Source organism: Rattus rattus, chromosome 11 (assembly GCF_011064425.1).
Source record: "Rattus rattus isolate New Zealand chromosome 11, Rrattus_CSIRO_v1, whole genome shotgun sequence".
NCBI classification, from domain to species: Eukaryota; Metazoa; Chordata; class Mammalia; order Rodentia; family Muridae; genus Rattus; species Rattus rattus.
In genome coordinates this window covers 28,384,858-28,529,036 of record NC_046164.1, presented here as the reverse complement: position 1 = coordinate 28,529,036, position 144,179 = coordinate 28,384,858, and the positions used below count along the sequence as shown (strand labels likewise).

At 38.8% G+C, this 144,179-nt stretch overlaps 1 protein-coding gene across 3 annotated transcripts; it reads left to right on the top strand.

The window, feature by feature from the left end:
* The first annotated feature begins 29,766 nt into the window (after positions 1 to 29,766).
* Positions 29,767 to 106,087, top strand: Gabra4 (gamma-aminobutyric acid type A receptor subunit alpha4). Of its 3 annotated transcripts, none has more exons than XM_032915832.1 (9): positions 29,767 to 30,308; positions 30,734 to 30,852; positions 44,285 to 44,352; positions 45,322 to 45,542; positions 45,706 to 45,788; positions 48,309 to 48,452; positions 53,728 to 53,880; positions 62,361 to 62,486; positions 103,597 to 103,730. In XM_032915832.1, exons 1-9 carry the CDS (start codon positions 30,223 to 30,225, stop codon positions 103,608 to 103,610), a joined length of 1,014 nt encoding a protein of 337 aa, XP_032771723.1. In that variant the 5' UTR covers positions 29,767 to 30,222; the 3' UTR covers positions 103,611 to 103,730. The 3 variants fall into 3 exon arrangements, with proteins under 3 accessions (XP_032771723.1, XP_032771724.1, XP_032771722.1); XM_032915831.1 differs by having other exon boundaries at positions 29,771 to 30,308; positions 62,227 to 62,486; positions 103,597 to 106,087; XM_032915833.1 differs by lacking the exon at positions 62,361 to 62,486 and having other exon boundaries at positions 29,768 to 30,308.
* The last annotated feature ends 38,092 nt before the right edge of the window (positions 106,088 to 144,179 follow it).

Below are 144,179 nucleotides of genomic sequence, written 5' to 3'. Positions count from 1 at the left end.
AAGAAGAAGAAGAAGAAGAAAGAGAGAAAGAAAGAAAGAGAGAGAGAGAAAGAAAGAAAGAAAGAAAGAAAGAACGAACGAACGAACGAACGATAGAAAGAAAGAAAGAAAGAAAGAAAGAAAGAAAGAAAGAAAGAAAGAAAGAAAGAAAGAAAGACCGAATATGGGGAAATGAGGAGAACCAAAGTTATAAAAGAAGTTATATAACAAGAAAGCAAGGAGGAAAAAAAGGGTGAGGAAATAATTTAAAACTTAGAAATGTCCCAGAAACAACAAAAGTTATTACTTTTATGACTGAATGGGCTCATTGAATGTTTAACAGCATTAATTAGTCATATTCCAGTGAAATTTCAGAACATCTTGGATACAGAAAAATCCAAAGTACTCTTGAGAGAAATAAATCATCTCCATAGGAAGGAGAACAACTTGGCATTCTTCTTATCAGCAAAGTTAGCACCAGAAGACAGTAAAGAGTCTTAAAAATCACAGCAAGTATCCAAGTGTGAACTCTGTGCTCTAACCAGCTAGCATTCCAGTATGCTAACACTATAAACTCACTTCTAAACATAGAAGAACTGAGAAAGTGTTGGCCCAACAGATTCTTCCAGCAGAAAAGTTGATTCCTGTAAAAAAAAAAACCATAAATATGAACTAAAAATTTTTTGACATGAAATGATAAGCAAATAGACCTGTAATTTTTTGTAAAATAGTAGAAAATGTAATGCAAAAATCAAGAATTTACTCTGATTATATAGGTCAGAGGTATAGATCAAAATATTATCACTTAGAGAAAATGCCGTGAATCTGACAGGTTGTGAAGAAGGAAGGAACAGATAGTTTGAACACCATACATACTTCTTAAGTGCATGCTGACTTCACTGAGAATTTGTCACAATCCAAGAACTGCTTCAAGTTTTCTTCATGTCTTATGTTACTCATACCTAACATCTCTAAACTGTATTGATTATGTTGAGGTCTGGATAAAAGATCAGAGGAAAAGAGCCACTTCCTGTGAGTAACAAGCTCAGAAGTTAAAGGTCCCATAGACTTACCTGCCCCTCTCTATAGTTTCTGTAAGAAGACAGGAAGGAAAAGAAAGGAAGTTCCTCCACTATAAAGAAAGGACTACATTAGTAATTCAGTGTTACTTTGGTTATAAAAAAATAAGAGCTCATCACACTTGAAGATCTGTGCATGTGCACATCTGTGTGTGCACATAAGAAAAATGCGGGTGTGTCTGCACACCACTTTGAGTACTTTTCTCCTTTTCAAAATTGGTTATATTATTTATTTACATTGCAAATATTGTCCCCCTTCCCAGGTAGGTCTCCCCTCTGCAAACCCATTTCCATCCCCTTCCCCTTTGCCTCTAAGAGGGTGCTCCCCCACTCACCCACCCACCTACCCACCTATTCCCACCTCACCCCTCTAGCATTCCTCTACACTGGGCCATCAAGCCTCCATAGGACCAAGGGCCTCCCCTCTCACTGATGCCAGACAAGGCCAGCCTCTGCTACATATGCAGCTGGAGCCATGGGTCCCTCCATGTGTACTCTTTGGTTAGTGGTTTGGTCCCTGGGAGCTCTGGGGTTTTTGGTTGGTTAATGTTATTGTTCTTCCTATCGGCTTAAAGGGATTACAACCCCATAGGAAGAGTACTTTTCCCTTTCAAATTATTTTTATTCCTGCTGCCAAAATTTTTAAACTACACCAATATTAGAATGAAATATTAGAATTGAAAATATAAAATATTTTTAAGGAAAATAAATCTCCCTTCTTAAAATTTAGTAATGCATAAACATTTTATAAAGCACCAAGAAAAGAGGCAAAGGAAAGAAACTAGATCCTATAATTTTAAATCTACATCATTAGTAACTTTTTTAATGATGTCTTTTTTCTATTAAGAACCAGAAACATCAGAAACTCAAACATGAGTTGGCTGTTTGCTAGAAAGAAATACACAATTGATTTTTAAAACAGAAAAAATAAAAACATGTATAAATAATAAAAGTAAAGATTTCTAATAATGAAAATTAAAATGTTCAACCCAAATATTTGAATGTAAAAGCAAATTAATCATTGGAATTTTAAAAGAGAATAATCAACCAGTCTAAGCATATTTTCAGCCTCTTGAAAAACAATTTGTGGGTTTACTCCTCCAGAGTTTCAAAGCATTACACAAAATTTTGTGTAATTTTAGTGGAAGAGTAAACTTGTACAACCACTTTGGAAAGCAATTTGGCAGTTTCTCAGAAAATTGGGAATAGTTCTTCTCTCACTAGCTATACCCCTCCTGGGGATACACTCGAAGGACGCCCCACCATAGCACAAGGACACTTGATCACCTATGTTTATAGCAACTCCATTCAAAGGATCAGTACTTGCTCTGTTTTCTTATGAAATAGTCACAATGAGAATAGGAAGTCATTAAGAAGCTAGGGGGAACAGAGGTCCTTAATCGCAAGAAGTAGGAAGGTCGAGGCCAAGGAGCACACATTCAAAGCCATCTTGAGCTTCAGGATGAGCTTAAGTCCATCCAGAATAATTTAGTAAGAACTTGTTTCAAAAGATGTGAAAAATGAAAAGAGGGTTGGGACAGCTCAGTGATAGAACATTTGCCCAGCATATGCTGGGCCCTAGGCTCAGTTTCTAGTGTTGGGAAAAAGTTAAGTTTCTGAACAATATTCCATAGACAATGATTAAAGTGAGGGGTGTGTGTGTGTGTGTGTGTGTGTGTGTGTGTGTGTGTTTATTTGTACATTTGAGTATTTCAGTATATACAAATAAGTATGTACTGAAAGTTTTTTTCTTGATGATAGCTACTCTTTCCTGTTTTGTATATTTTAGTTTGCAATGTGTTTCTTATGTCAGTATCTGGGCTTAGTCCTAACCTAACAGTCTCTGACCACAACCCTTGTGGAGGTCTACAGCATATCTTTGTCAGTAGCGCCCTGAGATCCAGTTCACAGTTGAGAACATGTTCATTAACAGTCCCCATCCCCCTGGGATTGAGCAGATATATAACTAACGTGACTCATGGCTAGGCATCATTGGAAGGGAGTGTAATCTCATGTACTTGCTAGAATCATACTGCTTGTCATTACATTTATGACCTCTCAAATGGTGACCCTTTTAGACTTGTTCAATGTTAACACGAGCAGAAACCTTAACAACCTGACAACACCATAGCTCTTGAATTTAACTTGAGAAACAGCAAGAGATAGAAAGTACACAACGTGCAAACGGCACTACTTAGCTGGCACGAGGTCCCTCAATATCATAATCTCCAGAACCCTCATCAACCTCTCCTAGAGTTTACACAGAACGCTCACTCCACTCTTCTCAACTTTGCCCCTAACTATATTTCATATTATGTATTAAAAGTTAATATTTCTAAGAGGTCAGAGAGAATATCATATTGCTTTAATGACCTTCTTTCATTGAAAGCATGGGGCATCATTGTTGTATATTAAGTTCCCCCCCCAAATAAAAATGTTTTCAGCATAGGAAGGGAAGGTCATTTTGGAATCGGGTTTTTCTTTTCTTCGGAAATACATAGTGAGTCCATAACCCATGGAAGTGGTAATACATCACTTTAGTGATTAGGTGTAATGGTTTTCCAACGTTTTAATTATAACAATATTAAAGCAAACAAGAAGGGAGGAGCATAGTGACACATGCCTGAAATCTTATCCTTCAGATTCAGGTGCCGAAAGATCTGGACAGCACAGCGAGGCCCTTTCTCATAATTTTTTAATGATAAGAAATACAAGAATATCCTTGTTTTTAACAGCTGAGAAGTATTTTATTGTACAAATATACCCCACTTTCTTTATCAATAGTTCAGTTGAGGGAACATCTAGGTTGTTTCCAGTTTCTAGCTACTGTGAATAAAGCTGGTATGAACGTATTTGAGCAAGAGTCCATGTGGTGTGGTAAAGCATCTATTGGGTATATGCTTAGGAGTGGTATAGCTGGGTCTTCAGGTAGAACTATTCCCAATTTTCTGAGAAACTGCCAAGTTTGCACTCCCACCAACAAAGGAGGAGTGCTCCCCTTGCTCCACTCCTTGCCAGCATGTGCTGTCGCTTGAGTTTTTTTAAAATCTTAGTCATTCTTATATGCTTCAGGGAAGGGTGTAAGACGAAATCTCAGAGTCCTATAGTTTGAATTTCCCTGATGAAATAAGAACCTTGAATATTTCTTTAAGTGCTACTCAGCCATTACAGAGTCCTCTGTTGAGAATTCTGTTTAGCTCTATACCCCACTTTTTAATTGGTTTGTTGGTGTCTAATTTCTTTGCAGGCAATAGGTGGAACTAGAAAATATCACCCTGAGTGAGGTAACCCAAACTCAGAAACATATATATCTATATCTATATATCTATATCTATATCTATATCTATATCTATCTATCTATCTATCTATCTATCTATCTATCTATCTATCTATCTATCTATCTATCTCTCTCTCTATATATATACACACACTCCCTGGTACGTGGATATTAGGCATAAAGTATAACTATGCTACAATCCACAGATCCAAAAGAAGCTCAGTATCAAGGAGGACCCAAGGGAGGATGCTTGAATCTCACTCAGAAGGGGAAATAAAATAGACATTGGAAGTGGAGGGAGGGAGGTGGGGTGGGAAGGAGAACAGGAGGAATCAAGTGTGTAGAGGATAGAGTGAGAACCTGGAATGAGAACTGAAATCCAGTGTGTACTGGGTGGGTGGGGGAATCTATGGGATAAGTCAGAAACCCAGGACAAGATTAAACTCTGAGGAATCTATGAGGGTGATACTAGCTAAGACTCCTAGCAACAGGGAAACCTAAAATGGCCACCTCTTGTAATCAATCTTGAAGGTTTCCAAAGGAGGGATGGGAACAGCAACTCACCCGTAATACCTCAAAAGTTTTGATCAAAATGTATCCTGCCTGCAAGATGTGCAGGGATAAAGGTGGAACAGGAATTGAGGGAGTGACCAAGCAGTGACTGGTCCACCTTGAGACCCATACCATGAGAGAGGGCCCATCCTTGACACTATTCATGATACTCTGCTAGACTTGCAGACAGGAGACTGGCATAACTGTCCTCTGAGAGGCTCATCCAGCAGCTGATGGAAACAGATGCAGAGACCCACAGCCAAACACTAGGCAGTGCTCTGGGAATTTGTTCAGGATGAGGAGGAAGGATTGAATGAGCCAGAGAAGTCAAGAACACCAGAATCAACTAACCCAGGCCTACAGGGACTCCCTGTGACTGAACTACCAACCAAGAGCATGCACATGACAGACCTAGGCTCCCATACATGTATAACAGATGAGCAGAGGTTTCCACATGGGACTCCTAACGACTGGAGCAGAGGCTGTCTCTGACTCTCTGTAGCTTGCCTTTGGAGTCCTTCCCCCCAGGCAGGCTGTTGTGACTCGCCTCAGTAAGAGAGAATGGGTCTAGTCCTATTTAAACTTGAGATGCAAAGGCTGCTTTATATCCCTGGGAAGCCTCCCCTTCTTTGAGGAGAAAAGGAGGAAGAGGGCAGAAGAGAGTGAGGAACTAGGAGAGAAGGGAGGGGAAGCTGTGAGAGGGATGGAAAGAAATAAATTAATGAAAAAATACAATGGTAGAAATAGACTTGTTTTATCAGTTAGTGCTCAGAACATGGCTTTTGCGAGGCCAAGAATAAAGAGAGCAGTAGTTTGTAAAGAATGGTTTCCCATTGTTTTCTTTTAAGGAGATAAAGATATAGCTCATGGTTAGAGAAGTAGTCTAGCAGGTGAAGCAATAGAGTTTGACACCAGTTCTACAAAACCCTAAGAATATTGTTTTGAACTTTTGTTTTATTTGATTTAAGGCACCATGCTGTGCCTTTAGCTGTAATCTGCCTTGTTCACAATTTGGCTTAAACCCCTATTTGACCAAACTTGTTCTATATCATCACTATTAGCTAAATATATAATTTTTCCACTTCATTATAATCCTTAGGAATGATGTCTATGGTAGCATCTGACAAAAATATGACACGTTGTGGAAGCTCAGCTATGTCTTAAATAAAATAAGAATGGATTGCACAAATAAAAACGTCCCTGGCACAATGGGATAGAAAAAGCTCAATAAGTTCTATTATTAAACATTGAAATTCAGCATGTTTCAAAGCCCCCTGTTTGTCTATTTCTAATATAACATGTTGAAGGACAGCACACAAATCTTTCCAAATTAGGACCAGCAGTTGCTCTCTAACCTCTCACATCAATGAAAATGTATACTCTCCATTTTGAATTTCACTGATAAAAATATATACTGAAATATTACTTACACCTGGATATAATTCAGAGGCTGTACAATGTGGGGTTTTCTCATGATTTTGCTTTTCAACATGAAAAGTCCCTGAAAACAAAAGATTCGCTTGGACTAATTCATTTGGCACTTTTATTGAGTTAAGTTGACTCTGTCGATCAAGCATGTGTTGTGTGTACATGAGTGTCTCTGTGAGTGTCTCCCTGTGTGTAGGTACAGCCACACATTTCTAGTGTTTTCTATACACAAAAACCAAGTCCAAGAATTCCTGAATCTCTTAGACTTTCTAAAAGGATTTGTACTTTATATGCTACTGAGATAATTTATGGCCCAAGCTCCCGGATAGCTTCAGGAAAGTGGCCGGTTTCCAGGGGAACCAATTGTTAATTAGAAGGTTGAAAAGTTCAGTCTGACTTCTCACTTCCTTCCATTAGGAAAGAAGGCCAAATGTTCAGATGATCACCAACATTTATTGATTAAATCAGTCTTCGGTTCTATAAGGACTTTTCTAGAAATTCTACAAAGGACAATTGCAGAGTTTCTGGCTTGATTACCAAATGGAGGTGCTGGAGTGGTACATGCCTAGACAGGCTCTGGAAACATGGTTACCCTCCTCTATTCTGTGCCCCAGAGCCATTTCCAACCTCCTTTACCACTGTTACAGTCTACAATGAATAGTTGGTGGTGAGAAAATCATTTTCATGAGTTGTATGATCTGTTCTAGTCAGCAATGGATTGTAGGAAGGGTAGTTAGGGAAAGTTCTGGTTTATACCCCATGGGTTAGAAGTACAGAACATAACCTGGACTTTTCATTGGTATCTGAATGGACACTGAGTATTTTGTTTTGCAAGCCTTTATAACCTCTGGGAGCAGATTCTGCTCTAAGTAAACGATTATAGAATTAAGTCACACAACCCAACTGGTATCTACTGAGGAGACTGACTTGGGTTTTGTGGAATAAGGAGAACATTCAAGAACAGACATGCATATTTTCCCTAAACATAAGAGTTTGTAGAGAGAAAGCCACAAATATTCATGACTGATAGAAAGTCAATATAACATACTTCGCAGTTAAGTAGCAATGTGATTTCATTAAAATACGAACAGCCTCTTTGAAAACATGGGGTGTTAAAAAATAATGATAATTTTGCACCAAAGAACAGTTAAAAGAATATATAAAAGAGCAAAAAATGGATGATTGTTCCATCCTAGCTCTCAACATTGATCACAGAAACTATGGAATCTTGAAAATTCAAACGAAAAACAAGCCAGAGTCTGATCTAATAATATATGGTACCATTACAGATTACGGAGTCAAATGTAAGAGATAATGAGATTTCAGTGCCTTTGGCATTAATTAATAAATAACTAAAAAGAATCCTGGATACATCCATATGCCAAAAATGCATACCAGGATGAGAAGATTCATATACTTAACTACTCCTGAGTTTAAGTCTTTTATATAATTCAATATAACATTAAACAGTCAATTTTGCTTTATATCCTGGGATATATTTGTATCTGAACATTTAGGAAATGGAATTAGAGGATAAAATTTGAAGCTTTTGCGGGGACCAGTTAATCCATGAAGCAAGACATATTTCAAACATAAAGCAAAATAGGAAACACATTGTGTGATGAAGGCATTTTTCAAAGCATAAGCAATTAACAGCAAAGCAAATCTCAGATTAACGAAGTAGACCCTAAATAACTATAAAACCCCTGTAAATCAATAGAAGAATGAACAATGTATCAGAATTTCTAAACTCAAAGGAAAGAAAGATAAACATTATCCGAAGTCACAAAAAAGGTCACAGTATAAAACCAGTAACCAACTATTAATTCTTAGGTTTATAATTAATTCTAAAAACATTTTCAAAACCTTGATAACCTCTATATTCTTAAGAATTGGAATGAGTGGGGATACTGAAATTAATTATCTAGCCAGAAAATGAAATTTCTTCAGTACTAAGACTAGACATAGCTTCTCTCTCTCTCTCTCTCTCTCTCTCTCTCTCTCTCTCTCTCTCTCTCTCTCTCTCTCACACACACACACACACACACACACACACACCAATCTACTAGAAATGTTACTCCTCTGAAGATCAATTTCTTTCTCTACTGAAAAAAAGATACGTGGTGCACGCATGCGTGAGAAATTTTAGCAAGCTCTGAGCCCTAGGAAGGAAGATTAATAAATCATAGTATATTCTTATAGTGTTTTGTAGTGGTTAAATGAATGCAGTGAAGTTATAATTGTGTGGCAGACCTTAACTTTTCCCAAGCCCTTTCGAGTTAGAGTGACCTGTTGTGTGTTTTGAGTGACAGAATTGTAAAAGAAACGTCGTGGGTGACTTTGTAGCTGGCATGGCTAAATATCTAGTGTGAACCCCACTGCTTCCAGTTTTCTTGAGCTTCTGTGAAGCACAAAGAAAGGAAGGAGGAACCATAGGATGGGAAAGGCTAAGATTTGCAAGTTACGATCATCTTAAAAGCTATTCAGTATAACCTTGCAGAAGAAAGAATAAAAAAAATTCTTATTTTATGAACTTGTATTACTTGATTGTTATAGAAACTAGGATTATCATAAAAAGCAATAAAATATATAGGTCAGAAATATTATACTATTAATAAAAACAAATCTATAATAATACATATAAAATATTAAACCACTTTACATGTTATCTATTTTCTGTACATATTTGATAGTAACATAAATGCCTATGGATAAATGATCATGGATAACAAATTAATATGATGGTGACTTTCAAAATGAAATCACAAGTGTGATGTGGTTCTTTTAAGTCTTTGTTTATGCTTATACTGTTCTATTTTATATTTTCAATTCAGAGTAAATTTTGTTAAAATGGTAGAAGACGTAGTCTGTAGACAGTTGTTATTTCATTCTCTCCTGTGAGCATAGCTTTTTATTTAAAAATAGTTTAGAACCTTCAGAGATAACTCAAGTCGTTAAAAGTGTTGCATAATCACAAGGATGAGAATTTGCATCCCAGCATCTATCAAGGTAGGTTTGAGCAAGCAGTAACCATAGCTTCAAAGAAGACAGAGACAGGATCACTGGGGATCGTTAGCTTCTAGCCTTGCAGACAGCATGTGGTCCTCAGGTTTAGACATGGACCCTGACTCAAGGGGAATAGTACAAAGTGACAGAGGAAACCCAACACCTTCTTTTGGCTTCCATATATATCTACATATACATGTAAACATACACAGACATTAAAAACAAGGACCTTTTGAAGCAATCACATGGAAATCTATTAATGTAGAAGCTTCTAAAGACACGCACACACCATATATATATGTATATATATTCACACATACCTGCATATATATTAATAATATTTATGTTATATATTATACACATAGGTGGTATATGAGTTTGTGTGTGTAAAATAGAGTTACCCTACACCAGGATGACAAAGCTACTAAAAACCAAAGAATAATACATCAAAGGTCAAAACAAAACAAAACAAAACAAAATCCCAAAAGACCAGTACCAGGATTGGGTTACCTCTGCTGGAACTGTTGGCCAATAAGGTCCCATAGACCCAAAACATTACTTCCTATTGCCAATGTTTTTGTTACACCCTAGAATGTAATGTTGATATCATTGTTGAAGACAGAATACACTTGAATATAAAACATAAAGAGTATTGACTCACTTGGCTTCTTCATTTCTTCTGGGTAGCTTTCATAATGTTGGAAATGTAACTATCAATTTTGCCCAGGAGTGAACTCTGAGAACTACAATGACTGGCCTGGCAAATTATGGCTGCTAGTTCAATAGTGGCATGAATGTCATTGGAGTAACCAACCCTTTTCTGATGAGATGTATGCCTGTTCCACAAGATAAAACCTGTACTTCTCCTCATTTCTCAGCCCATGAACCTGGAACTGAACAATTCATAGTCCCTAGAGGAGAACCTATTTCTTTTCTACTAAGCTGACACAGTATTAAACTTACTCCTAATGACTTCTCATTAGACTCACAGATTACTGTATCTTTCAACTCTTGTCTGGGGAACTTTTTTGTTTTCAATAATTGGTTACTAACACGGCAACCCACAATTGGTCAAGGTGCACAAAATAAACTTGGGAATTCTCAGGCCTAATTGGAACATCTGTATACCACTCCTTCCTGGAAGAAGAGGCAGAAAAGGATTATAAAAGCCAGAGGCACTCGGTGACTAGAAATAAAGAACATTTTCGGAACAGCAGAGCACTTACACATGTAAACTTACAGAACAGTGCTTATCAGCCTTCCTGATGCTGCAACCCTTCAATATAGTTCCTCATGCTGTGGTGGCCCGAAATATAAAATGATTTTTTGTTGCTACTTCATTATTGTAATTTCGCTACTGTTAGGAATTGTAATGTAAACATCTGTGTTTTCCAATGATCTTAGGCAGCCTCTGTGAAAGGGTTGTTTGACCTCCAAGGAGTCACACCCCATAGATAGAGCATCACTGCTATAGACATTCTAACAGTATGCACCAGACCTATACAAGCTCAAGCCAGACAAGATGTCAAGAAGCCAGGTGAGATGGGCAGGATATCCCACCCCTATTGAGGAGCTATTGGTAATTGATAATGTCTGAGAGAGGGAGAGTCGGTGTTCTTTAAAGGTGTGGCCTTTGGGAAGTCAACCATTCTCCAGTGAACATTCACACAGGCTAGGACCTAGGGGAAACACAAATTGGACTTGATGGATTTTTTGTTGTTATTGTTATTGTTTAAAAATTGTAAAAAGGATACAAAGTTGGGTAAATAAAAAAGAGGGTATGAATTGGGAAGGAGTTAGGGGAGGGACGAAATAGGACAAAAATGCACTACAAAATTCTCAAAGAAATAACTTTTTAACTGCAAATGTTAAAACGATTAAATCTAAAATATGTTTAAAGATTAATTTTTTAATGACTAGCATGGTTTTTGGTTAATTTTGCAAATATTTGATGGAAGATTTAAGCACTGTTCATTTAACAATCATGTAAAATTCAACTTAGGCATCAACTGTAAAATTTTAAAAGGGGCCACCTTTCCCCCTCTTGGCTCAGAAAATGTATCTTCCTTGCAGAGAGTATGAACGTATGGGCTGTTTTGTTGTTGGAATCCCTGAAAAAATGCAATTAAGTACAACGTTTAGACAAACCATTCCCAAGTCCCCCACCTCCTGGCAGGAGCTTTGAGACAGACTCAACCCAGAGAACAGGTGTGTGTGCTCAGAAACCATTTACTTGGGAACAGCATGCTCCTGATGTCTAGTGGCTCCTAGTTTCCCAGTCAACCATGACCATTTGCCTCACCTTGAACCTTACGCTCATGATTTCTTGTCTATTTTTCAGCTCCAGGCAAGCAGTATATTAGTACAAAGTTCTTGAATCGGCCCCACAAGCTTCTTGGTGCAAGTTCTTCATAGGAACTCCTGTCTATACAGTTCACAGCTGGGTTGGGTGCCTACTGGAGGTCTTGCATCCTGAAGCAGAATGACAGATTGAGGGCCAGCTATACCGCTGGGCTCATTTCTGCAGCAGCAATGATAATTGAAAGCCTTGAGCAAAATGAGAGACTTTGAAGTTTGTCTCTGAACTTCCAACTCCTTTGTTGTTAATATTTTCTCATTCAGGTACATTTCGAATAATCATCTTGGGTACCATGACCTCTGGACCATACACTGTAGAAACCATATACTTTTATGCCCTTATTTTTACTTTAACTAAAACTTAATCACATCCAGTATGTTAATGTCCTAATGTTTAAATGTATTTAAGCATTTTATCTCTAACTTAGGAAGGACTTTCTCTCCATCAGTGGCAATGAATTTTTTTTTTTAAAAAAGTGTCAGGTTTAACAAAACAACAGTCCAATGTGTTAGTTATTAATATAGCTAACACTTTGTTAGTATTTGATATATTCTGAACACTCTTCAAACTCTCTTAACATGCATTAACACATCTCATCATTGCTAACAATCCTAAAAAAAATAGGTGCTTGTCATTGTCCTTATTTTGCAAATGACCCGAATCACATAGTAAGAAGGCATCGCTCCTAGGGTTCCTAAGACCATTAGTGGGTTAGAATAAGTAAAAAGCATCAATATTCCAGCTTTAGAAGAGATGTGGGGGGAGGGAGGCTGGCTGAATTAATGCAATATACAGTGATGACCTGATTCCCCAACAATAAATGGTAGCAAGGAAATGTGACAAGATTTCAATTGATCATATTTATTTGAACTAATAGAATAAGGAAATCTCTGCCTCTCTCACCAAATTTCTTTCATTAGCATGTAACAGAATAATCCTTATGCAATCAGCTCTCAAACCTTGGAACAGGAGTTGGGTCCTCTACTGCTAACTGATAATAGGTAAGATCTTCAACGCTTCTACTTAAGTTCTCAGAGCTTTACTTTTCTTGCATGTAAATCAAGGCAGAAAATTCATATTTTCAAATGTTCATTTGTGCTTTGCAAGAAGCTTGCTGTATCAGGAACATATACAACCATGTTTGCATCTTTTCACATTGTCAGAATTTATTAAATAACAAATTCCCAAGGTACAGCAGGGTTCAACTTTCCAGATAGTCTTGCTAACGCTGGCCTTGATAACCCTGGCCAAGGCAAATACAGAACCTTTTATTCCAAGCTTAATTACTAATACTAACTTTCAAATCATACATTACATATCATACATTAAATCTTTCTATATGTACATATACGATCCATTTATATCTATCTATCCATCTATCTATCACCCATGTATATATCAATGTATGTATGTATGTATGTTTATACCTATCTATGTATGTATCTATCATCTATCTACCTATCTAGTGTGTGTGTGTGTGTGTGTGTGTGTGTGTGTGTGTGTGTGTTGAAGAATGGCCTGAATGAAGTTTAAGAAGTGATGAGATTCAGAGAGCCCTGAATGGCCAAAGCTATTAAGATGATAAGGATACAAGGTTCTCAGCATTGATGACAAAGAGCTGAGTGGAAATCATGGATGTATCTGACGTGGCTGAGGGCCTCGGGTTAGGCTGCTACTGTTGCTGCTGTAGCATGAATTGAAGTGGATCTGCTGGGTGGAGTCCAAAGGAGAAAGGGCAGGAGTGACTGGGTCCAGACAAACCAACAAACAAAGGATAAAGGGTGGGTCCAGATGGATGTATAGAACAGTGGGCAGATGGCAATTCACGTATGCCACTTCCACGGTAAAGATCACGCTAAGCTGAAGACTATGAAGACGTTCTCTGCCTGTGGTCCTTAATGCAGCGGGGGCTGTCACTATTACATCATGAGATGTCTGCCTCTATTGGCTCCAGGTGAAGAAGGTTGTGCCAGGCTGCTTAGTTTTAGTCAACCTGATACAAACCAGAGACACCTGGAAAGAAGCAGCATCCATTGAAGATACCTCTACCAGCTTGGACTACAGGCATATGTGTGAGGCGTTTTCTTGGTTAATGTGAAGTGAGAGATCCTAGTCCACTGTAGGTGGTGCCATCACTGAGCAGGTGATCCTAGTTCCTATAAGAAAGCAAGGTACGCAAGCAACGGAGAGCAAGTCATTAAGAAGGATTCCTCCAGGGTTCTTGCTTGAGTTCCTGTCCTTACTTCCCTCATTTGTAGACTGTGATTGAAATGTGTAAGTCAAATCAACCTCATCTCCACGTTGCCTTTGGTCATGATGTTTATCATTGCAATTAAAAGCAAACTAGGACAAAGTTGCAGCCTCTCCTTCATCTAGTGTGTCTAAATAGGCTTTGTGCCTGGTCTCTGATAGGATTTTTTTTTAATTGTTTTATTTATTTACATTCCAAATGATGCCCCCTTCCTGGTTCCCCTTCCAACAGTTCTTTACCCCATTCCTCTTCCCCTTTGCCTCTGAGAGGGTGCTTTCACCACCACCCACCCACCCCCTCACCCACCCATGCCCCCCTCACCCACCCACCCCCTCACTCACCCATCCCCCTCACCCTCCCACCCCTCATCCACCTCACCTCCCTACTCCCCCTGCCCATACATCCCTCTTCTCTGGGGCATCACGTCCCTACAGGATTAGGTTTATCTTCTTCCACTGACTCCAGACAAAGTAGTCTTCTGGCTACTTATGTGCTGGGATTTCTCGGACCAGTCCATTTATGTTCTTTGGTTGGGGGCTTATTCTCTGGGTGCTCTGGGAGGTTAGGTTAGCTGATATTTTTTTCTTCCTACAGAGTTGCAATTCCCTTCAGCTCCTTCAGTCTTTCTCCTAACTCTTCCATAAGTGTCCCTGATCTCAGTCCAATGCTTGGCTATAAGTATCTGCAACTGTCTCAGTCAGCTGCTGGTTTAGCCTCTCAGAGGACAGCCATGCCAGGCTCCTGTCTACAGCACAAAATGACAGCAATAATAATGTCAGAGTTTAGTTCCTGCCCATGAGATAGATCTCAAATTGGGCCAATCACTAGATGGCCTTTCCTTCAATCTCTGCTCAAAAAAAAATTATTTTAAAGAGGAATACAGAGAATATAGGGAATGCTAGGGGTGAGGGAAGAAATAATTTTGTAGTGGTTGTAAGTACTATCTGATAGGATTTTAAGATGCTAGTGTACCCTTACTGTCCCAATTTACCTCAATGACTTTGTTTGTTGACAGATGGTGCAATTTACAGGTCCAAACTAGGCACAATCTTTCTCCAGCCTCATAAAAGTCAAGAAGCTGCTTTTAAAATGAAGTTTCTAAGAGCAAGAGGAGGTCTGAGAAGAGGCTGTTCTATACAACATGGAGTAACCTGAGGACAAAGCAGAGGTGATGTCAAATCCTTTCTCCTTTCCTGTTCCCACCTCTGGATCCCATCAATGCCATCCCCTCTTCCTTCTCTTCCCCATCGCTCTTTATTTATTTCGAGTTAGGGTCTCCTTCTGTAGTCTAAACTGGACTGGAACTTATGGCAATCCTCCTGTTTTAGCCTATGGACTACTAGAATTGTAGTCATGAGTCATTGATGCCCTTGTTTGGTTTCGTTGACTTGGAGGAGGGTTACGTTTTGTTACAACTACTAAGTTAAAAGTACTTACTGCTCTTGTAGAAGATCTGGGTTCAGTTCCCAGCACCTGCATCAGGCTAACAACCATCTCTAACTGTATTTGCAGGATGTCTGACATCTTCAAAGGCAACTGAACATACGTGGTACAAATCAACTTAAGCAAGTGCACACAGATGTACAATAGATAGATAGATAGATAGATAGATAGATGATATATAAATAGATGATAGATTATAGTTAGATGATATATAAATAGATGATAGATTATAGTTAGATGATATATAAATAGATGATAGATTATAGTTAGATGATATATAAATAGATGATAGATTATAGTTAGATGATATATAAATGGATAGATGATAGAAAATCTTTTACAATATGCTGCTCAGAAATCATTAATTTTTTTAAGAGTGGGAGAAGTCTAATAGAAGTCATTCTATTCCTTTTCAAGTCTTTATACCAACTTCTGAGTCTTGATCCATGGTAAACAGCCATTCATTCCACTGCTGCTGATTCAGTTCTGAGAACAGTAGCATACTATTAAGATAGATGGAAGACGGGTTCCTGGGGAAAGGGCCGAAGATTCCTAAGTTAGCAATAGAGAAGTAGCAGATGTTGGAAAGGAGAAGTGGGCACGGAGGTAAACATGAAAGATGAAAGCTCAGATATAAAGTGGAAGACATAGACGATGACAGGTGAAGGGGAACAGCAAATTCGCCTCTGGGAAGACTCACTCCCGGTGTGCAATTCTAACATCAAAGTTCACTGCACTTTGAAGGAGGAACAGGACCAGTTCTAGTGAGGGTGAGGAGCGACAGGAATCAGAAAGCAAGGAGACACACGCGGATCTGTAAGGAAAACCACGACCTAGGACATTATGTTTGGGAGATGCCACTGCCTGGGCAAGAACTAAGAGAAGATCCAGTTCCAGATCGTGGTTGTGAGTGAGATTCTGATGTTCAGTGTATAACGTTAGACCGAAGACTGGTTGATCCTAGGAGAGGGCAGCAGCATTCGATTTGTGAAGGGTACAGATGCCCATTTCAGGCTTGCGGACTCTCGGACTGGGACATGGCACCCCAGCTCCTTCCACATGAAAAGGACGCCATGGTAGTGTAGGCCATTAATTACAAGAGTTTCCTTGAATATTCACAAAGGCTAAGACTGAGTTAGTGTTTATAGTACAAAAGCCAAATTCACCTAGAGGCCAGCAGGCGCTCCATAGGTGAAGAACTCTTAGTTCACCTATAGGGATGTGCACAACCCAGCCAAATGCTTGTGTGAACTGCTTGGCAATGCTACTGGAGTTTGTCAGGCATGAATATATTTACTAACTTAAAAAAAAAAAAACTTAAAGATAGTTATAGTGATCATCACACTATTTTCTGCTTTTTTTAATTTTCTCCACGCGCACCCCCACCCCATCCCCGCCAGCCCTTATAGCCTCTTCCCAGTGTTGCTCATTATGGTCTGTAGATCTATCTGGACAATGCAAATGTGCTTTCCCTCCCCCACCCCTTCTTTATTGCTGAATAAGATCTGAAATCCTCCAACTGAAATTACAACCCCTCTACTTTTATGGTCAAGTTGCAAACCATAATTTTGTGGGTTAACATCTTAACATAATCCAGATGCCAAGAGCCTTTTGTCAGTTGCCTTAACCAGGGAACCTGTAATTAGAGTCACTACCAAGAGCATGTTTGTTTCTACTCGTCTGTTCTGAGAGAGAGTTATAGTATGTACCAGGTGGCAATTCTCCTGCCTCAGCCTCCCAAAAGCTGGAATGATAGGCATACCTGGCTTCTTCTACAAAAATAAGTAAATAAAATAAACGGGTGCTGTTGAGCATACACAGGAAGCTTAGTAGATGGCATTTGCTATTAATGTTAAAAGTATTAATATTTTATGCATTTAAATGGCATGAATTTAAACTATAGAGTAAATATGTCACAATTGTGGATAAATATAGACATATATGCATGTGCAAAAGTTAATGAAAAAAAGAGGCCAAGTATTTGAAAGAGAGCAAAGAAGACCACAGGAGAGGGTTTGAAGGGAAGAAAGGTAAGGGGCAAGTTATATAGTTACATTGTAATCTGGAAAAGAAAAATATGCTCCCTCCAAATAATCTCTCCACTCTGGCAGTCACAATGCCACTGACACTGTGTGTGGCACATTAATCAATAAAATCTCTAGACAATTGCAAACAACTGCAATTATAAAGTAATAAGGGCAAACATTTTATTTTTCTCAGTTATAACACTTATAACTAGGAATCCTTTCTATTCTATGACCCCCTACCCCCCCTCCTGCGGGGATCTTGGGGGGACGTGCACATGCACGTGTTCGCTGGACTAGGTACTTGCATAAGCCAGGCAAGAGCTGTACCACAGAGCTACATCCTCACCCATCTTTTAATTTGTATTTCGCTTTTGCTCTGCTCTCTGAGACAGAACTTCACACATCCCAGGCTGACCTCAAGTTGGCTGTGCGTCCAAAAGGAGCACAGCCTTGAACTCCTGGTCATCCTCCTGTGTATACTTCCCAAGTTCAGAGATTATAAGTAAGTACTGCTCCCCGCCTCCAACCCAGCATTTGATTAAGATGAAAAACAAAACAAAACAAAAAAACAAAACTGGGCATTTTGTTGTAACCACACCCCAGCGATTCCTGCCACGTTGCATAAATAATTTTCTTCTGAGCTTTTCAGTGGCGTGCTTCACTATGTCACTGGACTAGGGACCTGCAGTTCAGGGACTTTATAGTTTAGGCCGCTATTCCCATCAACAAGACTACAAGGCCTAATTGGGCTTCTGGGCTCCATGATTTTCCTCATGTACACAGAAAAATTCTTTTCTATCTCTCTGGCTCCTTGCCCCAATTTTTCTCCATCCCCTGGAAGTTTCGTTCTGATTTATTTGTTACTGACTTCAACCTTAATTTCCTAGTTGTGAAAGAGCAGGTGTGTTCTTATCCCATCCTCCTGACATCGGCGTGGTTTACTTTGTACCCGACTGTGGTTGGCTTAGTGATGTTCTGCATCAGTCGAGAACATTCTGTGCTGCATTTTTTAGGTCCAGTATCCTTCCATATCAGCAATGAGTTTATTACCAGTGCTAATGATTATTTTCTATACGTTCATGACAGTTTTTATCTCTTTCTTCATTAGACACTGAGAGGGGTGTGTTAAGATCTCCCATTGTGTTTAAGGATCTCAGTCTTGTTAGTTCTGTGACATGACTATAGGTGTCACGCACAGAAGTTCGCGTGTGCTAGGAAGTCAGTCCCCCGTTTGAAGTTGTAGAGATGTGTAGATGTCTGAAAGGGGAAGTCTCACAGGAGGTCCTCAGTACAACCGGGAGATGGTGTGCGTGTCACGGCTTGGAGGGAGGAAAGGGGAGGAGGTAGCGATGTAATTATAGTTTAGTTAACTTAAAAGACAAGTCCTGCCATTTCCTTTTGTGATGATTCTTTTTGATTGCCAACTGGAGATATTAAGTATACATCTCAGTCTGTGTGTAAGTATGTTCTCTCAGATGTTGAGGGACAAAACTGTGTAGCAGTTTCTTCCAAATTGAATTACTTCTAGAAGGGAGTGTAATGGCTATCCCTGGTTGTCAACTTGACTATATCCGGAAGGAACTACAATCCAGAATTGGAGGGCTCACCTGTGATCCAGATCTTGAGGCTGGAAGACACAGGCTTCTGACATGGATCTTGTCATGGAGATCTTGAGGCATAGTGGCCAGGAAAAGCTAAGGCCCAGGCAAGGCAGTACACGCCTTTAACCCCAGGAGACTGAGGCAAGGAGATCTCTGAGTTCAAGGTCAACCTGGGACAAAGGAAGACCCAGATCCAGGTGAGGTGGTACACACCTTTAATCTGGAGCACACCTGTTGGAGACCTACATGAGGACATGAAGAAGGAAGATTCACTCATCTTTGCCGGCTTGCATTTACTTGCTATCACATCTGTTGGAACCTACGTCTACAGAGACTAGCTGAAGCAACTAGCCTCCTGGGATTGGGCAACGACTAGATTCTTGAACTTCCCATCCACAGCTGCCATGGTTGGGCTAGTTGGACTACAGACTGTAAGTTATCACAGTAAATTTCCTCAACATAGAGCGCCATTCCATAAGTTCCGTGACTGTAGAGAACCTTGACTAATACAGAGAGGAAGACAGCTCATCTGGCTGAGGCAATAGATAAAATCCACAAGTCTCTGCAAAGTTGAAATTTAAAGATTCACAATCAGGAAACAGTTGCTAAGGAGTGGAGAGTGTCCCACCAGTCACCCTCCTGAGATGAGAGTCTTGCACGGAGCTCCAGAGTGATGCCCCACCTGAGCTGACCTTCCTCGTGTTGTACCTTTGCATCTCTCACTGTCTTGTGAATGACTCTCATTCACACCAGTGTATGAAACCCCAACAACCCATTGCTTCTCCAAAGTGTAGTAAGGTAGAGTCATTACTTTGGCCTGTCATGGGTCTCCTACCTGGAGGGAGTAGGCATTTGTCTTGTCTACCCAGGGAAAGCCATTTGAAAATAACCACACTGAATATGGATGGTGCTGTCTGCCCATGCACTGGGGCCCAAATAAAATAAGAGGAAAAAAGGAGGATCTCCCTCTGCTTTCCAGCTTCATGAGCTGAAAGGCTCCACTATTCCTTTCCTGCCATGAAAGACTGAAGCCATGAACTAAAGTACATGTTTCCTGCTTACAGGTTGTTCTGCCAGTTAATTTATGCAAGACAAAGTCTAACTAATACATCTTTAGCCTTAAAAAATACACTGATTAAAGATGAATTTGCAAAACCAATAATTATAATCTCCTGGTGAGTGCATCTGTTTATCAATTTAAACATTCCTCTTTATTTCTCATATTTCTTATAGATAAATCACTAATTTATCTAGGAACAACCTGGTAGATATTCTACCTGAAAGTTTGTGTCTTTACATTTAAAGTTTATTTTTAGTGACAGACACTTGAGCTTTGTTTTCTTACTCAGAGCAGCCACATTTTGCTTTCAGTTGAATTATTTATGTTTATACACAATGCAGGAATTGACACATTTGGGTTAAATCTGACATGTTTTAAAACTTTTTAGTTATTCCACTTATTCTATGCTATTCGGATTTGTTCATTGTAGAACTTTGAGTTTTCAAGCAGGACCAAAAAGTGCAAGTGTGTTTCTGTAGAACCGTTGGCCAACATATTGAATGCTTTGTGATGAATAGTCACTATAATTCCACATTGGACAATAACCTTCACGATGGTGCATTAAAATGAGTGATGTCATCTGATCTTGTGTACTCTTATACTCAGGACGTGAGATATTACCGGGATCCTAAAGAGCTCTATTTTTATTATTTTATGTGGCAAATTTAACACATTTTCCAATATTATTCCTGTGATTTTTGTGAGCCTTTTCAGTCTATCAAAATTAAATGGCAATATAACATATCAAATGCCTTCTCCAAAAGTCAGAACAACAGACTTACAAAATCTCTGCCACTGAAAATTAAAATCTATAGTCATAATTTGATAATACAAAAAGATAAAAGGAAAAAAAAAGAAAAAGAAAACCACTCTGCATTCTAACTGTCTTGTAAACAACCCAACCTAAGGCACTCCGTTCATAAAAGATGTTGAAACGAGTTGGGGGAATGGAATTTCATTTCACCCATCTAGGCAAAATTAGAAGATGGGATCACTCTATGGGTCAATTTGAAAACAAGTTTGAAATCACACTCCATATGTGAATGGGCAGTTTTTAAGTACATTATTTTAAAAGGCTTAAGTGAAAGTATTGAAAAGATATTTTTTAAGTAAAAGAAAGAAAGGGTTAAAGTACTGAGGTTGGCTGTCACAAAGCCAGAGTAGACAGGAGTAAAAATTACATGAGGACATGGTTAGATTTCATCACTTGCAGCTCACCCACTTGAAGATTTCGTTAGGCAGATCTGGGAGTTATAGTGGAAGAAACAGTTTGAACTGAGACCAAGCAGAGGGAAACAACATTCTCCTTGATTGGTGAACCAGTTCCCGTGGTCTCTTGATTTTGTGTTGGACCCCAGTTCCAAATAGAAAGCTGCTGGTGTCTGTGTGTTTCACTAGTGACCGTATCTTCCCCAGTAGATCATTATTATAGCTCAAAGGACTACACTGGGAAAGACAGTTTATGCCCTTTCTACCCCAGCAGCCAACACAGCATTGGTACTATAGTTTAGCCATTACTAAGGAAGTTTACAGTCCAGTTCCTGCTTGAATATCTGTGTTTTATGGCAAAAGTACATAGTGTCTTCAGTAGTAGGGTCAGGAACTTGACTGTAAGACCTTACTACTGAATTAAAATCTCTTAATAGACATGTAATTTTAAGGACAAACTTATTCTCAGAGCTCAGCTCATTTTTTAGAGAAGATCAAAACAGAATAAAACCTTAAAAATTATTATTACATTTATTTTCGTGATTGTATGTCTCTATGTTTATGTGTGTGTATGTGGCTATACCACTGTGTATATGTAGTGGCTAAAAGACAACTTGTACGATTAGACTCTCTACTTTTACTATGCAAGGTCCAGACATGGAATTGAGGTCACTTCAGGCTTGTTCGCAAGTGCCTTTACCTGCTAAGCCATTTCACCTGACCATCACCTCCAAAACAAATCATAAAGCTGGCTATTTTGGCACACACCTTAATTCAGGAGAATTGCCATGAGTATAATGCAGGATCCTACCTGGGGAAAAATATTGTGCAGAGTTGAAAACTGGGATTTGAAGCCTCAAATTGTTTTTAATTATAGAAACTTGGGAAAATTGGGTCTTCCATTTCTGTTTCTCTTCCCCTTCCAAGTGATGTGGTACAACAGGGTGGTTTCTATGGTTACATTTGGCTTTGAAGTTGCAAGATGCCAGCAGATATGATAAATGCAAGGTCAATATGGATATTTTCCCTCTCTGACATCTAATTCAAGACTTGCGTCAGTATCTGAGAAACCAGCAGTATGACAAGTTGCCTTTGGTTTAAACTCTCTATGTAACATTGGGCTCCTTGATTCATTCCTTATATAAATAAATATGAAATATTTAGGACTTGAACCCTGGGAGAATAAACAAACCATCATCCTCATTGTTGGAAATCTCAATAGAAAACTATTAAGTAATTAACTGACAGATGTCCAACAACTGTCTATAGCAGAAGATAAAGAAACCCTTACCTGGTGATCATAGATTCTTAAATAAAGTGCTATGTAAACTAAATTCTAAAGATATGACATTTTACGGGTAGATAAAACAAGAGGACATATCTGTGGCAAATGACACAGGATGCTGTGTGTATGACTAAAAGATTTGATAGATTCTGAACATTGTCACTAAAAGAACAAACACTGGTCTTATCTTTTTATATTACAAAACAAATAAAAGTGATATACAGTTTCATGCTTTTTATGCATCCTATTTATCAGACATTGAACTTTTATCCATTACTGCATTGCTTCCGGTGAATAAGATTTTTTCCACATTGAATTCTTATGGTAAAGAAAATTTATAAATAAAATCCTTTTAGGTCCATCCTACCACATTTTTAATATTGTCAATTGTGTTAAAGTTCCCTCTGTTCTTAGGCATAACACTCAATCTCTTTAACTCACTTTTAAAATTATGGTAATGCCACTCCATGAAGTAGCCACCAGATGGTAATGAAGAGCAGTTTGGCTGCACACATTACCACGGGGCTCTGCTCAGGCTTTGCAGGTTTCTGTAGATAAGCTCTGATCACTCTGTTCAACTGACGGCAGGCTGGGGTATACCCATGGTGCTCAGATTGTTTAGTTTATGTGCCTCTGACTTGTGTGACAGGTTCTGTATGAGAGAGAGGGAGGGAGGGGGAGAGGGAGGGAGGGAAAGAAAGAGAAGAGAAGAGAGAGAGAGAGAGAGAGAGAGAGAGAGAGAGAGAGAGAGGAGAAAAGGGCATAAATAACCCACAACTGCTTTTTCTTAAGAGTTATTTTTATTTAAGCATTTGAAATGCCAAGATGTTTGTGTATAGAACAAGGAGTGAAAATACATGCAAACATTGGACTAAATTTACTGTTTCATTCCAATTATGAGTATTTCTGAAGTATTGATCCCTTCATTCACACTTTAAGCAAACCGATAGGACAGCACACACTATGTAAATGCCTTAAAGTGATTGCAGAAAATACAGAGTAAGGTCTATGTTTCTGCCTTTTGGACCTATTTAATTGCCAAATACACTCAGTCAGTCACCGCTGTTCTCTCAAAGTTTTTAAGGCAGGCCTATAAGGTTTGAATGAGTATCTTTATTTTATTGGTGTGTGCATGTACGTGTGTGTACATGCATGCATGCATGCATGCGTGTATGCATGCATGTACCAATGCCCTTGATTTGGAGTTATAGGTGGCCATGACTCGTTTGTCTGGGTTCTGGGAACCAAGATGAGTTCCTTTGTAAAACCAGCCATCTCAGCCCCCAAGGTAGTATTTCTTTGGGAAAGGTTTAAACCATTTGTTACTTAAAACATGTGCTTTAAAATTGCAGTAGTTAAGTAATTATGTTAAAGATAATTCGTTTCTACTTGCTAGAATAAAAGTTTGCTTTTATTTTCCAAGGTTTTGTAATACAGGTGCAGTGTTCGATAAAAAAATATTGAAAGAGACCACACTAAACTATGGTAACCAATTTGGTATATTTAATATTTGTGCATGCTCCTGTCAGGTATAAATCAGGAATGACCACTTCACAAAATTCATCATTTAAAGGCAAACAGGAAGATAATCTGTTAGAAGTGTCAAGTATTTTCAGAGACTTAGCATCACCTTTGAAACAAGTCATTTGGCACTTGAAGAGCAAGAAAATATATAATTTAACTCAAATATCAAAATATTAGCAGAACCTACAAGGTTAGATGAATATGTAACCTGCTACTCCTGCATTATCTATGCCACCATTCTCCAAAGAAATAGAAGCAGCCGATGTAGATAATTGATTATCTATCATCTTCCACTTAACCGTGCACATTTAAAATTAATCATTTATTTTTACGAATGTTATGAGTCTAAGTATGCTGGGGCCAGAAGGGGTTGGACTGCAAAGATTTACAAGCCACTCAATGTGGATTCTGGGAACAGAACCCAGGTCCTCAGCAAGAGCTGTAAGCACTCTTAACCACTGAGCTGCCTCTCCAGCCCTATGCATCCCCACTTTGAAGAACTGACCCCTGTCAGGCATGGACGTGCAATCCTTAACACAGCGTACAGAAGACAGAGCAGGTGGGTTTCTACAAATCCAAGACCAATGTGTTCCAGGTCAAACCAGCCACAGCTACTCAGTGAGATCCTATCTCCACATCAACAGAACTAACGCAGGATCCGGAAAAACCTAACATAAACTGGATATGTTGGGTGCATGGTCACCTCAGAAAAAAAATACTGAACTCAAGACGGGAGCAGAATCCTTTTCCCAGGGTAGTCAGTCATTGTCTGCAGAGGTCTCCAAACCCCTGGATGAAACACAGCCACAGATTGAAAGGTAATCTTACTTATTCAGTGTCTAATGAGTTTAATTTTAATCTTATCAAATGGGACTGGGCTTATTCAGGGTGATGTGGCTGAAGAACAATTTTAATTTCACCTATGAAAACAAGGTTTTGTATAAACATGTAGAGGATTTCACTGGATATATGTATACAGTGATTTTGCCCAGCTGACCCCAAATTAACCATTGTAGTACTCATTAAATGGTCTTTAGGGTTTCTTTCCCTCCTGTGGAATGATGTGGCATCTAAAACATATATAGGGTCAAAGCTACAATTCAAAGACAGTTACCAAATATCCCTCAGTATTTTTATCTTTATGAATCCTCTTTGCATAAATCTGTTAGACCTCATAACCTTGGACAATAAAGAGATCCTCTGTATTTTGAAGACTTTTGTTAAGAAGTTTCTTGCTTCAGCCTGGCTGTTTGGGAAGGGCAGACAGTATCTAAGGAGTCTCACTGTCCTTAGACTTGTAAGAATTCCAAGTTAAGTTAACTAAGACAGGAGGTGGGGGGAGGGGAGAGACAATTAGCATCAACCCCTCCCCAGTTGTTTAAGATAGTCCCGCTATGTGACTATCATATAACGCTAAAGCAGTGTCTTATACCCTGAACAGGCATAGATCAATCTCACTGGAGCCACTGTTTGACGCTAGTAATATTATGGACATCTGTAGAGACTTGTTATAGCCACACTACAAATCATTGTTTTAACATAGCAAGTTTTCTATTGTTTTGTTGCATATGAACAGCTGTTCAAAACAAAAAGTAACACAAACAATAACAACAACAACAACAACAAAACAAACAGAAACCAAAACAAATAACAACAGAAGGTGCCAAGAATTCTTCAACATCCACATCCTTACCACTGCATCCAGACAATGCTGATACGTTCCGTTCCTTCCTTCCTTCAGATATTTCTTTGCTGAGACAAGGCATTACACACTCTAAGCAGGCAATGATCCTCACTTTTACTCTATCACTCTTTCTCTTCACAGATAGTACCTAAAATGTTGTGCTTTCTCTTCATGGAAATTTGCTCCAGTGGCTAGGTTTGTGCCGGTGAACAATTCACAATGTTACCTTTCGCTTCATTCATTTTAAATGAATATTTTCCTGAACATATTTTTTCTGCTTCTTACTTTGCATATATTGTGGCAAATACCTCTAGACAGATAAATGGGTGGACAGACAGGTGGATGGATCTTATTTTGTCCATTTCAATTGCTGCAAAAGTATAATATTTGGGTTGAGCATGTTCCCCTGGAGTTGTATGTTCAAAACTTCGTCCCCAGTGTTGTGAGCACAGCAGAGCCTTTTAAAGGTGGGAGCCTACTCCAAGGCCTGCATTGCTATTTGAGGCATCATCTTCCAAAGAGATTCAGGTGGTTCTTGCAGGAACTTGGTAAGTTATTGTGATGGGGTGCTGAGAAAAAATAGAGTAAGTCTAATTTGTCCTTGCTTTATTTTGGCTTTCGTCTCAACATGTGACCGGCCCTTCTCATAAGCTCCCATCAGGATACCATTCATCCACCTTGTGATCAAGCAGTATCCATATGAGAGCCAAGGCTATGCTGCCCTGGTTTTAAGCCTCCAAAACTCTGAGCTCCATAATGCAGCCTGAGATATTTTGGTATGGCTAAATTGAAGTGAAACGCAGAGAGTTATATCATAGCACTCTATGTCTGCATAGCGTTCCTCATTCACTTCCTCATGAAATAGTGACTTGTTTATAATTTTCTACTATAACAATTAAAAATACCCCTTGTGCTTCCTTATAAAAAATTTGGGGTGTTTTAATGGTTTTTGAAATTGGTATGAAGTTTCTTAGTACAAGACTCAGCATTGTATTTACTTTATAGCAATTTGGCAACAACTTCAATGAATTATATATAACTTGATAATTGGTTTCTTTGGAAACTCGGACATATATATCTATACCACACGAATTTATTAACACAGTTAAGGGAGTATTCATTCTAACATTTAGAACTTTATAGGAACTTTATAGAATATTTACACACACATAGTTATAGACTTTTGGGGTATTTCTGTGGTGGTTTTAATGAGAATTCCTCCATGACTCGTTTGAACATCTGGTTCCCAGTTGGAGGAGGTATGTCACTGGAGGTGACTGTAAGAGTCTAAGACATGCCACTGTCAGTTGTCTTATGTCTCTCTGCTTCTTACTCAAGGTTCAGGATGTGAGCTCATAACTTCTGGCTCCGGCTGACACACCTCTGCTTTGCCACCACAGACTCTAAGCCCCTGGGAGTGAACTACAAATGAACCCAACCTTCTGTTATTTGCCCTGGCCTTGGTGTCTTAGAAGAGTAATCATTAGGGCTTCTGTATTTAATGTGAAGCCATTTATTTACTCAAATTCTAAGAAAATAATTGTTCTCTGTTATTAACTACTTACAAAGTACAAATGGTGATTCCTCCATTGAGTTCACTGGGGTCTTAGTCAGGGTTTCTATTCCTGAACAAAACATCATGACCAAGAAGCAAGTTGGGGAAGAAAGGGTTGATTCAGTCTACACTTCGACATTGCTGTTCATCACCAAAGGGAGTCAGGACTGGGACTCACACAGGTAGGAACTTGGAGGCAGGAGCTGATACAGAGGCCATGGAGGGGTGCTGCTTCCTGACTTGCTTCCCCTGGCTTGCTCAGATCGCTTTTTTTTATAGAACCCCAAACTACTAGCCCAAGGATGGCATCACCCACAATGGGCTGGGTCCTCCCACCTTGATCACTAGTTGAGAAAATGCCTTACAGCTGGATCTCATGGAGGCATTTCCTCAAACAAGACTCCATTCTCTGTGATGATTCCAGCTTGTGTCAAGTTGACACACAGAACCAGGCAGTACGACTAGTCTTTAAAACATATTCTTCCTTTTCCTTAGAAAACATCAGATTTTCAAATAAATCAAAAGTTTGTATTGGAAATAGAGTGTTTCCTACATCATTGTGGAATTTTAGAGACAATTAAGTACAAAGTGTCAGTAACAAACTCAATTATAGATAAACATACAAAAAGTTTAGTAATTCAAAAATATTAAGAATATTAAGTTGTTAAATTTTTGTGAACAGATTTATTACTCAGATAAGATGCAAACACCATCCAAATTTTAATTTATTTTTCAAATAATCATACTAAAACAGCTAAGTCCATGAAGAGTATATGACAAAAATAATTGCTTGGATAATAGGGACCATTGATATCATGAAATGCTTATAGGTGTAGATCTGGTTAAAATCCCCAGGGGATTAGGGGAAGGTCCTTCACTGTGGCTGAGACTTGATACAACCATTATAGAAATCACCAGGGACTGAATTACCATATAATCTAGGAATCTCACTGCTGGCCAATAGTTACTATATCAGGAACACAGTCTACTGTTAGCATCATATTTCTTACATACAGTGTATAGAGAATGCAAGTGGACGATGTTTTCTGGGCATGTTTGCAGTATACAGGGATTCTTCGATTGTTTTCCTTAAGGAAAGAGGTGGTTTTCACCAGAATTAGTAAGGCCAATCTCTGACTAAGGAAGTCACTGATTATTGGTCCAGTCATAGTTACTGATATTCTGTACACCCTGTGCTGTAACAAGAGACAGACATGGGAATGGCAAACACCCAGCACGAGACTCTAGATTACAGTCCATAGGAGAAGAATATCAGAGATGGAACAGGGTGGGGGTGTTAATAAATTCCACAAGGCAGCAAGTCAGAATGCAGACTCCCATGGGAGCTCATAGCACTTCACTTTATAGACACTATATGCCTTCCTTTGGAAAGAAAACCAATTAAGAGATTGAATTAACTAAGGAATACCTCCCAGAACTGTTTTCTAATTTTTCCATATGTCAGCACCCCACTAATCATGAAAATTTGAACAAGCCATTAGTGTTTTAAACAGAACACAATAGTCTGGAAATTACTTAGACCATTGACACACATTATATGGTAACAGTCCTGTGCATCATATTAAAGTAAAGGACACCTCCTCAGTAATTAGTAAGTAGTGTTTTTTTTTTTTTTAAAAAGGCCTGTTCCAAGTATTTGGTTTTATTCCATAAAACATTAAAGGTATCCTGTTTAGGGTTCTCTTTCAAGTTGTGAAGGAAACCACCTCTGTCTGTTTGCCTCTCTTTCCCTCCCTCCCTCTTTCCCTTCCTCACTCTGTCATATCCTCCTTTGCTCCTTCTCTCACTCTCTCTCATTCTCTCCCTCCCCTCCCCTTTCCCTCCATCCTTCCACGCGCCCCCATCCCCCTCTTTCTCTCTTCTCTCCTGACAACCCAGCCACCTTTGCCTCCTTCATTAAGCTGTCAACTTCTGGAAAAGTTCCATTCTGAAAAAGAAGGGTTTCAAGAGGTAGCAGGTCTGTATACCCATAGTTCCTCGGTAGAGTTGCAAGGGGCAGGGTGGGGAGTAAGACATGAGTGTGCCTTGAGTGGGGTAGGGCAAAGTAAAAAAAAAAAAAATCTGTTATCCTTAAAACATTATTTCCACAGATGCCTTGACAATATTCTCCATAACTGTACAACAGTTTGGCAAAGGTCCGCCCAGGTTAGTAAAAAGAATCTCCCTTAGTTGTTGCCAGGCCGCCTAGAATCTTGCCCCCACCCCACCCTCTGCCTGCCCCCAAACGCCAGGTCCTAAAGGCTGTGGTACTCACAAGAGTTCCCTTCCCTTCCCCAATACCTCCCACCGCCACGCCCCGCAATGCCTCTTATCCCGCCCTTTCTCCACCTACATCCTCCGCAGTGGGCACGGGCAAGTCCTCAAACAACCTATGAGAAAGGCGCTTCGTTGTTTCCAGCCAAAACCCTGGTGAAGGGAGGGGGACCAGCAGAAAGAAGTCAGCCCAGGCCAGTGGCGGGGAACCCAGTTGGGGTTGCGGAATCGCTGACCAGGGGCAGGGACCAAGGACTGTGGGTAGCATCCCCTGAGTTACAGGTTGGAACAAACTTGCCTAGCTTCGCGTGGCAGGAGCTCCCAAGTTCACCGGCGAGCAGCGCTTGCAGGCTTGACAAGGTACGGAGCTGAGCGCCGGGCTCCGGCTCGCACTGGGCGCGAGCGGCAAGGGAGGGGGCGGGCGCGCAGGTCCCGCCTCCCTTGGCCGCGTGCACACACACGCCCACCGCGGCTAGGCTGGAGGAGCGCGGGCGAGTGTGAGCGCGGGCGAGTGTGAGCGCGAGTGTGCGCACGCCGCGGGAGCCACTCTGCCCTCTCCTCGCACCCTGCACAGGGCATCTTGAGAGGCTGGAAACGTGAACAGGCTTAAAGTATGGCATGTTGCGAAGATGGTTTCTGTCCAGAAGGTACCTGCGATCGTGCTGTGCTCCGGGGTCAGCCTCGCCCTCCTGCACGTCCTGTGCCTGGCGACTTGGTGAGTTCTGAGAGGGGGTCGTAGCATAGGTGGGGGTGCACGGGAAGGTGGACAAGTGTCCAGATCCACAGCACCCTTCTGGCTACTCTTCCTTTCCCGAGCGAACCAGATCTTCCCATCCTCAGTGCCAAATGGGCTGAAGCCAAGCTTTCCTTTGACCGAGTAGACTCAGAGACCACTGGGACGACTGGTGCAGGAAGCGCGGGTGCTGGGGTGCTTGCTGCCTGAGGGTACATGCAGTCTGGGGGTGCTTGCTGCCCAGGGATGCTCTTCTCCTGACCATTTTGGTTCTCTACATCCCAACCCCCAACCCTCCTTCAGCTTAAGGCCAGCGACTCTTTCCCTAGAAGGCAACCCCTTTCCACCTGTTCTCAGAACCATTCTTAAAATAGTCTTTTCTACCCCTGTTATTTTTGCACTTGCAGTTTAAACGAATCCCCAGGACAGAATTCAAAGGACGAGAAATTGTGCCCGGAAAATTTTACCCGTATCCTGGACAGTTTGCTGGATGGTTATGACAACAGACTGCGTCCTGGATTTGGGGGTACGGATTGTTTCAAAACATGCGAGTGTGCTCTGTCTGTCCGTCTCTGGTCTGCCTGTCTATTTGTGGAAATATCATTAGGTACGCCTCACGTGCAAAAATGAAAACCAGTCATTCTCTCGAGCACCTCCCCCCCTTTCCCTCTTCCTCTCCTCAGTGAGACCTATGACAAGAAGACCGCCTCCACCCGTACTTTCCCATCTCCCCGCCCCCTCAGGAGCTTGGCCTCCCCCACACTAATTACCTCTTGAGACCTGACTGTAGGGTGGGGGAGGCTGGGAAGTCAAAAATGAACTCGGAGCTGCTGCCCCATGGCTGCTTGGCTGCTCTGAGCCTGAGCATGAATTTTCCTTGAATCTGTCCACTTTGCCCAGGTACCTCATTGCTTCAGAAGCAGCTGGCCTCAGGTCTTCTCCTCCCACGTGTCCCTGTCTCTGCCAAAGGTTCATCCTGTGTTCTACCTAGGACAGGAATCTGGGCCACAGAGCCGAAGCTGTCTGCTCTGCTGGGGAGCCCTGTCCTTTCGAGCCATCTTCTTACTTTCTTTGAGGATCAGGTCTTTGGCCTTTCTCCTCTAATGCTTCAGAAGTGATTGGCTTTATTTCCTCCTTCCATCAATACCCGTAGAGGGACACCCATTCACCGTGACACTTTTGTTCTCATACCATATTTCCTTTGCATATTCAACGGGAATCTATATGGCAAGCTTGCTGCTAGGCGCTGGGCACACTGAAACCAGAAAGAACTCAACCTTAATCCAGCCTAGCAGTCCTGTTCCTCAGGGAGAAGTAACTGGTTAAGACCCTGATTGACTTGGTTCACTCTTCCGAACGCGAAGTCCTGCTCTTTCTTCTGAAAATGAGTTAAACCTGAGGGCCTTAGACTTAAAGTAGCCCCAATCCTTGAACTGATAGAAACGGTAACAACGACAACCATTATTACTGTGCTTGTTTAATTAGTTTCAACTAGATTGGCAGTTTACATACATTTACTCCCAACTCATGACAACTGCAAGAAAAAAAAAAAAAAACTGTTGCTGTCCCCATTTGACAGCTTTGGAAAGTTAAGCTGGTTCGACTTGAGTTTATGGACTTGAACCCCGGGTGGCAGGGCTTACAGGACAAAGAGAGTAGATTGACTTTCGGTCCTACACTGGGCGGTGTGATGAGTAAAAGGTGAGCTTAAAGCGTGGGGGCGGGGCTCTCTGCCTCCAGCTGAGGCTGTGGAGGAGGGAAAGAGTGGGAGAACAGATAAAATAGGATCCTGGAGTGGGGAACACATGGGATATGAGGTAGAAGGAGTGTGGACTAAGAGAGAATCATGGGGTAGCCTTGGATAGACTGGGGTGAGGACGAGACAGACAAGGATGCTAAAGGAGAGGATTCCCATGGGGCACATAGCACGTTACTGAGAGACTGAGATCTGGTCTCCAGCATGCCAATCAACTTCTTTGCTGTTTTTTTGAGTTGGGGGGTGGGGGGTGGGGAACTCTATGAAGTAGTGAGGTGATTTCTTTGGTGTCTGTGCATTGCCAGGGATCAAGATGGAGGGGAAAGATGGCGGTTTTTCCCGTTCTTGTTCCTCTTGTCTCTCCAGGTATAGGTTGCCCACATGCATATACCTTTGCCTTCATGCATATCTGAAGAGAGACTTCATTAGAGAAGTGAATCATTTGTCAAAGTATGAGCTCTCCTAAGTGACTAGGAAATTATCATTTTAGAGCAAAAAATAGTTTTGTGGAGAATGTTCTAGGCCATGTGATAGCTCTTGAATCTGTAGAATGTCAATAAAAGAGGCTTTATCTTCCCAGAAAGGTTTTTAAACTCACATTTTAAATACAAAAGTAAGGAAAATATAACTCATATGTACCTTAAATATTCATAAACGAAAGCATAATTTATAGCTGGTTCGAGATGACTTTATTAGTAAGTGTTGAAAGTAAAAATATGTTCTCTTGGCTGTAAGACAACTTATTAAAAAAAGAAGAAAGGAATCTGCTGTATGGGAGCATTTTTACCATGAATTCTCTCCCATAACACTGGGTAGACCATAGTATGAGTGTTAGACTCCGGGCAACTGTAATCTGGCTAAGTGGCTCGAGGCTATTATCACTCATCTCACTGGACAGGACTGAGTGATCTTCCTTAGTCGCCGGGCCATCAGTGCAAACCATCCTGGGACAGGGTTGCAGTTAGGCTACTTTGAGTGTTAGCAGATAAGTAATTACTAGTGAAGTTACCATAAAAACACAATCTAAGGGATGTTTGCAACCTGTTCATATATGTCTGTAATGAGATGATTGGCTTTTCAGAAATGGGCCATTCTCTGTAAGCACATAGTATCCCAAATGTGACAGGAGGATGGTAATTGTCACCTGCAGGACATGGATTACCTGTTTACATGGAAGATCTATTATGAACTATCGTAAATAAAAGGAAACATTACGGTTACCATACAAATTTATATGCCACAACTTTTATCCCTTCTATGACTTGACATTTTATCCTTTGCCGAAAGTTTGGCCTTTAAAAATCAGATGAAAACCATTCAGGTTTTGACCACAGTAGACTATAAATATGGATTGGCTTCCGGCTTCCTCTAATCCCATTTCTGCTCTTTGTGGGACATTTACTTTGTATCTGTTTATACAACTTAGCCGGGTTCAATTTAAAATAAAGCTAAAAGCAAAGATGTGAATTGCAACGGGATGGTTTGTGACTACATAGTCGGCCAGGCAGAGGTTGAAATAGATTTGGAAACCAAATTATGTATTTTTAACTTAGCAGCACAGCTTGCCGTGGGGAGATAAAGGGAACTGAAATGGTTCTCTTCTCTTCATCCCTTCAGGAACTCCTCTCTCTCATCTTCACATTCCCTGCTGGAGAGGCAAAGGGGAAAGGTGGGCAGAGCAGGACAGTGGAGAGAAGCTGGGATGGACTTCTGAAGGGCAGAAATCTTTCAGCTTCTGATGAGTCAGTTCCTATCATGCTGATGTAGCTTGTTCCTGCTTAGAAGTGGCACCCACGTTGACTTTGTCACAGAGGAACTAGAAAGTCGTTCTTTCTGTCCCTTGTCCACTTTGAACACAGTTGTATGGCTTCATAAAAGTAACTGACCACAGGAAGATGGTTTAGGAGTCCTGTCTCTCCCCATTTTCTACTTATCTAAGGCATACAGTCTTGGGGGCATATAATCTCACACAATCAGTACTATAAATAGAGGGGGTTGCTTTAGAGAGTCTTCCATAACCTTTCTGATAGGGAAACAGAAGACTGCCATTGATTTCACAAGGATGTGCACTAGAGAAGTAGGACTTCATATTACTGGAGTGCATCATGGTCTTAAAATACGATTGTTTCAGAAATCACATGAAGGCTGGCATTATCCCTCTGCTAGAGAAGAGGCTGAGGGAATTCCTACAGAATTGTCCACAGTAGCTAAGGCTAATGGTTGACAAAGTCACAGCTCACATCACATCTTCCAGTCTTTAGTCAAGACAGCTGATGGGTATGTCCACTTTCAAGGTATCCTTGCACAGTACCGTGTACCAAAAGTCAGTTGTCCTGAACATACCTCTTGCTACTTGGTTAAGGAAAAATAAGCAATTATAACATCCAAAAGAGAGAAAAAAATAGTATTTAAAATGGAAGAGAAAACATGGAAACTTGTATTCATTTGGGTGAACTTGGTCTATTTCTCTGCCGCAAACCTAATTGTTCTTATGAAGTTTTCAGATGATCTGTGTCTCAATTGGAAAGTTCCTGTGTCATGTGCTAGCTTTATTAATTGAATGTCAAACCATGATTAATAATCATACATCAAATGAATATTTGAAGTAGAGGATCAGAAAGAGATAGTGACATTCCCAGAGCCACCATTTGATGCATTTGTTCTATCATGTGCAGAAGCGGTGTATAAAGGAGTGATATGGAGGTCATCAGACAGTATTTCGAATCAAAACGGGCTTCACCTCTAAGCAATACAAAGAGATAGAAGTAGCAAAAATCAAACAAGTAAATGATAATGTGGCAGGACAATTTAATAGCATCAAAAGAGAATGTGGGAATATAGATTACTTAGAAGTGATGGCCAAGCAAAATTTTCAAGTTAATACCAATGGGTGCCAGGAAGGAAAGGGAAAGAGAAAAGTCATTGTTGGGCAGATAAACCACCAACAAAGCCAAAGCAGCTCACAAGCAGACAAAAAGGAAAATAGAATATGAATGCATGGGAAATAGATTGGCATGGTCATGAGATGAAAGGTTTCTGGTGCCCGTCTTATTTGAAAGTAAGGCCAGGATTATTACAGTATTAGGTGGGAACTGTAAGAAGAAGCCAGGTCGTAAAAGACCTGTGGTAGATTCTATAAAGTATTCCGGATGATTCTCTCAGTAAACTTGGGAACCACTGGAGTTCTTTAGGTAAGGCAGTAACTTACGATGACCTGTGCTCTGAGAGGACCCGTTTGGGTAATAACTGAAGAAAGGTTTAGAGGCAGAGGAAACCATGTGACACGTGATGCAGCGCTTGTGTTCCAGGGTCGCATTGTTACTGCTGTTCCTTTTCATTATGTAGATAGTCACATGAATTGACGTAGATGTAGGAAGGATGGACATAAATGGACAAAGATGAGATATTTTGGGGATTTTAATTCAACGAAATGATGATATATTTAATATGAATGATCAAGGGAAGTAAAAATAGCTCCATGATTTCTATTCTGAGAAATTGAACCAGTGTGGTATTTGAAGTTATAGGGGACAGTCCAAGTTTCCTCCCAAGCTCACTTGCTAGTAGAAGAGACAGGAAATTAAGACACAAAACAAGTGAACCCAAAGCATGTAGTATGCCTGGTGTCAGTGCACAAAGCGTAGCAAAGGGTGTGGTTTTAATTCCACAGTTAGGAAGGCTCTGTTGATAAAGTTGGTACCCAAACACTGATCACGGAGGCATGGGAACATGGGACACACTTCTGGTGAGCAAGAGCTGTAGGGGCAATCCTGCAAGGCCTGGAAGTCAGGGCTGGTGCAGTGCAGATGAAAATGCTGAGGAAGAAAGGGTCATAACAAAGAAGTGGTTCTACAGATCTCTGTGGGCAGGCATGTAGACTTTACTTTTATTCTAAGTCACACTTGATACGATTGGTCAGATTACGTCAGGGGCACATCCTGAATTGGTGAGTTTTGAAAAGGCTCGTTAGGGATGTTGTGTTAAGAACAGAAAGAAGCAGGAATGGTTGGGAAATTGTTGCAATTCCTCGGTCAGGTCAGGAGATGATTAATACTTTGACCAAGCAAGTGGCAGAGTGATCTGTTGATTTCTAAGACTTGGTTGTCTTCTGCCTGTGTTTTGCCATTTAAGATGAAGGATGGCCATTATAATGCAGGATTTGTGAGAAATGAAAGAAATGAAACTGAGTAAAGTTTTGGCTTAAATATCTAAAGGAGTAGCATTATCAGCATGAGAGTAGAAGCCCTTTAGAGGCATGGATAAATGATTTGCATGTGCATACAATAAAGTCATGATTCCTAAATATCAAAGAGAGTATCTTGCAACTGGTATCTGCTGTCTTAAGACCAAAGAGGTTGCAAGAGATTAAAGATGATACAGAAATGCATAAATACTTATATTTGAGCTCTGATGGCTCCAATGTTAAGATGCATGGAACTGAAAGAAGTCTGAGCAGAAGTATTCTGTGATGTGTTAGTAGGAGAATAAGAGGGCTTGTGTCATTTAGAAAAAATGGTAGTTGCCAACAAATAGACGAAGAAAGACATGGACTTAAAATTACCCCTAGATTTAGCAATGTGTATGAGGTATATGTCTTTGACAAAAACAATTAGTGGCATGGTGGACATGGGTGAAGTGTGTGTGTGTGTGTGTGTGTGTGTGTGTAAGACAAAAAGATACAGAGAGAGAGAGAGAGAGAGAGAGAGAGAGAGAGAGAGAGGAGAGATTACTTGGTGGTATAGGCATTTGTACTAATGAATAGAGAAATGGTGTAGATAGAAATAAATGATCATTTTTGAAATAACCTTTTTTTTTGGCAAAAGATATACTCGCTGATTGTCACTTTGAGGGTGTAGGCTAAGTATAGCACATAAGATAGTCTGTTTCATGAACTAGAACTTTGTTTTTAAAATGGAAGACAAAACATAGCTTTTAAAGTTGATGAGAACAATGCAATTGCTAGGGGAAAACTCATGGTTCTGAGAAAATTCATGGTTCTGAGAGAAATTTCAGTGAATCAGGATACAGCAGAGAAGGGAAGGGACAGAAAGGAAGATTTGGGGCAGTTTGTACTTGTTTTTTCCCCAGAAATATAAATGGGAAGGATATTTTTAAGTAATATGGAAATGAATGTTTGGAATACTTTGAAAAGTATTTTTTAAGATTAGAAATATAAATTGTTTGTGTAATTAGTAATGAAAAATGCTTACTGAAATGGAGAAGAAGGGGCGTGAGGAAGAAAGGTCACTTTCCCCAAGTTTATATAAAAACAAGTGTACTAGCGCTATCAGAGATAAAATTTACTTTGAAATAAAAACATACTAATACTAATGCATTTGGTATGTCCTGAAAAGAGTTGTGTCAAATATAGATAATAGGATATCAATGAATTGTTGTGATTCTAGGTAAAGCTTCGGTGAGTCTAGATTTTATATAAAAATATTTTATCATTAAATATTGTTGCTTTCTAAGTCTAGACCTTTTTAAATATATTTAAAGATGCCTTAGGCCCACATGATAATGTTTGTTTAATAATACATTTCCACTATAATCCACATTAACTTTCTTTTTATCCCTTAAAGTAACCATACTCATGAAACAGCATCCAGACCAAAGAGCAGGCCCCAATATGAACTTGTAGTTTGCTACTCATTTCTTCAACCCTATCCTCATACCTATCCTCTTCCCCTCTCTATTGTCTCACTGCTTTATTCCAAGCTTTCCTCTAATGGGTGTTTTTGGTTAGCCTTATTTTTTATGGTATATTTAAAGTATGTAGCTGGCTTTAATTTGCTATATATAAAATTTTGCCATGCCTTACGCTTAATGGTGTATTGCTAAGATTCATTCTTTTTGTTGCCTAGTGCTATTGATCTTTCCTTTGCTTGTTATGTGATGTTCGCATTGCATAAGAACTGGCTTATTCGTCTGCACTGTTGGCAGTGAGTTTTTTTTGCTTGTTTCCCAGATTGTATTGCTGTGAATATTCTGGCCCAAATTTCCTGCTGTAAATGTGCAAGAGTTTCTTTTGCGTATATATCAAGGACTGGATTATTCTGGCTCTCAGTGTAAGTGGGAGTTCAACTTGAAGATATAATGCCAAACTGTTTCTCCATGATGAGTTTACAAAATTAAACTCCCTTTTGCAATGAGCATAAATTCTGGATCCATATATATTTTAGCACCGGAGAGGGGGAGGGGAGGGAGGAGGAGGAGGGAGAGAGAGAGAGGGAGGAGAGGAGAGGGAGGAGAGGAGAGAGAGAAAGACCTTGAAAATGTTTGAAATGGCATTTTACTTTGAGATAATCTTAATGCTTATTGTTTCCACCATGTTCAAATATCAATGAACATCTTTTAAAATCTTTATTGTCTACAGGAATTTTTATTTTATAAATTTGTTTCCATGGTTTATTCATACTGCATCAAGTCTTTTGCTTCTCTTATTGAAAACTTTTACTGCTTGCAAAGTAAAAGAATAGATTGAAAGAAGGGTCATAAAATATAGAAGGCGCCAGGTTTTTTTAATGCCTTCTAAGGAAAGGAAGCTTCTAGAACTCTGAGCTATTTCGTGCTTTGTTGATGAAATCAATGGGTATCTGTTGCTTTGTTTAATCTCCAGTAACTATATCTTTCCATATCTTGTTAATGTCGAGCAAAATCAGAAATATCTTTATAATCTCCCTGAAAATTATGTGTTGTTGCTGTGTCTTTATGCCTAAGTTCTTGAAGTTTCATTGTTTTTTTATGTCACTTGAACTTTGTGAGATGTTGGTGTATTTGTGATGTGAATGGCTAGAAAGCAGGAATGTTTTCTCAGGGGCATTGCTAGGGACATAATATGGAGAACTAGGACTGACAAACCCTTGGGATGTGACAGCAAATTGTACATTATTATTGGAGATAAAATAGGGAACTGATAGCCTTAACAAGGTCTTTGAGTGTTGAGTAAATTGTTGGAGATTATCTGATACTTTCTTAATTGCCTTCCCTGCCAAGTTAATATGATAGGACCATTTTCCTGAATTTAATATTAACAGTCTTATCTGATTGACACTTGATGAAGATCATTCTCTTTGTGTAACAGATTCTAAGGGTCAAAGTATCACCTCACAGAAAGATTTAAAAAATATTTAAAAACATCTCCGGTATCAATGAAGTAGGATTTATTTTAGGATAGGGAGAATGTCTTTGATACTCCCCCCGAATAGATCTACAATTACGAGAAGAAGTCTTTCCAATCTTGAGTTTCCTAGTTTCTATGCAATTACACACTTTGCAAGGTTGATTTGAACATCTTAACCAGTAGTATTAGAGGAAGCATCTCCAAGAATTATTCTTAATTGCATAGCTACCATTATTCGCTGACAAGTGATTTATCAGAGACCTATGGCATTTCAGGTGGCAGATTAATTCTATCGGAGAATACAAATATACACCAGACAGTTTCTGCTTTAACTAGGAAATGTTTTTTAGCTTAACTCACGCAGCATCTAAGTCTTACACCTTTTTCCCGCTGGAAGCATTGGAAAATTATTACTGATGATATTAGCCACATAAGCAAACGATTGTTTAGCACCTCATTTCTACAAAGTTTGGGACTTGAAAGGCACAGAGATTTCATCTCAACCATTAATGTTGAAAAAGCAAATTCAAGGAGTCTGAAGCAAAACACAAAAGGGTCTCAAGAAGATAATTGGGAGACTATTGTTGAAGAAAAAGGATTTTTTTTTTTTGGTTTTCCTTCTTTTTTTTCTCTCCATCTTTATTCAATTGGTTATTTCTTATTTACATTTCAAATATTATTCTCTTTCCAGGTTTTCAGGCCAACATTCCCCTAACCCTTCCCTCTCCCCTTCTATGTGGGTATTCTTCTCCCCATCCTCCCCCCATTACTGCCCTCCCCCCAATAATCACGTTCACTGGGGGTCCAGCCTTGACAGGACCAAGGGTTTCCCCTTCCACTGGTGCTCTTACTAGGCTATTCATTGCTACCTATGAGGTTGGAGCCCAGGGTCAGTCCATGTGTAGTCTTTGGGTAGTGGCTTAGTCCCTGGAAGCTCTGGTTGGTTAGCATTGTTGTCCATATGGGGTCTCAAGCCCCTTCGGCTCTTTTAGTCCTTTCTCTGGTTCCTTCAACAGGGGTTCCATTCTCAGCTCAATAGTTTGTTGCTGGCATTCGCCTATGTATTTGTCATATTCTGGCTGTGTCTCTCAGGAGAGATCTACATTCAGTTCCTGTTGCCCTGCACTTCTTTGCTTCTTCCATCTTATCTAGTTTGGTGGCTGTATATGTATGGGCCACGTGTGGGGCAGGCTCTGAATGGTCTTCCTTCAATCTCTGTTCTAAACTTTGCCTCCCTATTCCCTCCTAAGGGTATTCTTGTTCTCCTTTGAAAGAAAGAGTGAAGCATTCGCATTTTGGTCATCCTTCTTGAGTTTCATGTGTTCTGTGCATCTAGGGTAATTCAAGCATTTGGGCTAATATCCACTTATCAATGAGTACATACCATGTGTGTTTTTCTGTGATTGGGTTACCTCACTCAGGTATTTTCCAGTTCCATCCATTTGCCTATGAATTTCATAAAGTCATTGTTTTTGATAGCTGAGTAATATTCCATTGTGTAGATGTACCACATTTTCTGTATCCATTCCTCTGTTGAAGGGCATCTGGATTCATTCCAACTTCTGGCTATTATAAATAAGGCTGTTATGAACATAGTGGAGTACGTGTCTTTGTTGTATGTTGGGGCATCTTTTGGGTATATGCCCAAGAGAGGTATAGCTGGGTCCTCAGGTAGTTCAATGTCCAATTTTCTGAGGAACCTCCAGACTGATTTCTAGAATGGTTGTACCAGTCTGCAATCCCACCAACAATGGAGGAGTGTTCCTCTTTCTCCACATCCTCGCCAGCATCTGCTGTCACCTGAGTTTTTGATCTTAGCCATTCTGACTGGTGTGAGGTGGAATCTCAGGGTTGTTTTGATTTGCATTTCCCTAATGACTAAAGATGTTGAACATTTCTTTAGGTGTTTCTCAGCCATTTGGCATTCCTCAGCTGTGAATTCTTTGTTTAGCTCTGAACCCCATTTTTTAATAGGGTTATTTGTCTCCCTGCAGTCTAACTTTGTGAGTTCTTTGTATATTTTGGCCATTAGCCTCTGAAAACCCATTTTCTAGATCTATACAGTTCTCATAGTGATGATAGCTGTTTTGGAGCGTTGAATAAAGATTAAAATATCATATAAAAGGAATCTAGCATTTTTCTGGCATCAAAATAGAGTTTAAATAAGTAGTTGTTATTTCTTTGCTCATTGTATCTTCGTTCACTTGCTGTGCGCTACTGTATACAACACATACTGGTTTTATTTCTTGGTGGCTTCAATTTCTTATCAGTGTCCTACTCTTCTTTGTCCCACTGGTCTCTTTGTTAGTCCTTGAAAACACTAATACCTTTTTTTGCTTGATGTTGTCCCAGTTCTTCCCAGTTCATATATATGCTCCAGGACTTCTCTGAACTTCAGCGTTTTGAAGAAGCAGTTCTGAGCACAGCCCTAAACTTGCTTTCCATGCCCCTGCTTTTCCTACCTGCCTCCATTCCGCCATCATGGCTCTCTGTCCTCTCTCTATTGCTTTACTGCTTAACCTCTGACTCTTCCACCACAGCGGGGTGAGTTCCTGAAGCAGGGAACTCCTCTAGAACCTGGGATGTAGCTGCTGCTCATGCAAAAAATGTATTGAGTGGCTGTCTTTACCCGTCCCATGCATTTAGAATCTCACTAGATCTCAGAGTGCAGCATAATCAAATAAGCAAATGTCAGATAACGTCACACACCAAAACCGAGATTATAATTCTGAGTGTAGAGCAGTGTTTTGGAACTATTGCAAAAATAGTAGAAATTAGGGAGATAAGAATTTATAAATGTATTTTATTATCTTGGGATGATTGCAGCCACAGGGTTAGCATAAGCTCACACAACCAACAATATGTTAGTAAGGAAAAAAATCTCCAAAAACATTGTACCTGTTCTCCTGAATGCCCCTGCCACACTCACTGTCTTTGCACACCTGTGATGTATTTCACAGGAAACTCTTATAAATAGAGTATAGGAAGCAGCCTAAGTGGATGTTTGTAAGCGAAAGTAAACTGAACAGTATCTTTAAAAAATTGCAAATTGTCGGGTCCAATCTTGTTCCTATTACGTCAGCAGATCCAGGGGTTTTGTCCCACAATCTGTACTTAACCAACCTGTGCAGAGGTTCTCTGCTGATGTTTGAGCAATGCTATGTTAAATCTAACCTCGAAATAACTTTCACTTTACTAAAATTGGTAAAGTAGACATTTGTCAGGATTTTGTCAACTTCAATTGTTTGTGTGAGCCAGCCCCCCCCCATCCCCCAGTCCCTTTGCAAGGACGGGATTTTTGCCTTTTGATAACTTTGTCATTGTGGCTAAGGAAATGACAGTGGTTCTGAGCCAATTTGAGTGAGATTTCAGTCTTCTGTGGTTCAAAAGTTATAAATTACTTGCTTCCTGGATTACCCGTTTCTTGACACATTCGAGTTTAATGAGCTTATTTATTACTGTTGATTGTTGTTGATTCCAGTTTCTCATTCAAACGGAAGCTTGATTAACTCCTACCCTTTCTAAGGGGGTACACTTCATATGATGTAAAAATAAAATCATGCGCTATGCCGCACTTTTGTTCTCATTGTCCCTCCAAAAGCTGTGTGTTCCTTAGGACACTTATTCCCCCTAGATCTCCCATTCCGTGGCCTAGTCCTCAGTCTGTAGAGGGAAGAAATAGATTCATTTTTTTTTTTTTTCGGAGCTGGGGATCGAACCCAGGGCCTTGCGCTTCCTAGGTAAGCGCTCTACCGCTGAGCTAAATCCCCAGCCCCTTGAAATAGATTCATTTTATGAGGCTGACTTCAGACCTAGAGCTTTAAGGGCCACCATTGCTCTTTGCCCCCCCCCATTATTCTAATTTCCCAACCAGTATTCAAGTGATATTCTATTTTTAATTGCAGATGATATAATAACCAGTTACCTAGCCAGTCGGCATCATAAACCATCATTTAAAGAAACAGTGTTCAGGAGAGCAACACTTTACATATTTTTATTGGTGGTAAAAAAAGAAGCTGAATTGTCTATAATAGCTACTGTCACAATTATAGCTAATATGTTTAATACTTGCTAAAATCTTTGTACTTGAAGATTGGGACTAAATATGTCCAATTGGAAAGGACTATGAGTTAGATTCTGAACTACAAAACCTCCCAGGTTTAAAACGTATTTTTAAATCCATAGAGTGGCAGTATTCTTTTGTTTATTTTCTGTGTCAGCAATATTGGCATGCTGGCTCTACCTTTCCCTCTGGGCTAAGCATTCACGTCCTCGCACGTGATCAAGATTTATTTAGATAGGGAAGCATCCGTAGCAGCTGAGGGGAACCGGTATGGAATGAGCTTGCGCGAGTGAGATGCTACACAGAGCGTTCGGTTTGATTGCTGTAAGCATTCCGCGAGGCAGGTATGGGCCAGCAATGGTGCCTTTAAGTAACTTGCTGAAGATCTCGAAGCCCACAGGTGGCACAGCTGAGTGGTTGTAACTGACAGAAGACCTTGTCTTGGATCCCAATCACCGGTGGAAGGTGCGCCTATTGTTAAAGGTGACATTAATCATTCCGGAAGTTATTTATGAGTATCCTCAGCTCCCCAAAGACACACTGCTTTCAACTGCCACGTCTCAGCCCCGTGTTGCTGCTTCTCTTCACGCCTGCACCCTGCTGTTTCTTGCTCTGAACAGCTCACTTCTTTCTAGAGGCCAATCAGATGGTGGACTCTAAGAAAAAAATCACACAGGCTAAAAGCTTTGGTATGTCTGCGCTGCCTGTCGTAATAGTGCCCGGGGGTGATATAGCTTTGTAGATACACATTCTTGGTAAGTAATTGGGTGTCTATTTGCCTGTTAAGCAAACGCTGTTTTTCTTTCTCTTTCTTTTTCTTTTGGATCGATTTGGTTGCATTTTAAACTAAACTTGACACTTTTTTTTTAAAAGGAGGTTTGGTATCTCACTGGAAAGTCAAAATGCATGCAAAAACATGACATATCTTATCTCCATTCACTTTTTAATTATCTAATCCTCCAAGGCTGTAATGTTGGTAATTATTTTTTCACACCTATTTACTTCATACCTACTAGGTCCTGTTACAGAGGTGAAAACTGATATATATGTCACCAGCTTTGGACCCGTTTCTGATGTTGAAATGGTAGGTATCTGGGGTTTGAAGGAAAATAAGCCAGAAAAGAGGCAATTCATATTTATTATATTGTCAATCACACGAAACCAATGCTTGATTAAAAGTCTATGAGGAGCCAAGATTTCCCATCTGCATCCCAAAGCTAGAAGTTTGAGCATCTATTGAGGTGGACTCTTTCTCAGTAAAGAGGCCTTTCCTTGACCTGTTTGCACAGCCAGGTGGTCTATGGAAACTACCGAGGAGGAGACAATGAGAAATCCCAGTAGTTTAGATGAGAATTAATTGTGCAGAGCAGTGTACTTCTAACTGCCCTGTTATCTTCCTCACTGGCCCAGTCGATCACTTCCCACCCTCTGCTTCTATTCCTCCCTCTCTTGTTTAAAGAGGTCAAAAGGACCAGTGATGGTCAGGAGTTGCCATCCCTTCAGTGGTGCTTACATTGAATATACTTAGTAAGTAATGACGAATCTACTTTACAGTTTTCCTTAATGTTAGGACTCCTAATGTATTGAAGCCCTGGGTTCTTTGGATAATTTTTAATATACCCATGAAAACAAAATTTATTTTTTAAAAAGAAAATTGGCTTCATCTTAAAGAAATACCTATAATTTTATGATCAATTATGTAACGGGACTTGTTACATGTTAAGTGATTTTCCTCTCTGATATAAAGTAATGCACAGCCATAATTACCTGGTATTGGCAGTTCTGATTTAATTGCAGTAATTAGTCCTTGGTGACTAATATATATGATGTTTTACTTCTTACTAATGCAGAAGCTGAAGGGATCAAGGTGCTTGTTACACATTACAGTTGCTGAGAATCTATTCTCTTGGCTCAAGATCCTCTCTGCTTCTGGTAGTTTCTTCTGGTGTAGTCTTTTATGATTGGGAGAGGCTAGAGACTAGCCTCTCCCTTTTTGCATACAAGTATATGTAGTCAACTGTGACTTGACTACGTCACAAACTAATTTCCCTAGGAATACACAATGGATGTGTTCTTCAGACAGACATGGATTGACAAAAGACTGAAATATGATGGCCCCATTGAAATCCTGAGGTTGAACAATATGATGGTCACCAAAGTTTGGACCCCTGATACTTTCTTCAGGAATGGAAAGAAATCTGTCTCCCACAACATGACAGCTCCAAATAAACTTTTTAGAATTATGAGAAATGGCACTATTTTATACACAATGAGGTAACAGACTTTTCTTTTTATTCTTCACCCCTAGTTCTCTCCTCCTTCCTGTACCCATCTTCCTTTCATCCTTCTTGCTTTCTATCTCTTTGTTTTTGCAATATGTAATATTAGTTTTCTTTAAAAAAGGTTGATTTCACTTCCTTGCATTTTTTCATAATAGACTCACCATAAGTGCGGAGTGTCCCATGAGACTGGTGGATTTTCCTATGGACGGTCATGCCTGCCCTTTGAAATTTGGGAGTTGTAAGTTATAGTCAGTGTTGTTCGAATGCTGGATTGTGGTGTTTAACCTTGTATTTGTATATGAGTGCAATCTTAATTGCCCAGCATTTAAATCCTTCACTGAGAAAAAAGTTATGCAAGGCTCAAGTTTTAGGAAACTAATAATGTTTTATTACACCGAAGTTGCTTGTTTAAAGCAGGTAGCTGTGGAAGAGTGGTCATAACTGATAAGTCTGTGGACACGTTTGGAACTGAGGGTTTCGGGGACAGTTTGTCAGCGGTATCAGCACAGGAACTTCACTGTGAAGGGTATGATTTAATAGTTTCAGCAGCATCATTTAAAGAAAGCTTAAAAAAGGGTGAAGAAAGGTTTATACTTTCCTGAAACAGCCTGAGTCCTAGGTAGCACTGTTAGTGACTCAGTAACTGAGCTATGACAAATCTCTAGTTGAGGTGGGAAGTGAAAAACTTCAGCGGCTGCTATAACCGTTGACTACGTTAAGGAGTGTGATTCCATCTCAGAGCTGACACTGGGGACGGTTTTGAAAGTTCTCAGAAAGGGCTGTGGCCTCCTTGACAGCTTTTTCTGGGAAGAATGGCCTAAAGAGATCTTGGAGTAGAGCGCGGGAGAGGTGCCTGCTGCTGTCGCGCAATCAAAGATGGCAGTGGGATAGGCAGCAAAGGAGCAAATGTGGAACTGATGTGTTTGGGACACTTAGGCGCGAGGAAGGCACGAGGGGGACATGCGTGGGTGGCAAAGAATAAGCGGTTCCTTTCCTCAGGCTCCTTTCCCTGAGATGGCAACAAAATGCGACTGCTCTTGTAAGGTCTGCTTCCAACATTCGATTCAATCAGAACCTACCAAAAATAGACACCAGCTTTTACTATTGCTCCAGAGTCTTCGTTTCACTGATTGTGAAACCAGTGCCTGCTGTTCCCCTTGCTCATTGCTTGACTTAATGAGAATCGGCAGTCACCACTCTTTTTATAACCCTCGTAATCACAATACTCAGTGGGCTCACTTGAGGCTAGAGAAAGCCATTTGCTCTCTGACCAATGATTTAATGAGACAAGATAGAAACGGGAAAAACACAGACAAGAGAGAGTGATTTTCCCGGGGTCAGAATTAAAATTCCATTTGTACTGTAATGATTCGAATCCTACAAAAGATTGTTGCTACCTGAGACAGTCTCCTCCTCCCAAGACCTGTCTGGTTCTCATTTGAGGCATATTCTTCCACTGACGACAGCGAAGCTGCTACTCTCTCAGGCTTTGTATATGATTAAAAGAGCACACATTGGAAAGAATTTTGGTTTTTCAGACCAAGAGTTTAAAAGAGAGGAGGTATGCCACACAAGAAAGTGATTTTTTTTTCTGAGTAAGTTAATTCTTAATTTTTTTTGAAAGCGAAAAAAAACCTCGATTAAATTAAGCTTAAAATAAGAGGACTCTGAAAGATAATGCAAGAAAAAGACTATTCTGTCAAAATAAGAATAGATGATTTCCAATGCAAAAAAAAAAGTTCTAAGTAAGAATATAGTCTGCAAGAGTTTAAATCTATAAACTGTGAATACACTTTTAGAGTTAAGTGCTGATGTGGTGCTGTGTGATATGGAGCTGGACGACTCAAGGCTCACGGTTTGTTTTTCAAGGTCATCTGTAAGGAAAAATCTCTCTGGGTATGGCTTCCTTTTGTAGGATTAAACAAGTTCACCAAGACCTCCTGCATTCCAGCCATTTTTAAGGATGTTTGTAGGAGAGGGTGACACATAATTCGTCCTGGTTCCTTTGAACTTATTTGTGCAGGAACCGAGCTCTCTGTTCTGGGTAGAGTGGTACGTAAGCAGCTGGTCTCCATTTGCACAGAACAGGGAATAACAGAAAATGTACTTGAATTGCCACTGGGGAGGGCTCTTTGAAGATAGACGAGAAAGTGCCTTAATTGCAGGATTCAAATGGGACTGGGACTGGTTGTGTAACTCTCTACCCTGGAGAGCTTAGCAGCCAGCATATTCTCAACTCTGTAGAATGGTTCCCAAATGGCCAGCACTGGCCAGAAGCAGAATGTAGAAGAGGTGACCCCTGGAGAACTCTCTCACAAGGAAAGTTTGTTTTGGTTCTGTTTGTGTTACTGGAGGCAGTATTATGGTCCATTTCTAGAGGACAGAACTGTATGGGATGAAAGAAGTCAGGTTTTCTTAAGGACAGATAGGCAAGGACTGAAAGATATAGGAGTCTGCTACACTTTAGGAGGTTCGCTCCATCTGCTTTTCAAGCTACCTGCCTTATCGGAATAAAAATATGAACTCGTGCACTGATACAAAAGTTGCTTTAAGTTTTAGTCACCTCATCAGACATAAGAACAATACAACCTGTAATTTGTTTAAGAATGGCAGTTTCCTAATTATAAAACATGTTTGAAAAAAATCCTGATGAGTATTTTTCCATGTTTTTATTTTTTGATCATTTGTCACATTGTTGATTTTTATTATTGACAAGGGAAGGGTTCTGGCTGTAAGCACACTCTCTTCTCTTATTTAGATGCGTATCCCAAGAGTGAGATGATCTACACCTGGACCAAAGGCCCTGAGAAGTCAGTGGAGGTACCAAAGGAGTCCTCGAGCTTAGTTCAGTATGACCTAATTGGCCAGACTGTATCCAGTGAGACTATCAAATCTATTACAGGTGGGTGAGGTAGCATGCACATATGTGTGTGTGTGTGTGTGTGTGTGTGTGTGTGTGTGTGTGTGTGTGTTTGTGTGTGTGTGTGTGCATGTGTGTGTGCGTGTGCATGTGTGTGTATTTTTGTTCATACATGTGTGTATACATGTGTTTGGGGATATGGGTGTGCATGTGAAGAGGAGAATCAAAGAGAGACATTACTCGGGGTCACCCATCTCATAATTTCCCACTCCCCTGGCTTATGAGTAAGGTAGGCAGACAGGTTAGTGAGCCCCGGGGTCTTCCCATCTCAGCTTGCCCAAGCCTCTTACCTCATCAGGGCTTTGTTTTGTTTTTATAGTGGTTTCAACTTAGATCTGTATGTTTTTATGGCAAGAACTTTGCCAAGTGAGATAACTCCCTTGCTCTCTCCTTGTAAGATTCTTAATGGCAAAAGTCAATGTGCTCTTAGGATCAGCAATAGAGTTTTATACTATCGCTTTCATTGAAATATTCAGTGTGTTCAGGGGAAATTTTTTTTCCCAGAAATAGAGCCGATGTATTTATAATCTTACTTCAGTTTAAAATAAACTCTGAGTTGGTGAGACAGGAGGAATGAATAGATTATTCTTACTTAGAAACAAAAGCCAATAATTAAATATATTAAAAACCATTTTCAACGAAATATGAGCAAAATGTCTGCCTCTGATTTGGTGGTGCTTTTCAAAAAACTGCTTTAATATTGCCCGATTTTATGGAGTCATTTCCACTCAGAGCAAAAGCAAAACCAAAAGAATACTTGCAAAGTATATTTAGAGTACACATTAAAATTGTCAAACAAGTGGGTGGGAGGCTATACTGGTGATTTTCGAATTTTGAAGTATGAATTATGAAATATGAAAGATTTAGCTTCTCATCTAATGATAAAATTGGCTACTTGCACCTTGTTCCAAAATGATGTTCCTTCCACACACAATTTTTATCAGGAAAAAAATTAATGGTCGTTATCTTAATGTTCTTATAATGCTGTACCAAAATATCACAAATTTGGTACTCATATAAACAAATAGAAGTTTGTTTCTCAAGTCTAGGATCTGGAAAGATCAAAGTCAGATGCCAGAGGATGCAGTGTGTGCCGAGAGCTTTTCCCTGGTACATGGACTGGTTGTTTCTCACAGAGTCCTCACATGGGGCACGAACAGGCAAGGTTTCCCAAGGTAGATTGTTCCATACAATTTGTGATGCTGTCCTTGAGTACTTTACCCTCCTCCTTCTCTAACCACCTACCAAAGACTAGTTCCTAATGTTACCACATTGGAGGTCAGGTTTCAATAGTGATTCCCCACCTCTCCTTTTGTTACGGAGTGTCAGTATATACCCCAGGTTGTCTTGAAACTTGCTAGACAGCCCAGGATTGCCTTAAACTGGAATTTCTTCATTCTCAGTCTATGGAATGCTGGACTTCTAGGTGTGCCTTTGTACAAGGCACACTGATATTTTTTAAAACAATATCTAGAGTATAGTGGTTTATATCATCTTACAGGGATTATATCCAATCCCTCCCTTGTATTAAATTCTGATAAACCACAGTAGAAATAGTACTGTCGCCATCTCAATTTTCCTAATGGGAAATATGTAAATATAATGCATTTAAGTACATTAATAAATATATTTTCTTGCTTACATAGTTATTCAGTATCAAAGCCCAGAATTTATAGGCCTTTTCTGTTCTATAAATTTTTAAAAAGGCCCTGGATACCATTTTATCAGTAAAACAAGCAAAAGTAGAATAGTTATAGTAAGGTCTCGAACAATGGTGTGGATAAAAGAAGAAGGCTTTTGTTTGTTTGTTTTAAGAAATATATTGACAAATGCTGATATGAAGGGGGATATTTCTAAAAGGTCAACTTAAAAATTTTAGCCATGCAAAGTAAGTAATTCCGGGGAGTTACTTGACCACCTGGTGCATATTGTTAATAATTTGTAAAGAAGACAGATATTCAATGTTTCTATCACAAAAATATAGAAGCAAGGTGCTGAGGAAAAATATTTGGAGACAGTGGATGGATTTATGACAGGCTATGATCTGTCATTTTTACTAATGAGTATTTGTCTCCAAAATACATTAAAATATACAGTATTTTCAACACAAATTATATTCACAAGGATCAGGAATTAGATGCACTTATTTATAATAGTCAGAAGATGGAAAGAGCCCAGATGTCCTTCAACAGAGGAATGGATACAGAAAATGCGGTACATTTGCACAATGGAATGCTACTCAGCTATTATAAATAATGACTTCATGAAATTCTTAGGTAAATGGATGGAACTAGAAAGGAGGCCTTTCTTCCCATTGATACCCCTACAAGGCCATCCTCTGCTACATATACAGCTGCAGCCATGGGTCCCTCCATGTGTATGTACTCTTTGGTTGGTCGTTTAGTCCCTGGATGTTCTGGGGGGTGGGGTGGGGTAGGGGATGGCATTGTCTGGCCTCCTGAGTGAGGCAACCCAATCATAAAAGAACACACATAGTATGCACTTACTGATAAGTGAATATTAGTCCAAAAGTTTGAAATACCCAAGATACAATTTACAGACCACATGAAGCTCAAGAAGAAGAAAGGCCAAAGTGAGAGTGCTTCAGTACTTCTTAGAAAGGGGAACAAAATACTCACAGGAGGAAATTCTGAGACAAAGTATGGATCAGAGACAGTTACACATGGGAATTCATCCCACACGCAGTCACCAAACCCAGTCAGTACTGGTGATGCCAAGAGGTTTATGCTGACAGGAGCCTAATACAGATATCTCCTGAGAGGCTCTGCCAGAACCTGACAAATACAGAGGCAGATGCTAGCAGCCAACCATTGGGCTGAGAACTGGGTTCCAGTCCTCCTCCAATGGAGGAGTTAGAGAAAGGACTGAAGGAGCTGAAGCGGTTTGCAACCCATAGGAAGAACATTATCAACCAACCAGACAATGCCGTCCCCCCCTACCCCCCCCCAGAACATCCAGGAACTAAACGACCAACCAAAGAGTACATACACATGGAGGGACCCATGGCTGCAGCTGCATATGTAGCAGAGGATGGCCTTGTAGGGGTATCAATGGGAAGAAAGGCCTTTGGTCCTGTGAAGGTTTAATGCCCCAATGTAGGGGAATGCCAGGGTGGGGAGGTGGGAGGGAGCGAGTGGGTGGGTGGGGGAGCACCCTCATAGATGCAGGGGCTGGGATTTGGGATAGGGGGTTTCTGGAGGGAAACTGGGAAAGTGGATAATATTTGAAATGTAGATAAAGAAAATACCCAATAAAAATGGAAAAAGAAAACAAACAAAAGAATCAGAAGCAAATGACAAGAAATGAGGAGAATTTAATTCTTAAAAGATAAAATTAAATCATGAGAATGCTCATGTGAAATAGTTTACCTTGTCTGGTGACTTGAAATTGTTTTGTATAAAACTAGACACCCTGTTAGGAAATTGCTGGTACTGTTTCCCTCCCTGAAACTACTATATATTTTCTTAATTTTTCATTTCTTAATATTTGAAATCATAACTACAACATTCCTCCTGTCTCTGTCATCCTTCCAAAACCTTTCCATAAACCTGTCTACACTCCTCTTCAAATTCATGGCCCTGCTTTGGCTAGTTGCTCTTGGGCACATATGTATGTGAATGCATATGTATATTCCTAAATATAACTTTTTCAGTTATATTTCTAAATATTACATATGTGTGCACGTGTGTTCAGGGCTGTGTACTTGGCACTGAAAAAGCAGTTAGTGTGCTCTTCCAGGGGAAGACCTTCCCTTCTACTCCTCACTTTCCTCACTTGCTGACGGTTCTTTGTGTAGGGTTGAGTCCTCCTGAGGACCCTCTTCCAGTTTGTCGCATCCGTCAGTATCGTCCTAGTTTAGTTTGGGCAGCCATGATGGTAAGACATTATGGACTTAGCTTCAGTTATTACTAAGAAACACAATCTCACAGCAAAGTCTTTGATTCTTTGGCTTTCACAATCTTTCTGCTTCCTCCTCCTCAACAATGTTCACAAATCCCAGTGCCTCATGTCTTTCTAATACCTGCCTCATGCATTATCATTTTGGAGAGATCGTCTTTATGTTAATTATGAAACGATGCAGTGGTCTCCTAACAGGGTGCCTTGTGCTGATTTTTGTTCCCATCTGTGAATTTGAAACTACATCTGGAAGTAGAGATTTTTAAATTTCTGATTTAGCTGTGAATATTCACTTGATTCTAAATACCATTGTCTATATATTCCTTCAAGTAAAACTGCTTGCTGGAAAGTTTATTGTTTATTTATTTACTGGCTTTGAAAGCTATATCTCTGTTAAATCTATTTGTATGTTTGCTCATGTAGGTTGCACTTAGAAATACAATTAACCTAGCTTCTCTCTATACTCATTATGTACCTGTGCAGGTATGAATTATGTTTGAAACGTATATTCATATTTATATAATTTTATAAAAAGTCACATATTCCATGTCCTTCCAAACGAAAGCTTTTCATTTTATATGTTTGCATGTTTACATTTTTTACATTTTTAATTTTGTTTTCTATAAATAACAAGCCTAATTTTTGCTTTTAAAGTGGTGAAGACTGTAGTTGGACAGATTGCTCAGTGGAGTAATGTGTCAGGGTGGAAGCTGAAGGACCTGAGTTCAGATCCCCCGGATCCACTTCCGCTTGAATAGCCAGCAGTAGTGACACATGCATGCAATCCTAGCACTGTGTAAGCAGAGACAGACCTTCCTCGGCCAATCAGTCTTAGGAACTGCTGCTGATCTCAAGGTTCACTGAGCGACCCTATCTAAAATAATTAATCAATTAATCAATTAATTAAAGTGACCAGCTACAGAATAAGTAACACAATGTCTAAGGAAGGACTGACCTCTGGCTTCCATATTAAAGTGAACATACAGGATGCACACACATACGTGGACATACATGTGCATCAGTAATGTACATACATGCAGATGTATATGCAAGTACTGAACAGGAAAGCCAATTGCTTTAGCATATTAAACCTTTAAAACACTGGTACTTTTTGAAATCACAGCTCAAGGATTCAATGGCTAAATCTAAACCTATGGATGCATCATCTTTCTAAATAATAATGATCTTCAATGCTATCTTCTCTTTTGCTCTCCACCACAGTATGGAACTCCGCAGTTCTCACTGGAGTATGCATGGAAGACAGTCTAACATAATGATCACGGAGTGATTAACTAATCCCCTACAGGACCAGTAACCGATTTTTCCACTTTGATGGCAGGTGAATACATTGTTATGACCGTGTACTTCCACCTCAGACGGAAGATGGGCTATTTTATGATTCAGACATATATCCCATGCATCATGACAGTGATCCTTTCTCAAGTTTCCTTCTGGATCAATAAGGAGTCTGTTCCAGCCAGAACTGTATTTGGTAATTTCCATTTATTTTCTTTGTTTGGGGGGGTGTGTTTTTTGTGCACATTACAGTTTTGATGATGATTCATGGGAAGAACCTTTTGATATTTCTAAGGAAATATACACAAGTTTACCGAACTGAACGGAATAAGGAACTATTCAAGCTTTCATTTCTATGTCAATGTAACACACGGCCGCTTGGGGAGATAGGGCAGTCTGTCCCTCTCGATGACTTCTCAGATTTCCCTTTTGAGAACCAGTCAGGTGAAGAACAAATGGAAATGTGGATATAATTTCACTCTCAGTGACATTCTTGGGCTCCTAGCATAATGCTGTGTAATTGAATTAAAATTATGTCTAGGTGTTAAAATGGAATGCACAGACAGCTTAAAATAAAGCAAGTCAAAGTCTCAGCCGATTGCACACGAAAGCCTTAGAGCAACTTGGTTTTTAGTGTGAAGGGGAGCAAAATGCAAATGGCTTACGGAGATTGAAAGGGACGGTATTCTGTGTATAGTCTGTCGGCGCTGTTGCATTCTATGTGCATGACTTTGACTGTTGACTAAACCAGCATTTCCTTTCTTCCTGTTCTTAGAGCGGTTCCTCTATAGCATTCTAAATGTTAAGCCACTGGGAACATATAGGCTTAACATCTTTGTGTTAAGTCTATTTTGCGTAAGTTTATACATCAGGGTTACTTTTATATCATGATGGTTGTAGTTAAATCTATTTCTTTTAAGACAGTTATTTATTCCTTATGCCTTATCAATTTGACTCAACATCATTCAGTGGTGGGAAAAGAAGAAAATGATCAGACATTTTCCAGGATAGAGGTATAGGTCTCCCAAGATATGCTGATTTCTCTTTTCAGTTGTTAGGGTTTTATTGTGGATACAATGTTTATCACGATATAACTGTTGAAAGGCTGGTGAGTAGTTTGTGGGAGCCTTCGCTCTTACTTTGCTATGACCACAATACCCAACAGGAAGGCCAGCAAGCAAAGGTCTGTTATGGCCCATGGTTTAAGACATTACAAAGCAGACAGTATCAGAACTGACTCAGAAAGGAACATAAAACACCTGCTGTCACAGTAATGGCGAGGAAGCCCTCCGTCGCCAGGACTCGGGTCACCCTCAAGAGCCATCTAACGATGGCTTCCATCAGCTGGGCTCTGCCTCCTAATGGGTCCACGTCCTTCACCATAGCACTGTGAGCTGAGGATGGAGAGCTCAAAACACGCCCCTCTGGGAACGTTTCAGACTCAAACCATAGCCCTCGCCATCCTCAGAGACAATGGTGTTGTTGTATCCTTTAGAAACTTGAAATACTCCTACAGAGGTATTTCTTCCACATATACAGTGTGTATGTAAATCCGAAAGTATTCGAATCATCATCGAAGCGCATACGTGGAGCTGGTGACGGAGTTTGACCTAAGGCAGAGAGTGAGGAGGAATGATTATTCTAGCTACTTCGTAATGAAAGTTTAACTAAATAACTGCATGCTGCTACTGTAAAATAAAATTTCCCCGCTAAACATGTATGTAAACATGAAATGTAAAAAAATTCATCTAAGGATTAGGTACTAACATTGAAAGGTTAGAGTTTAAAATGTAAATATTACACGGATTTTCTCTACCCATGAACTGCGTTAATATACTTTCCCTCCAATGTAGTGAAGATTTTAAACATATTTTATTAACTTTTTTAAAATTCCAAACACTATCCTTTGAGAAGAATCACCACTCCCCATGATTCCATCTAGCTCCTCCCAGATTGATCCTTTGCTTTTTTTCCTCTTTCAAATTTATGTCCTTTGTTTTAAAAATAATAACCCACAGAATTCAACCTGTGCTGCCTATACACTTATAGATGTGGGTCATCCACTGGAGTGTGACAGACCCGCTAGGGCCACACCCTTAAAGAAAACCAACTCTTCCCTCATCAAGAAGTCAAAACTGTCAGTGAACATCAGTGAGGACCCATGATTCTCTTCTCACTAGAATGTTGACTGCCTCGATCTTGTGCAGATCCCATGTGAGCAACCAAAATTGCTGTGACTTCATGTCATGTCCAGAAGACACTGTTTTGGGCCAATATTCAACCTTCTATTTAATGTTTCCTATCTACCTCTCTCTCTCTCTCTCTCTCTCTCTCTCTCTCTCTCTCTCTCTCCCCCTCCCCCTCTCTCCCTCTCTCTCTCCCTCTATTTCTCTCTCTCTGTTTATCATCTATCATCTATCATTTATCTATCTGCTATCTATTATCTATCTATTATCTGTCTGTTATCAATCATCTATCTATCATCGTTTATGTATCACCTATCTATTATCTATCTATCTATTGTCTATTTATTATCTATCATCTATCTATCTATCTATCAATCATCTATCTATCTATCATCTATCTATCTATCATCTATTTTCATATAACAGCACTTAATAGGCATTAGCTACACAGGGGATAATGCACCCCCCCCAAAGCAGAAGGCATAGATTGTCAAATAAAAAGCCTCATGCCACATGTGGGATAACACCGCTCAAATTGCTTAGGTATGTTTCTGAAACTTCCCCAAGTAATACAGGCTATTGATGCAGAACATGATAGTAAGGCCCTATTAGTAAAAATAGAGGGTACTTTAGTCACCCAACATGGAGAAATCAAGTTGGTACTGACCACGAAGTTTTCTCCCTGCCACCCAGCTTTCATAGTATTGGAGGTGGCTTTGTAGCTTGCTGGCGAGGATAGTGATCAGCAGTCTTACCCAGCTGTGAACCCTATGAACTACAACAATGGTGAACATGGCAAGATATCCCATGGGTATAATAGTGGCATGAATGGTGTGCGGGCAACAAACTACTTTCTGGTTACCATTAAGACCTGCTCTGTAGGAGAAACCCCCAGGGGTGAACCTACTACTATTCTTACACCAAGTGAATACAGTATTAAACTGCCTCTAGGTTTGTACTTCCATACCCATGGATTAGTGTAGCTCTCAGACCTTATCAGAGTAATGTCATTGTGCAGGGAACATTGTAAAAGCTCCCATTTGAACAAACTGCACATAATAATATAGATGGAGTACTCATTCACAAGCAGGACATCAATATTAACCACATACTCAAAAGCCTCAGGGACTAACACAGAAGTAGGGGCTGATGTATTCAAAGAACTCAACTCCAGAGGGTTTAAAGAATGCCTAATACAGTGCACTTCTATACTATCTCCCATGCATACCTGGCAAGAGGAGATTCCTTTTCTTCTATTTCCATAGTTTTGAAGAAAATGGTTTTTTTTCCTGTGTGTACCATCAAATAGTCTGAAGTTCTTCGCATTCTTCACCTTATTTAGCACTAACAATGACGTGGAGTCTTTACACATGTTCAGAGGCTGCCTGACTGGGTCAAAGGGGGCTGCTGAGACTGCGGACGATATACAGGTCCTGGCTTGTTGTTGTGTAGAATAGTCGAGGGCTCAGGAAGACGGTTCTCTTGGTAAAGTGCTTGCTGAGTAAGCACGGGGACCCCAGTTCTGATCCTCAGGGTCCATGTGTAAGGTATGGACAGTGGCACGCGTCTGAAGGCTTTTACACTATTGAGGGTGGTTGAGCAGCTAGGCAAATCCTTGGAGCTCTCTGGCCAGATGGTACAGCCCAAATCTTGAGGTTCAGGCTGTGGCAGTCCGCCTCAGAAATTTAGGTTATAAGAAAGACACCAAGCACTTTCCTTGGCCTCAATGAGCAAGCACACATGCAGACAGGCATATGAACACACCCACAGACATATACCATGCGACATTCACACACAAACCTTAAACTCGCTGCATCCAACATCATGAAAATGTTTAAATCCTGTATTTCTGCTAAGATTTAGCAATCAGTTCACTAGAATACATATCACACTTATCTGCCCTGGAGAGTTTAGTAGGAAATAATGGCCTCACGTAGATATCCATGAAGATGAGGTAGTGAGGTTACATATACGGATGTTTGATTCTGACCCTGGTGTCACTTAGTAGTCACACTGTTCGGTGGGTGACTTCTGCCTGTTGACTCACATGTTCGAACAAGGTGAATCACTTCATCTCTTAGTGTTGCTGTAAAGATTAAATGCATTCATCTCAGTAAGACATTTGAAAAATTTTAGCAAATAATGTATATAATTTCATTATTGCTCGTTGATGAATTTGCTTGTCTGTAGATAAAAATACAATATCCAATGATGTTGGAAGAGATAGCATCAGAGATGGCTGAGACAGCAGATCTCAGCCAACATTTCCTATTACATAGGACAGGAAATTAAGCCGTGTAGCAAAATGCTACTATTACTAGCTCCAATAGTGAGTCAGTGAACACTGTGGAGTCCCGTTTCTTAACATTCATAATAGTATATAGAAAGATGGGTGTTCTCAAATTTTTATAGATAAGGGAAATAGTACAAGGACATTGAAATGTTTTTCAAGTCATTTACTTGTAAGTGGTATATCCAAGAGAATATATAACAGAGAATTCAGTCATGTTATCTTCACAGCAGGTATTGAGGATATAGAAGTGAAGAAGGGGCTTGTGAAGAATTCCAAAACTTCCGACTGAGAATAATTTGCCAGTAGGATTTTTCATTTAGAATTTGAAATTTACCTGCTTGTGTCATTGCCTAGATTAATATTAGGTTTGATCAATCAGGAAACTTGCAGTAATAATTAAATCTTCAAAAACACAAGCTATATCACAATTGTTAGAGTGGTCATTGAGGGTCAAGAATAGTATTTTTCCCAGGGAAATAAAGCCATATGTGGTTGTGATCATTGACCCTTTACTCTGTATGAGATACAGGTGACTGTGAGCTCTAGGTAGGTACTGCTTTTCTTCAGCCCTAGCTCCAAGTTTTACCTCATAAAGACCCAGCGGGCTGGGTCATAGATAACAGCAGAGAGAACAGAACCCCCAAACAGCAGAAGTCTGAGAAGCAGGATATGTGGAATTCTTTCCAAAGGCCTTCTATCTTGAAATTTGTCTGACTCTTAAGTTTTTTTGTAATTATTCCAATATGGTTAAACATTAAACGCAAGTAGATGCCAGCTGGCATATTGAAATCATTGCTATTTCATTTTCTAGGAATGGCCAGCCAAAAATTCACTCTTGTGTACAGTCTTAGCCTACTCCTTCATTTCCTCTCTCGGCTCCTGGGCCAGCCAATATGGTGCATATTCAGCGTTCTAAATTCACAGACTGGCATCAATACTTGAACACACAAAAATAATTATGCCTCTGAAATATTTTCAGGGTGAGATTCTTATCAAAAGAGTTGGTTACTGTTTGCTGCTCCCTCCATGTTTATTTTGCCAAGACCTCCACCTGAAATTAAAGGGGATAAGCACATGCCTACATTTCTACCGTCTTCTTCATATTTGAACACAAGACAGAGAACTTTTTACCATCTAAAGAGATTTTAAACCAGTTTTGAGAAAACTGATCTTGTCAACCAACATTCCTAACTTTGCTAACAGTTATGATATAACAATTGTAGTATCTAGAGGGCCATTACATAAACAAAACAACAGCGAAAGAGATAATGAAGACAGTAATATGTTGCCTGCTTTTGTATTGGTATAAGCAATATGACTTAACATAAGCCATTAACATGATTCTGGACAGTTGTATGTCATTACTGATATCATAACTCAGTAATGACCTTAGTCTTTTGTTGGTTGTCTATCACCCAGGAAACTTTTTGACATTGACACTGGCAGGGTGACTCTTAAACTTTCCATATTTCAATGTAAGTGTCCTCTATGGTCAGCCCATTATGGTCTCTGGAGGCTTTTCTGAGAACTGATTAATATTTTCATTCAGAACACACTCATGGCTTTACTTGCAAGTGCTTTGATCCTCATTTCTGCAGCATTAGAAGAAATCCACTCTTGCGATGTTATTTTTATTATTTTCATGTATGTGTATTGCTGTTTGGTCTGCATGTATGTCTGTGTCAGAGTGTCAGATCCCCTGGAACTGGAGTTACACAGTTATAAGCTTCCATGTGTGCTGGCAATGGAACCCGGGTGATCTGGAAGAATAGCAGTGCTCTTCTGAGCCATCTCTGCAGCTCCCACTTTTGAAATCATAATAGTCCATTACAGACAAACTGTTATGAATGAGAGGAAATACAGTTTCTCTTTATAATTTATAGCTAAAGTTTATTCAGTTACTTTGGTAGTTATCCATTTATTTCACAGCCTTCTGGAGGATTGTCCCTTCTCTATGACATTTAAAATGAGGCCTATATGCTTGAAGGCTTCCTTCTGCAAAAAAGCCCCACAAAGTCATTGTGAGCCAGTGTGCCATTAGAGTGGATATACAGTCAGTCTACCTATTTAATGGAATAAGATTTGAAAAATATACTTCAGGGGCTGAAGGGATTGCTTAGGGTTCACAGTACTTTACGCTCTGCTAGAAGACCCATGTGGTTTCTAACATCCATATGAAGAGGCTTACAGTGGCTTGCCACTCCAGGTCCAGGGGATCCAGTGAGCCAGTGTGGCCTTTGGCCACCTACACACATGGCTGATACATTATATATATGCATTCATATACTTATGCAAACACATATGCATATGCATACCACAAACATATACATATATTATAAAAAATCTCAAAAATTTACTTTAGGCTAGGAAAATGCTTAGAACTACTAAACAACTTATGTAATCTATATTTATGTATAGTTTTAAAATGTCCTTTAAATTTTTGTAGCTCATGGGATACACAGAGGCCCCAAATTTTCATCTTCTAGGAGCCAGTAGCTTAGGAAGGGACTGGAAGTAGAGAAGAGATTGGACACAATCCAAACAATGATTTTTGCTCACTGTGCGTTTGTGATGCATCTGGCATTCTGTGACTGGTGATTCCTCAAGCAGTATTCAACATGGTGTCTCTTAAGGGTGCTCCACTCAATCAAACTGGAAACAGGCTGTGTTGATTTTTTTTCCCTAAAGGCCTTCTAGCTTGAAATTTGTCTACGTTTGCTAATTATTTCCAATATGGCTAAGCCTTAAACAGGAAGAGCACAGCTGGCATATTGAAATCAGTGCTTTCATTTTCCAGGAATGGTCTTAGGCTACTCTTCCATTCCTCTCTAAGCTCACATACGCGAAACAGGAAAGAAGACAGTACAAGGTAGAACATAAACAGAGTCGAAGTTGAAGACACAGTACTGATTCTTTGAATCAAAATATAAATATTCCTCTACTTTGGAAAAAATTTCCCTATATTTCCAGTTGTAAATGGATGAATTTCCCTTCATCTGGGGATTGGCATATATCGACAGATATAGTTAAGATACCTTCATCATTGCCATCATCATCACCAACCTGGATTATCACCTTTAGGACCTACCTTAGGAGTTATGTAGAATGAGTACAAACGGATATAGTCAGTACTTCAGAAATTTCTAGGGTAGCCTAAATAATATTCACGAGGTAAACATACATGAATGGAATTAGGAACAACTATTCAAACATTAGCATACTTAAAGAATGCGTTGTTCTGTAATTCTAGTGACAAGTAGTATTCTTTTTCCTAAGAGTGAAAGCCACCCATTCCTGTAGATTAAGAAGGCACTTTTCCTGAAAGTGTTATGTCAGTAAATGGTTGATGGAAGAGGAGCTCTATTTCTGTTGCAAGGATTCTTCTTCACGTTGTACACTGACGCATGATGAACATCCACATTTTGAAGGCCAACGTTTTCTAGATGTACTTTTAGCCAGAACACACTCATAGTTTGAATAATTTAGGATCTGGAACACTCAGCAAATGTATTAATTTTATCCAAAAGATTATATTCAGTAAAGATTCTATGTGACTTGTGATTTTTCTGGCAATATTTATCAGTGGTAATGAGCCTAGCTTACTTGGTATATTCTCAGGTTCCCTAGAAGGTCATTGTGCCCAGTTTTCCCTTCCTATCTGCCAGTCACTGTTTCAACTTATCATCTTTCTTGGGATGTGTGGGTTCTTTGGGTATGTTGTTTCAGGTTCCAATATAGAATCAATATAGTCTATATGCTTTACCTATGTTTATTTCCATAGAACACTTAGAATGTACAAAGAAGTCCCAATGAATTTTCCAATCTTGAATCAATTTACATTGAACTGATGATTACAAGATCCAGGAGTTGAACATACCTGTCTCTTATTCCAAAACCTGTGCTGATTTCACTGAAACAGAAGGACCCAATTCCTCTCGAAGGTGGTGGGTTTCAGTCAGTAACTTTGTCAACTCCGTCCCACCTCTTCCTTTTGGGTTAGCCTTTTTTCCCCCCGTAAAACCAGCAGTACAATGTTTTATGTCTTTGCTCTTTTGCATTAAAGGGATAACCACAGTCCTCACGATGACCACCCTAAGCATCAGTGCTCGGCATTCTTTGCCCAAAGTGTCCTATGCGACTGCCATGGATTGGTTCATAGCTGTCTGTTTTGCTTTTGTATTTTCGGCTCTTATTGAGTTTGCTGCTGTCAACTATTTCACCAACATTCAAATGCAAAAAGCCAAAAAGAAGATATCAAAACCTCCTCCAGAAGCTCCAGCTGCCCCAGTACTGAAGGAAAAACATACAGAAACATCTCTTCAGGTATTTGACCTTATTTCTTTCTTTCTAAGGTCTTATCTGCTTGGTTGAATTTTTTGTTGCCATAGAAGGCGGAGAGCATGAAAATATCAATGACAATATATTGATTATATGTTCTTTGATATATGACTTTCATGGATACCTGGCCTACTAACAAGGGCACACTACTAAAAAAGAGAACTAACTCTCATTCTTCCAGAAGCTATCAGTTGCAAATCCTCTCTCCACCCTGGGATTTTATCCAATTTGAGCTTCAACAGGTCTTGGCTTGTGTTTACATAACAACTGTGTCTTCATATATATGACGTCTGTCTTCTGCATACAAAACAGTGTTTCCTGGTAGTCATTCTTCACTTTGGGAGTTTATACACTCTCTGTTCCCTCAGCCAGAATGATCCCTGGGTCTCGGGAACAAGGGAGTATCGGTGTAGATATTTCATTTAGGGCTGAGCGTTCGGCTGTCTCTTATTCATTGTCCCTGAACTAGTTGTGTGTTGCGGTGTTAATCACCATCTGCAGGAAGAACAAGTTTCGTCGGATGGAGGTTGAAAGTTGCAGTGTTAATTTAACAAGTCATAGAGAGTCTGTTTAACATTGTGGTCAGTTAGCAGAATATAAAGTTTATAACTTACCTACTTCGAGGTTCTTGACTCCAGTAATGGTGCCAGGTATGTGTTTCATCTTGTGGACTGGATCTTAAATCTAATCAGAAAGCGAGTAGTTACTACTATGCTATTAAGCCCATCATTGAGGGAATGGGCTTATCTTGCCTTGCCAGGTATTGTAACTCTCAGAGATCATAACTGCAAAAACCGATAGATCTCTTTCTTCTGAACTACCATTAATAGTACCTTCCAAAATGATGGAATCTAGTCCGTAGGGATGAAACTTCCAGTTCAGTACCAGTTTGATTTCTTCATGCTCTGTGACTCCAGTATGTAATGTTCCTAGTGATAGGGCCTTACTGTCAGGTCCTGAAGAGTAACCAAGAAGGATGGCAATGCCCTCTAATGTTTGGGATCATTGGGACCTTGCTGGCCACGAACTCTGAAAGAGATAGACCAGACCATTCTTCCATAAAAGCTTTTCTAAAACATTTCATTGACCAGAGTAAAACGACGGCTCTTTATCACTGTGGCTGTGCATTTTCTATGGTTCTGTTCACAAGTATTAAAGACGAAAATAATTCTAGCAGCGAAAGGATCCATTGTTTCAGGTGAACTGTATACAGATGAGTAATTTATTCTCGAAGGGACACATTTAAGAGAATGTAGAAAACATAACAAAACCAACTGTGATTCTTTTCATTGGACTTATCAAAGATTCATTTTTAAATGAATGTTTTTGCACATGGATCTTATTGTATAGAAGCACAAGATGTACAAGGACCAGGATAATCAGGCAGGCAGGACCTCCTCCCACTTTCTTCCTCTTCCACTATTCTGCTCGGTCCCTGTGTCTTTCGTTTCCTCTATTTGTCTTCTTTTTTGTATAAACGGGCAGATTCCTGTGGGAAACTACACCTAGCTAACTGTAATTTCCATGAACAACACCATAAAGCCTCTTGGTCTGCATTTAACCAAACCAAAATGTACTAGAAAACGTCAACTGTTTTTCTCTACAAAGTGATAGCTCACCCCTGCATTTGTGCTCTCATTCATTATACACATAGGTATTTAAGGCCAGCTATGGGCCTTATACGAATCAATAATGTATATTTTAAAGCCAGCAAATACCCTGCCCTATGGAAATTCCATTTATTTCTAAGTGGCAAGGGAGTGAAGCCACATGGTTCATTTTAATGTGAGTAATGGAACATTTGGAGTATTAAACACAGAGGCTATGAAGGGTCAGGAAGTGGTTAGAGACTAGGAATCTACATTTACAGTGTGAACCCATCCATGGGAGACCCCGCACAGTGGGGGTTTCCTTTACAGAGAGATTCTTAATTAAGTCAAGAAAAAAAGTTAAGGTGACAACCTTCAGACTCAGGCAGAAAAACAGGAGGAACTGACCTTGCAGGTGTAACTTTTAGGAAGAGAAAAGGAGGAGGGCTATGTGAGAATCTGTATCTGTTGATTGAGCCTGCTGGTTGGGTGAGCCAAAGGGGGCTTTTGATTGCTGGATTTCAATACTTTGATAGTTGGCCCTTGGTAATCAGCCTCAGGAGAACAAGTAGCCAAATAACGGGTTAGAACTTTTTGGTAGCTTTTAGCGAGGCAACGGGAATGGAGGAGAAGGGCAAAGCCTGCCAGAGCCGTACTAGCTAGAGTTCTTTCAGTCATTCCAGGCTTTCAGTCTGTGTTCTGCTCTCCCAGCATGTAGATGCCTTCCTATAAGAATGACACAAAGAATAGCTAAGAAAAGGAATGCTTACCGTAAGTAGTTTAAACAGTTTACACTTTCTTATAAATGAATCCATCAAGATTTTCAGTATAGTTGGAATGTATTTTACAATACATGGACAGCCCCATGGCTCCAGCTGCATATGTAGCAGAGGATGGCCTTGTGGGGCACCAATGGGAGGAGAAGTCCTTGGTCCTGCCAAGGGTGGACCCCCCATCCCAGTGTAGGGGGATATCAGGGGGGTGGGTGAGAAGGGGGATGAATGGGGAGGGGGAACACCCTTATAGAAGAAGGAGAGGAGGATGGGATAGGGGGCCTTATGTCCAGGAAACCAGGAAAAGGAATAACATTTGAAATGTAAATAAAAAAATAACCAATAAAAAAGTATACTTCAAAAATAAAAAGAATGCATTTTGCACGCTGTTTTTTTTTTATTTTAAAAATTACTGTTCAACCTTTTTTAGTTTCCATTGGTAAACTGTTCTATTATTTTTTTGCTCTGCCATATTGAAACTATATAATCTATTTTTTGCTTCTTTTGAGTCATGAAATCTTGAGTGTAGTTTACTGTTTATTATTTTTCTTTTTCTTTTAAATTTTTTAAATTTATTATTATTTTTCAAGACAAGGTTCCTCTGTGTAGCCCTGACTGTCTCAGAACTTGCTCTGTAGACTAGGCTGGGTTTGAACTCAAAGATCCATCTAAACCTTTGAGTCCTGGAATTAAAGGCGTGCCCTACCACCCAACACACTGTTTATTATTTTCTGATGATTGATTAATGAGCTAATTTAATTACATCTTTCTGCAGATTAAATTTGTTACATTTTCCAAGATATTTATGAATAAGTCATATAAATTTATTTCCATGCTTTCTTATTTGTGAATAAAATTTCTCTTACTGAATTCAAATCTCTTCTGTATTGAATCCTATGATTCATAATTTTGTGATTAATATTATCAGAATTATTTGTTCTATATTCTGGAGTAATATTATTTTCCCTTTGAGATAATAATATAGAGATAATATTGAAATTTCTAGATTTAATTTTTATTTAACTCTGTTAATTGCCTTCAGAAATATTGATTCAAGTAACATTTTTATTGTATGCTGATTTAAGTTAAAAGTGACTATCTTTAGCAATAAATTTGGTTTTACTTAAATCACTATTTCTTCACTCTTCAAAATACCCTGTAGTCTTTACAATTTGTGAAATATACCAAAAATTCTCTCATAAATATTCCTAGTTGCACTGATCTTTCTTTTAATTTGACTACTTTTTACACATGTTGGAGTCAATGACTTCCAGCATTTGAAGGTTTATAACTGCTTTATTTATGTATCAGCTTATGAATACAATCATAAAATAAGCTTTTGTTTTCCTTCCACAAGAATGTCTTCACCTTGAATCCTATTTGATTTTTAGTTCCAACTTCCCTTCCCCCCTTCTATCCTGTGGTCAGAATATTGGATCTAGGCCTGTTATGTGGGTGCTGTTGCCGAGCCTATACTCCTAGAACCCATGCTGACATTTCTGACAACATTTTTCCCTCTAGATTTTAACTTTCCTAATGTTTTCTGCTATTGGTTCTTTTTCTTCTGCACTCTGGAAGTTCTGTCATGTTTTTATACTGCTAGTAGATGACTTTAAGGATTAAAGCAATGTTTTTATTTCCAAAAGCAATTTCTTTCATCTTGTAATTTTCTAACAATATTGAAATTATAAAATACAATAAATGTCCAATGTAAATATTAACTCCTGTAGCTCCAAAATGGCTTTATTCTGAGGTTTTTAGGTTTTGAAATGCCCAGGTACAGTGCTATACACTTACAATTCATGCAACATGAAAGACTGAGGATAAATCACAAGTTTGATGTGAATGTGGGCTATGCAATCAGATCCTGTTTTTTTTTTAAAAATCCTTTTATAGTGAATTGATTCTGTTCCTTTTTGTATTTGCACCTGATGAGATTTATTGCACTGATATAATGAGGAAATATCAATGAGTTAAAGTACCAGATCCTTTGAATAATCTCCCATTTGCTCTGTGAAACGTAGCTCTTGACTATAGTAGTTGCCATCACCGGTAAAGCTTTGCTGAGCTCATCTGCTTGTCTATGTCATGATTCAGAAACTTGTCTGCAGCTCAGCACACATATTGTGTGCTTATAACATAAGTAGAGAGCACGAAGGAACGCATTTGCAAAATGATGAAGAATCAAACCACTTTAGCCTTGAGAAAGATTTTAAAATAAAACCAATCAAAGAAATCATCATATACTTTTTGTCCTCTATGATGAGTGCCTGGGCAATGACTTAGATCTTTATGGCAATTTACTTCGAGTACCCATGCTTTAGAGGCAGTGACAAATGACTTAATGCAACTTTGAGTTCTGCTCCCTGCTTGGCCTCAGTGACAAGTACAACTTCATAGGTCAAGAGTTCATCAAATTGGAGATGAAATTGGGGGACAGATTCATAGGAAGAAGAGAGTACAGGAATGGAGAGAATGTGTTAGAAAAAGATTTACTGTATTCCTGAAATGAAATATTCTTAGAATCCACATTGGACTTGGTTTGGAGTGTCAGTAGACATTCTAATCAGACAACCAAAACTTGTTTATTCAAGTATGTGCTCTAAAATATACCATCAATTATTTTTTTTTGATACTAACTCTGCTTGAAGATGTTTGACCACCTCATTTGTAAAAGGCCTTTCTGTTTAATGACGTTTAGTTCATAGGTCCTTGTGGAGCTCACTAGCAGTTGGGTTTATTTGACCTCTAGACTGTCAGTGGCTAGGCAGATGCTTATGGTGACTATTTTTATTCTCTGAGAATTGAAAAGATTATAGCTTAGTGGAATATTCATGGAAAAGGTAGAAAAAAACAATTTCTGAAACATGAGAGGAGCTCTCAGTAGCTCAAGTATACCTTTGGATATTTTAAATGGCACAAAACATCTGTTCTGTTTCTGCCCATCTTTACCTTACCTTGATCTTAACTATGTGAGTGGCCACCATCCTTGTGATTTTCTTCTCCTATATTCTTACTGATTCTTCTTAACATAATCACTTTCTCATGGATGCAGACAATTAGGATGAATAGAATGATTAAAAAGATAAGTAAAATCATCAGTTATTTTTTTAACAATGTTTGTTAAAAATGTTGTATGCATTGTAAAGGTTGAGGATTGGAGACATGGCCTAGAGGTTAAAAGCTATGACATAGCACCTCAGGTTACTTCCTAGCATCCACAGTAGGCAATCCACAATTCCCTTGAATTCTACACCCAGGATAGATATCTTGGATATCTTCTTGTTCACACACACACACACACACATATACACATACACACATGCATGCATGGAATTTATTGAACGTTATTTGACTATGTCTTTTAGCCATTTCCATCCATAAAGGATGCATTGGTGTCAGTATGCTATATCTTTTGAGAAAATGACCAGCAATGCAAATCACTAGGATCCCAAATACTAACTGAGCTTGTAAGTCAGGTCTTACATGAAGTACTTTACATGTGTTATATAGCCACAAGCTCACAAGAGCTATTTTACAATTTTATAAGAAACAATTATTACTCACCAAGTTATATGTTATATAAGTTATATATGATAACACAGACCCAATGTGGTAAATACTGAAATTGCTTCAAATGTGCTTTTGCGAAGACCTTGCTTTATAAATGTGTGTGTGTGTAGCATTTAGCAAATAAAATATAGGTATTAGAATATATATATATATATATAAAATATAAGAACATACGTGTATATAAATGTACATATATAAAGAAGCATAGACAATGATAATCCCATGTTAATCTTTTGTTCATAATTTTAAATTTTTCATAATTCTTTAACACTTTTACAATGCACATAATGTATTTCGATAAATTTTCCCTCCTATTAACATGTCTCACCATTTCTCATCTCACACAGAACCTGTACTTCATTCCAAAAAGTTCCTCTTGATGTCATGACTTTTTAAAAATGGTCTTTGCTTCATGGTTTTGTGATTCACTGAAGTCAATTTTTGTGGCTTACATGAGCATAGGTGGGATTTCTTTAGTAGAGCAGTGGTAACTTACCAGCAGCTACATCACTGAGGGAAAGACACCCTCAGAGTCAGCAGCCATTAGCTGCCAGTTGTCCCTGGGGGAAGGTTGGGCTCAGAAGCCTTTCCTCCATTAACAGTGGGATGTTAGCAGGTCATCTTGTGCAGGTCTTATGTAAACAATTGTAGCTGCAGTGGCTTCCTGCAAGCAATAGGCCTCTTTTGTTCATATTTTTATGAATACTTGATAATTGAATAGTATAATGAATCCTTTTTTAAATTAAGGCCTGATAATTTCATCCCATTATGAATCCTTGTAATAAGAAAAGAAACCTGTATACATAACCTAATTTCCTTCTAATAATTTAAAAAAAACAGTCGCTAATTTTATTCATGTTTCACCAAGGAGGAAGTTGTAAGTTAAGAGTCAGGCATTCTGCCTCAGTCTCTATCTGGTAAGTGGCAAGGCTGACTTAACTGATTGGAGCTGTAGTAACTGATTGGAGCTGTAGTAACTGATTGGAGCTGTAGTATCTGATTGGATGTGTGAAATCCAGGACATTGAGGATGGCGGGATGGTGTTGACATCATTTACTAGGAAAATGATGGGAGATGAAGCACATCTGATGAACAAACCAGTCAGTTCAGGTTTCCACAGCAGAGCAGCATCCTTAATCACAATAGCGACGAGTTTCCTTTTCTATCATCAATGCATGCCTCTCCCCTCCCTATATATATTTCCTTCTTCATCCACCTCATCATTGTTTCTCTTTATTTTCTTTTCACTATTCCTTTGTGAGTGCTTTTCACTTTTAAAGATCAGTGTCTAGCAAAGCTATCTGAAAAACAAAGAATTATTTCTTCTGCTAGAGTCTTAAATAAAAAGGTGACATAAAAAGATTATGTAAATAATCTAAGATGTACCCTGCATGCCTGTCTGAGAATCCCACTTAATATTCATTCTTCAGAGTCAAGCTGCACCCTTATTTCCGACATAGAATCCCTTCTGAGTCAGGTGCTGAATCTCAAGGCCATGATCTCAAATGTCTTTATAAAGCTGGGGCAATGAATGGGCCTACTAGAGAGGCAATTACTGTCCTTACATTATGTAAGTAATGTCCTCAATACATCATGTAAGTAAAATACTCACCATGGTGTTCAGTGCCTAGCAGACTACGCCCATGGTCAAGTCCTCCTTAGATTTCTTAGGCACTCTCAATGTTGAAAGTATAGTTGACCTTGTTTATCACTTATCATATTCTATGGAATTTTGCTTCCATTGGCTCCTATGAGATTGCTGTTCATGTTGGTACATGTAGAGTCACTTAAAATAAGAGTTTGGGTTTGTTGTATTTTCTATTGATCAGCTGTGATCCGATTATATGAATTGGTGGGGTTTTTTGTTTGTTTGTTTATTTATTTATTTATTTATTTATTTATTAACTTGAGTGTTTCTTATTTACATTTCGAGTGTTATTCCCTTTCCCGGTTTCCGGGCAAACATCCCCCTAACCCCTCCCCCTCCCCTTCTTTATGGGTGTTCCCCTCCCCATCCTCCCCCCATTGCCGCCCTCCCCCCAACAATCACGTTCACTGGGGGTTCAGTCTTAGCAGGACCAAGGGCTTCCCCTTCCACTGGTGCTCTTACTAGGATATTCATTGCTACCTATGAGGTTGGAGCCCAGGGTCAGTCCATGTATAATCTTTAGGTAGTGGCTTAGTCCCTGGAAGCTCTGGTTGGTTGGCATTGTTGTTCATATGGGGTCTCGAGCTCCTTCAGGCTCTTCCAGTTCTTTCTCTGATTCCTTCAATGGGGGTCCCGTTCTCAGTTCAGTGGTTTGCTGCTGGCATTCGCCTCTGTATTTGCTGTATTCTGGCTGTGTCTCTCAGGAGCGAGCTACATCTGGCTCCTGTCGGCCTGCACTTCTTTGCTTCATCCATCTTGTCTAATTGGATGGCTGTATATGTATGGGCCACATGTGGGGCAGGCTCTGAATGGGTGTTCCTTCTGTGTCTGTTTCAATCTTTGCCTCTCTATTCCCTGCCAAGGGTATTCTTGTTCCCCTTTTAAAGAAGGAGTGAAGCTGAATTGGTGTTTTTAAGAAAATAAAGCCATGCATGTATCACTAGTCTTCAGCATGTGTCTTTTATATAAAATTCATTTTATTAGGAATAAATATGGACACAATGCAGAGTTGAGTTTAAACATTGCCATTGTTAGCTTCCAAGAGATTAGAAACTTATTCTTCACATTTTCTTTTCTCCTTGTTGGTTTTTAAACATTTAAATGTTTTAAAATTTATTTTTTACCATTTTTAAAATTATTTATATTTGTGTATGCACTTGTGCGTGTGGCTGGAGGCAGGTGGTCCTGCGGTGGCTGTCGCTGAGATAATTGTGATCTACCTGATCTGGGTGCTGGCCTCTGAGTCTGCGTTCTAAAACTATGAGCCATCTCATAACCCCGTCCATGTGACTAACCATCATAATTGTACATCGGTACGTACCTCATCACGCCACTCTAGTTCATGTAAAACTGTGCAATTATCAAATCGGAGGCACATTGGTCAACCGTTGGTGTTAGCTAATGGGCAGCGATAGAGTTCTGAAAAGGACACTTAGAAAAGAAGCCAAAGACCTAACATGAGCACAGGGCTGTTCTGTTCCGGATGAGGAAAGGAAGAGCCGTGACTTTGATCACTTTAGTCATTTTACTTTCCCAGGTGTCAGAGCCTGTGATGTGCTAAATACAGCGATGTCCTGGTGGCTGGTAATATGCAAGCCTCGTTCCACTCCTAAAGGGCACAGAAATGGGTCAGTTTCAAATTTTAACTTCAGTCGTCCTCAAAGAAATGCTGTTTAAAAGCCCCTCTTAGACATGTTGTTCTTTAAATAGTTTCAGTTGAATGCCACAAAGCAGCACAAAGCAACTCTCCTTTTGTTCTTACGCCTTTCATACCTTAACTTCTTTTAAGGTTTCCTGCCTTGGCAGCTTGAAAAAGAACGTAGATTAGTACTGTCATTTCCTTTGACATTTAGTCATGTTTGTGACAAGAGTTTAATGACATTCTTTAAATTTTATTTAGCTACATACCAAAGTACGAAATAGTCTGTAATTAGTAATGTTCTTTAGCTCATGAATGTTTTTTTAATTGTACACACTTTAAACTCCAGCCATTTATATAAAGAGAGACAGAATTCCGTTTCACGGTGCACCTTGTTTTCTGTGTGCAGACATGTTTTCCTAATGTATGAGAGTGCACACCTCAGCTTATGAGTTATACCTAGTATAGGCACCCACTGAGGACTGAAATTCACAGCATCAGTCCAGTAACATAGCATAACATAAACTATGTTATGAATTCCATAAGTCAAGCATGCTGACAGTAATGTAAACTTACTCTTAGATCTTTACAATTTAACCTAGAACTGCAGAAATACTGGAGAAATACCGTATTCAATTACATGCTGAAAACCTGTTAGAATTATGCGTATGTTTATGGAAAAATATTCAAATTGCTAGGTTGGGAATATTGTGAGTTTTTTTTAATCCTTCTATTGGTATGGCTATACTGAGAAGGCTAACTTTTGAACAACTAAAAACTGACAATCTACTATGGAAAGGCAGAAAGGGCAAGTAAAGAATTGCCTCAGAGAAAGTTAAGCTGAGACATCAACTTAGTTCTTGAAATGCAAAAAGTTATACATTAAAGGATTGCATTGGGATGATGGAGAAAGTAGTCAGACTCTGTAGATTATTGAAGCAATATTCTGTATATTTTGATAATTGTTAATAGTGTCACATGGAGCCTCCTACCTGAAGATAGGCTGTTTTCTTCTTCAGAGATGAATATGCCACAAGTGTACCAGTGCAGGAGGTAGCTGAGTATGTTAGCCAGTGTTTAAGGCAGAAGGGGATGTGCCATCAGAATGCAGAGAGTGTATGTAATATACTGTATATATAGATGACCTAGGTCCACAGCAAATTTGTTCATTTCTTTCACATACTCAGTTTTTCAGATAACATGATAAATGAAGAAGTAGCAGAGTGTATGAACTGTACAATTTGAGAAACCACGGTGATATTTATCAATGCCATTATAATTCAGAGAGATAGACACATATGAGTCTTTGGCCTATATTTATGTATGTGTTTCCCATGCATGGCTGGTGACTGAGAAGGTCAGAAAAGGACATTAGATCCTCTGGATCTGGAGTTAAAGATGGTTGTGAGCCACCGTGTGGGTGCTGGAACTGAACCCGGGCCCTCTGCAACAACAGCCAATGGTCTTAACCACCAAACTCTCTGTTCTTCCTTACGGCAGTTTCCTGGGCTACATGTTGTGTGTAACACATTGTGTGAGTTGCCATACACATATCTGAGCTTCACAACAAACTGTAACATGAATTGTGTTATTAAACACATAACTTTGTGGTTGACAAAATCATGGTTCTTCATAAACCATTTTGGTAACTGTACGATATATGTATAGTAAATCATTGAATTGGGTTTCAGCCATGTCTGCTTAGCATCGGAAAGCTAGATAATGCAGGTAGACTAAAATACCTCCCAATCTGTTCTAATTAAGATGTCTGTGTCACTACATGCTTGGCGATCTCTGAATCAATACACTATCTGCTGTATACTCTTTGACATGAAAATATTTCATTACGTCTGATATGTTGAGACCTGATTAAAAGGCAGATAGTTTTCTGGAGTCATTGAGTCAGCTACAATAAAATATTCAGGTTATATTTTATTCACCCATACACCCATACTGTTTCACCTATAATAAGAACACCACTTATATTGTACTTTCCATGTACCATAGAATATATATATATATATATATATATATATATATATATATATACACACACTCTTCACAGCAGTCCTTTTTATAGATGAGGAAATTGAAATGTCAACAGGTCTAAGTGATTTGCCCAAAGTCACACAGCTGCTATGTAACAGGGCCAAGATTTAAAGCAAGATACACTGCTTCCAAATATATGTTCGGAAACTGGTACAGACTGCTGCCCTTCGCTCATAACCCCCTGATGGTCTCCATCCTGCCTCTGGTCTTACACAGTCTCCCATCTCATTTCTGGTTTCTCTGAAAGTTCTCTCAATGATATCATCATGGAAAATGTCAATCTTTTAAAAATCCCATCCTACTTATAAATAAAATGTTGCTTATCATAGTTCAGCAAAGTCACAGAAATGTAATGCACATTCCCAAACTCTAACACTGCATGAGTTATGTGTAGATTGTTAAAGCCATCAATTATTCGACAGTGCATTTCATAAATCATAGATTAAGTAACCCACACTTTGTTGTGAATTTTGAAATTTTAAACATTAAAAAACAAACTGGAGCAAGTTTCTGAACTTTTCCTTTTATATGTATTCCTGTATCCAATAAGGATTGCTTACTTCTAACATATGATCAAGGTAATGTTATGAGAATATATTTACAGAATCACTATTTGCCCTTGCTGAATTCATGCTATATTGGGTGAGAGAATATAGGTATATAAAGATGGCAGAGAAGAGCCAAGGACTCTCTGAGAAATACACCGACCCTTAGGGTAGAGTGGGTGTCAGCAGAATTTACATGGTTATTCTTGCATTATCCTGATATTTAACAGATGAAAGAAACAGCACAGAAATGGACCAGCCCATTACTGTAAATCTCATCAGTAGGCTAATGATATTCACAGAGCAGAGGAAGAATCATTTTAGAATTGCCATATAATTTATAAACTATTAGCATGTTGTTAAGGTTTTTATTTCTCAATTTACCATACTTCTTTTGAATGATTTTTGCCCAGCTTCTGAGAATATATCAGGTGCAGAAATACCTTCTGATTGATTTCATAGCTTATATGGCAGCACACGGAAGAGACACACATTCTCATTGGGGAAATCTGTATTAGCTTAAAGTAATGTTTATTTGACCTTTCCCGGTCGGTGTCAGCAATACGGGTGGACCAACACTTCTTTATACATTAGAGAAAGTAACAGATTTGAAGTACATAACGCTTGAAGCAAACTTCCTTCAGTGTTTAGATATATTTTGCAGCAAGTTCTAGTCTGTAAGCCACTGAGTAAAATTATTCATTCCTTCTGGCTTATTTGACTAAGCTGCCAATTTTCTCCTTGCTATTTTGAGGAGCTAATTTTCCCACAACATAATATACATCTCTAAATTTCCAGCTTTCTGCTCAGCCTCAGATGATTTAGCAGTTTCAAGATGCATCAGTTTGGGTATGACTTATTTCATTTCACTTAAGTGAATTAGAGCGTATTATGTAAGGAAAAATGTCTTTTGTAAAAAAAAATATACATTATGTGTTTTGGCTAATTCCCCAGTAGTTATAAGAAGGCAGAACTCTTCATTTAACTAGTTTGTGAGACACTTACTTAATTTTTTCTTGTAGCTGATTCCACAAGACATTTGCCCCACCCAGGATTCTTGCCTGGTTGGTACATGATAGGCTTCCTCAGAGTGCCTTTCATTGTCCTTTTCAGTGATCTTGAATGCCCATGTCTCACATTTGGCCACTTTTGCACTTTTTGTGTGTTCAGGTGCTTGATGCTTTGCTTGTGAATTAACATTTACAAACTGTCAAAGGATTGTGGGAATTCTGTACCTACAAAGACTAGAAAGCCAAATTTTGTATACAAAATGGATATGTTATTGTCATTAGTTTAAAAATCTGTGAGTCCATGTGAATAAGTGGGATTAGTTTATCGGACTTATTTTTAAAAGATGGTTGCCATTAAGTCTAGTATTTAGCCTAAAACCTAAAAATTCAACATTCATGGACCAAATCAATGAATGAAAAAGATGAAGGGATCAATTGTAGTCTCTTTAAAATATTAACAATGACAAATGTCTTGGGTCAAAACAATATCACAGAAGATTCCAATTAGTCTATTCCAATATTGTCGTTCTATTTTGTGTCATTTTGATTTTTGAGTCCTCTGTAAGGATCTGGAATAACTGAAGGAAAGTTAGATGACTCTTTCTTAACATCAAGCAACCAGGATTTCTCTTTTTTTGAACTCTCCCTTATGAGACAAGTGTTATCTCTGCTCTCTCATTGGATATGGCTTTGAGCTTTATTTTGGAGTGTGTGGGTTATCTGTACTTTCCACCACAGAAGGGTGCTGGCTGGAAGGACAGCTAGAGACACTGAATTATTCGGGTTAAGTTATTCCTAGAACACACAGACACGCTCTCTGCATGAAGAAAAATCTTAGTGCGGGATCATCTGAGGACTGATTTGGGGAGTTTCTGCTATGGGCGTTCTACTTGGAAGATGTCCAATGGAGACCTCTCTGGACCTTAAGTCTTTTTCTGAAATAGGAAATAAGAACGTAGCAACCACCAAGTAACCTGAAAGTTACTTTCCTCCAGCAGCTCTTTAGCTAAAACGTGGGAAGGGTTGTGGTTGGTCAGTCTGTACAGTTAGTTGTGTAAAAAATTTCGGTGGCTCATGTGTCCATGAAGACATTGGGCTTATGGAATTTTGCTTTCCTGAAAAAAAAATCTGAGTTTATAGGTTGAAACTATATGGTACTGTCATCATTTGCTGGTCAAGTGGTTAAAAAAAAACAGGTGGGTGATGATAATCTTTTGAAGTAAAGATGAGGCGGATATGACTGATAATTATTTTCCCAGATTCTTAATTGTGATCGTAAACTAAGATTTTTTTTGGTCATTAAAATTGCTAACACTTGTAAGTTTGCTGCTTTGCTTTTGTTTTTGTTGAGGTTTGTTTTTTACAACTGAAATGTTATAAATTTGGAGCTGCTCCACTCAGTGTGCCAGGGGTACAGGAGAGTAAATCATTTGTGGACATCTTACTGTTCTCCACAGGACTGTTTGTAAGTTGCTTTATTTTATTTTGGCTTGAAGCTGCAGAGGTTTGTATAAATTTCGAGCTTCAATAGGCGCTCTCCCGTGTGCTCGGCCCGCTACTGCTGCTTCTGCATGAAACCCACTTTGCTCCAGCAGATCCTGAAAAATGTTCACATGCTGTCTGCCTAATGTTTGCTAATGGTGCTGTTCTAAAAATGGCAGCAAGGAGGTTACCTATTATCCACAGAACAAGAATACATTTTGGGACTAAAATAGATTATAGTCAATGGGGACCTGAGCTGCTGACAGGAACTTATTTTAGTATCCTCTAGCAATTCATGAGAAATAGAATGAGACTTTTATATAGGGATTCCTGTTTGTTTTCTGTTCATTAAAAAAGTGAATTCTTTAGAATGTTTAATATTTCATTTGTATTAAGCTCATTTTCCCCACCATTTCTTTATGAATTACATTAATCTTTATAGATTCCACAAATCCTTTGGTGTTGTACATCTATAATGAGTAATGTTCACTATAGCACAGCTGATTCTTTTTATCTAATGCATTACTGTAGATGTATATAAAGAAATACATCAGAAATTGAAGAAATGTGTCAATAGATCACTGAGCTAGAATATGAATAAGCATATTCTAGCTGCATTTTTATTGATAAAAATAATTTTCGACATGGTTCTCAGGGAGTTATAGCATATTAGAAAAAATTCTCAAATAGTATGTCATGAATATGCTAATGTCTTTAATATGTGTCTGCTAGTGTTTACGTTTATGACTTTTGTCCTTATGGTCAACTCAGTTAACTTTTTTTTTCTGGCAGAATTGCCTTGCCTTGACCACTGAAATTTGCAAAAATATTTAACCTCAAGTGGTAATATAGATATATGTGATTATAATTGTTATGTTGTAATAGAGGGAATGGCAAAAAAAAAATGAAATTAATAGAGGATTCTAGAAACCCAAGAGACAATTTTGAATAATTATGTGACACAACTAATTTTCTGATTGCTATCCAGTAATTCTTTTAGCTATGAAGTCTGACTAGTCAGTCATACTTTGAGAAATCATAGCAGTTTCTGAGTTCCTTCTAAGAGAAGAACACACACACACACACACACACACTACAACACACACACCCAAACACAAACGCACTCACAGACAGGGAGACAGATAAACAGACACTCTCACACACAGAGGGAGGGATGGTGGGAGGGGAGAATGAGGAAGAGATTCTCAAAAGCTTTTCTGTGCTATAGTGATTATATAAAACACTAGGAAATTGTTTTATAAGACAAAAAACATCAGGTTTTTATTCTCAGAAGTTTTGTTAGACTATTTTCCTCATTTAAAACAAATCTACAGAGTGGATTTTTGGCCATTTGTGAGGCGAGACAAGAACAGTGAAGTAAAAATTACCAACGTGAGAAGAGGAATCCTGAGGTACACCGTCTGGGCTTTGTCCTTCAGAGAGACACCCCTTACTCACTAAATGCCACATGTTCTGTGGAGCGTGTAGGAGGTCCGAAATGGGTTAATCCTGTTTGTTAGTCTGCATAAGAATATACAATGGACTCACATTAGCAAGAGATTGGTCTGAGCCCAAGAGTTCCATTCTGGGAAGAACACTCTTGCTTGGATTGTGGTTTGACTGCTCGAACTGATTTAGCACTGTGTTGTGCAGCCGAATTCATTGTGCAGCCTCATCTCAGAAATTGCTACATGAAATAAAGCATTATGGGTGTTGATTCTGGGCCAATCTGCCTGCACAGTGGAGTGCTCACAACCGCACACTCCCAGCAATGCAAGCAGTGAGACGGAATTCTGAGCTCCTTTTCACCAGCTCGCCATAATGCTCCTCTCCAGTTGGCATGCTCTCTGCAGCCTGATGACTGGGTTTACTCCTCCGTGTTCTTTCTTCACGGCATGAGGATCCTGTTTGCTCTAACTGAAGGTCTCTGTGTCTATCATAATAGTTTGATAGATTTCTGAAGGATAAAAAACAGCGGTTGTTTGTGGTTAAAGTACTGATGGGATGCTCGGTACAAGACTTACTGCTGAGCAGGTCCATGGTTCGGGCCTATCTAGATTACAGATAGACTATTTTGGAGTTCTGAGAACAGGTTTCTAAGGCAGAGTTCTCTGGAAATACTGAGAAAAGGTAATGGAATAAGATGATAAAAACACAACTTCAAATGGCTGTACTCAGCTCCCCTTGCAATCACCATTCACTGGGTGTTACCATTTTCAGGGCACTGTAGGATAGTCAAGCTGACAAACCAAGAATCAGTCGTGAGGCATTGGGCTAAAGATGTCTTCAGGGTGATTTTGACCCCAGCCACTTTTGCTGATATAAAGCAAGACACCATGAATCCTAGGATCTCAGGGGCTGCTGGTTTTCTGCCCACTGTTCTGTGGCCAGTGGGTATGCTGCCCTACATCATGAAGAGACCCCTCCTTTCAACTCACCTCTCCCCGGGTGCAAACACCGTCTCTGCCTTTTGCTAATTGGTGTGTCACCCAGTGTCTTACATGTTACTGATTCTTTTCCTTCATCTTGGAGATGTTCAATCCGTATCACAGGAGGTGTTCTGTTTTCCTTATTTCTTTCCTTTCATCCAGCCTTTTCATCCTCTGTCCTTCTCCAGTCTGCCTTCCTCTCCCTTTGCTTCCCTTCCTTCCCACTGACATTCAACTGACTGCAGCTGCTTTGGTGGTAGGCCATTTCAAACCGGAATATGTTAGTGCCAGGTGTGGATTTAATTGGACTTTTACTTAGAACACAGGCAGACAGTATTCAGGATGCCCGCACCCCCAACCCCAGTGAAAACTGCTGAATCACCGGTTCCAAAATCAGCATAAAATATGTTCAGATCTTCCAGAAGCTGCGTATGTAATGCGATCGAGTGCCTTGGTGGGGATGGGGGTAAACACAATTTTTAAAAGGAATGTTTCCATCAGTTCATGTTGAACACGATCTGCATTCCGCTCAGGCGAAAAATATCTTAAAAAGCTAGATAAAGGAAATGAAGGCATGAGCAACATGTTATTTGTAGGAATGACATACATTATCTCCTTGGCAACTGCAGGGTGGCATGCAATTTGGCAATCTGTGTTGTGTCATCTTGGATCCCTGGAAGTCACTGTTTCCTACGGAAACAAAGGAAAGAACAACATGAGAGAGAGGGAGAAAAAAAAGAGTACTGATTTCAGTCTGCTAGAAAGGTATTTTTAAACCAAGGGCCCAGCAGCAGGATTTCAAAGTATAACAAGAGCTTGAAATGCCATCACATTTTCATTTATTAATTTCACAAGGCTTTATAATATGATTAAATCTGGTTTAATCTGATAGTTCTTTAATCACGCTGTGATGTGTTGATGCCTCATGACCTTTGTGTGGACCTTTCGGTGCTGTGAAAGGCACTGTGGTCTCACGCTTGTACACATTCATCTGTCCAGTCTTTCAAGAAATGTTTGCTGAATGCTTTGTTCATGCCAGGTGCCGTGCAAGGTATCAGGCTTTGCAGACTTCAGTTTCAATATTGCAAACCATCCCATCCTGTCATCCACGGGATGTCGGTCCTTTTTTTCTTTGACGTGAATCAACACTTTACCAAGCATCCACTTACTTTCAGCTTTGAGACAGTGTTATGTAAGAAGCTAAAATTTAGCAAAACAAGAACCGTAGGACTTTCATAACACTCCGTGGAATACAAAACAGTTCTCGTGATGCTCTTTCTTTGCTCAGTGATTTCTGGGATCTTCCAGAGACGCAATCAGCTACTTTTTATCAATAGCTTCAGAATAAAGAGCTTCAAAATACAAAATAATAGTGACTGGTATCCAATATAATTTGATTCGTCAGGTCATTTGTCAGGACTTAAATAGGATATCTTAAGCAAGGGGAATGTGGGTTGCAATGTGAAAGGCCAGAGTCTGAAAGTTTTCTCTTAAGCAAATTGTTCTTAGTGCTTATTCTCAGTCCATTTCCAATTTTATCCTAACAGAAAGTGAGGCATTTCTTCACATTTCCAGAGCCTATTGACAAATGACTTAAAGATGGTCTGCAAATGTCTACCACAGTCTTGTGAAATTGCCTGAAGGTTGACTTTCCTAGTAATTTCAGGTGCACTTCTACCTCTGAGGAAAAGTCATATGTCTGATTTTATGCTTTTTCACATTAAATTAGCAACTATATTTCATTTCCTATATTTTTCTCTCATAGGGTCATATTTTACTATGTCCTTCCTGAGAGCATGATTTCAGTTGAAAATTTTCTGGTTTTTGTGGAGATATTCACGGAAGTTTTAAATAGCACTGCAGCTGTACAGAAAAGCTGTTCTAGTGTGTGCTTTGAAAGTCAGCTTTTCAATAAACGATAGCTTCAGATGATTGAAAAGAGGGGAAAGAGTCTTGTTAAACAAGCTTCTGCAGCTACTGTCTACATGTTTCAAAGCAGCCTGGGAAAGAGACTCCCGTATCTCTCCACTTTTCTACTCATGAGGCAGGTTAGTTTCATGAGTCTCGTGCCTTTCTGGAGTGACATCAAACGTCAGGAGTATCAAACGTCATAGTTTCTAAGGCAGATATACAGACCAGGAGAGTAAAAGCATTTCATTCTGGTTATCATTTAACATCCAGGACTGACTCATTAACTAGTTCATTAACTACTGTAGTGTACCAGGAAGTGTAATCCCTATGGAATAAATGACTGTCATCTGGTTTTCTAGTAGATTTAAATGTGCTACTCTTTGGCTACATTCATTGCCAACTACATTTCTCCTGAGACTTGTGAGTGGAACTAATTTTTGCTATTTTGTGTGTACAGAAGTTGATTTTGTGGTTGAAATTTCAATGGTGAAGGATTTTCATGAAGGTGGTCAAAATGTCACATTAAACTTGTAAGGGAAATCAATGTTTAGATTCTGTCGTAACAGGAGGAAAGCCAAAAGTCAGAAAAGAATGTACAAAGATACTAAACTGAGAGAATATGGCCTACGTTGCTAGAACTTAACTAAGGCATCTTAGACATCTGATGATGTTTTAATCTGGGTTTCTCCATAAGGTAACTCTCTCTTGTAAACATTTACTAGATTCCAATTGACTCTGAAACGTGATCCTGTACTCCTTTACTTCTATGTTGCCGTGATAAAACACTGATCCAAACCAGCTTGCTGGAGGAAGGGTTATTTGGTTTACAGGCTATAGTCCTTCATCAAGGGATGCCAGGACAGGATCTTAAGGCAGACAGTGAAGCAGAGATTATAGACCCTAGAGTATAGTGCAATGCTGCTTCCTGGCGTGCTTCCCCAGGTTTGTTCAGATACCTTTCACATGTAGCTTAGCACCACCAGCCTAGGGATCCCACTATTCATGGATGACTGGGCCCAGCTACATCAATTAGCAATTAAGAAAATGTATCACTGACATGAGCTAATCTGATCCAGATAGTCCTTCAGTTGAGGTCTCCTTTCCCATTTGACTCCTTGTTTGTGTCAAGTTGATAGCTGGTATTAACTAGGACATATCCCAAGATAACAATGACACAGGGCAGATGGAGGGGAGGGAAGGGGCAACCTGGTAGCATTAATAGGTCGAGTCACCAACATGTCCTACCATGCTAGAGACCCATATACAGTGTATATGTTGAACATGCTTCAGAACTGCCACACTTGGTAGCCAAGAAGTTGGGCTACTTTCTAACTCTTACTCTTGTTGTTAGGTTCACTCAGATATAGCTTATTTATTAAAATTGCATATTTAAGTTGTATGATATAACATTGTGCTATAATGGTGAACTTTGTACAAATTGACTAATTATATCCATTTATACATATAATTTCCTATTCTTTATATGGTGGGAACAATGGAGGTCTACTCTCTCTGTGTTTCAAATACACACTATAGAACTAAAAAGTGGAGTTCTACAGATACACATTTTATTTTTGGTATTTATTTAGCTTACACAATTGAAACCCTTCCTCTCTGAGAAGCAGCTCCATGCTTCTTCACTCTGTCTTCTGCCTCTGTAACCAGCACTCTGCTCTTTCCCTTCAAGATTTCAACATTTTAAGAATCCACACAAGAAGCTATAGAGCAATTAAGAACACATGCTCCTCTGGTAGAAGACAGCAGTTTCCAAGACAGACATTGGATGGCTTATAATCATGTGCAACTCTGACACCCATTTCTGGACTCCATGGTCATTTGCAGAGATGTGGTGCTCACACAGATGACTCCCCCAACACACACACACTCACACACACACACACACACACACACACACACACACACACACACACACACACTAAAACAGTGGGTCCACATGTATGTGAGATCATACCTTGACTTTTCCTTCTTATATTTCTTGTCAAAGCATTTTCTCTACCCTAGTCTCAGAGCACCCTTCAGCAAGAAAGGCAGGGTGGGACAAGTAAATGTATATGAGGCACTGACAGAATATATTACATCAGATTACCATCAGCATCTGAAAGAGGATTGGGGTCAGGATCATGTTGAATATATACGTATATATGAACATATGCATTTTCCAGTTGAGAACAAAATGTTGCCAATGAAACATTTTAGGAAGTTCAGTGATCATATTTTTTATGAGTTTCATTTCAGTAGAGAGTGAAGACGGGGAAAATATACAAAGATGTTGGATCAGAGAATGTTAATTGCCCATGCAACAGCCCGGTGAGAAATAATCAACATCTCTATAATAACTATACATAAGCAGATTGAAAAGATACTGAGGATGTTCAATGGAAGTTAGACACAGCAGACACTTTGTCTCTTAGACAAGTGACAGAATATAGAATATAGCAGTAGGAATGTATTGGCTTAAACAAATATTTTGTTCATTTGATGTCAATAATCCTATTCATAGGTTAGACTTTAGAAATGAGAAGCAATAAAAATTCCATAGTAGCAGGCATTTACTAGTCTTGAATTATACATCACTGGTGCCAAAACCCATAAATATTTATTGCATAATTGAATGAGATTGGTAGATAGATGGATAAGCTAAGACATAATATATCTAAAGTATATGGTTGGCATATTTCTTTAAATATATGTCTAGGAGCTGGAGGAAATTTGAGGTAATACATTTTAATTTTAATGATATCGATATTAAAATTATAACAAAAGCCACTGGAAAGACTCCACTCAGTGAAATTGGGCACACTAAAATACCTGAGAATTGAAAGCATAGAAATCAACATTTTAGATTGAGATGAAAAGAATTCTTCCTCTGGAGGCCAAGAAATATTGGTAGAATTTCTCTATTTCACTGGAATTATGGAGTTACAGAAAGAAACAAGGAGAGATTACTAGTGTTATGTATAACTAAGACAGTGTGTGATGCAGGTTTTTCAAAAGTTCTCACTGTGATAAGCTGAAACTGTCAAAGGAATTTGGGAGAAGACTCCCATAAGAATGGCATGGAGAGCAAAGACAGATGATGGCTCAGTAAAGGCAGTAATTGTAGATGATTGTCTCCACATCTGTAGGTACAAATAGTAGTTGGCCAAAAGGTTAAAAATGGGAGGAGTCTTCAAAGCTCACCTTTGTCTCTGCCTTTTTATGGTGGGGGTGAAATTTTAGCATTCGATCGCTTTAAAGAAATATTTAAAAAGTCTGCTAACTGTATTAAGTCAAATGAGGTTCCCAGAAGTCTTGATTTTAAGGCTGTCATGAAGCAATACCATTTTTAAATGGGTTCTTTATTATTTATTCTGCCAGATCACGACTAGTGTGGCTTTAAGTTGTTCTTAGCATTACCCTAAGGAACGAAGCTGAATGCCCACAGCGATGAATAGTAGTGAAGATGAATTCTGAGCAGGGGATAGCTATCAAAATTGTCTGAGTTGTATGTTTACCACTCTAACTGGCAGCATGAACTTGGGAGTTGGGGTCTGAAAACGGGGCAGACTGGAGTCTCATGAATCAGATAATTTATACTCTGAGGGTTAAGACAGTCACTTGGATAAAATCAACATTCACAAGGACAATTCATACATAGCAGAACCATGTTTTTTTCATTAAGGCCAAAGAAGAAAAACAGTTGAAGTAAACTCAGCCCTATGTGCTACACCCGGGAGGAGCAAAAACACATTCCAAGAACAATTCCGTGTTTTTGAAGAGACCCATGTCAAGACTCTTGTTATCTTGGAGTTTTCTCCCAAGCACTCAGATTTCTCACATGACTCCATTCTTGGACTGTGTTCCAGTCAGTATTCATTTAACATCTACTTCTGTGGAGAAAAGTAAAGCAAATATACAGAAATAATGGAAACCTCTATATTAATATTTTACTCCATAAGAAGGATCTATGTATGTACCTGTGTATATATATATGTATATATATGGTTGTGAGCCTAGCCTTTAATGGCTGAGCCATCTCTCCAGCCCTGTATCAGTCTTTAATAAGAAACATAAGCACTATAATCCAGCATTTGAGTTTTTAATCATTGACTAAGTGCCTGCATACTTCACTAATATTTTTCCCACTAATGATTCTAAGGGTCATACTTATTGCTCTCCTCAGTATATGCAGGACACATGTCAAACACAGACGTGCTATGTTCCTCCAAAGTATACAAGTAGTGTCTAGTAGATTCAAAGTGTGTCAACCTGGTTTTATAATCTGTGGTTCTAACATAATTTTTTTTTGTAGCCAGTATACTGTCACATAACTGTAGAAGTTGGTAGAGAGTCTATTTCCCTTGCTGCCTATACTGAGTGTTTGTGTCTTCTCCTTTCCTGCTTGCCTGACTGAAGTGGTTATCTTGGTAGTATACGTTAATGCACTGATGAGCCATTTGTTCAATTCATGCTAAATTTAAATCGGCCTTTTCCTGAAGTGCAGAATTGGCTTTCTTGTCACAAAGTGATAGAACATGCAAACTAGCCTAATACCTTATTTTCTAGCTCAAGTGAGGCTAGCTTAGGATCATAGGAAGTTTTAGGTTTGTTTTCCTTTCAGATGAACAGCTGTTCCAGCACGAGAGGCTCATTAAGTGCTGACTGATTTCGATAATGCCCCATTGGAAGTTGCAGCAGATAACATGGGGCTTACCCCTTAGGACAAAGAAAAATTATTTTCTGGAAACGATCCAAATGACTTAAGCTGTTTGGAGGGTTATGCACTTGATGATGTAAGCACTATGAGATGTCGTGGAGCTAGGTGAATTTGTTATACCTACTTAATATGCTATTTAACTCTAGATAGAATAGATTTGGAGCACATATTGGTAGCATGATAATTCAACCTATGCCTTCTGAACAATTTGCCATGCTTCAGTGTATAAATTGTAATGGATTTAAAATATAGAGGTTATGTACACACTGTGTTGTGGCATCTGCTTGTCACCCCAGCACTATGAAGGGTGAGTCAGGAGGATTTAAGTTCAAAGGCTAGCCTCAGTTATAGAGTAAGCTCAATGCTAGCCCCGGGATATGGTAAGATCTTGTTCTTAAAAAAGAGATAATTTATACAATAAGTTATTTTGTAAGTCACCTTCTGCTCCATATGCCTGTGAATATGGACTTAACTTACCCATAAATTGTTTCATGCGTTGCTGAATTTCATTGGGTTTACATATGGAACTAACATGTTTTAAGACTCATTCTCCAGTTTGAAAGTAAGGATATTATTTGTTTAAAGGTACCTCTGGGTTACAAACAGAATTGAATATCTGTTGAGCACAGATAGGCTAAGTTTCCCCAAAGTATATAAGTAGTGTTTAGTAGATTCAAAGTGTGTCTACCTGGTTATATAATCTGTGGTTCTAACATTAATTTCATTAGCAGCTAATATACTGTCATGTGACAATGGCAATGGTGCTCCATAGCTTTGAAGTTCAGGGTTTACTTTGTAGAAGTTATCACTTGACGGAGTAAGCAGTCTCCTACACCAGCTTCATTGTATACTTTGAATAGCAAGTTTCTAAACAGTTTTTAAGTGCTGTGATGAAATGTAAGAATTTGTTAGAGCACATTTAGGAAAAGCTCCTCTTAGGAGTAATAAGCAAGAGTTTTATCAGATATAGAAAATACAGGTTTTGAGTGGTGGTTCAATTCACCATTTTTTTCTTTCCTTTTTTTTATTTGATGTATTTTTATTTACATTTCAAATGATATCCCCTTTCCTGGTTTCCACCCATAACCCCCTTATCCTATCACCCCTACCCCTTCCAGTAGGATGTTTCCCCACCCAGCCACCCACCCCTTCCCACCTCCCTACCCTGACATTCCCCTACACTAGGGGGTCAAGCCTTGGCAGGAACAAGGACTTCTCCCACTGGTGCCCAAGAAGGCCATCCTCTGTTACATATGCAGCTGGAGCCATGGATCTGTCCATGTGTACTCTTTGGATGGTGGTTTAGTGCCTGGGAGCTCTGGGAACGCTGATTGGTTGGTACTTTTTTTTTTTGATATATTTATTTACATTTCAAACGTTATTCCCTTTCCTGGTTTCCTGTCCATAAGCCCTCTATCCCCTTCTTCTCCCCCATAAGGGTGTCCTCCCACCCTCCCTTTACCACCACCCCCTGACATTCCCCTGCACTGGGGGTCCAACCTTGGCATTGTTGTTTTTATGGGGTTGCAAACCCTTTTGGCTCCTTCAGTTTTTTTCTCTAACTCCTCCAATGGGGACCCTGTTCTCAGTCCAATGGTTGGCTGCGAGAGTCCACCTCTGAATTTGTCAGGCTCTGGCAGAGCCTCTCAAAGGACAGCTATATCAGGCTCTTCTTAGCAAGCACTTCTTGGCATCAGCAATATAGTCTGGGTTTGGTGGCTGTATATGGACTGGATCCCCATGTGGGGTAGATTCTGGATGACCTTTCCTTCAGTCTTTGCTCCAAACTTTATTTATATTTTTATATTTTATATCTTTATATTTATTTTATATTATTTTAATTTTTATATTTTATTCATATTTATTTCTATATTTATATTTTCTAAAATATAGGTTTTGAGTAGTGACTTCATCTTTTTAAAAAATCAAACTTTCTTCAATTAAGAAAAAAATAATCCTAGTTGTTTATGGTGCCTCTTTTCTTCAGTCTCAATACTTACAAGACTAGGGTTTTGATTTTGAGGTCAGCTAGGGTGTACAGTGAGATCTGTTTCTAGAAACCAAATAGCAGAACAGGAAACAGAAAAGCTTTTATTTAACTTAATGTTTTATTGATTGTTGGAAATTTGATGTAACAAAACCCAGTCCCATTCACTTCTCAGTCCTCCCACATCTACCCAATCCCCCTCCCCCAAACCTTTATAACTATCCCCAAAACAAGGGGAAAAAAACCAAGTTTAATTTATGTTGCCCATATATTCACTAGAGCATGGTCAAACTCCCAGTGACCAGCCCCTTAAAGAAAACTGAGTCCTTCTCAGACACCACACCTACCAGAAGCCGTCAACTGTGAAGAGATAGTCTTCAGCCCTTAAGAGTTCTCTCCAGTGGATTCTCATCTAGACTGTTTCCTTTTGGGGAGACTTGGGGAGAGATGCTGTCACAGAGACCTTCTATTGTCTCTCATTCTCAACTATGAGTCTGCGGTTATCCGTACCACAGCAAAAGAAGCTTCCTTGCCCCTTTTTATAGTCCGCAGGAGCACAAACATGGACTTTCACATCGGCGGTTTCACCATTCTCTGCATACCCGAGCTCTGTTCCGCCATCATTCAACATGAGTCTACTTTTTAAAAGCATCTTCCCACGGACCTGCCCTCCTCTAGTTTTTCCAGAAACACTGAGGACTCAGCGGAACTAAGTGGCATTTGTTGCTAAGATAAAACTTTCTGCAGAACAAGTTATCTGAATGTAGTCCTATTTATACATATATAGGCTGGAGCATAGGGAGTATTTGTTATATAGAATCTATAAACATTTTATGATAATCTAGTAACAGAGAGAGCATACTTTGAGTAGGAATAAGACCAGGAAGCAGGGCTAACAAACCATTTTTAAACACACTGGAAAGATGTATTATCAACCTGAAGAGGTAATTATCTGTGAAACAAAGACGTAGAATCAGTATTTAGTGTATAGTCCAAACTTCATACAGTGGAATTCAGATCTGAAAAAAACAGGCTGTGTACTAACTTCACTGATTTAGCTGGATTGCTGCAGATCTAGTTCAGGAAAGTACACTCGTGCTTTAAAAGGCTCCTAAACATATGTATTTACAGTTTCTAACAGACTCCAAAGGTGGTTAAGCGTATCATTTGGAATTCAAATTACAACTCTAAACTGAGTGCCTCTGGAAGATCTTCTCACAATTATCCTGAGTCGGAGAACTAAAGCATTAATACAATTTCATGAGTCATAGCAGCAAACTGAAGTTTTTAATGAACTTTGTTTCGTGTATCGCCACCCATAGTACATACTCAGTGCATTGTAGAGATATAGGATGGGGATGATTCAATATTTCTGCTTGAGAGTGCTGTTAGTAGATATTATTTTGAGTAAAATGTACACTATTGCCCAAGGTGATTATTTCAAGAGAAAAATAAGACAGAAAGGAGAAGGGAGATTTTAGAAAGTCAAGAGAGCTGAAATTTTAATTCTCAAGAGGAAATTTCCTTCTTTCTCATCTTTCCATTACTGAGACAAATATTCAATTGTTCCTGTTATTTCCGGGCGCTCTCTTCCCTTGACCTTCAGCCCCTTTCAGCTTCCATCTTTAATATCTTAGCATAACCATCACATTGGTCAGGACGCCTTTTCAGCTCAAGGGTGAAGTGATGTATCTTCGATTGACACATAAGTGTTTATTTATGGTATTTACTTATTATCACAATGTTTAACAAATCCTGGGTAAACTTTTGAAGACTTAAATATTTCTACTTTGTTCCTCCAATGCTCAGGAAAATATCTTGAAGAAAAATTAGACTTTTAGTAAAAACTTCTTGACTTAATTAATAAATGCTTTTAGTCAATGTCTTCAATGAGGCATTTTGATTATTACATTAATTATAGATCTTTTATAAAATTTTCCTAGGCAGTAATATCCAATGGTAGATAAAACATGACATTTGTCATTTTTCCTCTAAAAAGTGTATAAATAGTTAAAAGTATATAAATATTTAGATAGACTAAAATGACAGAGATTTCCGAGAAATTCAATAGGCAGCTTAACTCATCAAATACATCTTTTATGTCACTTAACGATTTTGTTTTAAAATGCCTGATTACTGGAGGGTTGGTTTTTTTTTTTTTTTTGTCTGTTTTGGTTTTTTGTTTCGTTTTGTTTCCTTTTTCTGTTTATGTGTTGGATATCTGGTCTTGATGAATAGCTGCTTTGTGGACAATGCTCCTGGTGTCTGCTAATACAGATAAAATTGTGACTCATGCTATTGCTATGACAGCTTCCTAAAGGGTTGGCATAGACCTGAATCTTTCTGAATGACTATTTGTTATAGCACAATTTCATGATGATCAAATTTTATCAACTGTACATGAGGAATAAAACTTGTGCAAAGAGAGCCTGTTTTTTAATCTAATTTGGTAAATGCTCTGAAGCTGCAACAAATTATTTTCATAAGATGATGTTGGGCTAAAAGAGTGCATTTATTTGACCGTCCAATTTTGTTTTTGAAAACTTAGATTCCACATTTTCAGATTAAATACTTAACTTGTATATGAAAATATACATATTTATGGGGCTGGGGAATAGTGAGAATTTTGGTTTCTTTGAAAAACAGAAATATTATGGGGATATGTTTTTATTTTAATCCCAAGCGTGGGATATGGGCCATCTTCAGATTTCCCACAGCAGCTGACTATGATTTGCCCCATGCAGGGGCATGATTTTGCCAGCTGCAGATGGTTTCTGCAATTTCGTGATGTTTGGAATTTTGAGGGCTCTCCAGAGGGTATATAAATGCTAGGTCCCCAAAAGGCAGCGTTGTTATTGGCTGTTGGTTGGTTGTTGGTTAGTCACAGTCTGTTATGTAGTCCTGTACAAAGAGGAAAGAAAAAGAAATTAGACATTCTGCTAGCAAAGATCAAACTTGCCAGGAGGAACTTGACTCTCCTAATCAACAGGAAGTTGTTTAAAGATAATGGATAATGTCATCCTCTTTTCTCCTCTATCCTTCTCTCTCTCCTATCTAGTTTTAGAGGTTGAAAGAGTAGTTAAAAATGGGTGGAGAAGGGTGGAAGAAAGAAGACCTACAAAATAGCCAAAGTCTGGGGAGAGATGGATGGGCGCTTAAGAGCACTTGATATTCAAGCAAGAAGACCTGAGTTGGAATTCTTAATACCCACATAAAAGCTGCCCATAGTTATATATACCTGTAACCCCAAGTTTGGAGAGTGGGAGCAGATCCTGGAAGCTAACTGGCTAGCCTATCCCAAACATCAAGGTTCAGTGAGAGACCCTGTCCCTTCATCAAGGTTGAACATGATAGAGAAAGTCTCCAAAGAGAATAGTTGAAGCAGGAGAACTTCGTTGTTGTTGTTGTTGTTGTTATGGAAAGATTGATTTAGCACTTGTTTTCTGTTGTTTTGATTTTTTTTAAGATTTATTTATTTATTATAGATAAGTACACTATAGCTGTTTTCAGACACACCAGGAGAGGGCATCAGATCTCATTACAGATGGTTGTGAGCCACCATGTGGTTGCTGGGATTTGAACGCAGGACCTCTGGAAGAGCAGTCAGTGCTCTTAACCATTGAGCCATCTCTCCAGCCCTGTTGTTGTTTTTTTTGTTTGTTTGTTTTTTAAGGTTTCTGTTAGTAGCAAGAAAACCGGTTTGTTGATGTTGTTTGTGTTTTTCTTCTCTCCTATATTACATTCCTATCTCTGTTTGCCCCCCTCCCTCTCCTTCTAGTCCCTTCCCTTCTCTCCTCTTCTCCCATCCACTTTTCCTTCATTTCTTTTCAGAAAAGGACAGAACTCCCATTGATATTAACCAAACATGGTATACCACATAGGACTAGGCACCTCTATTCATATTAAAGCTGGACCAGGCAACCCAGTAGGAGGACGAGAGTCCCAAAGAAGGCAGAAGAATCAGAGACAGCCTATGTTCCCATTGTTAGGAATCCCACAAGAAGATCAAGCTATACAATCCTAGCATATATACTGAGGGCCTAGGTTGGATCATGCAGGCTCCCTGATTAGCTATTTAGTCTCTGTGAGCCACCATGAACCTGGGTTAGTTGATTCTGTAGGTTTTCTTATGGTGTCCTTGACCCCTCTGTCTCGTACAATCCTTTTGGCCCCTCTTCAGCAGAATTCTCCTAGCTCTGCCTAATGCTTATCTATGGGTCTCTACATCTGTTTCCATTAGTTGTTGTATGAAAGCAATTGGACTAGGCACCAATCTGTGAGTATTGCAGGATGTCATTAGGAATCATTTCATTGACATTATTATTATTATTATTATTATTATTATTATTATTATTATTATTATTATTATCCAGTCATGTTTGGTTCTATTCTAAGGTCTTTATGTTGTCTAGGCTCTGAGTCCTGGCCCTCCAGGCAGAATCAGGGGTGGACTCCCTCTCATGCCATGGACTATGGGTTTCACGTAGGGCAAGTCATTGTTTGACCACTTCCAAAATTTCTTCCCCATATTTACCTCAGCATGTATTGTAGGCAAGATAAATTGTAAGGTTTTTTTTTTGGCTGGGTTTGTGTCCTAACTCATTCACAGAAAGACTTGCCACATTATAGGAGATGGCTGGTTCAGGCTCAGTGTTCCCCGTTGCCAGGAGGGTCACTCTCTTAGATTCCTAAAAGTTTCCATTGTACTAACTCTTCCCCAAGATGGCTTCCAGTTCCACTTGTGTCTCCCAGTATTCTCCCCACACCCTCCACACACCTGATCCCTCCTGTTCCCGGCCCCACCTGCTCCCAGTCTACCTGCATCTCTGGGATGAAGCCTACTTGATACTAATCTTCTTGGGTGTATTTGCTTCTTTTTGTTACAGAGCTTTTGTGTGTGTGGTGTTAAGCTCTGAGTATGCAATCTCACTAATTTCCTTTTTTTTTTCTTTTTTCTTATTCTTTCCTCATATGCTAACTACATCTCTATTGCAGTTTTCCCTCCCTGCCTGCACCAGCCTCTCTCTCTCCTGCCTCCTATTTCTTCCAGATCCATCTCCCTTCTCATCTCCCTAGGAAAGTGCAGGCCTCTCAGAGATATCAACCAAATACAGCATAGCAAGTTAACAAGCTACAACAAAACCAGGCACATATTCTTACATCAAGGCTGTATCAGGCAACTAAGTAGGAGGAAAAGGGTCCCAAAGGCAGGTAAAAGAGTCAGTGACATCCCTCGCTCCCACTGTAAGGAATCTCACTGGAACAACATCAAAGCCCACAACTATTTTTTTAAATGGATCAAATCATTTATTTATTTTATTAGATATATTTCTTTACTTAAATTTCAAATATTATTCCCTTTCCCTGTTTCCTGTCCATAAGTCCCCATCCCCTTCCCCTAACCCATACAGGTATTACCCCTTCCACCCCCTTTACAGCCCCCCTACATTCCCCTGCACTGGGGGATCCAACCTTGGCAGGACCAAGGGCTTTCCCTTCCACTGGTGCCCCAACAAGTCTATTCTCTGTAACGTATGCAGTTGGAGTCCTGGGTCAGTCCATGTATAGTCTTTCAGTAGTCCCTGGTTTAGTCCCTGGAAGCTCTGGTATTGTTCTTATGGGGTTGCAAGCTCCTTCAGCTCTTTCAATCCTTCCTCTAATTCCCCCAAAAAGGATCCTGTTCTCAGTTCAGTGGTTTGCTGCTACCATTGACCTCTGTATTGGACATGCTCTGGATGTGTCTCTCAGGAGAGCTCTATATCCGGTTCTTTTCAGCGTGCACTTTCTAGCTTCATCAATCTTATCTAGTTTTGGTGGCTGTATGTGTGTGTATGTATATATATATGCCACATGGGCCACCTGTGGGGCAGGTTTTGAATGACTGTTCCTTCAGTCACTGCTCTAAACGCAAAGGACCCTAGGTCATATGCATACAGCCTCCCTGATCTTGGTGAGCCCGCTTGAGTTTCAGCCAGTTGATTCTGTGGGCTTTGTTCTTGTGGTGTCCTGAACTCTCTGGCTTCTACAATACTTCCTCCCTTCATCCACAGGACTCTCCAAGCTTTGCTCAATATTTGGCTGTGAGACTGCATCTACTCCCATCAGTTGCTGATGATGATTATGCTAGGTTCCAGCCCCAGTACATCTCGCATGCATGACAAACTGTAGGTCAATGTTTTGTGGCTAGATTGGTTTCCTAATCCCTCCCCTTGAGGCTTTGGCTGGTTAGAAAGGATGGCAGGTTCAGGCTCCAAGTCCTCCATTACTACAAGTCTTACATAGTGTTGCTATCATAGATTCCATGGAGTTTCCATTGCTCTAGGTTTCTACCTCACCCCTGAAATGCCTTCAATTCCAGTCATCTCTGCAAGTATTCTCTCTGCCGCCCCCTAGCCAATTCCTCCTGTTCCCATTCCTCCTGCCTCCAGACTATAGTTGAAATCTATTCTATTTCTCCTTGCCAGGGAGATCCTTGCATCATCCATAAGTCCTCCTTGTGCATTCTAGCATGAGTATCTTTTCCTTTACAGCTAATATCTACTTATATGTGAGTACATATCATGTTTGTATTTCTGGGTGTGGGTTACCTCACTAAGGATGATTTTTTTCCTAGTTCCATCCATTTGTCTGCAAATTTCATGATGCCGTTTTTTAATAGCTGAGTAATACTTCATTGTGTAAGTGAGCCACGTTTTCTTTATTCACTCTTTGGTTGAGGGACATCTAGGTTGTTTCCAATTTCTGGGGTGGGGGGAATTGGAGAGATCTCATTCTAGCAACTTAACAGCACATCTGTACGTTCTAGAAGAAACTCAAGCAAACATGCCCAAGAGGAGTAGATGACAGAAAATAATCAAATGATGTATGAAATAAAAAATAGAAACAAAGAGAATAATACAGAGATTCAATGAAACAAAGACTTGGTTCTAATTTTTTTGTATAGGCACTTAGTTTTATAAACTTCACTCTTAGCAACGCTAAATTCATTTTCACTGAATTTTAGGAAATATTCTCTCTCTCTCTCTCTCTCTTCCTTTTTTCATCCTTCTATCTTCCTTCCTTTCATTTATTCTATCTTAATCCAGTTGTTATTCAGTAGAGAGATGTTCAGTTTTCATAAGTTTGTGGGCTCTGTTGTTTCTGATGTTGTTGAAATTCAGTTTTAATCCATGGTAGTTGGATAAGATGCAGGAGGTTTTTTCAATTTCTTTTTATATCTGGTGAGACTTGCTTTGTGACTGAGTATGTGGTCATTTTGAAGAATGTATTCTCTTTTTCATCTACATGTTGTCTTGCTAATGTTTATTGCAATAACACATAGGTCTGGTAGGAGGTCTCTGGCTTCTGCTACTCTATCAGTACTAGAACCTCACTGGGACTCCTCTTTGATGTTCTGTTGTTGCTGTGTGTCATGGAGATCATTCCTCCATCTCTCTTGCTCCCACACCCTCAGGGCTGGCTCACCAACAACACGCCCACCCTACCTATTCCCTCTCCAATCATGGCCACCTCTACCCTCCTAGCCAGATGAGGTTCAGGGCACATTCTCCTGAGTGCTGCAACAGGTGAGGGACAGGGCTAGCTCTCCTACTTTTATGACTCTAGGACCACGTCTCCCACCTGCTGCAGGTGGTCACATTTGAGGAAGAAGGAGGGTATCTTTCCCTTTCTCATGCCACAGCATGGGAGAAAAGTGAAAGAATCAGCTCTCTCAATCTCATATCCTTCGGGATGGCTCACCTGCAATACTCACAATGTATGGGTCAATCTCTCAAGTACTGCAGCTGACTAAGGTGAGGTCAGGTCTCTTTATCTCACACCTACAGGTACCAACTTTCCCATGTTGCCCAGGTATGGCATGGGACCAGTTCTGCACAGTCCTCAGATATCAACATGTCTCAAGACAGCAGCTCAGACCCAGGATGTCTGCCTAGCCTTTGGTGGTAACAGACCGCTACTGCTGCAGGACATGGACCCAGATGTGCCTTCTGGTGTCAGCCAAGGCCAAGACCCCACCATGGTCCCAGGTGGCATCAGACTGTTCCTCACTACCAGCTACTCACATCAGGCTGTTCCTCACTGCCCTGGAGTCTCCAGTTCTGCCTCTCTTCATTGTGTCCACATCTTTCTGTTTCTCTTTCTCTTCCATTTCTCTACCATTTTCTTTCTTTTTTAGTGGCACCTGGGGTTTCTGAGTGTCTGGGGTTGTCTTAGGATTGGTCTCAGGAGTGCCCTGCTTGTTCATTATGACAAATGAATGGCAGGGGTCATGAGATATGGTCTGCCTCCCCTCCCAGGCCTGCACAGTGCCTGACTGTGGCCATCTTAGGCTAGCTTCCTATCTAGGCCCTATGATGCAAGTCTGATGGTTGTCTGGACCTCTCCCGTGCCCAGGTTGGCCTGAGTGGCCCATGTGAGGGTCATTTGTCTCATACTCATTCCTGTAAGCCCATGGTTTCAGGCGAGGTTCTTCTAGTCTCCAGCTAGCTTTCTGTCCTGGGAGCTCATCTCGGTCGAACCCATAGGAATCTGAGGAGGACAGAGTTTTAATAACAGTGATTATTAAAGCTTTATTAAGGCTTGCATTTATGACTTTCTTTGATGCCTGTTGCCTTCTACTCTCTTACATCTGTTGACCTCGCCCCTTCATTCTTTTGAATACTATAACTGAAATAAGAAATAAAGGAAAAAGTTGACTCTACAACACCAGAGAGCTATGTTCACAGATGCTATCATTTTTAATATTCAATTATATTTAGAGAGTGGGCTACTTAGTCAGGAACGCTACGCCAATGCTGTCGTATCATAGTATTACGAAGTATACGTTTGTGAGGAAACATGGGTTATAGCTGTATTCTAGCCAGTTTTGTTTTCCTGATGACTAGAATTTAGGTTTTACCAATAACTTATAAAACCAAAGAGACAAAGATCTGATATAATAACCCAGGCATATCTAGCTTATATGACATATTTGTTAGTATAGTTTTTCCTACATGGAGCACAGCATTGATTGTGATGCCTTAGTTAGCCAAAGCCCGTGAGCATTGTGTCAGCTGTGAGAGAGCCATCATCTCTGTTGTAGTGTGCTTTGACTTCCCCCCAAATTGCACTTTGTGTTCACTTTGCACATAAGTTAATTCTCATCTTTACTATCAGTACAATTTTATATTTATTCACATTTATTTCTTATCCAACTACCAACATACTTTCTTTGTATGACGTCACAAGAGCCTATTCCTTGCTTTAACTTTCAGCTGCTTTTCTAGTTATTTGAAACTTTGTTCATAAATTATAGATCGTTATAATGTCTCCTATAATTTTTATTTACTATAATTTCTAATTTCTGATTGCTTTTTTTATTTTGCACACAGACTCTTTATATCTGACCTCAGTTAGATTAACATTTTGTACACTATTTAGTTGATGTCTACTGCATGCTGTGTGTTCTGCTAAGCACCTTGTAGGTATGGTCTCATTTATATGTCCTCATAATGATGAGGACAAATACATTGTTAATGTCATTGCAGAATGGAGTCTGTGGTTCTGGGAGATTGCATAACTTGTGACCATAACTATAACATAACAGACTCAGTACTGGAATTTAGCCATGTCTAGTTTGAGAATCAAAATCCTAACCAGTTAGACAGTTTTTTAAAAAATAATAAATCACATAATTAATACACGACCCATTACCTCATTGAATGAGACTCATCCATCGCAGTGTTTGGGTTTTGGGAAAGCTGGATTTGCTTGGCCCTTTTCCTTCTCTGGGATAAATTGGCAAAACTGTTAAAAAAAAAAAAAAAGCAAAACAAAAAGCAAGAAGCAACCCCAGATAGCATTCTGGAGACATCCACTGTACCCAGCTGAGAATTTCTGCTCTGACTGTTCAAGTTGCCAACACGGTAGCTTCTCTCACCGGCGACATATATAATATATAAAGTGCTTAGGAATAAAAAGAACCACCAGGAATTGCTCTGAAACAGAATTGACCACAAAACCACTTATCTCAAAGAAATCCTAATGTTTCAAACCCTCAAATATGAAACAGACAAAATGAATTGTCAAAGATCTCAGGAAGCGGTTGGTTAATCCAAATAGAAGATAGTCGTTTGTTCCAGTCCCTGGCATTGAAGGTGATATTTCTATAGCTTTTGGAAACGCGAATATTGGATTAAATGCTAACACTGGAAGGAAATGAAATATAATAAATTGGGAACTCAGTGTTTTCATTTCTACACTCTGGAGCTCAATATGTGATAGAATCCCTTGGTAACTATTTATGAAATATTTAGCATGTTTATTTGGAGGTGGCGTTTTTCATTTCTATATGAGAGAACTTTCAGAAACCACTATTGGTAGATCTCTGTAAATCATCTGTGGGCATATATTTAGCAGCTCTACCGCACTTCTTTATTTCCTTCTAAAATAAGACATGTGACCACCCTTGAAACCTGCTCTAATAGCCTCGAATAAATGTCTACACTATTTGATTCTTATTTTGTGTCTATCTGACTCATTGATATTCTGGAAGATAAACCTGTTCATTATTAACCTTGTTAGTTTTTAATTTAGGAGTGCTAAATTACATTTTATTAAACGTCATTAGCTCCTCTGGCAAAGAACATGAACGTAGCTGCTCTCATTCTGCAAACCTAAGCTTTGTTACTTTATATCTTTACTGTGAGTAATACGTTGAGATGAATTTTAATTTTTTGAGCTAGCATACTTCTTGAGAGACTGTGCCCGATCACAGACGTGGCTGCTGGATTGCTTGGATCTGATCCTATTTGCTCCTGGCTGCTTAGTTTGTTGGTTGTTTTCAATCTGCCACCTCCCATCTCCGCCCCACTAAGTTGTTAGTTTTTTTCCCTTTAGGCTATTGTGACTAGTGTAAAAGTGATTTCGAATTAAATTATTTTTTTTTATTTCAAATTATGCTTAGGTCCTTGTTGGAAACTACTGTATGTTTGTAGAATACTAATAGAAGTCACTAAACTCTATATGAATCAAAGTCACACTGACTGACACTTCATTTGTTCCGAAACTTGACTTCGATACCAGTATTTTTTCCTAGTTATCCTATACTGGAGAGGAATGGATTTCTAAGTACTTTGGTGGTTTATCATCATGACTAATCTTTGTGTCGATGTTGTTGGTCTTGTTTTTTGTTTTGTTTTGTTGTTTTTGTTTTCTGAGTCAGGATTTCTCTGTGTAACAGTGCTGGATGTCGTGGGACTCACTTTGTAGACCAGACCGGCCTCAAACACTCAGAGATCCCCTGTTCTACTTCCCTAGTTTTAGGATTAAAGGAGTGCGCCACCAGGCCTGGCCATGAAGACAAATATTTGCACAGTCTACCTTCAGACATAAATAGAAGATAATTTAAATAGCATTTGGTTGCTTAGCAAAGAACAAAGATTTAAGTCTCAAATTAGCCAAATTCCTTTTTTCTTTGAGTAGGCCTTTTCAGTCAGATTTAGAATTTAGAAAATAAATTCTAAATAATTCATAGAGTTTAGAAAATCCAGATATTTTATTTACTTTTTGTATTACCTACAAGAGTCAAAAGTCAACTCCACAATTAAACAGTAAGCTTGGAACCCGGTAAAAAATGTTTTTTTTCTTTTTGGTTTTGTTTTGCTTTTATGAAAACATTTGCAGGATCTTGACTTTTTATAATTCTTTCATCTTGGTGCGAAGATCAGTGACTCTTACTGAGTAATTTAAACTACACTCTATGCTCTAGAAGCTCATTAATACATTTAAACTAAACAGACACACATTTGTTTTTTCTTTCCATTCAGTAATCCTAATGATTTTATAATATTTTCTTCATTCCCATTGCTTCTTGCTTTGTTGATGCATCCTTCTAAATGTCCTTAATTGTTATAGATGATATATATATGTATATATATACATATATACACATATACATGCATATGCATATATACATATGTATATACATATATGTGTATATATATTTATTAGAATATAGTTCTTAAACCATCAGAAATTCACTTCTACAAATGTCTGATGTACATATGACAAGATTTGTTCAATTCATTAATCAACCACGTAGGTGGAAAATTAGCTCAAAATCTTTTGGAGAAATGGCAATTTATATCTGCGTATTTGTATGAAGGGTGGAATTACATGTGACAGGTCAGAGATCAGAGGGAAATTTCAGATGTTTGTCCCTGCTTTCCACTGTGTCTTGAGACAGAGTCTTCATTGCTCAGGACTATGTACACAAGGCTGTCTGGTTTACAAGCTTCTGGCCATCCTTCTGTCTGTAGCTCATACCTTGCCATAGTAGCACTGGGGTTATAAATGTGTTCAACTGCTCCTTGCTTTATGTTCAGGAATTCAAACTAAGGCACTCACACTTGCATCAAAAGCACTTCTACTCATGGAACCATTGTCTCAGCCTCTTGTAAGCACATTTTAAAAGTAATGCATTCTAGAATATAATGGGTAGTTTTGATACAGAGGTGTCGCATGCCACATGGAAAAAGAAAACTACTTACATTTTCTGCTGGGCAGGAAGTTACAACTTAGCATGGAAAGTTAATAGTATTTAGTCACTAACCCAACAGTAAGTAGCAGAATTTACATTCAGGTAAATTATGGGGAAAACAAAACAAAACAAACAAATAAACAAAAAACCCATAAAACTCACATCCCTTGGATGGTCTGCTGATACATATGCCTTTATAACATTGAAAAACTGTACCATCCTTCTGATTTCCAAGTTTTGAATAAACTTCTGAATGGTACGTTTTTGAATGCCTCCATCACATTTCTAAGTAGAAAGCCATTTGGTACAGCAAATTTAAGACAGTAATACTTGGTATAGTTTCCAACCAGTCAGGACCTCTGTGCTGTTATTTTCCTTCTCAACAAAGTGAAGTGACACTGAAATTTCTCCCAGTTGAAAAGGACTGTAATTCCATTTGTCAAGCACAAGGAGAATTCTGAAAAACAAAATGCATCTTGGTCATTTAGCAAGTGTGTGACATTAGGCAACAGCACCCCCTGAAGGTCCTCTAAGGGTTCTGGGTAAAGCAACCTTTTCGTTAGCTTAAAAGGTTGAAAGAACTCCTCATGAGAGAGGTTTGGAAACACCTCCTGTCTGAACGTTATTTTATTAGTGTAGAGATGTTAAACTGTTGAAGACAACTCTGCCTAAGAAGTCTTAACAATAGTTCTGTATATACAATAAATATTTACTTCTGCTTTCAATTCTACGGATCAGTGTGGAATTTCTGCTTGTGTTGATTTAGCTTTTCGGGCTATTTACATTATTCTCTTAGCTGGAACAGACACATCAGCATGTTGTTCGGTGTCAATGGGGTAAGTGATTACACGCCAATGTTTCTTTTACCCTACAAGTTAAGTTGGATGTTTTCTTATTGTCTTGGTTGCAATATTTTAAGCTTGATGAAATAAATCAGAATTCTTCAGGTAGATTCGTGTATGACATACTACCATTACCACATTGCACACTATTGACTAAGGGAAGATGAAAGTAATTTATGGGGAAATTGACTCCATCTCTTGATCGGGGAGGAGTGTGCACATTACATGAGGCATGGCTATAAAGAAGTTCTATGGCTTGGAATATGCTTTGTAACCAACTTACGACCTAGAATTTACAGGACTTCAAGAAGTTCTAGTAGAAAACTTGTCCAGAGGGAATCTTTAAGAGTCTCTTAAATACTCTTCCACTTTGTTCTAGAGAGAGGATAAGTTATTGGTGTCAGCTTCATCTTCTGACCTTGCTGTTACAGTTCATAAATAGTCAGTAGGGGTATGAGAGCCACTGTCACAGTTTAGATCTGTTCATTCCATATGCCTTAGGTAAAGCCTTTCTGAGTTGGTTTTGACACTTAAATCCAGCTAATAGGAGCACTCATTTGTTATACATATGTCTGGGATCCTGTCAAGTACAATTTTCTTCTACACTTTCTTTTCTGGTTTATTTGTTTTATTTTATTTTATTTTATTTTTGTCCTGGGGAAATACTTCTTGCTTAAGTTCTCCTGAACATAGCTCAGTGTAGACTTTAGGAAATCTTTCTTCAACCTTTGTCTCTTAAGTGCTTTGTCCTGTAAATGCTAGCCACTGGTAGTCCCTCACATTCTCAAGTCATCTGTTTTGTTCCAGGGGTCTACTGCATTTTTTTTTTCTGTGTCAGTTTTTGTTTTGTTTTTGATTTCCTGCCCCACAATATGGAAAGTCTCATGGTTAGTTCCTCCTCTCTCAGTGACTCTCGCCCTGTGTTGTTCGAGATTAGTGTCTTCTGATGATGACTTGTTTGGTATATTTTATCTAGGTCCTTTCTCGTCATTCCAACCAGGAAAAAAATTAGTCTCTGTTATTGTACAATTGGAGTTGGAAGTCATGCATCTTTAGGTTTAGCATTAGAGAAGATACAGTTTTCTATACACACCCCAACTTTTTTGTAGAAGAAAACAGTACAAAACTATCAAGCTAAAAACAGAAACCCACACGCACATGCTCATGCACACACACACACACACACACACACACACACACGCTCCTACTATGTATTCAATTAATAATTCCTCACTTTCCTTCTCCATTTACTTTCAATTATTTAACTTTTTATTTACTGATTTTGCATATATGTATAAGTTTGCATGCGTGTGCACATACGTAGTGATCAGAGAGCAACTTTCCAGAGTCATTTCTCTCCTTCCATTATGTGAGTCCTAAGAAATGGAACCCCAGTCACTGGGCTTGTCAGCAAATGCCTTTCCTGGTTGAAAGTTCTCTGTGCTCCTGCTTAGTATTTTGTCCCAGTTTTTCTTTCAATATATTTACTTGTCTTATATTCTTTTAAGTCATCATTTATTTCCTATAGTAGTATCACACTTCAAAGGTATTTTTGTTCTTTCTGATGTTTATAATATTATAGAATAAGTTTAAATTGATAATTTTTTTCTATAAAATGGGATTTAAGAATAGTAGAGAGGGGGTTGGGGATTTAGCCCAGGGGTAAAGCGCTTGCCTAGGAAGCGCAAGGCCCTGGGTTCGGCCCCCAGCTCCGAAAAAAAAAAACCAAAAAAAAAAAAAAAAAAAAAAGAATAGTAGAGAAAGTTTAGGGTACAGAATGGTTATCTCCAGCCTTCAGGTTGATTTTTTATTTCAGTTGTCTCCTCTGAAATTAGCTGCCATGTGTTAGGTTAAGGTTCTCATTAGCTCAGCTGCCATCGGCTGGGAGGAATACTCCAGAAGGACATGAAGAATGTGTTCTAAGCCTCTCCAGGTCTACTTTGGTTCTGTTTTATGAAACTGCTTTCTTCTGTTTTCGAGCTCAACTCATTGACCTTGAAGTCATAATTCACAAGTGCAAGAGGTGTGGAGTGAACCTCTAAACAGCGTCCAAGTGCAGTACTGAGAAATATAGTTATAAAAAGTGCCCGTCTCACCAAAGTTAGTTTGTATTTGCATATTTATAAAATTGATGGTCTATGTGGCCTGCTTTTTCCAGTAACCCATTCACAAGCTTCTTCTCAGTTCTCTGGACTTCTCCATCTTCTTACTTACTATTTAACATAGCTAGAAATAAGCAATGCTTTTGCTTATTAAATGGCTACAGAGAATTTTAAAATGGTTAATTTTTAGACCCGAGTAACCACATATTTTATCTTTGAATTGTGTACAGATCTACACCAAATAACATAATCCATGTAATTTTTAATGTATCTTTTCAGAATACACATGCTAATTTGAACATGAGGAAAAGAACAAATGCGTTAGTCCACTCAGAATCAGATGTCAACAGCAGAACTGAGGTGGGGAACCATTCCAGCAAGACCGCCGCTGCCCAGGACTCTTCTGAAACCACTCCTAAGGCCCACTTGGCTTCCAGTCCAAATCCATTCAGCAGGGCAAATGCAGCTGAGACTATCTCTGCAGCAGCAAGAGGTCTTTCATCTGCCGCATTGCCCTCTCCTCACGGGACACTGCAGCCAGCTCCTTTGCGGCCGGCGTCTGCTCGCCCGGCCTTTGGAGCTAGACTTGGGCGCGTTAAGACAACAGTTAATACGACAGGGGTACCTGGGAATGTGTCAGCCACACCTCCTCCCTCTGCTCCACCACCCTCTGGATCTGGCACAAGTAAAATAGACAAATATGCTCGTATTCTCTTTCCAGTCACATTTGGGGCATTTAACATGGTCTACTGGGTGGTTTATTTATCTAAGGACACCATGGAGAAATCAGAAAGTCTAATGTAATTTTGTTGCTAAAGCAATTTCATAACAGTGATGGAAATACAGACTGTCTTTTTAAATGTTTTTAAAGGTAAGTATTCTTTACTAAAATAAAAATTCTATGTAATTTTTTCACTTTAAAAAAAATACAAGGCAGATATGGAGAGAGTTAATAATCTCTTCGGTGGCTAGAAAGTGAACTGCCTTTGCTTATAGAAAGAAGGTTTTAAAAGAATCTATTCAGTGTTCAAATGAGATGGAACACAGAGCATTATGGAAAGTAGGAGCAAGAGAACCAGAGCCAGGAGGGATATATGGTACACATTTTTTTGCACTGAAATTTGAAAAAAAAAAGACTGAATTTTTTAAAAATATAACCCATGAAATCAAACAGACACTGAAAACTTCCCAATGGCACTGCCCTTAACCAGAACTGTGTGCTGGAAGTCATATGCAGTGACCTCTGCAGTCTTCATAGTACCAGCAAAATAAGACCTTCTCTGTTAAACACAATGCTGGGAAGAGGAAAACGGAACAAAACAAACACTGATCAATACACGACACCTCTGCTGCATCAGTAACAGACACCGACCAGGGCAAATGTGTTTTCTGGCACATAATTGGTCAAACACTACTTAACAGTTGACTTGAAATGTTGTGCTTCGAGCCAAAGTTAAATTCATTGTATAAATTCTTTTTCCTAGTAAGTCATTCAGTTATGTACTGTATACATTGACCACATAGTTCCTCAGAGCCTGGAACCTCCTGCGTTCTAGGTGCTGTTTAGAGAATCTTCTAAGGAAGCTCTCTCACCTTCACAAAGATACTTCAATAGTAGGACAGTCAATGCATGTTAAAGAACCATAATTTAGCCGAGGACATTATGTTCTTTAATGAAGGCCATTTAGTTAGCGTCAGACAATATAGCCAATATATTTGTTTCTCCTGAGCTGACAAAGGAAAATAAATACAGTTCTTATAGCAGCTTGGAGATAAGTACATGTTAGTACAATCTAGATGATTGGTTCTCAAACTATAAGGAATTACTGATACAGGTTGTTCTATAGGTGAAAAAGTATTATATACCTGAAACATATAATTCTGGGCAATGGAAAACCTAACGTATTACCTGTGTCAGATTTGATTCAGGTCACATAATAGTTTGCCCACTGTACCAGAATCATCCAAACAAAAGACTGCACAGGCCGTTTGTCTGCTTACCCCAATAGAGAGTACTACTAACTGCTGAAATGCTAACGTCCTCCCCAGCTTCTGTGCTCTGAACATCTGTATGTCTGGCATGTTTTGTATTTGTTTTTCTGAGAGTTTGATAAGATTTTATAACCAAGCTACTTTAAAAATTAAAGAAGCAACTAGAGAAAGAAGAGAATAAAAATATCATAGCCTGAGGTGGGATGTCAGTGAGTGTTATGCAACATATCTGGGTTTTCAAGTGCTGACTTTTCCTTTTCATCATGGAGGCTTAAGCCTAATTGAATCGTTGCAGCTTTTAAAATAGCTCAATCCTGGTTGATATTTTTGGTGTTTCACTTCTAGATTCTTTTTCCTGTATCTCTACCTGTTCTTGGTATGTGTAAATGAATGTGGTCTGGGTGTGGGAAGGGGAAACATTTGATAGAAATGCCCATCTTATAGAAAGAATCTCTTATTTTCTGGGGTAAAATTATATTGATTCATATGAGCTTCTGAGTTACTGCATTGGTTTGTAATGGTTGCCCATGAGACTTATAAAAATTGAAAATGTCAAATTTTAATTGACTTCCAACTGAGAATTCGTTCTTTTTTTTTATTTCTAAATGTTTTGTAGAATTAAATCCACTTTAAAGTTGAAAGATGTTGAAGACATCTTTACTTATAAATTGATTCTAGCAAAATGGGGCCTGGGAAAATCTGTAAATATGTTTATACATTTAATAAAAAGTACTTGTACATAAAATCTTATAATAAAATCATTTCATGAGTGTTAAAATGGTTTTGGCCTTTGGGCCAATGCTTAGAACTATGATGGGAAGCCATCATCACTTTTGTACTAATGCATGATCTTATTGATTTAGAGAGAAGCACTTTTCCCTTTTTTCCCCTTCCCATTGTCTTTCTTTAAAAAATCGCATTCTTTCTCTATAAAGTTTAAACACTTTATTGGCCTCTTAAATTTTATGGGTTTAAAATGGTTTGAAAAATAACTGACTCTTCCTATCTTGATACTTCAAACCTGTGATTCCATTTTTGGGGAGGCTGAAGAGGAGGAATGCCATGAGTTTGAGGCTACAGAGTGAGTTCTAGGACATTCTGGGACAGAGTACAAACCAGCCTTCAAACAAAAGAACAAACGAAACCCTGGGTGAATAAAAAATAAAAATTAAAAAAACAAAACACAAATAAACAAAGTGAACTCCCCTCCTCTGGGGCTGGGGGAGAAGGAAGAGTTTTTGAATACTACCACAGGTAGCATTTAGGCTGATTGCAAACCTGAGTTTCTCCTTCCTGTTTCCCAAGTGTGTGGATTGTACAAATATAAGACTAGAAAGGACTTAGGAGCCAATGAGCACCGTTGTTTGCTCGAAGACTACATTTACCACAACTTTTAATCACTAGTATACAGAATTTATCTCATTTGCTCATGGCATTTTTAATAATAGCACATGACTTGTTGAATTCAGATTCATCTTTTCATTTTGTACATCGTTTATATCTTTCTCATAACTCGGAAGCACACTGGGTATTTTTGTGTGACAGTTTAGTCACCTTTCACCATCATTTGGAAGAGGATTATGGGTTCTCAAAGTACTGACCACCTCAGAGTCAGAGGATAAATCTGTTTGAGAATGATACCTTTGGTGTAACTCCATCTTTAAAGTTTGAATTTAGAATGACTTATATTTTACTGGAGAACATATTAATCTCGGTTTTCATTTCCATGTTGATGGGTTGTAGTTGTATATTAATTTCTAGTTTCCTCCTTCCATGGCTAGTTATGAAATACATTTTCACAACTAATCAATAGTGAAAAAAAACTTCTTTCTTGTTCACAGACCTAATGCTTTCTGTAATATAGACTTTAAAACGAGCTTCGTGAATCCAAAAGGAAAGCAGGGCATCGCCCTCTTTGATAGGAGAGATGAGTCAGAGATCAGTTACTAACGAAGATAAATGCAGTAGGCTGGAATGAACTTCTGAAAGGTCATTTTTCAATCATCTGCCTTAGCAGAGATGCTATTTCAAGTAATACATAGAACATGTGTGTATTTTACTTTTTTCTATAAGCCAGGCAATTCTTTCTGGCCCAGGAAAGAAGGTAGAAAATGTCTCCATTCTCCAGTTTCCTGATTCAACTGATCTTCACATCTAGTGTTGAAAATAATGTGCAGTAGGAAACAAAAAGAAGAGGATGCACTTGTTTTCATGTTCTGACCACACTGACATTCAGAATGAGTCCTGCAACCACCCCAGGGCTGAAAGTGGGGATTTAAACAGTCTTCAATTGGTTTAAATTTCAATATTATATGAATATAATAATAAATAAAAGCATATTCTTACAATAGATACACTCTATACTCTATATCCTGGGCCACAAATACATTAGTAAGGAGAAGTTTTATATTATTACTTCAAGCTCTGGCTTATTTCCAAGTGAGATGCCTTTATCATTCAAACAAGGTAAAATTTTCTTTCTCTGTATATTAACTATTTGCTCCCCCATAAAAGATTTTACAATTTAAAGATGAAAGAATATTGAGTATTTTTCCTTTTCTCTCTCTTTATCACTCAATGAACTCCTACTCAATGTTGGTTTAATTTTAAGATAGAGCTAAAAAAAAAAAAACAAAAAAAAAACAAAAAAGGCCATTCTATGAAGATGCTCGCGGTTTACCATTGAATAAATACATAGGTAGATTAGGAACTGCTGTGTGTGATAAATGTGTTGAGTTCAGAGCCAAGCCAAGATCAGGACTCTTGAAGCTACAATCCTCAAGGTATTAGAAACCAGTGTCTTAAAACTGAAATTTACTGCAGAAACCAAATACACAAGGCGTAAATAAGTGGACTCATCTCAATAATGTTTTCTTTTGTCTCAAGTTCCAGTTTTCCTAAGCTGTCTAATATTAATAGGGAACAGATGCGTGCAACTGTGACTGTGGCAAGGAAAGTTTTGACAGATGAAGCTTCTCAGGGGTGGCCATGAACTGAAGTTTGTGACCCGAAGTTCTTCCAGCCCAACTCCCCCAACACCCACAATTGAAAGTACATTTTCCTTCTGTAGTTACCTGGAACATGAAGGATTTAAAATGTCAAGCTAAGCTCTTCCTGTATTGATACAACTTTGAACCCAGGGAAGTGTATGTTGTTGGTAGTAGCAGGAAGTGGTAGAAATAGATAAGGGAGAATATTTTGGAAATTACTGAAAAAGATTGAACTTTACTCCAATTAGTGATGATGGGTTAAAAATATTACAGGATATTAAGGAAAGACTAACCCACTTCCGCTTCTGTTTGAAGAAAGCCCACTGACTGCTGTTGGAACTTTGGTTTGAAGAACAAGTGAGTCTTTTTACTTTTCCAATTAACTGTTGACTTCCGTTTCTTTTTTTAATCCTGAGAGTTTCACTATTATTTTGATATAAGAAATTTGTCTTATTACGATGAAAGGTAATTGAATAATGGCAGCAAATACTGATATCTGAGGTATGCACATGCATTTATACATTTAGTAATCTGCCTATCATCTGTCTAGATGGATACAGAGAAGAGATAAGTGTGTGAATCACACACATATACGTTAAAATGATTAAAATAAAGAAGTCATAAACTTGAGAGAGAGCAAGAGGTGCACAGGAGTGATTGGGGGAGGAAAAAGTAGGGAGTAAATGATAGAATTATATTACAATTTCAAAAATAAGAAGTACGTTAGAAACAAAACTAATTAAAAATTAAAAGCAAATAGTCTGGGGGATCACCATAAGTCACAATTGAAGGCTGGCGTAGTCTATAACTCAGAGAGTTCAAGGTCAGCCAAATCTGTGTATAAAAAACCTGTCTTCAAAAGCCTTGCCTCTTCTTCCCAAACAACATGCCACACACACACACACACACACACACACACACACACACACACACACACACACACACACACACTAAAATAGAGTTGAAAATGCAAGAGATCAGAACCAATGGAGTCCTACTAAGGTGAGATCTCCATTTCATAAACATGATGCCTGATACCTTTGTAACAAGATTTGCAGAGAGTAATAGAATGGTTAAAAGGTATAATTTTATAAATGGTGAGTCACGTATACAGTTATTAAATATTCAAAGTAAAACTGCTTTTTTCCTCTTCAGCACTGGAAAAGGAACCCAGAGTTGCACCGTATGATAAGCAAGCATGCTGCCACTGTGTTATTCTTTTTTTTTTTTTTTAACATCTTTATTAAGTTGGGTATTCTTTATTTACATTTCAATTGTTATTCCCTTTCCCGGTTTCCAGGCCAACATCCCCCTAACCCCTCCCCCTCCCGTTCTCTATGGGTGTTCCCGTCCCCATCCTCCCCCCATTACCGCCCCCTCCCCCACAATCACGTTCACTGGGGGTTCAGTCTTGGCAGGACCAAGGGCTTTCCCTTCTACTGGTCTCTTACTAGGCTATTCACTCCTACGTTTGAGGTTGGAGCCCAGGGTCAGTCCATGTAAGTCTTTGAGCAGTGGCTTAGTCCCTGGAAGCTCTGGTTGGTTGGCATTGTTGTTCATATGGAGTCTCAAGCTCCTTCAAGCTCTTTCAGTCCTTTCTAAGATTCCTTCAACGGGGTCCCGTTCTCAGTTCAGTGGTTTAATGATGGCATTCGCCTATGTATTTGCTGTACTCTGGCTGTGTCTACATCCGGTTCCTGTCGGCCTGCACTTCTTTGCTTCATCCATCTTATCTAGTTTGGTGGCTGTATATGTATGGGCCACATGTACCACTGTGATATTCGTACTAGCCCTGACCTCTGTCTGAGCTGTTGGACAGATCTTGGACTTCAATCCTTCTTCCTCAGCTTCCCAAGTAGCTCTGGATAATTAATTTTTTCTTGTTTATATATGGAAGATTTTCTTTATTTTGATATTTATTTCTATATAGGATAGCTTTGAATTCATAACTTTCCTGACTTAGCCTCCTGAGGACTTCGATTAACTATACTTAACTTAAGGAATTAATTTTTTTTCCCCAGGTTAAGAACCAGGTTAAAAACAAGTGTTGGTATTTAGATAGTTTTATCAAAGCAAGAGGATTTTAGATGCTCTTTCTTTTATCCGAGATTTTTATTTCAGGAAAGTTCTCTCTTTTTATATGTTTAAATAAGCTTTTTTTCTTTTGGAAAGACTAATACTAACATGAAATCTCTTCCTGTAACAGTTTCTAATGTATTTTGTATCTTTTCACATTTCAGACCTTTTCAACTACACTTAATGGGATCTCAGTTTTATCCATTCAGGTTCATAACTTGTAATTTCCAACTTAATAATGGTTTTACTGCTTTTATTGTGTTTTCTCAACGGTGTCCTTTTTAATCTTCATGCCTTTTTTGTGCTTTATTGAAACATAATCTGTCATTTTTGAGCTTTTCAATCTATTATATTAATGAGATATTTATGGTTTTTTATTTTTGTGACTGGAGAGAGCTATTCACATTAGCTTTCTATTTCTTGAGAAAACATTTTTTTCATTGTACTTTTACTGCCTTTGCCTCTTTTGGGGGGGATTACTTTCATTCTATTAATCATAGGATTAAGCTGGCTATTTACTGAGCTTTAGTGTGGGAAGTGGTGGGCGTGTGAGTCAGAGCAACCCACAGAAGCTATTTAAGTCAAAGGCTAGCCCACCTCCCAAAATCTGTTTTAGTTTTCTACCCAGAGACCATATTCTTCACACCGCTTGGATGTCTGGGTGGTCTGCATTGTTCACAGCTCAAGCTTCCAAATTTCCTTGCTTTGTTACTAGCGAACGTTGTTCTTGTTCTCTCCCCTGTCTCTTTCTCCTTTCTTCCAGCATTTTGAATGTGACCCAGCGGAATGGTTTAAAGAAAAATCTCAGTGTTGCCTCCTTTGCCTGTTCTTCTGTGATTCTAGAATCCATAAATGGGAGTTGTCTGAAAAGAAGTTTTGTTTCAATGTTGTTTATATATGTTCCATCCCAGGGCAGCTTCAAAGAAAGCAATTTTGGGGACATCTCAGTTCTATGATACTCAGTGGAATCTGTATCATTCCCAAGATAGATGCCTGCTAGCTTCTTGTATCTTGTGGAAAAAAAAAATGTTTCCCTGTTGGAGACACCTGTCATAGTGTGTTGTCAATTATGTACTAATTTGATTAAAGATATGGCTTCAAGTTTTGCCTCAAATTTTCAATATCTATGTTATTGCAGAGTTTGTTGTGAGGGAGATGGATTTAAACACGTATGTTCCATCATCTTTAATGGAATTACTTTCTATGGTGTCACTTTGCACTAGACCTGCAACAGAACTGAGTATAACCTCCTTGCTAAGGTGCCCAGAGCTAAATGGTTCCTGCCTTCCAGGTTGAAGGTATCACTAAGAGTGGGCGCCATGCTTGAAGAACATCAGTGTTAAGTCAACCATATAGCTCCCAAGAATACTAGGAACTGACAGAAAGGACAGAGGTGGTAGAAACCAGCTCCAGCAAGTATCTTTAGTTTCCTTTAGGAATCCTTCATGAATTCTTGTGAGAGCTCTTCTTCTCTTACTTCTTTTCAAGCCTTCCACTCCAAGGAGCTTCACTTTTCAGTGTTCTGTTTGTATTTCGGATAATTTTAATTCATTGATTACCTTTTGTTGTTCTCCACTTCATCAAATGATTAGTGGATTGACAATTCTTTTATCCAAGAGAACAAAAACTCTTTTATACATTTTTCTTCTTTTTCTTTCCTTTTCCGTTTTATTAATCATTTTATTTGTTTACATCTCAAATGATACCCCACTTCCCAGTTAACCCCTCCACCAACACCCCATTTGATGATATCCCACTTCCCCATTACTCCTCCACCCTCCGCCTTCCCCTTTGCCTGTATGAAAGTGCACACCCAGCCACCCACATTCTCCTGCCTCACGGCTCCAGCATCCCCCTACACTGGAGCATCAAACCTTTCCAGGACCAAGGGCCTCCCCTCCCTTTGCTGTCAGGCAAGGCCATCCTCTGCTACATATGTATCTGGATCCATGGATCCCTCCAGCTACACTCCTTGGTTTGTGGTCTAGACTCTGGGAGAACTGAGTGGTCAGGCCAGCCTGTGTTCTTCTAATGGATTTAATCCCTCTCTGCCCTTCTGGTCCTTCTGCCAGCTGCCCAACCAGGTTCCCTGAGCTCCATCTATCTGATGGTTGGTTTCAAGCATCCACATCTGCATTGCTCAGTTGTTGGCCAGAATTTCTCAGGAACCACCATACTAAGTTCTTGTCTGCAAGCACCTCTCGACAACCTTGACAACAGCAACAACAGTGTTGGGTCTGATGTCTGCAGACATGATGGATCCCCAGGTGGGGCAGTCCCTGGTTGGACCTTCCTTCAGTCTCTGTTCCATTTTTGTCCCTGTTCTTCCTTTGGATAGGAGCATTTCTGGGTTAAAATCTTTGAGATAGGTGGGTGTCCCCATCTGTTGACAGCAGTCGTGCCTATCTGCTGGAGGAGGGCTCTATAGGATCTATCTCCCCTTTCTCTGTACATTTCAGCTAAACTCATCCTGGTTGGGTCCTGGAAGCCTGATATTTCCCTGGTGTCTGGGACTCTCTGGTGGTTATCCCCAGTTCCTCATCTCCCCTGCTACATAATTTTGTTTGACTTCCTAATACTATGTAGCTTTCTCACATCTCCTCCAGATCCTGATGCTGCCACCCTTAATTCCTCCCCCTCCTTTCTCCCTCCCTGGTCCCCCTTCCCCTCCACCTCCCACACTCGTCCTGTTACCCCCTCAATGGAGAACTGAAGCACTCACACCCTGGTCTTCCTTCCTTCTATGCTCCATATGTTCTATGGGCTGAATAATGGGCATTGTGGGTTTGTGGGATAATATCCACTTATTAGGGAGAACATACTGTGAGTTCTTTTGTGTCTGGGTTACCACACTAAGGATGATATTTTCTAGTTCCGTCCATTTGCATGTGAATTTCATGAAGTCATTGTTTTTAATCACTGCATAGTATAACATTGTGTATATGTACCCCATTTTCCATATCCATTCTTCTCTTGAGAGACATCTGGGTTGTTTCCAACTTCTGGCTATTATAAATAAGGCTGCTATGAATGTAGTAGAGCATGTGTCCTTGTTATATGTTGGAGCATTTTTTTTTTATGTCCAGGAGTGGTATAGCTGGTTCTTCAGGTAAAACTATTCCCAGTTTTCTCAGAACTGCCAGACTGATTTCCAAAGTGATTTTACCAGCTTGCAATCCCACCAGCAATGGAGGAGGAGTGTTCTACTTTCTCCACATCTTTCTCAGGATCTGCTGTCACCAGAGTTTTTGACCTTGGTAATTCTGACTGGTGTGAGGTAGAATCTCAGGGTTTTTCTGACTTGCATTTCCTTGATGACTAAAGATGTTGAACATTTCTTTCAGGGCTTCTTAGCCATTTGAGATTCCTTGGTTGAAAATTTTTGATTTAGCTCTGTACTCCAATTTTTAATAGGGTTATTTGGTTCTCTGGAGTCTACCTTCTTGAGTTCTTCGTATATTTTGGATATTAGCCCTCTATTGGATGTAGGCTTGGTAAAGATATTTTCCCAATCTGTGGGTTGCCATTTTGTCCTATTGACAGTGTCCTTTGCTTTAAAGAAGCTTTTCAATTTTATGAGGTCCCATTTGATTGTTGCTCTTAAAGCATAAACCATTAGTGTTTTATTCAGAAGTTTTCCCCTGGGCCCAAGTATTTGAGGATCTTCCCCACATTCTCTTCTATTAGATTCAGCATATCTTGTTTTATGTGGAGGTCCTTGATCTACTTGGACTTGAGCTTTGGGCTAGGAAATAGGAATGGATCAATTTGCATTCTTCTACATGCAGACTGCCAGTTGAACCACACCATTTGTTGAAAATGCTGTCTTATTTTCAGTGGATGGTTTTAGCTTCTTTGTCAAAGATCAAGGAACCATAGGTGTTTGGGTTCATTTTTGGATTAAATTTTATTCCATTGATCAACTTGCCTATTATTGTACAAATACCATGTTGTTTTTTATCATTATTCCTCTATAGTATAGCTTGAGGTCAAGGATGATGATTCCCTCAGAGAGTCTTTTATTGTTAAGAATAGTTTTTGCTCTCCTAGGTTTTTTGTTATTCTAAGTGAATTTGAGAATTGCTCTTTCTAACTCTGTGAAGAACTGAGTTGGAACACTGATGGGGATTGCATTGAATCTGTAGATTGCTTTTTGTAAGATGGTAATTTTTACTATATTAATACTGCTATTCCATGAGCATGGAAGATCTTTTCATCTTCTGACATCTTCAATTTCTGTCTTCAGGGATTTGAAGTTCTTATAAAGATCTTTCACGCTCTCTGCTCCCAGAACCCGTGGGAGAGATACCTTACCGCCTGGTCAGGTGGGCACTCCTGAGGCTGCAGAGCAGAAGAGACCACCAACACTGCCCACCCCTGCCCACATCCCTGGCCCAAGAGGAAACTGTATAAGGCCTCTGGGCTCCCGTGGGAGAGGGCCCAGGTGAGGCAGGAGCCCTGCCTGAGACACCGCCGGAACCTGAAGGAAACAGACCGGATAAACAGTTCTCTGCACCCAAATCCCGTGGGAGGGAGGCTAAACCTTCAGAGAGGCAGACACGCCTGCGAAACCAGAAGAGACTGCTCTCTGCACACATTACTGATTCCAGAGGAAAACACCGGAGGCCATCTGGAACCCTGGTGCACGGAGGCTCCCGGAAGAGGCAGCGCAGATCTTCCTGGTCGCTGCCACCGCGGAGAGCCCGTGGGCAGAACCCCGCGAGCGAACTTGAGCCTCGGGACCACAGGTAAGACCAACTTTTCTGCTGCAAGTGACCTGCCTGGTGAACTCAAGACACAGGCCCACAGGAACAGCTGAAGACCTGTAGAGGGACAAAACTACACACACGAAAGCAGAACACTCTGTCCCCATAACTGGCTGAAAGAAAACAGTAAAACAGGTCTACAGCACTCCTGACACACAGGCTTATAGGACAGTCTAGCCACTGTCAGAATTAGCAGAACAAAAAGTAACACTAGAGATAATCTGATGGCGAGAGGCAAGCAGGAACACAAGCAACAGAAACCAAGACTACATGGCATCATTTCGGAGCCCAATTCTCCCACCAAAACAAACATGGAATATCCAAACACACCAGAAAAGCAAGATCTAGTTTCAAAATCAGATTTGATCATGATGCTGGAGGACTTCAAGAAAGACGAAGAACTCCCTTAGAGAACAAGTAGAAGCCTACAGAGAGGAATCGCAAAAAAATCCCTGAAAGAATTCCAGGAAAACACAAACAGACAGTTGAAGGAATTAAAAATGGAAATAGAAGCAATCAAGAAAGAACACATGGAAATAACCCTGGATATAGAAAACCAAAAGAAGAGACAAGGAGCTGTAGATACAAGCTTCACCAACAGAATACAAGAGATGGAAGAGAGAATCTCAGGAGCAGAAGATTACATAGAAATCATTGACTCAACTGTCAAAGATAATGTAAAGGGAAAAAGCTACTGGTCCAAAACATACAGGAAATCCAGGACTCAATGAGAAGATCAAACCTAAGGATAATAGGTATGAAGAAGAGTGAAGACTCCCAGCTCAAAGGACCAGTAAATATCTTCAACAAAATCATAGAAGAAAACTTCCTAACCTAAAAAAAAGATACCCATAGGCATACAAGAAGCATACAGAACTCCAAATAGATTGGACCAGAAAAGAAACACCACCCGTCACATAATAGTCAAAACACTAAACGCTCAAAATAAAGAAAAGAATATTAAAAGCAGTAAGGAAAAAGGTCAAGTAACATATAAAGGCAGACCTATCAGAATCACACCAGACTTCTGCCAGAAACTATGAAGGCCAGAAGATCCTGGACTGATGTCATACAGACCCTAAGAGAACACAAATGCCAGCCCAGGCTACTGTATCCTGCAAAACTCTCAATTAACATAGATGGAGAAACCAAGATATTCCATGACAAAACCAAATTTACACAATATCTTTCTACAAATCCAGCACTACAAAGGATAATAAATGGTAAAGCCCAACATAAGGAGGCAAGCTATACCCAAGAAGAGGCAGGAAACTAATCGTCTTGGCAACAAAACAAAGAGAAGAAAAGCACACAAACACAACCTCACATCCAAATATGAATATAACAGGAAGCAATAATCACTATTCCTTAATATCTCTCAACATCAATGGCCTCAACTCCCCAATAAAAAGACATAGATTAACAAACTGGATACGCAACGAGGTCCCTGCATTCTGCTGCCTACAGGAAACACACCTCAGAGACAAAGACAGACACTACCTCAGAGTGAAAGGCTGGGAAACAACTTTCCAAGCAAATGGTCTGAAGAAGCAAGCTGGAGTAGCCATTCTAATATCAAAATAAAATCAATTTCCAACTAAAAGTCATCAAAAAAAAAGATAAGGAAGGACACTTTATATTCATCAAAGGAAAAATCCACCAAGATGAACTCTCAATCCTAAATATCTATGCCCCCAAATACAAGGGTACCTACATAAATAAAAAAGAAACCTTACTAAAGCTCAAAACACACATTGCACCTCACACAATAATAGTAGGAGATTTCAACACCCCACTCTCATCAATGGACAGATCATGGAAACAGAAATTAAACAGAGGCGTAGACAGACTAAGAGAAGTCATGAGCCAAATGGACTTAACGGATATTTATAGAACGTTCTACCCTAAAAAGCAAAAGGATATACCTTCTTCTCAGCTCCTCATGGTACTTTCTCCAAAATTGACCATATAATTGGTCAAAAACAGGCCTCAACAGATACAGAAAGATAGAAATAATCCCATCGTGCTATCGGACCACCACGGCCCTAAAGCTGGTCTTCAATAACAATAAGGAAGAATGCCCACATATCACGTGGAAACTGAACAATGCTCTACTCAATGATAACCTGGTCAAGGAAGAAATAAAGAAAGAAATTAAAAACTTTTTAGAATTTAATGAAAATGAAGGTACAACATACCCAAACTTATGGGACACAATGAAAGCTGTGCTAAGAGGAAAACTCATAACGCTGAGTGCCTGCAGAAAGAAACAGGAAAGAGCATATGTCAGCAGCTTGACAGCACACCTAAAAGCTCTAGAACAAAAAGAAGCAAATACACCCAGGAGGAGTAGAAGGCAGGAAATAATCAAACTCAGAGCTGAAATCAACCAAGTAGAAACAAAAAGGACCATAGAAAGAATCAACAGAACCAAAAGTTGGTTCTTTGAGAAAATCAACAAGATAGATAAACCCCTAGCCAGACTAACGAGAGGACACAGAGAGAGTGTGTCCAAATTAACAAAATCAGAAATGAAAAGGGAGACATAACTACAGATTCAGAGGAAATTCAAAAATCATCAGATCTTACTATAAAAGCCTATATTCAACAAAACTTGAAAATCTACAGAAATGGACAATTTCTAGACAGATACCAGGTACCGAAGTTAAATCAGGAACAGATAAACCAGTTAAACAACCCCATAACTCCTAAGGAAATAGAAGCAGTCATTAAAAATTCTCCCAACCAAAAAGAGCCCAGGTCCAGACGGGTTTAGTGCAGAATTCTATCAGACCTTCATAGAAGACCTCATACCAATATTATCCAAACTATTCCACAAAATTGAAACAGATGGAGCACTACCGAATTCCTTCTATGAAGCCACCATTACTCTTATACCTAAACCACACAAAGACCCAACAAAGAAAGAGAACTTCAGACCAATTTCCCTTATGAACATTGACGCAAAAATACTCAACAAAATTCTGGCAAACCGAATCCAAGAGCACATCAAAACAATCATCCACCATGATCAAATAGGCTTCATCCCAGGCATGCAGGGATGGTTTAATATCTGGAAAACCATCAACGTGATCCATTATATAAACAAACTGAAAGAACAAAACCATGATCATTTCATTAGATGCTGAGAAAGCATTTGACAAAATTCAACACCCCTTCATGATAAAAAGTCCTGGAAAGAATAGGAATCCAAGGCCCATACCTAAACATAGTAAAGCCATATACAACAAACCAGTTGCTAACATTAAACTAAATGGAGAGAAACTTGAAGCAATCCCACTAAAATCAGGGACTAGACAAGGCTGCCCTCTCTCCCTACTTATTCAATATAGTTCTTGAAGTTCTAGCCAGAGCAATCAGACAACAAAAAGGAGATCAAGGGATACAGATCGGAAAGAAGAAGTCAAAATATCACTATTTGCAGATGATATGATAGTATATTTAAGTGATGCCAAAAGTTCCACCAGAGAACTACTAAAGCTGATAAACAACTTCAGCAAAGTGGCTGGGTATAAAATTAACTCAAATAAATCAGTAGCCTTCCTCTACACAAAAGAGAAACAAGCCGAGAAAGAAATTAGGGAAACGACACCCTTCATAATAGACCCAAATAATATAAAATACCTGGTGTGACTTTAACCAAGCAAGTAAAAGATCTGTACAATAAGAACTTCAAGACACTGAAGAAAGAAATTGAAGAAGACCTCAGAAGGTGGAAAAGATCTCCCATGCTCATGGATTGGCAGGATTAATATAGTAAAAATGGCCATTTTACCAAAAAGCGATCTACAGATTCAATGCAATCCCCATCAAAATACCAATCCAATTCTTCAAAAGTTAGACAGAACAATTTGCAAATTCATCTGGAATAACAAAAAACCCAGGATAGCTAAAACTATCCTCAACAATAAAAGGACTTCAGGGGAATCACTATCCCTGAACTCAAGCAGTATTACAGAGCAATAGTGATAAAAACTGCATGGTATTGGTACAGAGACAGACAGATAGACCAATGGAACAGACCAAGACCCAGAAATGAATCCACACACCTATGGTCACTTGATTTTTGACAAAGGAGCCAAATCCATCCAATGGAAAAAAGATAGCATTTTCAGCAAATGGTGCTGGTTCAACTGGAGGTCAACATGTAGAAGAATGCAGATCGATCCATGCTTATCACCCTGTACAAAGCTTAAGTCCAAGTGGATCAAGGACCTCCACATCAAACCAGACACACTCAAACTAATAGAAAAAAAACTAGGAAGCATCTGGAACACATGGGCACTGGAAAAAATTTCCTGAACAAAACACCATGGCTTATGCTCTAAGATCAAGAATCACAAATGGGATCTCATAAAAAACTGCAAAGCTTCTGTAAGGCAAAGGACACTGTGGTTGAGACAAAAGCGGCAACCAACAGATTGGGAAAAAGATCTTTACCAATCCTACAACAGATAGAGGGCTTATATCCAAAATATACAAAGAACTGAAGAAGTTAGACAGCAAGGAGACAAATAACCCTATTAAAAAATGGGGTTCAGAGCTAAACACAGAATTCACAGCTGAGGAATGCCGAATGGCTGAGAAACACCTAAAGAAATGTTCAACATGGTTAGTCATAAGGGGAAATGCAAATCAAAACAACCCTGAGATTTCACCTCACACCAGTGAGAATGGCTAAGATCAAAAACTCAGGTGACAGCAAATGCTGGCGAGGATGTGGAGAAAGGAACACTCCTCCATTGTTGGTGGGGTGCAGACTGCTACAACCATTCTGGAAATCAGTCTGGAGGTTCCTCAGAAAATTGGACATTGAACTGCCTGAGGATCCAGCTATACCTCTCCTGGGCATATACCCAAAAAGATGCCCCCAACATATAAAAAAAGACACGTGCTCCACTATGTTCATCAGCCTTATTTATAATAGCCAGAAGCTGGAAAGAACCCAGATGCCCTTCAACAGGGAATGGATACAGAAAATGTGGTACATCTACACAATGGAATATTACTCAGCTATCAAAAACAATGACTTTTATGAAATTCGTAGGCAAATGGTTGGAACTGGAAAATATCATCCTGAGTGTGCTAACCCAATCACAGAAAGACATACATGGTATGTACTCATTGATAAGTGGCTATTAGCCCAAATGCAAGTTACCCTAGATGCCTAGAACAAATGAAACTCAAGACGGATGATCAAAATGTGAGTGCAGATCGCTCATGAGAGACACAGCCAGAATACAGCAAATACAGAGGCGTATGCCAGCAGGAAACCACTGAACTGAGAAGCAGGACCCCTGTTGAAGGAATCAGAGAAAAGAACTGGAAGAGCTTGAAGGAGCTCGAGACCCCATATGTACAGCAATGCCAACCAACCAGAGCTTCCAGGGACTAAGCCACTGCCAAAGACTATACATGGACTGACCCTGGACTCTGACCTCATGGGTTGCAATGAATATCCTAGTAGAGCACCAGTGGAAGGGGAAGCCCTGGGTCCTGCTAAGACTGAACCCCTAGTGAACTAGACTGTTGGGGGAGGGCAGCAATGGGGGAGGGTTGGGAGGGGCACCCACAAGAAGGGAGGGGGAGGGGGGGATGTTTGCCCGGAAACCGGGAAAGGGAATAACATTCGAAATGTATATAAGAAATACTCAAGTTAATAATAAAAAAAAAAAAATAAAGATCTTTCACTTGCTTGGTTAGAGTCACACCAAGATATTTTATATTATTTGTGACTATTGTAAAGGGTGTTGTTTCCATCATTTCTTTCTCAGCCCTTTTATCCTTCTAGTAGAGGAAGGCTGCTGATTTGAGTTAATTTTATATCCAGCCACTTCCCAGTTATCAGCTGGAAGAGCTCTCTGTTAGAATTTTGGGGTCACTTATGTATACTATCATATCATCTGCCAATAGTGATATCTTGAGTTCCTCTCCCTTCCAATTTGTATCCATGTGCTCTCTTTTGTTGTCTAATTGCTGTGGCTAGAACTTTGAGTACAATATTGAATAGGAAGGAAGAAAGTGGACAGCCCTGTCTTGTCCCAGATTTTAATAGGATTGCTTTGAATTTCTCTCCACCTAGTTTGTTGTAGGCTATTGGTTTGCTGTATATTGCTTTTATTATATTTAGGTATGCAGCTTGAATTCCTGATCTCTCTAATACTTTTAACATGAATATGTTTTATATTTTGTCATCTAATGTAATGATCGTGTGTTTTTTCTTTGAGTTATATAGTGCATTTCATTGATGGATTTCCATATACTGAACCATCTCTGCATTCCTGGGATGAAGTCTACTTGATCTTGGTGAATGATCACTTTGATGTGTTTCTGGATTTGGTTTGCAAGAATTTTGTTGAGTATTCGTACATCGATATTTATAAGGGAAATTGGCCTATAGCTTTCTTTCTTTGATGAGTCTTTTTGTGGTGTAGGTATCAGTATAACTATGGCTTCATAGAAAGAATTGTGTAGTGTTCTTCTGTTTCTATTTTATGGAATAATTTGAGGAATATTAGTATTAAATCTTTGAAGGTCTGATAAAATTCTGCACTAAAACTCTCTGGCCCTGTGAGTTGTATTTCTTATGACTACTTATATTTCTTGGGGGTTATGGGACTGCTTAGATGGTTTATATGACCCGTATTTTACTTTGGTACCAAGATGAATCTAGGAAATCATTCATTTCATCCAAGTTTTCCAGTTTTGTTGAATATAGACTTTTATAGTAGCATATGATTATTTTTTTGAATTTCCTCAGATTCTGCTGTTATGTCTCCCTTTTCATTTCTGATTTTGTTAATTTGGACACACTCTCTGTACCCTCTGGTTAGTCTGGCTAAGGGTTTATCTAACTTGTTGATTTTCTCAAAGAACCAGCTCCTGGTTTTGTTGATTCTTTGTATAGTTCTTTTTTGTTTTTACTTGGTTAATTTCAGCCCTGAGTTTGATTATTTCCTGCCATCTCCTCCTCTTTGGTGAATTTGCTTTTTGTTCTAGAGCGTTCAGATGAGCTGCTAAACTGCTAGTGTATGTTCACTCGAATTTCTTTACAGAGGCCCTTAGAGCTAGCACTGCTTTCATTGTGCCCCATAAGTTTGGATATGTGGTGCTTTCATTTTCATTGAATTCTAAAACATTTTTAATTTCTTTCTTTATTTCTTCCCTGACCAAGTTATCATTGAGTGGATAGTTGTTCAGCTTCCATGGGTATGTGGGCTTTCTGTTGTTTTTGTTGCTGTGGAAGACTAACCTTAGTCCATGGTGGTCCTATAGAATATATGGGATTAATTCAATGTTCTTGTATCTGTTGAGGTTTGTTTTGTGTTCGGGTATATGGTCAATTTCTAAGATGGTACCGTGAGGTACTGAGAAGAAGGTATATTCTTCTGTTTTAGGATGAAATGTTCTATAGATATCTGTTAAATCCATTTGTTTCATAACTTCTGTTAGTTTTACAGTTTCTCTGTTTAGTTTCTGTTTCTAAGATCTGTCCATTGCTGAGAGAGGGGTGTTAAAATCTCCTACTATTATTGTGTGAGTTTCAATGTGTACTTTGAGCTTTAGTAACGTTTCTTTTACAAATGTGAGTGCCCTTGCATTTGGGGCATAAATGTTCAGAATTGAGAGTTCATTTTGGTGGATTTTTTCCTTTGATGAGTATGTAGTGTCATTCCCCATCATTTTGATAACTTTTGGTTGAAAGTCTATTTTGTTGGATATTAGAATTGTTACTCTGGCTTGTTTCTTGGGACCATTTACTTGGAAAAAAATTTTCCATCCTTTAACTTTAAGATAATATCTATCTTTGACTCTGAGGTATGTTTCCTGTATGCAGCAATATCCTGGATCCTGTTTATGTGTCCAGTCTGTTAGCCTATATCTTTTTAATGTGGAATTGAGTTTATTGATTTTGAGAGATATTAGCAGCCAATGATTGTTGCTTCATGTTATTTTTGTCGTTAGAGGTGGAATTATGTTTGTACATTTCTCTTCTTTTGTGTTTGTTGTAAAAAGATTAATTTCTTGCTTTTTCTTGGGTATAGTTTCCCTCCTCGTGTTGGACTTTTTCTTCTATTATTCTCTGTAGGGCTGTATTTGTGGAAAGATATTGTTTAAATTTGGTTTTGTCTTGGAATACCTTGGTTTCTCCAACCATGATAATTCCAAGTTTTGCTGAGTATAGTAGCCTGAGCTGGCAGTTTTGTTCTCTTAGGGTCCGTATGACATCTATCCAGGATCTTTTAGCTTTTAGACTCTCTGGTGAGAAGTCTGTTGTAATTCTGATAGGTATGTCTTTATATGTCACTTGACCTTTTTCCCTTACTACTTTCAATATTCTTTCTTTGTTCTATGCATTTGGTGGTTTAATTATTATGTGCCAAGAGGATTTTATTTTCTGGTGCAATCTGTTTGGTGTTCTGTGGGCTTCTTGTGTGTTTGTGGGCATTTCTTTCTTTAAGTTAGGAAAGTTTTATTTTATATTTTTGTTGAAAATATTGCTACCTATTATTCTCAGGTTTGGATTTTTCATTATGTTCTGGATTTCTTGAATGTTTTGAGATAGGAGCGTTTTGCTTTTTGTATTTTCCAGACTGTTGTGTCAGTGTCCGCTACTCTATCTTCTGGCACTAAGATTCTCTTTTCTATCTTTTGTATTCCATTATGATTCATCTGTGACTCCTGTTCTCTTTCCTAAGTTTTCCATCTCCAGGTCTGCCTCCCTTTGAGTTTTCTTTAATGATTTTATTCCACTGTTAGATCCTGAATGGTTTTGTTCAATTCATTCAACTGTTCAATTGTGTTCTTCTGTATTTCTTTAAGGGACATATGTGTTTCCTCTTTAAGGGCTTCTACTGTTTACTTGTATTCTCTTGTATTTCTTTAAGGGAGTTACTTATGTCCTTCTTGAAGTCCTCTATCATCTTTATGAATTGAGAGTTTAGATCTGAATCTTGCTTTATGGGTGGGTTGGGATATCCAGGATTTGCTGTGATGGGACAACTGGGTTCTGATGTTGTGAAGTCGAATTGTTTTTTGTTGCTTATGTTCTTGTGCTTGTCTCTTGTCATCTGGTTATCTCTGGTGTTGTCTGGCCTCCCTGTCTCTGACTGGAATGTTGTAGGGAACCATATTGGATTTGGGCCTGGCTACTTTGTGACTGTATGGCCACAGTTAAGATTACCGCCATAAAGTCATGAGACTGTTGGACAAAAGCCTCTCCCATGAATTTACAGCACAGGAAGAAAAGACCAAGTATCTCCCTAGTAAACACCGGGTGTCTCCACTGCATGACCTCTGCTGAGCCCGGCTGATGGCTGATGCATGTGGAACTGACACACCTGGACCACACCTGGGTGGTGGTCAATTCGCTCCTGCCTTTTGCTTTCTCAGCCTCTGTCCTTGAGATTTAGGCTGGTCTTCTCAGATTTCTCCCTAATTAATTCAGGTCTCATAGTCGGTCTTTTGTCACCGAAGTCACGAGCCAGGTAGTCAGGCGCCAGGGTTTCCCACTGTGCTTCCCAGATATTTTCTACCTGGAGAACTTGGGTATGTAAGTGATGAATAAAGCTATAGGAGATTTCTCCTTCCTCTCTCTCTCTCTGACTCTCTTCCGCTCTTCCTCTCTTCCTCACTCTTCCTCTCTCTCTCTCTCTCTCTCTCTCTCTCTCTCTCTCTCTTTCTCTCTTCCTCTCTTCCTCTCTTCCTCTCCTGGCTTGACGAGATAACCTGTGTGTATGTGTGTGTGTGTGTGTGTGTGTGTGTGTGTGTGTGTGTGTGTGTGTTTCTTTAATCCCACAGGCTTTCGCCCGATTCTCGGTACCATGTCGGTGCAGGCGCCGGCAGAGTGTGTCCTTCCTGTGATCCTGGATGTGTCAGAATACCTGGGGAGTCCAGCTGCAACTGGGGTGTTGGCTGTGTGGGATCAGGGCTTCTGATGCCCAGTACAAGTGGGACCTGGAAAGTGGGCAGGTCTCCAGCTTGGCTGGGAATCTGCTTCCCTGGGTCTTATGGGTCCTGGTAAGCCTGGTTTTGGGGTGGGGTTTAGTGTCAGAATACCTGGGGAGTCTAGCTGCAACTGGGGCATGGGCTGTGTGGAATCAGGTCCAGCACTGGGGCTCTGTTCCCCAGTACCGGTAGGGATGTTTACACTAATTTAATAGTATAATTTTCCTATGAAAAATTTATTTCTTTATAAAAGATGGACAGAGGAAATGCCATCAGGTAAGAGTATCTGCTATATTATTACGAGAACCTGAGTTCAGTTCCCAACATTCACATAAAAAGTCTGACTCAGTTATTTGTATGTTTACAACCTAAGTACTATTCGGACAGGAGCTAGTAGAATCATTGGTCCCAGATTTCTTTCAAGTCCAATATGAGAACCTGTTCAAGAGAGGAAGGCAGACAGCCACAGAACAGAACACCAGGCATCCTGCAAGAGAAAAAATAAATGTCAGCAAAAGTCTAAGTAACAAAGTAGTGATATAAATTTATATTAATAAAACTTTCTCATATGCATTACAGACATTCATCATGAGTATTAGCATGTGAGTTGTAGTTAGAAAGTTTTCAATATATGTCCATATCATCTGTTTGATGGCAGTAATTTTCTGAATTGATTTAAAAGTTTTCCATATATGCCCAATTTTTATTTTTAGAATAAAATTAATTAGAAATGTCACATAAATATGGACTAAAATCAGAATGTTCCTGATTTTAAAACCTTACCATTTATTAGATGCATAAAATATTTGAAAAAGAAAATTAATATATAAATTATATGTTAGCTTGAATATCTTAAATTTTTTACATAAAATTGCTTGAAAATACATATTTTAGGGGGAAGAAACTATAATTCTGATAACAGAAAAATGTATATGAATACAGTAATCTTCAGTTAACACATTCTTTTTCAGATGTTGTTTGCTAACTATAGTCTATACTCTCTTTGCTAATATTATTGATAAAGTGTTGAGTTGTCACTTTTTTTTTCTTTTTTTTTTTCTTTTTTTTTTTTTTCGGGGCTGGGAATTGAACCCAGGACCTTGTGCTTCCTAGGCAAGCGCTCTACCACTGAGCTAAATCCCCAACCCCGAGTTGTCACTTTTAATGTTATTTTTATTGTTTCCCGGTACAGTCTACAGTACACATTATGGGAACTCTCATTTATCAAAAGCAGACATATCATTACTTGTGGATAAGTTAAGACACTATTATTTTATGAGGCTTTGCATTGAATAATGAATAAGAATTCAGTTCTCATGTAATCTATATTTGTACAGCATGACATGGAATAGATAGACTATGAAACAGTGATGTGACCTTTTCACCAATTTGTTACTAATGACAGAGATGCCCTGATACTTTAATTATGAAACCATAGAAAACATGGAAAAGTCGATGTTTTTGTTTCTTTCTGTTTGTCAATTGCACTTTGGCAAAAAGGTGAGGAATACAAAGAAATATAAATCTTTTCCTCCTCTGTTGGTATAATTATTAATTGCTTAGTTTTACAGTAGAAAATATTTTTATATTGAAGTAAAGAAAAATATTGTATATAGTATCATATTATAACAACAAAGTTTGTTATTCTCCAAGTTTTATTATTGTTTTGCTATGTGAATAAAAAGAATAAACTGTTATCTTTACAAGAGTTCAGTCTGTGATTCTAGGTGTTTGGATTATACAGAGGCTACCACCTTCCTATAAACATGCAGTTGAACTTTGAACCATCCCATTTGACAGCCTCAAGAATGGTGATCTTGTTCTTAGTGTTGCTCTGGCTTTCTGTAGTGCAATACAGTGAAAATACTTTCTTTGTGCAAATTTCCTTTGAGAGAAGAGATATTATTACATGTCAAGTTGATGTTTTAAATACTTGGTTTAGAAATGGATTTTTATATATCATATCTTTAAGTAAACTCATTTATAAAGATAAATTTATTGCTTATTTTGAAGACCTCTTTTGCATCTTAACACAAAATGTAGATCTCTCCTAATGGCAGATGTATCCTGCTAATTACTTTAATGATGGACACCATGGAAAGCAAGGACTTTCTTCTGTACAAGCACTCAGGCCTCAATATGTCACAAAATGTTTGTTTAAAGTGGCAGTAATGATATAAATTCTATAAAATATAATTACAGATACTTGTATTTCAAGATAAATTGGAGAAAACTAAACTCCTAAATCATTAAAATATAAAACAGTATATCCTAAATTTTAAAACATTAAAGATATATCTTGGGGATTTTTATCTTAATAACAATTTATTATGTATATGAATCTTCTATATTGGCCACGGTCCTACATCTGATATATTTTATATTTGGGTCCCTGCTACTGTTACAGCTTTCACATTTGCTAGCCTGTAACTTCCTACATGAGCAATAGTATCTAGATTTCAGCTATGGCAAGTTTAATTTTGTAAAGTGTGACAAGGAAGAAGAATTATAGGATCATTATAGCTAGCATGACATAAAAAGTCAACAATTAATATTGTAATGTTTCTGAGAGAGAGAGAGAGAGAGAGAGACAGAGACAGAGACAGAGACAGAGACAGAGAGAGACAGAGAGAGAGCGCACATGGGTATGAGCATGCAAACGTGCATGTGTTTATTGCTGACTGGCTCAAACGAAAGAAAGATTTCAAATGACTAAAGTAATCAACCTATGATTTAAGCATAACTCTAAAGAACAGTTAATGTATGAGAAATTGAATAAAATTAATTACATAGATTATGATTTTAAATATTTATCTTGAGGTATTATCAACTGTAGAGGAATTTTAATCCAGAGACATGGCTACTCTGGCAAGGGATCACATTCAAATCCTTCATAGTCTGTATGCTCAGGCTGGAAAGCAGACATGCCCTTCGTATATACCTTTAATCACAAACAATGAAGGTGAAGTTAGCTAGTAGAAGGAAGTACCCATATTTGAATGTTATGACTACTTGAGGGGCAAAGTGATAAATCAGAGAAAAACTTGACAGAATAAGTCAGAGATAGGATACATCCAACCCTCGGGGGAACAGGAGGGAAAGAGAAGTGACTTCAGAGACTAGCACAAGGGAGGGAGGGAGAAAAGAGGAAGGGAGGGAGGCAGGCAGAGGAAGGGTAGCAGGGAAGAGGAGGGAGAGGGAGAGAGAAGGCAGTTTTACTGGGACAAGTTGTAGGTGAAGACAGAAGGAGCCAGAGAATAAGGAGCCGGAAGATTAGAGCAGATTGCCAGGGAAAGTTTGAGACTAAGCAGAGCAATTCAGTAAGAAGCCAAGAGAAGCCAGATTGAATCAGTCAGATTGGAGAGGAATTTTGGGCCTGAACACTTGAGATGAACCAGCCAGTCAGGGTTCAGAAATAACTAGAAAGGATAAGCTTCTCCAATAGTAAGTTTCAGAGGCTAAAACATTCTAGGCTTAGGTTAGAGGCAGAAGCTACAACTGAAGCCTTCTGGCCTTGCTGAAGATAGGATTTAAGGGAGGCTAGAAGCTTCTGGCCTAGGGATAGTACAGAGAAATAAATGCTCTGGGCTCACAAACTTTGTTTCATAAAACTTGAGTATGACTCTCATCTCATTACTTAATCTGAGGAAATAAAAGTGACATTCATATTTATGATGAACTTTTTGGGTGAAGTGAACCACGTTAGATAAGATTTCTATGCTTTTTAAAAAACATGTAATGTTAGAGTATTTTTAATGCAATGTGTTACACACATTTCTCTATGTGTGAATATACATTAATAAAGCACATCTCGGGGGTTGGGGATTTAGCTCAGAGGTAGAGCGCTTGCCTAGGAAGCGCAAGGCCCTGGGTTCGGTCCCCAGCTCCGGAAAAAAAAAAAATAAAGCACATCTCACATTATCATTATTATTGTGTTCACCTGAATGACAATATATAAATCCTTCCATATTTATTTGTTAATTAGTTAGGCATGGTATTTGACTCTAGTAAGATGCTTTAATTACAGCTTTAATACTTAATATATATATTACTATATATATTATAGTAAAGTGGATACTTTACTATATGACTTATACAAATATTTAATTTCTGAGGGCATATTAATTATAAAACAGTGTTTCCAATGGACTTAAATACTCCTTAGGAAATGAGTACTTTTTATCTTTAATGTTTATAAAGAAAAGCATAGGCAAGCACGGGAGAGACGTCGTCTTGGGGAAGAGAACTTGCTGCTCTTGCAGAGGAGCAGATGTCAATTCTTAGCATACATGTGGGGCAGGGTAATGGTCAACGGTAATGGTTCTCAACTTGTGGGTTACAACCCCAAAAGAGTTGCATATCACATATTTATATTACAATTCATAATAGCAAAAACACAGTTAAAAAGTAGCAATAAAGAAATTTTGGGAGGGACTCACTATACATGAGGAGCTGTATTAAAAGGACAAAGGATTAGAAAGGTTGAGAACCACTGGTTCTATGGGATCTGATGCTTTTTTCCAACATTGTGAAGACCTATACACACAAGTACATATACACAATTGAAAACACACACACACACACACACACACACACACACACACACACACACAATGAATAAACAACTTAAATGTTTATACAGAATGAGAAGCCAAAAATTTACAACCAATCCCTAGCCACATATTCAAGCAGAAATAGAAATGTAAGAAAAAGCAAGCTCATGGAAGACATCGTGGGATAATGGTCTTGCAGTTACTTTTGTTTCATTTTTCCATGAATAGTTTCTACACAGCTCATGCTTAGAGCTGTATAAGCTTCAGAGGTCAATCTTCTCCCCTAACTGGATGTTGAAGCTCACCGCCTGTCTCTTGGTTCTGAACATAAACCCTGTATCATTTGACAACTTGTGAATGTATTCATAATGTTACAAAATCTTCATGGTTATCCTCTTTTTCCTTAGCATCAATCTCAGAAGAAAAATTGCAGTAACTTCTTGCTATTGAATTCTGGCATAGTTTGCTGATGTCAAATATACATTTGCCTTGTGAATTCTTAAATGCCATCCCTTTCATTTTCTTCTAGTAAATGTAAAATAATATCATATGTTTAATGGTATATAATTTTAATTACTTTCATTTTGGCTTTCAAGGCAAAGCGATCTTGAATCTGTGTCATTAGTGTTCAGATAAAACCTAATCTGCGGTACCTTTTTATTAAGAATGTCCTGCATGAGTTTTTTAACCTAATAACATTGTCAAAATGGCTCACAAGCATGCTTCGGCTGAAAACCAAACAGACTGATCCATGCATAATCTTAAAAGAATGTATGCATTGGCATGCTCCATCAGCATTTTGAAAGCATTTCTTCTTTAATTTCTCTGTTTTTGCCTACTGCTCCTTAGTGTAGACAAAGATCGTGTAATGCTAAAGCCGTGTTCTTCATCATCTGTGGTCTCACTGTCACAGAGAGAAAAGCAAAAATCCCTCTTTCTTTTGCTCTCAAAATGGCAAAGGTGAATGGATTCTATTTTTGTTTCATTTCAAGAGTATACTTTTAAAATCACTCACTTCATTGTATAACGGATAGTGCTTCTCCATAAATGAGAACAATGTATTCTGCACTCATAAATAAAAATAGGACTGATGTTTCTTCCAGCCAAATAAATAAATAAATAAAATAAAAAATAAAAGTAAATGTGTGTGTGTGGGAAAGTTATTGCTCTTTTATTTTGGAAAAGATTGAATTGTGAATAAAATTATGCCTCTGGCTACTCTAAGAATAAACTATACTGGGAATTGAAAATACCCTTTAGGGACTGTACTAACTAAATTATTCAAATACTTCCCTCAAAGAACAGACCTAAAATGCTAGTGTTCATCATAAAAGTTGACTGATATGTAATCTGTTCTCCATTACACAATTACTTCCTACATTTCTGCTCAAGAGTTGACCTTCTTCCAGGCTTCTTGATCTCATCTTTCGAGACACTCCCATTTACAGAATGATGTCAGACTACATCTAAAGAACATTCCTGTTCATTTCACACTTGCCGTAGAATTTCTGGCAATTCCCCCATCAAATGAGATAAAACATGAATCACTCACTGACATTTAGGGACAACACAATCCAACCTAAGGTCATCTTTGACCATCACTTCATCGATTCAAAGATTAACTCTCCCAGCGTACATGAAAATTCCCTGAATATAACCTGTGCGACCTTACTTTAAGGAACCTGTGAGCAACCCTTTGCCTGGTTTGCCTTTCTCCTGCTCTTGTGTTGCCAGAAGCTTCCTGTATGCCTGTAGTCACTCCATTTTCTGAGAACATCTGTGAATACATCTAGGGGAATCGATCTTGACATTTTCTTTCAGCCATATATTCTTTTGTGTGGCCTTTCATGATTTTCTGTTACTACATCTTCTTTTTATTTTCATAAAGTTCTATATTTTAACAAATGATGAACAGCCATTTTCTCCGTCTACAAGTTCACGTCTTTACCTCAGTAGTTTAGTGTCAATATCATTGTCAAGAGATAAAAATTAATGTCAATATACCAATTGTCTGATGACAAACAGGATTCCAGCACAGTGACAATTTGAACTGGATAATTTGAATTCAGGATGGGTTGATGCTAAAAAGTATTAACGAATTCAACAAAATCAAATCACAAAGTTTTTATTTACTTCCCAGGGTCTGTTTCCAAATTATTTTGTTAAAAATGTTTTAATTAATACACTACCAATATCATCCAGCATGTTTTATCAGTAAAATTTTGATGAGATTTCTGATAAGTCTGAAACTGATCTTTGCTATGTAGACATATAATTCACTTTATAGTACAATTGTAATTTACTTATTCATATAAAAAACAAAAAATCTAAATAGCATATATGTTCCAACTTGAAATTATATACTATATTAATCAATATTTTGCCAGTTTGTTCAAAAAAATGATCCTAGTTAAAACATTTTATTAGAAAACTAGGCATATGTTGAAATGTGCATGATAAAATGGATGGAAGCATTTATTATTTACTTTGAGAAAATAAATAATTTAAATCTTAACTTTTTGACTGTTTCATTCACCTGTAACTTGATGTGAGGATACAGAAAACAAAATAACTCACTTCATACTAGCATCTTGGGGAAGATCCCTGTCCTTAATACCATGAAGAATTTACACTCGTCAGTTAAGTCATAAATTATTGAACCTTTAACAATTATCACGCATTGACTAGGAAGTATCCTGCACTTGTGCAATAAAAATAATTTTGCAATAAATTTTTATGAGTAGTTATATGTTCGAGAAGTAAAGACATTTATTGTGGTGCTCCTGAGGACAGGATTAAATTATTGCTGATTGAGATACTTTTATTTGGCGGTGTTAGATTCATAGGCATAAATGTAAAACTCAACCAGCCACTTAACGTACTTGATATCTGATTGGTATGAAATGACTTCCTGAGAATACAAATGAAGCGTTTTACTATTGTATAAGAAGAATTAAAAGACAAAAATTGAATGTGTGGAAATAAAAAAAAAAACAAAAACAAACCACCAGCCAAACCATTCTGAGATTAAAAGGCGTATAAAAGCAAAATTAACAGTTCCATTTTAAATAATGATTTTTCATATTATTTGTGCTGTCACACATTCCTTTCGATGAATTCTTAACACCTTTTGATTTTGAACATTTCAAGAGAAGATTAAATGTAAATTTTGTATTTTATTTTATTTTTCATCTCACAACATTGTGGTTTCAGACACCATTATCTGTTTAAATATTGTATGGAGATGAGATTATGTGCATGAGACTCATTTTAGCTAGAAGAGTTTGAGTTCTTCCTTTGAGAGAAGTGACATGTCTGAACTGTGTAAACAACTGTGTCAAATATGTGTAATATCACTATCATCTACTATCAGTTGCACTTAGTTGTATTTGAACATTGTTGCTGTAAAATTATAAAAAAATAAATGCTGTCTTTTACCCTGCATGAGGTCGGGCACTGTAGTGCCCCAAGATATCTGGAAGACATCTTCATCTCAGTTAGCAAAGCCTCTCACCCTCTTTGCTCCATCCCATATCACACTGCCCAAAGTGACTCTCTGAGCCTGGCAACAGTCTCTCTACCCATCTGCTTCCCAAGGCAGGTTGCCACCATGCCAAACACATACATCCCAATTTTGTGGTGGGCTAGCATGTCTAGTCACCACATACTCTCTTGAACTTAAATCGCCACATGAAAGAACACAGAACACAATAACCTCTGATCCAATTGATAATATATAATTTGCTCATCTAGACACACAAAGCCCTGTACACATCCATCCCTTAAGAATATTCATAGCAACCTGTAAATGTGCAGAGAGGAACATCAGCCTCCATGTTCTCTCTGCTGCTTCCCTCTCTATCTTCCAGTCTCCGTCCCCTCTAAAACTTTTCTCCCGCCCATCCTTCCTTTCCATCCAATGACAGGCCTCGTTCTATCTTGTACCTGCCTTCACCTGTGTAATGACATCATCCTACAGAACATTTCTGATATATTGTTATATAATTACATGTCAAGTGACTTTTACATTAAGAATACAGTTTTACTTTCATATTTTTGTGGTGTAGTTATGTTGTGTACACATTATATGATTCTTATCAGATATAATAAAGATGAATACATATTTGATACATTAACTCAATGTTAGCATAAATCATTAGATAAACATAGTCAGAAACAAATAATATTGTATATATTATCACTTGACATTGTAAAATAGAAATATACTACTTTAGTTACTACATAGGGTAGTTTTATAGTGCTGAGCCAAAGGGTTGAGATTCATAATACTTATCATTATAAGTGAATATAGTTTTGGCATATTCTTCAATTTTTCCACTGCTTGGTTTCTTCATAAATGACCATCACTTGAGAGATTTTTAGACCTACTGTACCACTCTCTAGGAGTTTACATTTATAAGGAATTTATTAGATGTTCTGAATAAATGGGATTCATAGTTGTGAAATGACTTGTGAACTATTGGTTTTAAAATTGAAAAATTAATAAGAAACAAAAAATAGTGCCTTATAAAGTACATGAATGGTCATGCTCTAGGAGAGAGTGATATAGTAAACATGACCATGCTGTAGGAGAGATTGTAGCAGCCTTTGGTAAATTTATTTTACCGATGTTAGAATATCTGCAAACTTATTTTATATTCGAATTCCTTCTTGGCCAAGATATTAGTTTACCAACTATCTTCCAAGTAACATTTATTGTTCATTTTTGGACCACTTATAATTACAGAGCTGCAGTGTGTAATCTCTGTACAGTATATAATCTTTGTACTCCTAGGGTAGCCTTTAATCCTGGTTTGGTCAATATGTAGGCCTTTGAGATACAGGCCCCTTGAGATCCAAGATGAGGCCCAGGTGGGTTTGGTGGAATACCGTAAACTTAAAGCACACAAAATCATTCTGAAACGTTGAGGCTGACTGAAGCTTGTCTTCCAACAACACACAGCAGTATGAGTGTCCTTGACACAGGGGCTCTGTCATTCACTAGTTTCGTAATTGGTAATAGTTTATGATTTAGTAAAACTTCTTTCAATACTATGGTAAGCCTTTCCAGTAGCAATGAGCTCCCAAAAGTTCAAAAGATGACATTACTACTGAGGCTTGTTTCAAGAATTTTGATTTAAGCAGTGCGTAGAATACAGAGTGCATATCACCATTTGCGTCTATTGTGATGTCATTATGAAATCACTGTGAAACATTGGGAAACAAGCAAGAGAATCGGCAAAAAAGCTGGGTTCTTATGATGGATTGATGGAAAATGGTGTTAGAAAATAAGAAACTAGCAACATGGAAGACGCGTTTTAATTCAAGGCTTTTTCCCTCCTTCAAACTAGAGTCCACATATAATTTCTTTTTTCTCCTTTTTTTTTCTGCTGTGTTTTTGGGAGACGATATCAGTGTGCAACTCTGTCTAGTCTGTTGCCGAGTAGATCAGGGAGCACTAAAAGTTGCTTCGATCTTCTCCATGTATCTTCTGAGTATTGTGATTGAGTATGTGTCACCATTCCTAGCAAACCATATGGGTTTTTTTCAATGCAATTTTCCCCCCAGGTTTCAGTTAAGTTCATTTATTTTACATCTTCTCTCCCACCCCCAAACCCCTTGAGACAGAGTCTCCTTCTGCATCCCAGATCATCTGAATCTCACTGTAAACCTCAGGCTTATGAGGAACATGCGGCTAATTCTTCTGCCTTAGCCTTCTGGGTGGTGGAATTACAGTTATGAGTGTACACATCATACATGACTGCATGTTGTTATGCTATGCTGGGAATCGTACCTAGTGACTTTCAACAGTAGGCTGTCAGTTTGTGATTGAACCATGTCCCAAATCATCATCTGGATAGAGCTCATAAGATCTTGCTTTTTGTGTTTCTATCAGCTGTAGGAGCCCTCGTTCTCCTTATTTTCTTACTTAGCTGATACATAAAAAATTTGAAAGAATGCATATTAATGGATTACCATGTGATTTTGTTCTGTGTACAGGAACAAAACTGGAGAATGTCTTCAAGCACATTGTAAAGAATGAACAGTTTGTTTATGTCCGAATAGAAGCAAAAATAATGGGTATCCTTGGGCTGAAAAATGCATATTTTAAAGTGTAAAGTGTAACATTTTAAATTGATGATGTAAATAGGCTCATATATGTATCAACTCTAAAATTCACAGTTTGTTATGGTTAACATTACATTACATTTAAAGTTTAAACTTCCTATGCATTTGAGGACAAAAAGAAAAGTCTCTAGTATGTAAACCCCTACCTAGCACTGGCTGTACCCTGTTATCCCACTTTCCTTTGTTCCAGAAGTTAAAGACTTATTCTCAAACTGACTAGTCTTGAAAATTTTGCTGTTCTAGCAAGATAATAGGTCATAAGACTATGTGCTATTTCTGCTTTTGCAATCAAATTTGCCTTACTCTCCTCAAAGAGATGTGTAGGACAGCTGTAAGACAGATATGTTAAAATTACACTCTGCCTACAAATAGACAAAATACATGTAATACTGTGGTTTTTGTCTTTAAAAATCCTTGGACTAACAATAGCCAAGAACTGGCCTAGAAAACTCTCTGGAACTGGCCAGTTATTTATGTATGTGTGTGTGTGTGTGTGTGTGTGTGTGTGTGTGTGTGTGTGTGTGTGTGTGTGTGTGTGTGTGTGTGTGTGTGTGTATGTATGTAAATAACAAGCCCATATCTGACTAAAATTAAACCTTGAGTCAGACTGGTGAATCTCTCTAGTAACACCAGACCCATGATAATTTAAGAAGACTAAAAGGTTCTCAGTTACTTTTTTGTTACTGTGACAAACACCATGTTCACTGCCATTTATCAAAGAAAACCTTTAATTTGGCACTTACAGTTTAAAAAGGTCAGAATTCATGACTGTCAGTCAGGCAGGGACCATAGCAACTGGCAGGAATGGTGTTAGAGCAGTAGCTGAGAGTTTACCTCTTGATCTATAAGCAGGAGGCAGAGAATGCTAACGGAGAATGGAGGGAATGACTTGGGATTTTGACAGCTCAAAGGTCACCTAGACAAACCTGCTCCAATAAAGCCACACCTCCTCCAACAAGACCACTCCTCCTCCAGTGAGGCTGCTCCTCCTCCTGAGACCGCTCCCCCTCCAGTGAGGCCACTCCTCCTCCAGTGAGGCCACTCCCCCTCCAGTGAGGCCGCTCCTCCTCCAGTGAGGCCACTCCTCCTCCAGTGAGGCCACTCCTCCTCCAGTGAGGCCATTCCTCCTCCAGTGAGGCCACTCCTCCTCCAGTGAGGCCACTCCTCAGGTTTCCAAAACAGTTCCATCAACTGAGTGCCAAGTCTTCAGATCTATCAGCCTATGCTCTTCTAAACCATCACAAGGGATTGTTTTAAAAATCTAAAATTCATAACATCATGTCAAAATATATTTGTTAAAATACATCAATACATGCCAATAATTTTTATATTGTTTTAAATTTATATTATAAACAGAAAAGTTGAGAATTTTTGCATTTAAAATAAATAATATATTCCATCATATTATTTTAGTATTTAGAAAAAAATTTCATTTGCAAAATTAACTTTGAGTTATACTCTATTTTTTCATCAGAGTCCCATCGTCTAATTTCAGACTCCTGGAATTCAAAATAATTATATTGCTATTTTCTCTTTCAAAGGTTCCATCTTGAAAATAAGACTCTTTTGTCACCGTTATAAGCATCTTGAAATAGGAGAGTCCAGATAGTTACAAAGAGTTTTGACCTCCCTTTGTGGTTTTAAATCTCAATGTTCCCTCATAACTGAGTCTAATAAAAATATAATTGTGAGAAAGTCCGTGGGCTTGTCAGGGAGTTCTGTGCTCTTGAAGAGAAGAAATGCCAACAAAAGAAATGATGCACCGGAGTGTGAAGATGCGTATCTTCAAACTTTTCGTTCATACAGGGACATTTGATGCCCTCCCAACACTCCCAATTCCAGTCTCTTTGGCACTTCCTATGGAGGTAATAAGAGCCTTCGATTGGTCAGTTTGAAAGGTTGGAAGGTGTCATCTTCATGTGTGCCACGCCCCTTCCTTTCCTCTAGGGCGGGAGCTACACAGGAAGTGCAGCCTTCACTGAGGGGATATTGACAGGTACTGGATTCACTTCGGCGCCATTTTATTTTGGCTTGTGCTTGTGGCGTAGCTGGTAAGTACAGTTTTGGGGTTCAGTTTTTATCAGTAGTTCGCAGAGATCATCTCTAATTGTTAATAACTAGCTGTACAACTAAGTTCTAAGGGCTTTCTTAGTTAACTGCTTGTCGTCCCCCACCCCGACCGTGCCTCGGGGAAAGGGACCATTTCTGTTGGATTTCCCTACAGCCCACTGAATTAGGATGTAGAATGACTGTGGAAGGAAAATTCTGTTTCAAAATGAATCCTGACATGACATCCACTTTATTATTTTTGTTTGTGGAGATGGCCTACCTGTTTGTTTCATTGGTAGCCCAGGTTAGCTTCGACCTCAAAGCATAGCTTCCGAGCACTGTGGTCCAAGCTGGCACTGCCACAGCCGAAAGTTCCAAGCAAGAGGTAGTGAGTCAGGTACCCGACTAGGGATTGTTTTCTGCACTGAGTGATTTGTCCACTGAAACATGGCAGTTTTTATAGACGCTTACCCTGTCTTCTACAGAGTCAAGTTTGGGTGCCTTGGTCTGTAAAAAGGGCTGATGAGTTCTGAGTAGCACAGCAAATGCAGTCTACTGAGGACTGAAAGAAGTGACATGTATTGAATGAGTTCTAAATTAATCTGTAGAAATTAATTTTTAAAGTCACTTTGTATGAGACGAAGATGTGATGATATATTATTTTTTTGTATGGAAGAAGTTTAGGATTCAAACTTTTTTTTTTCTCTCAACATCAGGAGGAGTATCTTCCTGGGACTGTTTAGTGTCAGTCATAAGTGGGTGACATTAAAAAGTAGACTCTGCTTTACTTTCCTATCACTTTATTATTCAGCCGGAAGAGAGAATTGCAAAAGGACAAGACTTGGACATGCAGGACTTGTGCATGGCTTTTAAAGTAGCTCCTAGCTCTCACTCTTCAGTTGCTTTGTATTTGATAATTCTGTGCACTCTTGACTGTAATTCTGGTTATTGAAATCCAAACTTATTTGACCAAAGGAGCTGCGAAAAGAAAACAAATTATGAAGGTAGAATTATGAAGTCAGTTTTATTGGGAATGAGGACCATTCATACTAATACTCAAATTTTCATAGGATTTTGTTATACTAAAATAGTTTAAGCTTTGTGCTTCAGTATCAATTTATAGCAATGGAAGAACATAACTAGTATGGATGTGAGCCAGAGGAAAACTTCTGCAGGAAGAAAATAAAAGTTTTACTAGAGATGACCTAGAAATGAGAGTTGATGTAGACACTGTTAAGAGGGAAACAGCTTCAGGAGGGATCCAGAGGGATGCAGCAGAGGGTTAGGAAGGGGTGCTGCTCAGTAGATACTTGGTTGAAATAGAAGATTGAGCCCAAGTAAGCCTGTGTTCGAGGTATTTATGAAAAGAAATTTCAGAGAGCCATCTAAGGAAATGATAAAAATGCTTTCATATAATTCATGGCTATTTTACTACAGAAGTAAATATGATAAAGGCTGGGAAACTAGAAAGAGGCCCACGAAATTACATTCACACGCAGACACACATACACACACACACACACACATACACATACACACATACACACATACACATACATATAGTGCTTTAAGAGAGGGACAGGGGAGTCATAAATCATTAGAAATGAAAGCAGAAGCAGAATTAGGATACTGGGGGTGAATAAAGGGTGCAGAGGTGGGAAAGGGGCAGTAGGAGGATGGAGTGGGTCTCATGATCCAAAACTAAGTTTATATTAAAATGCCATAAGAGATTCTGATGCTTTGTAAGCTAATAGGAAACTAAAAATACAAAAAAGAAAATCTTATCAGATCTGTGAGTATATGTGATCTATTCAATGATTTTTCAAGGTATATAGCTACTATGGAATTTGATAGTAAATGTATTTTGTGTTTCAAATAAATGTTTTCATAGTAGTTAACATAAGACTTAGCAAGATAAGCTATATTTTTTTTACTTAAAAACATTTTTTATTCTGCTCCTATACTTTACATCCCAACCTCAGGTTCCTCTCCTTCCACTCTTCCCAGCCTCCCCACCCCGACTCCTCTCCTTCAGATTTACTTCTTCATTCACTTAAAAACAAAAAGAATAGGATAGGAAGAAAGAAAGAAAGAAAGAAAGAAAGAAAGAAAGAAAGAAAGAAGAAAGAAATAAATCAACCCAACATGGCATAGCGAGTTACAGTAAGGCTAGGCACAAACCCTCATACCAAGGCAACCAAGTAGGAGGAAAGGGTCCCAAGAGCAAGCAAAGGAATCAAGGATGCCCCTCATGCCCAGTGTTAGGAGTCGTAGAAGAACACCAAGTTACACAAACATAACATATATGCAGAGGACTTGGTACAGGTCTGTACGGGCTGCGTGCTTGTCACAAGTTTCTCTGAGCACCTATGAGCCCTGTTGAGTTGATTCTATGCTCTAAGGGCTGTGTTTTCCCGGTGTCTCTAGCCCCTCTGGGTCCTAGAATCCTTCCTCCCCCTTTTCTATGGGGTTCCTCTGGCCCCACCTAGCGTTTGGCTGGGCATCTGCTCCCACCAATTGCTGGATGATGCCTTTAACAATTGGGCTAGGTACTGATGATCTGTGAGTATAGCAAAATATCATTAGGAGTCATTTTATTGATATTTTTTGCCAGTAATATTTGATTCTATCCTGAGTCTCTGGATGTTAAGCCTCTTGTTCTTGGCTATCCAGGCACTGTCAGGCATGGGCTCCTCTTATGGTGTGGGGCTCTAGTTGGACCAGTAATTGGTTGGTCATTTCCAGAAGTTCTCAGCCATCATTAATTACCCCAACACATCTTGCAGGCAGGACAGATTGTAGGTCAAAGGTTTTGTGATAAACTCTATTGTAAGAGGCCAGGATGTAGTGTAAGTTAAATGTTGGATGGGCTAGTCAGCTAGCATGAGAAAAGGTTTTTCTTGCAATTATTAATTCCAGGGAGGTATATGTATGTAGGAGGGGGTGGTATTTGAAAAGTAGATACTTGTGATAAACTCAAAATAAAGCCATTTTTATTGTTAGTAGTAGAAGAAACTAGACTTTAAGAATATAGATAGGAGTTTCTTACCAAAAAGATATAGCTAAGAAAATTAAAAGCACAGAAAGCAAATATCCATTTGCAACAAATCGGCATTAATTTGTCATGTGATACAGAAGAGGAAAATGATCCAATCCATTGGAAAGTGCAAAAATGCAGAGCGAACCCTGGACCTTGGGTATGTTAGGCAATGGCACAGCTATGAGTACTATATTCATAGGCCACAACTTCTTAAATATACTTAACTTAAAAAAAGGTAAGATGTGTGTAGATGAAAGCTAGAATGAAATGAAAATTAGAGACATAGTCCTGGCTTGTACAGAAAAGAAATGTATTGGTAAAGAATGGTGTTGACAGTGTGACCAATTGACAGTGCCTGAAGGAACACATGAAAGAGAATTAAATTCTCATTGGACACCTAGGGGAACGTGCTTCAGAAGCATCAATTTTAACTCCAGTTCAGGAATATATTCAGTGTGGTTTTGCAGCTGAAACTAAGGCCTTCCCTAAGAGGCACACTTGACCAGTGCAGGGATTCTCCAGTCAGTAGAAAGATGCTTGGTGGAAAGTGCCTATCTACTAGATAGAGAGAAACTATTTTAGTTACAAAGTACATGGCCATTAGCGCCCAAACAATAACGGAAACTAGGAAGAAATGAAGACATTTTAAAAATTTATTTTAAGAATTAAAATGTACTTTAACCCAAATCTGTTGATTTGATGATCTTTTAAATTTTTTTGAAAGACAGGCATATAGATCAGATTTCATCCATACTGAACACAGTTTAATCAGTTTTCCTCTTAGATATCAGGAACATATAACAGAAAAATTAGCACATTGATAGGAGTGCCTGGATTGTAGGATGCACGTATAGACTGGCTGCATCCTGTGAGGCTCAGAACAAAAGGACTTCTATGTCCTTTCTCTGTAGGCCCCATTTATCTTTGTTTTCTAATTTTTAAAGAATGCTGTTTTATGATTGAGGAGTGTCTTATATTTAAAATCATAAGTGGAGAGATAGTTCCATATTTACATATTATTTTGTTGGTCTTGATCCATGAATCTAAGTGTTTCAAACCCTAAAGTGGTTTAAAAATGTATACCTTTGTAAGTCTTCTCTTCATATCTCTATCTATCCTCATCTCTTGCAGTCTTCATTTAGTAACCCTTACCTCCCCCTTTTAAAACAATTTAATTTATAACAATTAAATCCCTAAGGCTGTCTTACGTACACTGTTTGATCAATGATAACTCATTATGATATATTACTTCAACCTTCTGCAGTAAAGCTTTTTATTTAGGGTTTCCACTGCTGTAAAAAGATACCATGACCAAGGCAACTCTCATAAAGGACATTTAATTGGGACTGGCTTACAGGTTCCGAGGTTTGGTCCATTATCATCAAGGCAGGAAGCATGGTGCTGGAGGAGCTGAGAGTTCTACATCTTGTTCTGAAGGCAAACGGGAAGACTGACTCACTGGCAACTAGGAAGAGGGTTTCAAATCCCACCCCACAGTGACACATTTCCTTCAACAAGGCCACATCTCTTTTTTTTTTTATTTTATAAGGACAATTTCTTCATCTATTTGATCTAGAAGTCAATTACGATTATATTTCATATAGATTAACAATATATTTAAGATAATGTCTTTTTTTTTTATTATTAACTTGAGTATTTCTTATATACATTTCGAATGTTATTCCCTTTTCGGTTTCGGCAAACATCCCCTCCCCCTCCCTTCCTTATGGGTGTTCCCCTCCCCAACCCTCCCCCATTGCTGCCCTCTCCCCAACAGTCTAGTTCACTAGGGGTTCAGTCTTAGCAGGACCCAGGGCTTCCCTTCCACTGGTGCTCTTACTAGGATATTCATTGCAACCTACGAGGTCAGAGTCCAGGGTCAGTCCATGTATAGTCGTTGGGTAGTGGCTTAGTCCCTGGAAGCTCTGGTTGGTTGGCATTGCTGTACATATGGGGTCTCGAGCTCCTTCAAGCTCTTCCAGTTCTTTCTCTGATTCCTTCAACAGGGGTCCCGTTCTCAGTTCAGTGGTTTGCTGCTGGCATACGCCTCTGTATTTGCTGTATTCTGGCTGTGTCTCTCATGAGCGATCTGCACTCACATTTTGATCATCCGTCTTGAGTTTCATTTGTTCTAGGCATCTAGGGTAACTCTTAATAGTGCCACTCCATGGACCATGCATATCAAATCTCCACAGCTTCTTTCAGTTATTTTAAATATAGGTTTATTTAGCATTTAATTTGCAAGTGACAGACCAGACCAAAGCAGTCTGGGTTCTGGAGTCAAAACTAGGTCAAGTGCCCAGGAGGTTCTTCTTTCCAAGTCACGTTTTAAAACACAAATATACAGAAATATGAACATATATTCAAAACTCTTTTCCTTTCTACATAAGTAATTAATCTTTTACAGTACTGTGTGCCTTTTTGGGGAAGGTTAACTACATATTGTGAAAATATATTCATTTATTGTATAGAATTCGTCCCAAGCTTTTTGTTTTACAGTTATATAGTAATACTTCATTATGTGAATATATTTTGGTGCTTTGATAAATACCTGACTTGATAGTTCTATTTCTTGAATATGCTTTGGTTAACTCCATACCATCCCTAGATAAATTTTTTATGATATACATGAAGTAATACTATGGAAAGCATCAGAGGTTCAGTCGTCTAATCATTATCTGCAGGTTCAATGATTAAATCTAAGCAATCTATTGTGAGGATATATGATGGAGAAATGAATGATTCAGGTTACACACAAAAAAATTAAACTTATTGCTGTTGGAAATATGAGATTACTACAGTTTTTAAATAGGAAAGGAAAAGAACAAAATATACTTTAAGAAATTAAGTCAGTGGTACATAGAATATGGAGAAATGGAAGTCAGGAAGACCAATTAGGGAAATACTGGAATAATACAAACAAGAAATGATGAGAACATCTAATGTAATTTTGGCTTTTAGAACAGAGAATTCAGAGGAATACAATGTTTATAGATTTAATTTATGAGTAGAGGGAATGAGGTAATTTAGAAATAACTTCTTGATTAGAGAAACTAATACAAATTTGGAAGGAAAATTAATCTTAATGTTTACTTGTCTATAGGCCAATGACTGTATTTGAGACAAGAGTTTTCAAATAGTGAACCTAAGGTACTGAGTTATTGCCCAAAAGGTAAAGTTCACCAAATTTAATATCCATGAGAGTGAGGATGACAAATTTAAGTTATAAAGCCAAAGCTGATAGAGTTTGGACAAAAATCATAAAATGTTAACAAAAATAAAAGGTAGAAAGAACATG

What these genes read in the sequence shown, in the direction of transcription:
- Gabra4 (XM_032915831.1), top strand. Translation starts at nt 30,223, where the DNA reads ATGGTTTCTGTCCAGAAGGTACCTGCGATCGTGCTGTGCTCCGGGGTC. An exon ending in GTCCTGTGCCTGGCGACTTG is followed by an intron (nt 30,309 to 30,733) that starts GTGAGTTCTGAG and finishes TTGCACTTGCAG; the next exon opens with TTTAAACGAATCCCCAGGAC. An exon ending in TCCAGCCAGAACTGTATTTG is followed by an intron (nt 53,881 to 62,226) that starts GTAATTTCCATT and finishes TTTGCATTAAAG; the next exon opens with GGATAACCACAGTCCTCACG.